Source organism: Arvicola amphibius, chromosome 4, assembly GCF_903992535.2.
Source record: "Arvicola amphibius chromosome 4, mArvAmp1.2, whole genome shotgun sequence".
In the NCBI taxonomy this organism is placed as follows: Eukaryota; Metazoa; Chordata; class Mammalia; order Rodentia; family Cricetidae; genus Arvicola; species Arvicola amphibius.
This window is the reverse complement of record NC_052050.1, coordinates 6,445,907-6,558,192: the sequence shown is the minus strand read 5'-3', so window position 1 is coordinate 6,558,192 and position 112,286 is coordinate 6,445,907. Positions and strand designations below refer to the sequence as shown.

Genomic DNA, 112,286 nt, shown 5'->3' with positions numbered 1-112,286 from the left:
GGAGGACAGAGCCTTAAGTGACCTCAAGGGACAGCACGGCAGCTATTGGGTGGCCCAAGGTTGGGCCCTGGCAAGTGGTGACAGTGGGTGGCCTGAGAGAAAAACTTCAGATGAGCAAGGAAATAAGCAAGAGACATTCAGGGGGAAGAGAAGGGTTCAGGCAGTACCCTCTTGCTATGCAACACATTCACAGACAGCCAAGAGGAGACTGGGAACAGACAGAGTTTGGGGCAGTTAAAGTCAAGGGCATGGCATGCATGTTGATCCTTACCCCATCCTGTACACATGGCAGCTTGGCGAATCACAGAGTTTTGCCTCCAAACCTTCATTGAGTCTAAAGATACATTTTAGTTATAGTGATAACTTTTTGTTTTGTATTTTAAGACAGGATTTCACTGTGTATCCCTGGCTATCCTGGGGCTCTGTAGGCCCATGCTGGTCCTCAGACTCACAGAGATCAACCTGCCTTTGCCGTCCCGAGTGCTGGGATTAAAGGCGTGCGCCACCACTGCCTGGCCACTTTTTTTTCTTATTTATTATGAACACTGGGGTTCTTAGGAGCTAGAGGGGACTCTCTCTCTCCAGCTCCTTCATCCTTCCTGCAGAAGAAACTCTGTTTAAACCCACTGGGTGTATCTAGACCTTGCCTGCATCTCCAGATACTACACTGTACCCCTAATAGAGTATTATTCCAGACCACTGCGTTCCTTCCCACCAAGCTAAAACTCAACCTCAGGACCCTTCTCAACACAACCCTGTAGGCACTCACACCCCTACCATCAGGGGAGCCAGCCCCTGCCCTCCTGATTTCATGAGTGGAATTTCTCTGTAAACAAGCAAGCTCACACTAACTTTTGCTGATGAAAAATTCCAGCTCCAAAAAAATACCCAATGAAAGGACAGCACTCAAGGAACCCTTGGGTGAACTAGACGAAGCTATTATCACACTCTAAGACAAAGCATTGAGTTAAGAAGTGAGGTGGCCCAGTCATGGGTGGGGAGGGAAAGGTAGCTCTCAATCTTTTATGCCTCATGTGCAGCATGAAGGACTTCTGTATACATACCTCGGTCTGTCTCAGTCTTGAGTCCTATATGGGATATGGGGCAGCTCCAGTGTCCCAGCTAGAAAGGCTTCATAGTATGCTCTTACCACACAGACATTAGTAGCTGGGGTGGGCTCCAATGCAGATCTTCTTATGAGCTGATCTTCTCTCTCTCTCTCTCTCTCTCTCTCTCTCTCTCTCTCTCTCTCTCTCTCTCTCTCTCTCTCTCTCTCTCTCTCTCTCTCTCTCTCTCTCTCTCTCTCTCTCTCTCTCTCTCAGCCCCTGCCCAGGTAACACCCGTGTCATCTTCAGAAGCAGAGACCACCGAAGCAGCATCTCACCTATGACCAAGCAGACATGCCAACCAATCACCCAGGGCTCCCATGCCCTCCAAAGCAGAAGTCCTGGCTAGCACGTCATTTCTCCCTGCTGTTGAGGAGAGACCGACAGGCCCAGAAGGCCGGGCAGCTCTTCTCGGGGCTCCTGGCCCTCAATGTGGTATTTCTGGGTGGGGCATTCATCTGTAGCATGATCTTCAACAACGTGGCTGTCACTCTGGGTGATGTGTGGATCCTGCTGGCTGCGCTGAAGGTCCTCTCCCTGTCGTGGCTCCTCTACTATATAGTGGGCACCACACGGAAGCCGCATGCAGTGCTGTACCGTGACCCATCATGCAGGACCCATTTGGGTGAGGGGTAAGCGCTTGGTGCTAGGAGGGTGGAGAGGGCTGGGGAAGGAGAACCTGCTCGGGAGCAGGTGCCTGTGCCCACCCGCCCATCCTCTCCTGCCAGGCTCCCTGGTGCTCTTTGGCAGCTGCACTATTTGCCTGAATGCATTCCGCATGGGCTACGATGTGAGCCACAGTTCACTGCAAGTCAGAAGTGGAGCTCATCTTTCCGGTCATTGAGATTCATCTTCATGAGTGTCCAGGTGACGGGTTTCCCACACCCCCATACCTCCAGGGACACAGACCACTCAACCTACCCTAAAACCAGCCACAGAGGCAACGTCTCCATGCTCCAGGGTGTAGACATACACCAGGCATAGCCCGCCTCTGTGCACCTGCACCCACACAGCACTCCTCTGCACGTGTGCATCTCCACACACACCTGTCGACACCTACAAACACCTTCATCTAGATGCGCCTGCATGTTCTTATACCCAGCTCCCCAGACACCCCGGCTTCTCCATCTGTTGAGTCCTCTACTATGCTGGCACTTACATCACCCTTATTTTCTCACGAGGTAGGTGTCTCCCCTTCGCCAAGTGGTGGAGACTGAGGCCCTTTGCACAGCTGAGCGAGCCACAGTCCTGGGATGCTTACCACTGGCCCAGTACTGCACAGAAAAAGGAAATGGCAGAGCCAGGATTCCAACCTAGGCTTCCTTATGGAAGCCTGCCTTCCCTCCATTGCATACACACACACGCACACACACACACACCACACACACACACATACACACACACACCCAACTGAGATGCTCACCCTATGTACCACACAACACACACACCACACATACACATATAACTGAGGTGCTCATACTATGTACCATCACACACCACACACATACACACACAACTGAGGTGCTCACCCTATGTACCACCACACCACGCACACACACACACACACACACACACCACACTACACAAACATACATACATACACACCTGAGGTACTCACCCTATGTACCGCCACACCACACACACACACACACACACACACACCCAACTGAGATGCTCACCCTATGTACCACCACACCACACACACACACACACACACACATATATAACTGACGTGCTCACCCTATGTACCACCACACTACACACACAACGGAGGTTCTCACCCTATGTACCACCACACATGCAACACAACTGAGGTGCTCACACTATGTACCACCACACCACACAGCACACACACACACACACACACACACCTGAGGTGTTTGCCCTATGTACCACACACACACACACACATATACACAGACCACACACACACACAACTGAGGTCACTATCACCTGGGCTCAAGACCCCTGTCTCTTCCAGACGTGGGTGCTGTGGAGACACTGCAAAGACTGTGTTCAGGTGCAGACCAAACCTCACCAGGTGAGACATCCCCCTGCTGGAGGTCCTTCTGGGGCTCTCTGTTTCCACCACCCTCAGCTTCCCAGACAGGAAGGACCTGAAGCTGCGGGTTAGCATAGGCTACATTCCAAGTGACCCCTAATAAAATCCTACCACCTCTGTGATCTGTTTCTGAGACTGAGCAGTCACCCCAACAGCAGAGAGCGGTGAGGATGTGGCTCTGGGAACTATCCAGACTGTGTAAGCCACGTGTGTAAGCCACGTGTGTGAGCAGAATGTGGCCCTTCCTCCAGGTTGTGGCCTCATGCTGACCTTGGCCACGAATCTGCTGCTGTGGGTTCTGGCTGTGACCAATGACTCCATGCACCGTGAGATCGAGGCCGAGCTCGACGCCCTCATGGAAAAGTTCTCAGGTACCATGGGGACCAGAACTTCCACCCATCACATTATGTGTGTGCACGCACACACACACACACACACACACACACACCAACACACACCAACGTCAACTAGGTAGGCAACACAGTTATGGAGTTGGGGGCACACTCAAGGTCAGGTCGTTGTTAAACAGAAAAGTGTGGGCTGTAGAGATGGCTCAGTCCTATAAAGTGTTTCTCACACAAGTAGAGGGGCCTATGTTTGGTTCCCTGGGGGCTCACGTGTAAAATTCTAGGCATAGCCAGGCACTGTGGCATAGTCCATTAGTCCCCATAGTATTTGGGAGGTAGAGGCAAGACAGATCTCTGTGAGTTCAAGGTCTACGTAGTGAGTTCCAAACCAGCTAGGGCTACACAGTGAGAACCTATCTTAAAAAAAAAAAAAAAAAAAAAAAAAAAAAGAAAGAAAGAAAAAAAAGAAAAAAAAAAAAAAGACCATGCAAACAGATCAGATCAGTCCCAAGGGCTCACTGGCCAGCCATTCTAGAACTGTCAGCTAATGAGATACTGCCAAAAAAAAAAAAAAAAAAAAAAAAGCAAAGCAGATACTTCCTAAGGGACTACATCCTCATGAGTGTCTTCTGGTTTGTATGTGCATGTGCACACATTTACATGCATGCACACATGCAACACACAGAGATCATTGTGTCAATGCACCACACCACACACACAACACTCTTCATTGTGTCCATGGTCCCCTTCATGCCCATCAGGGTCTGGCACTTGATGTCCTAATCGCTGCAGTCACTTGCCGTCAGCAAACCAGCCACTGATCCTGGCTGAGTGGAATCACTGAGAAGCCTTTCAGGCATGAACCCGCCCATGCCATTTGCATTTTCCTTGTAAGAGACTAAAAAAGCCTCTTTGGGGCTGAAAGGAATGCTGTCCCTAACGCAATCTTAATATCTAAACATACCAGGAGGGAAAGGAGACTTGTGGATAGACAGCTCTCTCCAAATCATCCTGCCTGGCTAATCCTGAGTGTGTATAGTCCGCCCTTTAAAGCAACATCCCATAAATCCACATGGGGAGCATGTAATCTGTGGGATTCAGCACACCTATGTGTCTGCCCACCCACAGGTGGCAATCGTGACCGGTGTGCACCAGCTCTCATGCATTCACACACCCAGCGCATGAATCATGGCATGTCTGTATGTTTGTGGCCTTCCCTTACGTTCTGTTTGCACTTTGCACAAAAAGTGCAAAGAGGAAGCTTGGGCCCCAGTGATGTCATGGATGTGTGTTTGTATGTCTGCGGCTATGGGTTGGAACAGAGCTTCCATTCAGGCAGGGATAGCGCTCTACCCACTGAGCCACACCCAGAGTTTTAATTTATTATTATTGGGCAATTTCTGGAGCTCAGTGGCCTGTCAGTTTAGCCAAAACAACCAGGTTCAGTGAGAGACCCTGTCTCATAAACATTAGGTGGAGAAGCAACTAAGGAAGACAAATAAACATCAAGCCTACCACACACACCCACACACAACCACACACACACACCCCAAATATACAACATAGTGATTACGTTTTTCCTGAGGCAGGTTTAGCCAAGGCTAACCCAAATTCCTGATCCTTCTGCCTCAGTTTCCCAAGTGCTGGGATTATAGGTGTGAGCTACTATTCCAATTTAAGTCTTGTTTGTTAGTTTGTTGTTTTGCAGGATAGGGGTTCAAACTCAGGGCCTTATGTTAGGTAAGAGCTCTACTACAAAGCCACATTCCTTATCCTTGACTTTCTGAAACAGAGTTTAACTGTGTAGCCCAGGCCTGGCCTCAAACTTGAGATCCTTTGGCCTTGGTCTCCTAAGCTCTGGAATTTCAGGTGTGTGTCACCACACCTGGCACTTCGGTTAACACTCTATTTTTTTTAATAATTTATGTTGTTTGGCGTGTGGCTATTGGTGTGTGAGAGTCTGTGGCACAAGAATGTGGCTGTCCGCAGAGGCAGCAGGGCAGCAGATCCCAAGGAACCTGAGTTATGGTGGTTGTGAGCCCCTGATGTGGGGTGCTGAGAACTGAAACCTGGATCCTGCGGGGACAGCCCACTGAGTGATCTCTGACGCCTCTGGTAAGGGTTTTCCAGTTGCTTCCCAGTGGTGGCATTCGGCTCCTTCCCTCTCCTCTGCTTTTCCTAGATGTACAGCCCAAAGTCTGACTTGGTTTCAGCTCCAGCATTTTGGCACCCGTGAGCCCAGTGACACTGTGCATTCATCCAGAGTCATTGACTTCTAGTTACCCCAGTGTGTCACGCTGAGGGCCGGTCACCGCATTCAGGTGTGGCAGCCCAGTTTCTTGTTGCAAATGACGGGTTTTGCTCTGCCAACCGAGCAAAATGTGGGGAGGTGATGCTTGGAATCAGGGAGAGCATGCCTGAAATGTTTTCTGAAAGTTTGGCACCTGGAGTCTCGAATCCCTTTGTCAAAGAGTGGTCATTTTGTGATTTCCAGTCTCCTATTGCTCCAGCCTCAGATGTTTCCACATCTGTAAGACAAACATCTGGCTGGGTCCCGTCCGAATCCAGTGTGCTCCAGGAGGTGGGTGAGAGTGATCAATGGCACCAGGGTTTCCAGTTGCAGGGGCCTGCCTGAGATGCTGTCTCCTCCTGCCCTAACCCCCCTCAGGTAACGGACGAACACTTGCATGTGTCTCAATGCCACAGTGTGCGAGGTCTTCCGGAAGGGCTACCTGATGCTCTAACCCATTCAGCACCGAGTACTGCCTCATCTGCTGTGCGGTACTCTTCGTCATGTGGAAGAACGTGGGCCGCCGCCTGGCAGCCCACTCAAGTGCCCATCCCAACAGACCACCTTCCGCCTGCACGGGGTCATCTTTGGGCCCCTGCTGGGCCTTTTGGCGCTGGTGGCTGGTGTGTGCGTCTTTGTGCTCTTCCAGATCGAGGCAAAAGCGGCCCCGAATAGGCCGCCAGTACTTCACCCTCTACTATGCATACTATGTGGTCGTGCTGCCCACCATGAGCCTGGCGTGCCTGGCAGGCACAGCCATTCATGGGCTGGAGGAGCGAGAACTGGACACACTCAAGAACCCCACCGCAGCCTGGGATGTGGTTGCTGCTGATGGGCGCTGCCCTGGGCCAGATGGGCATTGCCTACTTCTCCATCGTGGCTATCGTGGCCACCCGGCCACATGAGCTGCTCAACCAGCTCATCCTGGCCTACTCCCTGCTGCTTATCCTACAACACATCACCCAGAACCTCTTCATCATCGAGGGCCTGCACCGCCGCCCGCTCTGGGAGCCTGTGCTCTCGGATACGGATGAGATAGGAAAGCAGGATGCTGAGCTGCCCCGCAGAGGCTCCCTGAGGGAGCTGGGCCAGGATCTACGGAGAGCCTCAAGGGCCTACATTCACTCCTACAGCCACCTCAATTGGAAACGAAGGGGTGCTCAAGGAAATCTCGCTCTTCCTCATCCTCTGCAACATTACGGTGAGTATCTAGGCAGAAACTCCTGGGGCGTGGGAGTGGTCCCGTGGACCTTACTTAGGAAGTCTCTCATCTCTAAGCGCGCTTGATGCTGCTTGAGAGCCAGGAATATCTCCAGCAGCTCCCTGCAAGCTGCCTGTCATGAATTCGTGTGCTCAGCACACAGCAAAGCCCTCTTTACAAATGTGTGCGACTCTGACCCCCAGAAGCTTTTGGTCTTGATGGGGAAGGTGCCAGGGGGCCTGTTAGAAAATGACCACTGAACTTGTCATATGTTGAATTCAGCTAGAAGAAAAGACCAGAACTATTTATTTTCTATTAATCCCTAGTGGAATCAGAGGTCGGCACTGGTCTCTTAGCATCTGTTGGCTGCTAAGTAGCTGGCCCAAAGGTCCATGCGCTCTCTCCACACCTCCTCTAATCATCACAACACACCTCCAAATGACAGGCAGTGTTGCTGTCCGTCCCCCTCCCCTTTGGACAAACTGGAGCGTATGTTGTCTGTTCGGGTCCCGGCTCTCACCGCCTGTAACTGGCAGATATGGGACAGCTCAGGGTTGTTTAAGCCTGAAACACACCCCAGATGTGAAGCAGCTGGGCTAGGCCTAGAAGAAGTGATAAATTGGCTTTAAACTGTGTCAGGAGTTCAGTGACAGAAGCCTGTGTCCCAAGAGTCAACGTGTGTTTTCCTGGAAGGTGGACAAGGTTGATCTTGGCTTTGGCAAACGGGTAAAATTCTCACAGGAGAGCAGGAGGGGGGATGCAGGTGGCTGTAATTAGCAGAAGTAGTAAAACCTGTGCTCGGGGCTTAGGGCACAAACAGTCCAACTTGGCAGTATAGATTGCTGGCTGAGAGGTCCTGCCAAATGCTATGTATAAGGCAACCCTCTGGGGCTCAACCAGGCCTCAAGCAAGCCAACCAACATGGCCATGACTTTCCGTGTCGGGGGTAAGAAAGACATCAGGGCTGGGGACCTTGCTCTGAAAAGTCCAGGATGAATGCTAGACCAACTGTAGGGTTCCCGGTCAGCCTCACAGGAGCTGAGCATCTTGGGAGAGCCCCTCCCTCACACAGCAGCCTCCTCTCTCTCCCCAGCTGTGGATGATGCCTGCATTTGGCATACACCCCGAGTTTGAGAACGGGCTGGAAAAGGATTTTTACGGCTACAGGACCTGGTTCACCATTGTCAAACTTCGGCCTGCCTCTGGGGGTCTTCTAATCGCATGCATTCTGTTGGGGGACTGGTGGAAGTCTATCTGGGGGCCTGAGTGCCCAGCCAAATCAGCCACAGCAGAAGCCCCGAAGTACCAAGGCAGAAGAGGAAGCGTGGCCTCTCTGGGGCAGATACATCACGTGAAGGGGTGCGGACACCTGCCCGGAGTTCCCAAAGTGATCTTTCCTCAGCCTGACTGAGAGGGGAGGTTACCACCTGGAGCTCAAACCAAGGGCAGGGCGTGGAAGTGGAGCCTGACCACAGCCTCTTCGCATCAGCCCATATGGTTACGCATGTACACAGGTGACAGGAAAAGGCTGCTAATCCGTGAGGGTCAGTGTGAAATCATGGCATCTCATGGCTGGAAAGGGGCTGATTGGTCCTGTGGAAGATACTCCTGGATATCCTGGAAGCTCAGAACTCCTGCTGGGAGCTGAGAATGCAGCACTCCAAGCTTGGCAGGCAGCCCCGCCCCTCTCCCCCATACACCCCATCTTCTAATGAAGCTCATTAATTAGCTGCCAGGCAGGGCTCAACAGCTCTTTCCTGCTTCCATAAACCCTGTTTGTTTGATCGATTCCATTCAGCCTCTGTGGCATTTGTTCCTGGAGACAGACCTGCCACTCCAGTGTGGCCACAGAATGGTCCTCTCAAGCAAGACAGTCCCGTTCCTCAGCCAGGAGCGGTCGACACCAGGTACTCTCTGTCTGATCCACGGACAGAGGCAGGTAGAGATGAGTCTAGGCTTGCAGAGCCCCGACCTCCACCCTTGGCCTGCACTGTTTTGGAACAGTCTCCAGGACATTTCTGCAACTTGCTCACTATGGATGGTCACGGTGGTCCTGCTTGCCCAGTGCCTAGGCCCCGGTCCCCTGAGCCACTGGGTGGGCCAGGAAGAAGGTGAGCAAGCAGGTAACACCAGCACTCCATCCATTTCTCTGAGCCCAGAACAAATTGTCCAGGGCCCAAAGAGTGTGGCCCTGGCCCTGCAGCCAAAGTTCTGCCCTTTCTGAAATGCCTCTGCTCCCAAGAAGCCACACACTGTTAAAGTCACACACTGTCAACCAGGCCCCAGGCCCTTCAACACTTGTTCTGACTACCTGTGGTCATGCAAAGAACTTAGCCAGGCCTTTGGTCTCTCCTGTGTGAGTTTTACTCTGCGTTGCCATAGCCAAACACTGGGTGACAGAGCCCGATCCTGCAGCCCCATACCCCCCTCCCCGCAATGACAGATGATGGCTCAGTCAGAGAGCAAGAGACCTCAGGGGATGGGCTCTGGGTTGCAGAGTCCCCAACTGTCCTGAAATAAGAGGCCCCCAGTCATGCACTTCCCCCAACCCCAGGCACACAGAGAGGCACAGCACACAGAGGGACATGTTTATTGTGTAAAGTGGCCGATTGTGCAGAGCAAAGATTGCATGACACAGGGGAGGCAAGGAGATCCAGAGGCCAGAGCTGGGACTGGCGGAGTCCCACCTCCCGCACACCCAGGCAGTGGGTAGGGCAGGGACACTGACATTCTTCAGGTCCCACCAGTCAGGCAACATCCACCGACCCAAAGACAGGAACAGGGGACCCTCGACACCCCACTCCTAAAACACACTCACCAGGCTTGTTTTCTAGACTGCCAGCCCAGCCTCCATGGCCAGCCACCCTTTCCCCCAGGGGCCCTGGCAGGGAGCGGGCCTGGACCAGTAGTCTCCAGCTAGGTAGCCAGGACTTCCTTCACCATGACAGGTGCCCCAAGGGACAGCACATGGCTCCTTTTTTGGGAAAACCTATTAGGGCACAGTAAGCCGGCAACTTCCAGGAGCAGACAGCACAAGGGCAGGTCTTGGAGGAGGAGCCAAGGTGGGCAAGGGCTCTGGTGGGGCTTGTATCTCCGGAGACAAAAGGCTCCTAGGAAAACAGCCTAGAGGACAGGCTTTCTTCATCCATTGTCTCCAGCCACATGGGCACCTGGGACCTGCCAGCCAGGACCGACCAACCGACTTGTCCCTCGCCCTGATCACGGTCCTTTAGGTTGGGGGAGCACTGGGGCCTAAGACCAGCCCTCCTGGCCCTGTTCCCTCAGGTCCCCATCCTCACACCCGCTGGATCTCAAACAGCTTCACGTCCGTATCGTACCAGATGGGCGGGTTCCACGTTCCTATAGAGGGAGTGAGCCGTCATCTTCTAGAAGGGGGTACCTTGGAGCAAAAGAGCTAGCTAGCTACAAGGCCCCCACCCATCCTGATGCCCCCAATCTGGATGAAGAGTGCCCACCCTCAACCAGGTTGGCTGGACATTAGCCCCACTATGGATGAGAGGAACCCATAGCTAAATCCCCCGGTGGGTAGTCCTCAGGTAGACATTCATCTCCACCCCAGGGTGTAACTTCCCTACCCCTCGCAGGGCCCACCTCAAATAGATGACACCCCACATGTAGGTGCGGAACCACATGGCAGTGCCCGAGTTTGCCTGGTACTTTCGGATGAGGATGGGGTGGGGTACAGGCAGAAGCCCCACTAGGGTGCCATGTTGCAGGAACCTCAGGATCTCTGATTCATCTGTCAGGCCCCTAGAGAAAAAGGTGGGGCCTCTAGAATGTTCCTGGGGACCGAACCCAGAACCCTGGGGCGTGTGCTCCCGTCACCTCCACCCCAAGCCTGGGCTGGGCCCCTCTCCAGGGCCACCTAGGTTGGTACTCAGTTTCCAGACTCACTTGTCAATGCAAATCTTCTCTACCTGGGGCACCAGCACCTGCAGCAGGCGCATGATGGTCTGGAGCGGCAGCTTCGACTTCCAGGACAGGATCTATGAGAGCGACGCCCAGAGCTAAGGGACAGGCTTGACCCTGACCCAGAGCCACGGGCTCCCCAGGACAGGGTGTGTGACAGCCACGGCCTGTCTCAAGCAGGGGCCTGTGAAGGGGAACTGTTGCTAACGGGAGAGCCCAGGCCGTGCTGAGCAGTGCCCACGGGCCAGCTGCTGAGCCTCCTGCCTTCCGGAAGACCTCTTTAATCTTCACAGTGGCTGGATGGCGCGATCATAGGGATGGTTATTATCCCTGTCCACAGCAATCAGTGGGGCTCACAGGAAACACACAGGGAGCGGAAGCAATTTGGGGAGGAATAAGCAAGGGTGACTGATGAAAGAATCAGTCCTCTGGGAAACTGCTAAAAGGCCAGACAGAGGCAAGAGGACAGCTGGAAGGAATGTCCCTCACCCAATCTGATGTCGGGTTCCACTGGCCACCGGTCGATGTGTTGGACAGTCGCCGCTGCTCTCTACATGTTTGGCTAGGCTCCTGGTTCCCAGGAAGGAATGGGTACAGGGTGTAGTCATAGAGCAACAGTGTGTCCCCTCTGACCCCACTACAGGGCTACAGGGAGGTTGACTGCACCCGAGAGGTGGGTCTAATCCTGTACCCTTTGCCCTGAGCCCAAGGCCTGGCCCGGCCCAGCCCAGCCGAGTGACAGGTTTAGGGCCAGGGGCTGACAGAGAGGGCAGGGTAAAGGCCAGACTCAGATAAGGCCTTGATGGATGAGGGAACCCGAAGGTCACAGGACTTTGCTGTGACCAGTAAACAGGGAAAGGCCTGTAAAGGGTTCCCTCTCCCTGGTTCAGCAATGGCAGCCCTGATTCCCTTGTTCTAATACAGCAACTCCAGAATGTCCTGGCCTTGCCCATTCTATACTTCAGAGTTCAGAGAAAAAGGCAACTGTTCCCCAGGCATCCCCAATACCTACCTACCCCTCAGACAGGCTGCCTTCCACCGAGCTTGGCTTGGATTCGGGCTCTAGGGACCTCAAGGTACCATCCTCTGAGACCTGGGATTTCTCTGTCAGCTTGTCAATGCCTGGGTGGGACACGGGAGGGAGAGAGGAACACGCTACAGTGCTCATTCTGGCCCCAGAGGTTGTATGTGCCCTTCCTTCCCACAGCCGCCTTCAGCTCTGAGCCTGTCCCTTCCCTAAGCCCTGTCAAGCTACCTTTCCAGGCCCACCCAATACTGCCACCCCCACAGGCTGTTGAGTTCCTTTTCTTCAGCTTCCTAGACAGGAATGACACCCCAGAGATCACACCCACTTCCTAACAATGCCATCTCCAGTCAAGTCCCACACTAAAAGCATCCAGACCTGGAGTAGCCACCAGGCTGGTCTTAAGGGTCCCCGGTTCTGCAGGGGCGGCAGGGCGGGAACCCTCCATGGAAGCGCCCTCCTGGGAACCAGCACGGGACAGGGGCTCCGGCGTCTTCTTCCGCCGCTGAAGTGCCTTGTGGATGGAGGGTGGGTCCGTGGGCAGGTTGGCCAGCTGGTGGAAGACGCCACGCTTACGAATGATGGCATAGACCAGGTTGGAATTGCCTGCGGGAGGAACACGTCCGGCCTCACTTTGCCTCCCACTCTGCCTCTGGGATGGCTTCCAGGCCCAGAGGGCACTCTGGGGGACAGCAGCGTCTCTTCCCCAGGGATAAGAACTGGTACAGGGTGCCCAGAGCAGGGCAGGCCTGGCTGTATGGGTGTCAGTGGCCGCCGTAGATATGGAAGATCCCCAAAAGTTAGGTTGTGGGGTACCTGGTGTTAGGCTGTGGGATGTCAAGAAATTAGGCTGTAGGGCATACCAAGAAGTTAGGTTTTAGAGAGTCAAAACGGGAAGAAGAAGGAGAAGGAAGGAGGAGGAGAAGAAGGAGGAGGAGAAGAGGCGAAGAGGAGGTGCTTTGCTTGCTTCTCTTTCTTCTCTCCTCCTCTTCTCTTCTTCCCCTTCTTGTTTCTTCTTCCTCCCTTCTTCTTCTTCCCTCTTCCTTCTTCTTCTGCCTCTGCCTCTGCTTCCTCTCCTTCCTCCTCCGCCTCCTCCGCCTCCTCCTCTCCTCCTCCTCCGCCGCCCTCCTCTCCTCCTCCTCGAAGAAGGAAGGAAGGTTGTTGTTTTTTTGTTTTTTTTTTTTTTTGAGGGAATAAATTAGGTTGTTGGGATGCCCCGACGTTAGGCTGTGGGAAACAGCCGAGCCCCGAGTTCCCTCAGTACCCTGGTATCTTGAAATCCCCTTGCAGCCCAGCACTAAGGGGGTGGCTTCTGGCATGGGGGGACAACCTGAGCCCTACCATCTCTACAACCAATCCAACGTTAAATCTCAGCACCACAGAGAAGTCCAGGAGGACGCTGCTGCATGTGCCTGTCCTCTGTCATCTACCTATGTTCCCACAGCTATGGGGGAGGTGTGAGGGCTTCCCAGAACCCTCGGCAACCCGTCTACCTCTCCAGTCCTGTGTCATACCATGCTGCTTTCTGTTTAGCACCCATCCCAGGGCCTTTGGACATTCCCTTGCCATGCAATGCTTTTCTGCCCACCTCACATTCATTCATCATTCATACATAGATATAAATTTTGGAAATAGTAACAATAATTGCAAATATTTGAGTTGCTAGATGCTGTGCCATTAGTTACTAATCCCCCCAATAATCTCTAAGAAGGAGACTTTTTAGTTGTTTGGTTTTGCTTGGTTTTGTTTTTTAAGACAGGGTTTCTCTTTGTAGCCCTGGCTGTCCTGGAACTTACTCTGTAAGCCCAGGCTGGCCTCGAACTCAGAGATCCCGCCTGCCTCTGCCTCCCGAGTGCTGGGACTAAGGCGTGCACCCTGTGAGAGGGACCTCACAGCGGTATCAATATGAGCATCTTACAAATGGGGACCAAGGCTCAGAGACTGGCAATGCTCACGGCCACAGAGCACATTGGGTGGCAAGGTCTGGCTTGCACATGTGACCCCGGTAAGACACCTGTTGTGACAGCCGGCAGGTTCTTGATGCTCTGAGTTTTCCAGGCACCCAAAGCTAAATGAACCCTTTGGGGTTGGGTTTGTCAGCCTAAGGCCTCCCTCTGTGACTCCATGCCCCATCTCTGAGCTCTAGGAGGGATGAGGAGCACCTGCTTTGATTCCCTGCTGTGCTCCATATGCCCGGGTGCACTGCAGGCACTCAGTAAGCTCGCACGAATGGATCCCTGGGACGGATGTTTAAGCTAACAGGCAAGATACCTGGACCAGGACTTTCCCTTAAGCCAAGCCAGGGGCTCAGGTCAGGCCTCACCATCAAACTGGTACTGGATAATGTTGTTGAAGACCTCCAGGAGAAAGAAGACCAAGTGGTGGTTCTGGGATGCCGAGAAGAGGAACCAGGTGGTAGAGAAGGCCTCCAGCAGGTGTAGCAACTTATTGGCAGTCACCATGGACAAGCTCTTGAGGTAGGGTGATACTGTAAGGGAGGGCCAGCCCTGAAAATCCCAGGCCAGGGCAGAGCAGCTCACCTCAACTGATCCCCGCTGTCCCCAGCTATCTGCAGAGCCCCCCCCCCCCACAAAGACTGGCCTCCACCACCCACAACCTCAAAGGCATACCCGGCTCATTTTTCCCAGGCGTCTCCCCGATACAGAGGGAGGAAGGACAGGGACAAGGATGTAGATAAAGAACCTGGGGTTTAGAGAGGGCTATAAACCGAGCCCAAGTTCCCCAGCAATAAAATGACAGGGCAGGGGCGCTCACATGGGATGTGACACCTTTCAAGAGGAACGGTCGTTGTCATGAGATATGTATTCCTTGGGACAGCTTTGTGACTGGGAATCAGAAAGGAGACTGCAGTTTGACCTGTGTGTGCCCTTGTCCCCTGCCTTTTCCCTGGCTCTGCTGAAGGCCCCAGAGGGTGGGAAACAGGGACTCAGAGGTTGGTCACAAAGGCATTCTCAGAGCTGCTCTTGCTTGTTAGGCACTCGGTTAGGACTTGTGAAAATAGAAATCAGTGGATCAACTAAGGGAAGGTACAGAGCTCATAACCCAGCTAGCGACCTCAGGACCCACAGTGCCACCCCAGACACTTGGGAGTTCAAACGGCAGTCGGTCAGCGTGCTAGTCTTCACTATCACCTGGGAAGAAAGCACGACGAGGGATTATCTAGATCACATTCATGTGTGGGCATGTCTGGAGGGGGGCAGTGTCTTGACTGTTAATTAAGGTGGGAAGGCCCCCTAACGAATGTGGGTGGCAACCATTCCCTAAGCTGGGCCCTGAACAGTTAAGAATAAGGAGGCTAGCTGAGCCTATGCCGCCAGGGCAGCAAGCAAGGATCTGTTTCTCGGTTCCTGGCTGTGGATGTCATGTGACTAGCTGCTTCAGTGCCTGCCTTGATTTCCCCACAATAATGGGCTGTGACCTGGAATTATAAAGCCAAATAAATATAAGGGTCTTTGCTACAGCAACAGGAATGTAAACTGGATCTATCAATGAACAACAGTGGCCAAGAGATATTCACAAAAAGTCATTCTGCTCTAGCTACCACCATGTAGGACCCCCAGCTCGCCTGAGCCCTCCTGCCTCCATTCCCAGAGAGCAGCCTGCAGCCCTTGAAGACGCTGTGGACAGCCCCACACTGTAAAACTCCAACAGCTCAAACTTCTGCTACCCAATAGCTAGCCAGCAGCCATATGTGGCCATCAAATGTCTGCCACACAGGCCAGTGTCCACTGAGAGGTCCTGCGTGAACAGAGCACACACAAGACTTGAAGACTGGATATGAAGAAACATAAACTATCTCAATGGTTTTTATAGTTCTTCATATATAAGAGGGCAGTGTTTTGAATTTAGAAGATTAGATAAGTGTATTCTAAAGCTTTTTAGAAATTTTATCTATTATTGTGTGCACGAGTGTGTGTGTGGTGTGTGTGTGTGTGTGTATGTGAGAGAGAGAGAGAGAGAGAGAGAGAGAGAGAGAAGAGAGGAGAGGAGAAGAGAGAGAGAGAGAGAGGAGAGTCACGGACAACTTGGTGGTGTCAATTCTCTCCTTTCCGCTTTTACACCCCAACTTCTTGCATGGCAAGAGCTTTTATCCGCTTGGGACATTTCCTAGACTCTGAAGCGTTTATCACCTGTCCCTGTTGTCTCTTATACTGGTACGAAAAAAAAAAAATCAGCAATAACATGTTGGCTGTCTATTCCAGGCGATAAAGCCAGGCAGGGGCCTGATGACTGGTTGGCCTGTGGCCTGGCGCCACCTGCTGGTGAGTATGGGGAACTTAGGCTCTGGGCTCTTACCGTTGACCACAATGGTGAGCAGACAGTCAAAGAGGGGTTGTAGCCGCTGGTGACCACTGGTGATGATCTTGTGGAATACCTACGCAGGGAGGGAGGGGGATGGCGTGAATGACCCACCATCTCCAGACTCGGGCAAGAAGAGAATGTCACCCCCAAGCCCCCAAGTCAGACCATGCACACACACACACACACACACACACACACACACACACACACCACACACACACACCCTTACCACGATGAGCAAATCTGCATGTGTGCCTGTGAAGGCGGGGATGTCCATGGGCACGCGCACCGAGTAGGGCTTGTTCAGTCGGACCCCAAAGTTCCTCTCCCCACTCAGAAGCAGCAGGATGAAGACCCCGATGTGCATCAGGCCCACCCGAGCTGAGGCACACAACACAGGAGGTGTCACACAAGCAGGGAGGGGAGGGGAGAACGCAGCAAAGACCCGTCTCCAGGGGCCCAAGGGGGCCCCTGATGGAAGGTTGAGACAATAGGCTTGAGTTTCTGGGAGGCAGGACAGACTGGCTGGACCCCACCCGAAACAAGACCCCCGTATCTACCCCAGGATCACAGGGCTGTCATACATTGATCTGCCCGGGCGTCATTGAGAAAGTAGAGGATGGGGACCAGGATATCCAGCACGTCGCTGCTCTTCAGGACAAAGAAGAGGAATTTCTGGGAATGAGAGAGGGGACAGGTGGGCTGGGTCAGTGCCAGGACTGGCTCTGCCCCGCCCTGTCCCACCTAGGCTGGAGAGACCCCCAAGCTATGCCAGTCCTTGGACCCTGTGGACCCCGCTAAGTCTCAGCTCCATCCCTCCATGTCTGTCGCCCCCGGGCCGGCCAGAGCCCACTCACCTTGTTGAAATCGCAGAGTTTCCAGAAGAGAACCAGCAGTTCCTGATGGAACTGGATTTTCTTGGTGGAGTTGGGAAGGTAGGTCTGGAGCAGGGGGTTGGACAGCAGCCGAGCTATGCCCTTGAGGATGAACTGGAAGTCCTGCGGAACAGAACAGGACTCCTTCCAGCCCGGCTCCCTCCAGCTCAGGACACCCCTACAAGTGCCTCCTCACCCTCCCTTATCACCTTAAAATCTCCAATCGAGGGGCCCAGTTTGGACATTACTGCTAGCACCCCAGAAAGCTGAGCCTCTGCCTTCCCTCCAGCAAGTCAGAGGACCCCCTACACAAGGTTGAAGCTCCCGGTAACCCCCAGATGGACCTCTGAACCAGGCTCCCTGACCACCTGGATTCCTTGTTGACAAGGACTATCCTTTGCCCCTCCCTCCAGCAGTTCCAGCCCCTCCCCATCACACACAAGAAGTGCTCCCCGGTTCTCATAGAGCTCTCATTTACTGGGCACACCCCACAAGCTGGGCTATGGTCAACTTTGATCTTGGGGAGTGCAGAGGGGGCTGGCTCAGCTATTGTCCCTCACTGTGCATCTGTAGAAGTTAGAGTCCCAGGAACTGCAGTACCTCCCCTCTCCTTGAGTCTGCCTGGACGTTAAAGCCACCTCTGAACCCCAACATCACAGCAACCCCCCTTTGGGAAGCCGTCTTGGTTACTCTGGCACATTTGGGGCCTTGAGCCCTTTATTTTCTTCTTTCCTTCTTTCATTTATTTACTTGGTTTTGTTTTGTTTTTGGCTGTTCTAGGACTTGCTTTGTAGACCAGGCTGGCCTTGAACACAGAGATCCGCCTGCCTCTGATACACCTGCTTATTTATTTACTTCTAAAGACAGGGTGTCCTGTAGTCCAGGCTGGCCAAGAATGACTCTAAACTTTAAGCCTCCTGCCTCCACTTCCCAGATGCTGGCATTGCAGTCACGCACCACTGCTTCCTGGTTGTGTGGTGCTGGGGATTGAGGGAGGGTTTTGTGCATGCGAGGAAGCCAGGCAAGTTCTCTACCAACTGAGCCACACAGCCCCAACTCCCACCAGCCCTTTCTGCGCCTCAAGATCTCCCAAACATAGCCATCACTATTTAACTTAGGGTGAGAATGTTCTTTCATGTAAAGGGACAGGACTCCTCTATCCCCACAGCCGCTGCAGAAGGTGGGGGGCAGTTCGAGTCCTCCAGCTATGCCTGACTCACCTCCTCACGATGAATCCGGGACAGGTAGTTCACAAACAGGTTCTCAGGCCCCGGAGGCTGCCAAGGAGAGGAGCTATGGTGAGCAGATGCTCCACTCTGGTGAGCCTGGGTTGAACACCCCCAGGGCCCTGCCCATGGTGTGCCCAGGATCTCTGCTAAAAGAGATACCATCTGCCCACAGCCACCTCTCCACCCAGTCCTTACGTCGGCATCGTCCATGGCAGTGCCCGTGGTGGTGCCATCCACAGTGGGCGTGGTGCTGGTGGCACTGTCATGGTCCAAGGTGACAATAAGCACCTGAGCGGCCTCCTCCACCAAGGGCTCCCGGTAGTCCGAGAAGAGCAGGTGGTTGTAGGGGATGCCGTAGCCCACAGGGTCGTAGGCACACACGGTGTTGAGGAGCGAGGTGAAGAGAGGCAGTGCGTGTCTGCAGGGGAGAGCGGAGCAGAGCTGCAGGGATGCTCTCCTGGGCCTGCCTCTCCAGCCACAGAAGGAGCTGCTGAGCTACTGGGCTGCAGGCTGGGACCAGGGAAGCAGCAGTGTCCCTTAGTCCCTTCCTGAGTAGAAAAGACCCTCCCTATCCATGCATGGAGCTGACCCCGACCAGGTCCAGGCTGGGCCAAGAGCAGAGAAATCTACCAGGGTGAGGGACTCTTGTGGAGAACATGCTCATACCCTTCTCAGTGCTCAGGGGCTTTAGACAAGCAGTTAGAAGAGCAGGGGAACACAGCTTCCCCTTGGGGAGCAGGACCTAGTTCCATCCCCCCCCAGGCTCCCAGGCCACAGAATGACATGAACCGGGTCCAGAAGATGCCAGCATTCAGGCTCCTCGTCTTACAGGTGAGGAGACTGAGATCCAGCAGTTAAACGAGCAACAAAGAGTGGCCGTTTGTCTGATACAGCCATGAGAAGAAACTCTGGCCAGCCTCTGACTGTGACTGAGTAGGAGCCCTTCTCTTTTGGGGATAAAAAGAAGTCCAGCAGGAAGCCCTCAAAACACAGAGAAGGTGAGTCATGCTATGCAGGCAGGAATCAGAGTCCAGAAGCAGGAAGGTTAAAAGTTTCAGGATGCCAACACCTGAGCCAGCATCACAGCCACCTTAGAGCTGGGCATGCCCAGCTGGAGTGCGTGTTTCAAATACCGTGTCCCACGGATGACTGTGTGACACCCACTTGTACTGGTAAAGTGTCCCCATACTCCTTGAGTGCCCCGTCCTGGTCCCGACCTCTCCATTAATCAGGACGGTCCTCAGACCCTCTTCTCCACCCCCTGACCCAAAGGATAGCCACAGGCCCCATGTGGCTGGCTACTGAGTACTATTGAGTGGTTGGTCCTGAGGAAGCACGCGGGAGGTACAAACCTCACATCGGAAGTGGGGAAAGAAGCGTGAGCAAAGGAAATGCGGGTGATCTTCATAGTTCTATAAACTCATTACAAACATAGAGCTCACTTTTTAAAAAACACACTTGAGTTCAATAAAATATACAAATTAATTTCCTTTCTTTTTGCTTTTGGGACAGAATCTTATGTACCCCGGACTAGCCTAAAACTCACTAGTAGCCAGTGATGACCCTAAACTTATTACTTCTTCTGCCTCCACCTCTGGAGTGCTGGGACTAGAGTTGTGCACCACCACACCCAGTTCACGTGGTGCTGGTGGTCAAACCCAGGGCTCCGTGCACACTAGGCAACTACTCTACACACAGAGACACTTATCAAACTACTCACTTTCTATTTGTAATGAACAATGTGATTACAGATGAAAGACCTGGAGCCGGGCAGTGGTGGCGCACGCCTTTAATCCTAGCACTCAGGAGGCAGAGGCAGGTGGATCTCTGTGAGTTCGAGGCCAGCTTGGTCTACAAAGCAAGTTCCAGGCCAACCTGATACACAGAGAAACTCTGTCTCAAAAAAGAAAAAGAAAAGAAAAGAGGGGGAAAAAAACCAGCTAGGAGACCTGGGCCTGGGCCACCCAAGGGCCCCCAAGAGGTTTGGGGCCTTGATGGTTCAAGGGTGTAGCTAAATTATGATTTCATGCCACCAGGGGCAGCACCTCTCCTCAAATAAAGCCAAAAGGGCTTAACCCGTGAGTGCCTAGGCAAGATTTTAAAGGCTTGCAGTCTCTGACCTGTTTTCTGTGGAACAGAAGAACTGAACCCAGGGGTTGGGGCTGCCGCTTTCTGGAGATGGCGGCAGGTACATGGCCTCTGAGAAGCATGTCAGCAGCAGCTTCAGCAGCTCCATCCTGCAGGAAGGACCAGAAAGGGTGCGTTAGGACCCATCTCCCTCTAGGAGGGAGCTGCCAACCCTACCCACCACCCTGGCCAAGGACCATGGAAGAAATGACCCCTGTTTCCGAGATTGGATGGTAAGTTGGCGGTCTTCTTGGAAGACCTGTGGGTCTCAGAGTTATGCAAAGGCCCAGCCCGGGTCTGGCTCACCGGTTCATGTCGTGGATGTAGTTGGGCTGTGGGGAATGAGCAAAGCCCACACCAGCCTCCCAGATGTATTCACAGCTGTCCAGGGAATGAACATCTTCTGCTGAGTCCTGGGAAGAGGGAGGAATTGTAGGATTTTTTTGGTGGGGGCACAAAACAACAGCCACATGACGCAAGCCCGGAGGACCCAAGCTTCCCACTGTCCCTAGTTGCACAACATACCCCAGTAGTCTCCTAAAGACAGCCCCCCACTAGGCCCCAGGTACTAATGTACAAGGAGAGAAACAAATGTGGTTGGATTTCTTAAAATGCTCAGTTCTCTTCAGTCTTATATTAGTAATTTTACTTGCAGAGTCCAGTATGAGGCAGGAAAGAGGGAGGGGAAGGTTGGGGGAATGGGGTGTGGCAGGCTGCGGGGAGGGGCTTTCCTGGTTCTAGCCCTGCACCCCTCCAACCTCAGATAGGGAGGACAACAGGTGCCTGTGCACAGCTGGACACCAGCTGGCTCCTCTCCAGCTGTGCCACCCCCTACCCCACCCAGGAGATATAGACCTAACAGCCTTGTTCCTGAGCCACCCCTGCTCCTCCTGAGCCACCCTGCTCATCTCCTGGCCTAGGGGGTGATGTCATGGTATCTCACCACATTGTTCCTCCGGTGGCTCTGCACAGTGAAGTCTGGGCAGAACAGCAAGTCGGCGATGGCCAGGAGCAAGGACTCGGCCAAGGGGCGAGCGTTCTCATCCTCTTCCTCCCCCTGCAAGAGATGCAGGCTGCTCAGTGGAGGCCAGTCAAGAAAAGGTGGTCCCAGGGCTCGAGGGTGTAGAGGACAGGGACCGGGTCTCCGCAGGCATACGTAGATGGACGAGGGAGGAAAAGAAATGAATTCCTGCTTATCCCAAACTTCCCTTAGCCAGAAGAGAGCAAAGCAAAGACAGGAATTGGGGAACAGTGAGGAAATCTCCCCCCACCAGGGGTGCCAGGCACCAAGCTCAAGTGTTGCAGCCCTTTTAGAAATCATGAGGGGCCGGGCGGCGGTGGCGCACGCCTTTAATCCCAGCACTCGGGAGGCAGAGGGAGGCGGATCTCTGTGAGTTCGAGACCAGCCTGGTCTACAAGGGCTAGTTCCAGGACAGGCTCCAAAGCTACAGAGAAACCCTGTCTCGAAAAACCAAAAAAAAAAAAAAAAGAAAGAAATCATGAGGGCTCAACCCTTGGCACTTGCCTGGAGATAAGGGCAGAGCAGTTGGGGTCTGGAGAAGACAAGAAATATAGTCCCTCTGGACCTTCTAACGACAGGCACTGGGTCCTATCCCTGCACCCTGGCTCCAGGATATAGGGAGCAAAGGCCTCTTGGGAGGGAAACTGAGGGCATGAAAAGTTAATCCTGGCCCCTTCCTCTTCAGTGGACCCTACCCCTAGTCCCCATCCCTACACTTCCTCAATAGCAAGTGGCCCTGCCTGGGTCCTCCCCTCCTCCCTGGCCAGGCCCACAGACCCCTCCACGCCCTGCCCCGGGCACTGTGGACCAGAAGAAGCCCCTCCAGTCGGGGTCCTCGAAGATGTACGGCAGCACTCGGGTGAGCAGCCGGCTGCAGTTCAGGACGACCTGCCTCTCCTTCTCCGAGTGGCAGCCACTCTCTGCTCCTTGTACCAGCTTTTCCACAGCCTGCGGGCACAGAGCAAGGGAAGGACATGTGAAGTGACCCTTTGGGTGCAGGCCACCCAGGCTGCAGAGGCCAGCGAGGTCATGGGGATTGAGATGTGGTTAGAACACAAGCCTTGAATCTCAGCGCTCGGGAGGCAGAGGCAGGTGAATCTCTGTGAGTTCGAGGCCAACCTGGTCTACATAGCGAGTTCCAGGACAGCCAGGGCTACACAGAGAAACCCTGTCTCAAAAAATAAACAAACAAACAAATGAAAAAAAACAGCCCAGAGCATCAGGATAGCAGAGTTCAGTCCCCTGGATGAGCAAGATGTCATCTGTGGCACCCCTCTCTTGAAGAGTATGTACCCATACTTGGGTACACCTTATTTTCTTCTGAGAGGCTCTTTTGCTCCTAATCCTTTTGTTTAACCCTATATAGAAGTGCCTTTTTTAAAAATTAAAAAAAAAGGGCTGGGGCCGAAGAGGTGACTCTGAGATTAAGAATATGTGTTGTTTAACCAGACATGGTGGTGCACACCTTTAAGCCCAGCACTCAGGAGGCAGAGGCAGGTGGCTCTTTATGAGTTCAAGGCCACACAGTGAGTTCTAGGACAGCTAGAGCTATGTAGAGAGACGATGTCTCAACAAAACAAACCTCACCTGTCCTCATAGAGGACCCAGGTTCAGTTCCCAGAACCTATAATGGTGGCACACAATCATCCATGATTCCAGTTCCAGGGGATCCAGTTCCTTCTTCTGATCGCCACGGGCATCACACATGCATACGAAACACATACATACATCAGGCAAAAACACTCAAACACATAAAGTAAAATGAATAAATCTAAAATGTTTTAAATTTGTAATAGAGGAAAATAACAACAGCATCTTATGGGAAAGCAAAATGAGCTAGTGAGTGAAAGTACCAGCCAAGGCGGGATAAAGCGCTCCTCAACGGTGGCCATGATTGCTTTCCCCTCGACCCTACTCAAGGAGAACTTGAGGCAAAGAGACTAGACCTCTAGGGATGGAGTATTCCGAATGTGTGCCCTGTCTTTCTGCAGACTGGGTCACTCATCCACCCTGGGGAAGAGAGAAGCAGCAGTAAGGAGCCAGACAGCCCTTACCTTGTAGCACAAGGTAGCCAGGTTAGAGGGTGACTCCTCTCGCACAGCCCGGATCTCTGCCGCTGGCACCAATGCAAAGACGTCCTGCACCGAGGTGGCTGTGTCTGCCCAGAACTGGTCCCAAAACGCATCGTCGGTGGCTTCCACAGGCTACAGGGGAATACAGTGTCCACACTTACACAGCTCCTTCCCCACAGACAAACCCCTGGCAGGAGACCACAACCTCTAACCTCTGTCCCAGTCAGCACCCAGGAACCTCCCAATCTGGAGGAAGAGCTTAATCAGCTGCCACAAGACAGGGGTCAGCGGTGAGATAGGTACGCACCGTCAATGGTCAGCTGGTAATAAAACCACCCGAGTCCCCAAGGGTTTGTGTATCCCTGGCTAAGTTCTCATCCTCCCATGAAAGAGAATCTGACATCCTCGCAGGGCCATATCCAAGGCCACACCAGGAGGTCAAGTGCCTAGAAGCCAGACCAGGGCTGCCCCCAAAGGAAGATAACAAAGGACACGAGCACTCCATTTAGTCACCAAAACTGTCCTCGTACTCTCGGCCATTTCTCAGCACGTCTACCAAACGCCAAGCTCACTGACCCCTCCCCACATGCTCCTCTCAGCACCCACTGCAGGTCCAGTCACTTTCTGGGAGCTCTAGCCTCCAAAGCTACCCCTCTTGGTGCTATTTGTACAATGGCCCCCAACCCCAGACACCAAAGCAAATGGCCAAAGTCACATAAAGGCCTTTGGGGTTCCCACCACCTGCTGGATGGAGTCTAAACATCAGCTCAACTCTGTTGATAAGAGGGCTCATGCAGCGTGTACACAGTTCCGGAGTGGATCTGTGCACACATCACAGCACTGCATGCGTCAGCATTGGGGGTGAGAGCCTGTACTCCCAGAATTTAAGATTAGAAGTTCAAGGCCATCCTCAATTACGTAGTGAGTTCAAGGACAGCTTGAGATTCAACAGACCACATCTCAAAACAGCACACATGGAACTGGAGAGATGGTTCAGAAGTTAAGAAAACTGGCTGCTCTTCCAGAGGTCTTGAGTTCAAGTCCTTAGCAACCACATGAAACCACTTATAATGGGATCTGGTGCCCTCTTCTGGTGTAAGGGTGTACATGCAGACGGAGCACTCAAACATAAACTGAATAATTTTTTTTTTTAAAAAAAAGCACACACAAGTCAGGCAGTGGTGGTGCATACCTTTAATCTCAACACTCAGGAGGCAGAGATGGGCAGAGCTCTGTGAGTTCAAGGCCAGCCTCATCTACAGAGAGATTTCCAGGACAGCCAGCTCTATGCAGGGAAAACCAAACCAGGGCTTTTGCTCAGGCTGTCCCCATTTCCCATTATAATCTTCTCATTTCAACAATAATTACAAAGTCTGACAGGCTTGGGGCTTGACAGATGGCTCATTTGGTAAAGGGACTTGCCACCAAGCTTGATGACCTGAATATTGAACTCAGGATCTACCTTATCCAAAGGAGTACACCAGCTCCCACAGGTTGTCCCCTGACCTCCACACACACATGTGACTTTGCACAAATGTAAACATGCCACACACACACACACACGAGAGAAGTGTTTTATTGTTGTTTATTTTGACATATCAGGTGTAGTGGTGCACACCTTTAATTCCAGCACAAGGGAGACATAGGAAGGTGGATCTCTATGAGTTTGAGGGCAGCCTGGTCTACATAGTGAGTTCCAGGACAGCCAGAGCTACATAGTCAGACCCTATCTGAAGAACAAACAAATAAACAAAAGATAATAAACAAAGTCCTAAAGGTCCTATTGAGACAAATACACATATGGCCATGGGGGCTAGAGATGGCTCAGAGGTTGAGAGTGCCTGCTGCTCTTCCTTCAGATTCAGGTACAGGGAACTTCAGCTCTGGGAGAGCAAGAGCTGACACCCTCTTCTGGCCTCTATAGGCAAATGCACATTTGTGGCATACACACAAAGAAATACACATAAATAAAAACAAAAATTTTAAACATAAAACTTGTGGTCTTTGAATCATATAGACAGTCCTATAAGTAAAGGACAAAGGCAACCAATTTAGATGATAAATTTCATCTCTAGAACCTCCACCCCGTGCTGGGTAGTTTTACGTCAGATTGATGCAGACTGGTATCATCTGACAGGCAGGAACCTTCCAGTTGGGCATAGTGATGCATCCTCTTAAAACCAGCACTCGGGAGGCAGAGGCAGGCGGATCTCTGAGTTTGAGGCCAGCCTGGTCTACATAGTAACTTCCAGGACAACTACACAGAGAAGTCCTGTCTCAGAAAAACCAAAAGAATAAAAAGAAAAGGAAAATTCCTCCATAAGACTGGGTTATAGGCAGGCCTATAGGACATTTTCTTATGTAGTGACTGATGAGGGAGGGTCTATCCCAGCCATCCCTGGCTTGGTGGTCCTGGGTTCTATAAGAAAACAAGCCGAGCAAGTCATTGGGAGTAAGTCAGTAAGCAGCACCCATCCATGGCTTCCACATCAGCTCCTGCCTCCAGGTTCCTGCCCTGCCTGAGTTCCTGCCTGATTTTCTTTGATGGTTAACTGGTATGTGGAAGTGTTAAACCACATAAACCCTTTCCTCCCCAAGCTGCTTTGGTCATGGTGTTTCATCTCTGTATACATGCATGCTCCTGAACCTAGGAACCTCCAGTTCCAATCTCTATTCATCATGTTCTTTTTGTCTGTTTGTGTTTCCAGACAGGGTTTCTTTGTGTAGCCCTGGTTGTCCTTGAACTCATTCTGTAGACCAGGTTGCCCTCCTACAGAGAACCTCTTACAGAGATCCACCTGCCTCAGCCTCCCGAGTGCTGGGACTCAAGGTCTGTGCCATCACCACCTGGCTACGTCATCACATTCTTGACTCAGGTCTAGATGTGCCTGCCTGGAAGCCCTTTGTCACTGTCCTTGCTGCTGAGGCGGGTGCTGACAAGGCTGAGTGCCAGGGGGCTGCCAAAACCTGAGGCTGGGGAATGCACACTTCACCAAAGTGTCCACTCCCCGAACAAAAGTCCCCCCACTCCACTCGGGAGCCCTAGGGAGCTGCAGCCTGTCTCAGAACTGGTAGAGCAAGTTAGCTGAAGGTAAACAAAGGCCTAGGGAGAGGCCCTGGAGGTGGGGTTTGCCGGACCTCAGCTCTACAGCCATCTGATACCCATGGGGGGTGGGCAGGAGCTGGGGACCCCAGTCCTAGTGGCCTGGAGCCGGTGGAATGAGAAGTTGCCCTCAGAAGGCCTGTGGAGCTTCACCCCCATTGAAAGCACTTCTGGAAATCTGCCAACTCTGATACCCAGCCCACCTCCCAGGTAGTTACCACCCTTAAAGGGGCAGAAGCCCAGCTGAGCACAGCTAGGCATCACCTCTGACCTTGTTCATTAGGTAAGCATCACCTAGGGACTGAAATCCAAATGAGACTTAAGAGGGAACTTAGGGGTTGGACCTAGAAGAAGAGGGGAAACCCTTCAGAAACGAGCTAGTACCTTCCTGCCCACTCCAACCTTCTTCATGTAGCCAGGGCTAGCCTGGAATTCTCTGTGTAGACCAGGCTGGCCTTAGCCTCAACCCCCAAGTGCTGGGATTACACCACACCTGGCTGTGGAAGTCAAATGCCACCCCTTCACAACCTCTCATTACAGAGACTGAACATAGAACCTCAAGATCGCTAACCTCAGTTTGCACCTCCTCCCCGGATCCCACTATGCCTTAGGCATTTGCATTGGTTGAGGGAACCAGATATACCTTTAAAAAATATTTTATTTTTATTTATGAGTATGTGTGTTTCTGTGTGTCTCTGTGTGTGCATGCACACGTGTGGGGGCACCAACAGAGGCCAGAAAGTGTTGGGTCTCCCAAAGCTGGAGCCATAGGGAGTTGTGAGCCACCCATATGGGTGCTGTGAACTGCTCTTCGTCTTAAAGAGTAGTGAGCCCTCTTAATCATTGAGCCATCTCCCCAGTCCCCAGCTGGGGCTTCAATAATCTCCTTCTGGGGAGGGGGTGGCAAGCAGCAAAACCAGCTGTGATCTACCTGGATGAGGATGATCTGTCCTGACAGGTGATCAAAGCAATCTAGGCACACATGTGCGTGCATGTGAACAAGTGCCTATCAGCTCTGACCCTGGCCTGCAGCATTCTCAAATAGGCAGGATATTGGGGTGGGGGGAAATCTATGATTTTGTAATGCCCCACTCTGCAGTCTCAGCCAAGAAAGGAGACAGGAAACGCAGCCAATGTGGCTGGCCTCAGAGTTAGAGCTAAGCCTGGCGGCCCAGGGCTGGCCAACAGGGCAGGAAGAAAACAGGATGCGGGGCAGGAAGGCAGGGAAGGCTGACCGGCAAGCACTCACACCCGAGCGCTCAGGCCTGGGCTACAGGAAAGAGTCCACTGTCCACTACCCAAAGCACAGCCTCTGAGGGCCTGGAAGTGAGGTCGTTCTGAGGACAACACACCTGAAGCACCTCGTGGATACTGAGTGCAGGTCCAGGAAGACCATCACGGATTCTTGAATCCCAGCTGCCCAAAGCTGACCACCGCAAAGAGTCCAAAGTTTTGGCCCCCTCCCACCTGTGAGAGTTCCACATTTACATGAAAGCCATGGACTGGTGAGATGGCTCAGCAGTAAGGGTTATTGGTAAAAACACTTAGTAAAGGCACTTTATGCTTGCTGATAGGCAAGTCTAATAGCCTAAATCCAACCCTTAGCGTCTGCATGGTGAGAGAAGAGAGCTGACTCCCACAGGTTGTCCTCTGACCTCCACATATATACCACAGTGTACATATATACACACCTACACACACACACATACACCCCAAAATAAATAAAAATAAATAATATAAATTGAAAAGAAGGAGGGAGAAGGGGTGGGAGAGGAGGAAGAAAAAGAGGAGGAGGAGGAGGAAGAAGGGGAAAAGGAAAAGGGGAAGAGGGAGAGGGAGGGGGAAGAAGAAGTGAGAGAAAGCCAGACTAGGTCCCCAGCCTACTCTAGGCTCTGGTCCAAGCAACTGGCTGCTTTCTGCTAAGAACAGACCATCTAATCCAGGAAGAGACGCAATATTCAGGGGAGGGACCCAAAGCAGGTCACTGCCCACCTTCCTAGATCTGAGTTCATCTTGCCCCCAAGGGACCTGCTGAGCCCACCACACCTTCCAGCGAGGCAGTAAACATGGGAGATACCCTCCTCCCTCCCTGTCACCCTCCAATGTGCGAGGTGCCCCACACCGCCCTCCTCCGCTGCCCACAGACCTAGAGTCTCCTCTCTGAGGTTCTGGAACAAGTCACGGGGAGCAAAAAGAAGTTCTGGTCTGCATCAGGGGCCTCTCGGCTGGAAAAGGGTTCTCTGGACAGAAGCCCTGGCATTTCGTTTTTCAGCCCCTGACCTTTCCAAGGTGGGCAGCAGAGTGTGGGGGCGGAGGTCGGTCCTCTGAGGCTGTGACTGGTTGGCCGTGGGAAGATGGTTTCCCTGATCTCACTCAAACTGGCCAAGAACAATATAGAGCTCAGAGAACAGCAGGGTGGGGGTGGGGTTCCAGATGGCAGGAGGTCCAGAGCCCTTTGACAGCCAGTCCCCTGTCCCCCAGGGGCATGGCTGGCTCTCTCCATGATCATAGCATCCTGGTTCTGGCAATAAGGAGTAAGGCGAGGACAAGGAAGGAGCCTGCTTGTTCGTTCCCAGCTGCCCAGACTCGAAATAACCACAGAAGGACTTCCCACACCATTGCTGGGTCAAGAGGTGTGTGCTGGAGATAGGAGGAGGAGGCTTCTGTGACACTTGTGGACTCAGGGGGAAATGAGAGAGCATGGATTGAACTGGAGGTACCTACGGCTCCCTCTCCAACAGACTAAAGGCAATCTGGGAGTCCCTCCTCATGCGCGAACCCGGAATCTCCATTTCGGGTACCAATCAGCACCACCGGGCCTGGAGAAGCCCCTGGAGCATCCCTAGCTGGAAAGAGGGTTTCCCTAGGCCTGAGGACAGCTCCTCTTACCCCGCTGCCGCCGCCTGCCACTCTGTGAGCTCCCAGGAAGACCTGGGCCTTCCCTGCCCGCAGGCATCAACCAGGGCCCAGAGAGGCCGCCGCTGCCACCGCACACCAGCTGTTTTCCCCGACCCCGGCAGGCGCCGGCCCGGCTTTGTTTGCATTGAGTCAGCCCGGGCCCGTGCGTCCGGGACCGTGGGCACTGAGGGCAGGGAGGAGAGCAGGGCGATGGATGGGTAGGTGGGAGCGGGAAGCTGGCTGGTAATGCGAGGCTGCCGGCACTGGGGGGCGGGACAGGGGGCGGATAACGTTGTCGCCGCCGGCTTTAAGAGTAGGCACACGTCAGCCTAAGCAGCAATGCCCGGGAGAGTGTTCCCAGGAGAGAGGAGGCTTAGGGTGGGCTCCTAGAGGTAGAGATGGAGCCCTGAGGTACAGAGGGAAGATCTCGTTCCGGCGCTAGTCTCAGCATCCCCCTCTGGACTAGCTGGTCACCCTACGCTCGAGTGAGCCAAGTTCACCCAGCCCCCGTCACTGCCCTGCCCCCAAGCCGGGCAGGTGGATGAAGAGGCTGGGCCCCCGGGCGCACCTGCGTCTTCGTGGTCAGCTGGATCACCGCCTTCCGGAAGTTCAGCTTGGAGTCTGCGGACCCCATGTCGATGGAGCCCGCTCCGGCCCAGCCCCGGGTTCCGACTCTGTCGCGGACTCGGGCTCTGGCTCCAGCTCCAGCTCCGCGGCCCCAGCTGCTCTCGGAGGATCGGAGCTGCGAACCCCGCCCGCCGCCGGCGTCGGCCCCGCCCCTTGTAGCCCCGCCCTTAGATCCGCCCCCACGAGGCCCCGCCACCGCACCTGCCGTTTATCCCTCCAGAGAAGTCTAGAGTTCTCTGTGGAACCCAAATCTGTGGTCCTTCGGTCCTTCGTTCTACAACCGAGTGTTATTCCCCATTCCATCTCTTCCTTCTGTCACTCAGTCCCGAAGACCGAAATCTTCCTGGCATCTCATCCCCTGCCTCCCACTTTGACTTTTCATTCCCTTTCTGTCCTGGGGCCTTCAGTCTCTCCTCCAGCCATCTCTACCTGACTTTCCCGCTTCCCTACTGTTGTTATTATCGGAACATTTGTTTTTTTTGTTTGGAGGGGTGTTGTTTGTTTCTCTTTCTGATCTGTCCAACCCATGGGTCCAGCCCTGCAGTTACTCTAACCACAGCTGCGGGCTTAGCCCTTGCTTGTGTGGAAGGAGGGGCTGACGCAGTGCCTGTTTCGGGAAGGCAGTTCCGCACCTCGCTGGCAGCGTTCCATCCCTCGGGTCTTGACCCCCTCTGTTCCCCTGACCTCTCTGGGAACTCCTTGAAGTGCAGAGGAGCTGGCTGGCATACGATGCTGTGTCCCAGGAGGACCACATCACAGAACCTGCTCTTAGGAAAAGAAAGGAGTTAGCCATGGGATAGCCCAGTTGGCTTTGTTTTGAGAGTTTATCTTAGGCTGGCCTCAAACTCACTGTTTATGAACTTTTAATCCGTTTCCCGAGTGCCAGGATCACAGGTGTGAACAACCATCCTTGGTCTTCTGAGATGCTAGAGAACGAACCCAGGATTTTGTGCATGCTAGGGAAGCACTCTAATTATTAAATTAAGAATAACAGCTGGATACATAATAATAATAGCTGGCATACACCTGAAATCTCAGAACTCGGAAGTGAAGGTAGAAGGAGCAGAAGTCCCTTTCATCCTTGGTACATAGTGAGTTTGAGGCCAGCCTTGGGGGAAAAAAATCAAGTCCAGATCCCCCCCCCCCAAAAAAAGTGGTGCTTAGTCTATATAACAAGCCAGGACAGCCAGGGCTATGTAGGAAAAAAAAGGCCACAGTTCCTCACACCATCTTCTTACTATGTCTGGAAGCTTCGGGGAATCCTGGATACTTCAAAACAAGAAATCCTGAAGTTGGAGCAGGTGCAGAGGCAGGGAGAGGGGGCACAGTATCACCCCTTCACAGAGCAAGCCACAGCACTGGGTAGCTCTAAATTTTCTTCAAAGGTGTGTTTATCCCTGCCCTGCACAAAATCCTGGTCATGCCCCAAGGCTTTTTTTCATCACTTCAAAATAATAAATGATTTCTTTCTTTATTTTTTTTTTAATTTTTGCCTGTGTTGGTGTTTTTTGCCTGTCTGTATGTATGTGTGAGGGTTTTGGATCCTGGAGTTATAGACAGTTGTGAGCTGCCATGTGGATACTGGGAATTGAACCCCGGATCCTCTGGAAGAGTAGTCAATGTTCTCAACCACTGAGCCATCTCTCCAGCCCATGATTTCTTTATTAGGAAAAAAAAATGCCGCCTAGCCAGGTATGGTAGCACAGGCCATTATTCTCAGTACACAAAATGCAGAGGCAGGTGGATCTCCCTGAGTTCAAAGTCATCCTGTTCTACATAGTTGGCTCCAGGCCAGTTGGAGCTACATAACGAGACCCTGGCTCAAAGAAACAAACCAAAAGTACCTGGGACCATTCCACAGCATTCACCACCAATGCCGCTGGCCTGTGGGCTTCTCGGGGACTCCTAAGCAGGCCATCAAATTTTTATTATCTCGCTTGTCCTAAGATAGTAGGAAATTAGCCAGGCAGTGGTGGCGCATGTTTTTAATCCCAGCACTCGGGGCGCAGAGTTCGAGGCCAGCCTGGTCTACAGAGCAAGTTCCAGGACTGGCTCCATAGCTACGGAGAAACTCTATCTTGAAAGAAAGAAAAAAGAAAAAAGATAGTAGGAAATTAATCTGCCTCTATGGCTTAATTGGTTAGTGGGATCAGCTATTAACCGATTAACTAAGTTTTTGCTTTTATTTCTTTGTTTGTGTTTATTTGGAGACAGGGCCTCCTGTAGCTCAGGCTGGCCTGGAACTCCTTATGTACCTGAGACTGGCCTTGAATTTCTGATCTCCCTGCTTCCACCCCCTACATGTTGGAATTACAATGTGTGCTGCCCTTCCTGGCTACAATATACGCCTTTACCATTTATAGACATGCTGGAAACAGTGGGGCCGTGGGAGCAGAAAACAAACCAGTCGTTGCCGTGAGCTGGAAGTGGGATGAGAGGGCTCAGAAAGTTAACGAGGGAACTTTGTGGGGCAATGAAAACCTTCGGTTTGATTGTTCTCATAGCGATATGCCTCAAGAGAGTGAGCTTTACTGTATGTAAATGGTACCTCAATAAACTTGACTTTAAAAGCGGACAGTGAATACGGGATATAGCTAAGTTGGTAGACTGCTTGCTTAGCATGCAGGAGATCCTGTTCCATCCCCAGCTCTACAAAAACTAAAGAGAAATAAAAGCTGGTGCAGCCAAGAAATAAACCCAATGCACTAGCCTCTCTACTGTTGTCTGCATGTAAAATTTTTACAGTAAACATTTTAAGATAATAATCTGTGCGCATATATATATATATATATATATATATATATATACCATCAGTAAGTAAAATAGCACTTTTGAACACTTACAGAAATTACTCTTTCCTTATCAATGTGACAATTTTCCAGAAGGCTCTTGCCTATGAGGAAATCTGTTACATACTTGTTTTGTGCCCAGGATAAAAGACTCATTGGTCAATGGCTCATGTGGCCCTCTCTGGAGTCCTTTCTCTAAGTTCAACCATCATTCATCCAACAAACATTGACTTAGAATCCACTAGTGCCAGGTGCCATTAAAGGGGCTAGGACCCAAGCCATGCATGTTTTGCTAAGAGAACAAGACACCGAGGGCAATGACACAGGCCGGAGAACTATGACATTGAAATGTCTCCCCAGGGGCCCTGGTAGAAACGGGTAAGGAAAAATTGGACAGAGGAAGGAATGACTTGAGTGTGTTAGTAAGGGCTCCAGCAGGACACAGCTGGAAGACAGGGTGCTCAAAGAGTGCTCAGGGGGGCTCTTCACAGGGACACTTTATGGGGGCAGAATGGATCACTGAAACCCCTAAGGGGCAGGGAAAGGAATAGTGGCCGGCACCCAGGAAAAGGGAGCCCACCACAGGAAAATCCCACCAACGCTATAGTCTTCCAGAAGAGAATGATACTGAATGAGCACCCCACTTCACTCTTCTTTTGTCTCCAACTTCTTGCCAATCAGGTGAACCCCCAGAAAGCAGAAAATTAAGAGAACCTCTTGACAGAGCCCAGGAAAGCTCAGCCATCCAGATGTGGAACAGAGTGGAGAAGGCAGATGGAAATCCTACACAGGCAATTATAGAAAATTTTCAGCATCCAGTTCTTGGGGAGAGCAAGCCGAAGGAAGGCTTGGAGCATAGAGAGCCTGGTACACACACCCAGAGACCTGGTTTTATGTGTGGGAAGGAGCGATAAGAGATAGCGTTTGAGGTATCCCAGGAGCAGACCATAGAGAGCTACATACAACCTGATAAGCTTTAATTTTATTACCTGACCAGGAAAAAGCCTCTGAAGTAGAGAAATGATGTCACCAGACGGCATTAGGTCCTAGCTGAAGCAGGGGGAACAAAATGGCCTGAATGCTGGGAGGAAGTAAGGAGAGGAGTTGATAGGGCTGACCCAAAGCAGTGGCAGGGAGGATGGGGGTGAAGAACGCATTTAGAATCCCTGAATTTGGTTGTCAATCTGATGGGCATTCTAAAGAGGCATTTCCACAAAACGACTTCCCCACCAAATGTCAGAAAACAATACCCATTTTGCTGTCTCTTAAATCCTCCAGGTTAAAGTTTCAATTGGGATGCGGCTGGTCTCCACTCCACTGCCTGGGTCTCAGCTGGGAAGACGGGACTGGTTAGAGCAGGTTTATTTCAGAGCAGCTGGGGAATGGAACCAGCTGAGAACTACATTCCTGCATCCAGGCTGGGGCTGGGGAAATCCTGAAGGCTGGATCTGGAGATAAAATATGGCCATGTGGGGCTGAAGAGATGGCTCAGAGGCTATGAGTGCACCCATGTCCATCAGCAAACAGAACAGTCCATAGCTCTGGGTCCAGGAGATCCAACACCCTCCTCCAGCCTACCTACACTCACACACAGACAAACATCAATAAAATAATTTTTAAAAATATGCTGCCATGTGACCTTGCCTTGTGACATGGGACCCTGCAGCAAGGACTTTGAGCTGAAAAGTGATATCCCAAAGGTGTATATAACAAGAGGGTGCTCCCAAAGACCAGGGAAGCTACAAGGCCCATTAGTACCAAGCCTGAGAAATAACATACTGTACCATACCATACTACATAGGCCAATAGTCACAGCCCACTGGATTCAAGGGAAGGGAATCCAGAGCCCACCTCTCTATGAAGAGACGACAAATTTAGCACCATACAAATGAATTATAGAATTACTCCAGTCTGGTCATCTTTTTTAATATTTATTTATTATGTATACAATATTCTGTCTGTATGCCTGCAGGCCAGAAGAGGGCACCAGACCTCATTACAGATGGTTATGAGCCACCATGTGGTTGCTGGGAATTGAACTCAGGACCTTTGGAAGAGCAGGCAATGCTCTTAACCTCTGAGCCATCTCTCCAGCCCCCAGTCTGGTCATCTTGTCCAAGTAAATAGGTCAAAGATCCACAAAGTTCCCCAGAGTTGAGAAGGGGACCCACCAGGGCAAGCCTTTTTCATGCCACAAGAGCTGAAGGAGCTGGTGGGGTGGGCAGGACACCACACACTCAGAATCCAGGCCAGTCATCTGTCCTCCAACAGAAAAAAAAAAGCCAAGCTGGGGATGACCTTGGACCTAATCCTGCCTCCATCTCCCAAATGCTAAGATTACAGGCATATGCCACATGCACCAACTCTTGGCACCACATTTAAAGCTACCTCATTGTTGCCTGTTTGGTAGTTGTGCACACCTTTAATCCAAGCACTCAGGAGGCAGGGGTCGGTGTACCTCCGTGAATTCAGGGCAGGGCCTGTCTACATAGCAACTGCAGGCTAACCGGGGCTACATAGTGAGACCCTGTCTTCAAATACACAGACACACACACACATACACACACACACACAGAGAGAGAGAGACACACACACACGCACAGACATACAGACACACACAGACACACACAGACACACATACACACACTGCTCTTTCTTTGGAGCAGCCTTGCCAAGGCCCCACAGCAGTCTCTCCAGCCTGAGCAAACAATCTGAGCCCTTCTCCTTCCCTCCAGGCTACTGGTTCCGCAAGCCCACACCCTCTTATGGCACAGGCCCCTGTGCAGGTTACTCCTAATGCCTCTTAGATTCCTCTTTCCTCTGTTCTGTGGCTGCCCTTTCCTCTCCTTCAGCATCTCATCCCAAAAGTCGTTTTTCCTAAGAGATAGCGCACCCACAAATGTTATTTTCCCTAGTACTGTCCCTAAAACTTTAGCAAATTTTTATTTTGTTTTGCTTTTTAAAAAAATATCTGTATGAGTGTTTTGCCTATGAGTGTGTCTGCACACCAGAGCCTGTAGGAGCTAGAACAGGGCATCAGATACTGGGGCCATGTGATTGCTGAGACTCGAACCTAGTCCTCCGGAAGAGTAACCAGCACTCTTAACCACTGAGCCAGCTCCCAGCCCTTGTTTCTTATATTTATTTGCTTATTGTTTTTGAAACAGGGTTTCCTGTAGCCCAGACTGGCCTCAAACTCACTGTATAACCAAGGCTGGACTTGAACTCTTGGTTCTCTCGCTTCAGCTTCCCAATTAGTTGGCGGTGTGCATGAGGACACCTGGATATAAATTAGAAACATGTTTGGGGTGCTGTTTTGTTTTGTCTAAGATTTGTTTCCTTTTTAGTCTGTATATATGTGTGTGCCTGCGTGGTGGTCTATGCATATGTGAATACCGTACCTACAGAGTACAGAAGAGGATGTGAACTGACCAACAAGAAACTGAATTCAGGTCCTCTGCAAGAATAATATGCATTCTTAACTCAGGGGTTAGGAGCACTGGCTGCTCTTCCAGAGGACCTGGTTCCAATTCCCAGCACCCACATGGCGGCTCTCAACTGTCTGTAACTCCAGTTCCAGGAGATCTGACACCTTCACACCAATGCACATAAAATAAAAAATAAATTATTAAAAGAAAAAAAAAAAGAAGTCCAGAGCCACCTTTGGCTAGAGTTTGAGGCTAGCCTGGGATACACGAGAACTTGTCTCCAAAAAAATAAATAGAGTCAGGTAAGGTGGCCCACACCTTTACTCCCAGCACTCAGGAAGCAGAAGCAAATATATCTCTGTGAGTTTGATGCCAAGCTGGTCTACATATAGAGTGTCAGGCTAGCCATGGACCAGCCACAGATACACATGAGACTCTGACTCAAAACAAAATATAGATGCAGATATATATATATATATATATATATATATATATATATATATATATATTTGTGAGATGCTAATACATGTTGTCCTATGGTCCCCCGACCTGCCTGGTCCTAAGCACTTGGCTCCATACTAACTCTTTGAATTCTTTCATTAGCCTCTGGCTAAGGATGGATGTTGCCTGCATTAGCACTCTGCTCATGAGAAAGTCTGAAGGGTTTGCGCTGTAGGAAACTGAGGCACACATGGAAGCACTTCCTTCCAGAAGGATTGTGAGAATCTAAAATTCCTCTTTCTGAGCAGTCAAGCAGTCGTCTGGGACAAACTCAGATGGTGTGTGGGGGAGGGGGGAGGCGGGGAGAGACACCAGATGACCTTACCCATTCAGATGTATTGAGTGCTTTACTCTGCCAGGCGCTGACCTCATACTGGTAGAAAGGACAAACAGAGATCACTGGATGGCATTCGTCCCTTATTATGATCAGGAACAGGGGCAGGGAGGGAGCACCGACTGCAGAAGAGGTGAAAACCCCCAAGAAAGATCCCTAGTGTCGCCTCTTTCACTTTAATGCAAGATACATCGCGTCTGCTGGCACACGAGGGCACAGAGAAGCGAGTAAGGCACTTTCATCCTCTTCCAAAGAGACTGGTGTGACTACTAGCACCGGACCTCCAACGTCAGCACAGCCAGCGTGCGCGCCGTCATTTCCGGCCAGCTGTTTTGGGCTGGATGCGGAGGTGGCGGACAGCGCCTAAGGGCTGAGTGACTGTGCGACTCCAAGCTGTCAGATTGGCTCCCAGAGCCTCACCCCAGTCGGAGTTCAGCTGGCGGCCAGGGAGTTCCATTCCAGCGGGCTCCGAGGTCAGTCGCGGATTGGTGTTAGTAGCCCATTCCGCAGAGTCTGGGCTCGCGTCCCCAGGACCTGGGCTTGCATTTTCAGGATCAGAACTCGCATCACAGATTCCCAGAGAAGTACATCTTGCTATTAGGAGTCAACGCAGATCTCTAAGAAATTTTATTGCTCAAGATCTGGGAAGGCATCATGTCTACTAAAGGCTCCAGTCGTCGGTGCTGCACTTTGATGCCCCAGGCATGGGGTTTCTGACCTAAATGTGAGACACTCTGTTCAAAGGGTTATCTGGCTCAGGAGAGTTATTTGTCTCACCCTGGGTACTGGTGTCCACCTGGTTTTGACTACATGACAGGAGCTTATCTAAAGTTGATCTCTGAGCCTAATGGCTGGTACTTAAAGGAGGTAGAGGAACTTTCTTCCTGGGAGGCAGATCTGTCCTCCTCTTGGACTAACAGAGTAGGAAGTGGCACCACCCTACACTGCCAGGAGCCTTAGGCCTCTGAGTCAGAGCAGGGAATGGACATAGGACAGGCTTGGCACACATTCTATGTTCATTCCCATTCCCCCAGCCACCTCACATCTCCGAGTTTCCTACGCCAGTATCCTCTGTGTTCTGCAGAAGGGCCCAAGAGGCTCCATTACTCTGGCCAGGTCAGTGGCCCAGTTTCAGCCTTACACATATGCCAGCCACCTGGGATGTACACTGAGATTCTAGCTTTCTTCTACAAGCATATTTGATAAAACAAAACATATGCCAGCATGATTGCCCCTCTCCCCTCGTCTCCATGGCTGACACATGACAACATAACTGTCCCTGCCTCTAGGAAGCAAAGCATCTGGGTGAGCCATGCTGAGGGCTGTTGCGGGAGCTCCTTCCGCTTCCTTCTACAGAGGGCTTGGTCGATGTGAGAAAGGCTAAAGACTAGGAAGTGAATAGGGGCTGGATGATTCTCAAGCACAGAGGGATTTAAGTCACCACTGGAAGCAATTTTAGAGCCAAGGGATGGAATGAGTCTTCATGACTGGAGTCTGTCTTTGATTGCCCAAGCAAGGGGCTGGAGAAATGGCTCAATAGTTAAGAAGTGCCTGCTACTCTCTCGGAGGACTGAAATTGGTTCCCAGCACCAATGTCAGGCAGCTCATAATTGCCTGTAACTCCAGCTCTAGAGGATCTGACACCCACTTTGGGTCTCTGTGGATAAACCCCCACTAATAAACACAAATAAAATAAATCTGACGGCAGGGGAAAATAAATAAAATCTTCTTTAAAACTTTCTTTTCTCTAGCAAGGAGGATACCCTATAGCATCCTTACTGTCCAGACTGGAGAAACTGAGGCAGCAATCCTCAAACCTGGCCCTCAGCCTTACTTGCCTCTGGGACTTCTGGAGCTCCCTGGGGCAGCTCTGGCTCATGGGTACCTTCCCACAGAGCTGCAGGGTACAGACATGATGGACAGGAGCTGAGTGAATTACAAACACTCAGTGACACTCACCTGAGCTGACCCTTGAGAACTCAACCTCTCAATCTGGGTGTCCCCAGCTCTAGATGACATCACCACTGCCCAGTTACTAGAGCCAAGGCTGTGTGAGCATCCCTCTGAGGTACCAGCTGATTCCTATGCCTGTCTCTCAGTTAAGCACCAGCTCCAGCAGCAGCATCTCCTTCCACCCCCCTCCCTACAGCCTTGCCCATCCCATAGTTACCACCGTCCTAGACTATTACAAAAGTCCCTATGCCCGTCTTGCTTCTCTGCAATCCCATGCTTCCAAATTATCAGGCTGATATTTCACAAATGAAAATGAAAGACCAGCTATTGGTTTGTTTCAGGATCAGATTCTGACTGGTTTCTACAATTCTGGCTCTCTAACCTCATTCCCTACTCACTCCACCCCAGCCCTGCTGCATTTCCCACAGATCTACTATAGGTCAAGCTCTTTTGTGCCTAAAAGCTTTCCATCTTGCTGTCTCCTGGACCATTCTTCTGAAGAGCATAGCATGTCTGTCACTTTATCCTTAGGGTGGCAACTCTGCGGGCTCGATCTAAGTAACCCCCAGACTCTCAACACCCCACCAACTCCTCCCTAACACACACTGTAGTTTGGAACTACACAAGAGCAGAAATCTTTCAGACCCAAGGTATTTTTCTTCTTCTCCTCTTCTTCTTTGCCCTCTGTTGCTTGGAATGACCTCAGAGTTTGCTCTCAGGGTCTTACCATGTTGCCCTGGCTGGCCTTGAACTCACTATGTAGACCATGCTGGCCTCAGACTTCCAGCAATCCACCTACCTGGCTTTGTGAGTATGGAGATTTCAGATATGGATCACCATACCCTTATTCTTTTTTTCCTTTACTTTTATTTTATGAGTGTGGTGTTACGTCTGCATGAATATCTGTGCCTGCAGAGGCCAGAAGAATGTGTTAGATTCCCTAAAACTGCAGATGTAGAAAATTGTGAGCCATTGTATGGGTGCTGGGGATCAAACCTGGGTCCTCTGGAAGAGTAGCCAGTGCTCTTAACTACTGAGCCATCACTCCAGCCCCTGTTTTGTTTCTTAAGTAAGCTATTTTGTGCACATAAGAAGTCTTCAGAAAAATGCGTACATCCCAGGTGCTCAAGTAGACCTCATTTTCCCAAAATGATCCATGCAACCAGCACACAGAATGGAAAACAAAGCATCCCCAATGCACAGTGAGCAAGGAACACAGAGCTTTGGTTTGACAGTAAGCAAAGCGTCTGTCCAGGAGACAGATGGTGCTGATGCTGCACAGCATCATGGATGTGTTTGACACTGCAGAGCTCTATGCTTAGAACACTTAAGCTCACACCAGCCAGATGGCTCAGCAGGTAACAGCATTTGCTGCACAGGCCTGACAGCCTGCGATTGATTCCAGGAAACCACAGTTGAAGGAGAGCGCAGACTTCTGTAAGTTGTCCTCTGATCTCCAGAGCCATGCATGCACTGCGTACATGCACACACACACACACACACACACACACACTAAAAAAATTAAATTAAAAATAAAACTTAATTGGTTAAGTTTGCCAGGCATGGTGGTGCATGCACTTAATGCTAGCAACCAGGAGGTAAAAGCAGGCAGATCTCTCCAAGTTTGAGGCCAATTTAATCCAAGCACTTGGGAAGCAGAGGCAGGAGGATCTCTGAGTTCGAGGCCAGCTTGGTCTACATAACAAGTTCCAGAACATCCAGGGCTACACAGAGAAACTTTGTCTTAAAAAATAATACTGGTCTGGTTGATTTTCCTAGGTGTGAACATCAATTTTTTTTCATTTTAATTTTATATGTATAGGTGTATACCTACACACCATATGTGTGCTTGATATCTGTGAAGGCTAGGATTGGAATTACAGTTGTGATCTGCCCTGTAGGTGCTGGAAGACACACACACAGGCACACACACACAGAGATACACATACACACACACACACACATATTCACAGTAGGTTCCATCTCTCAAATATGTTTTTACCTTCTACCACCACCATTCTGGGACTCAAACCTTTAACACACGGGCCTTGGAGGACAGCTAAGGTCCCAAGAATATGGTAATGGTGGCATCTCATTTTGGATTTAATTTGCATTTCCTGGTGACTAAAGAAACTGAGTACCAAGCTAGGCAGTGGTGCTGCACACCTTTAATTCCAGCACTTGGAAGGCAGAGGCAGGCGGAGTTCGAGGCCAGCCTGGTGTACAGAGTGAGTTCCAGGACAACTGAGAATGAGAAAGAGAGAGGGGGGGAGGGAGGGAGGGAGGGAGAGAGGGAGAGAGGGAGAGAGGGAGAGAGGGAGAGGGAGAGAGAGAAGAGGAGGGGAGGGGAGGGGAGGGGAAGGAAGGGGAAGGGAGGGAAGAGGAGAGAAGAGGAGAGGAGAAGAGAGGGGAAGGGAGGGGAAAGGAGGGAAGAGGAGAGAAGAGGAGAGGAGAGGAAAGGAGGGGAGGGGAGGGGAGAGGAGAGGAGAGGAGAGGAGGGGAGGGGAGGGAAGAGGAGAGGAGAGGAGAGGAGGGGAGGGAAGAGGAGGGGAGAGGAGAGGAAAGAAACTGAATACCTTATTCACATGTTGGCTGGGCCATTTGGATATTTCTTCCTGAGAATTGTCTAGTCTCGTCTTTCATGCACTTTTCTCCTGGCCATATGCCTTTTTCCTTGGATTTTCAGGTCTTGCTGTATTCTGGATATAGTTGTTTCCTGGGTATATCATAACATCTATTTAGAGTGCTTCAACAATGCCCACACATGATGGGTCTCAACAAAAACAAGTTGTAAGAATGTTTGAATAGGAAAGCCCTTTAAAGGAAAGATGCTTGAATGAATTAAATCATCGCTTTTAAAGGTGTAACTGGATATAAGGTTTGTGTTTCAAACAATAAGAAACAGAACCTTAAAGAGAAAGCCCAGAATACAGAAAATATCCTCAAATATCATTCCTTTCAGCTTGTTTCTAGAAACACAGGTTTTTAAACATTCCGGTTCTTCTTTTTTAAAGGAGTTATATTTCTACCAGGCGGCAGTGGCGTATGCCTTTGATCCCAGCACTTAGGAATCAGAGGAAGGCAGATCTCTGTGAGTTCAAAGCCAGCCTCATCTACACAGCAAGTTCCAGGACAGCCAAGAACAAGTACAGGGCTACACAGAGAAGCCCTTTCTCGAACCTCCCATCAAAAAAGATGTTATATATTTGTATTTGTTTATTCTATATTTATGTGTGTGAGTGTCTGCCTGCATGTATGTGTCTACATCACGCATGTGTCTACATCACACACATGTCTGGTACCCAAGGAGGTCAGAAGAGGAAAATGGATCCCCTGGAACCAGAGTTACCGAGGTTTCTGGAGCATCATACGGGTCCTGGGAATGGATTCCCAGGTCCTCTATAAGAGCAACAAGTTGAGCCATCTCCAACTCAAAAATAAGGTCTTAAAGGTTGTGTGTATGAGGGGGATGTATGTGTGTGTATTCATGTGTATTCATGTGTGTGCCGAGGGCATAGGACAACCCCCAAGTGTTCCTCAGGAGATGTCCACCTTGTCTTTTGAACCAGGGCCTTTCACTGGCTTGAAGCGCATCAGGTAGGCTAGGTTGAGTGTCCAGTGAGCCACCATGGATCCATCCATCTTGGCTCCCCATCCCCAGAGCTGGGAATACAAAAAACGAGACAAACACTCTGCTTTTTTTTTTTTTAAAAGCTGATAAGCACTTTTAGTGTACCGAGCCACCTCCTCAGTCCCCCTAAGATAATGTTTACCTTTGCTTAGTTTATAGAAAGACTCTATAAACTTAGAACTCCTACACTTAGAACTGCAGCCTGGAACAGGCTGTATAAAGCAGCCTGGTCTGGAACCCAAGACAACCCGCCCCCCTTCAGCCTCCCAAGTACTGTTATCAGAGGCGCCTCTTTCTAACCTTGGACATGTGTGTTGTGTACGTGTGAAGGTTCGAGTGAATTTCAGGTACCCAGAGAACAGAGGGATCAGTCAGATTGCCCGGGCAGCTGGGGTTACAGGCTCTTGTGAGCTGCTTGACTCAGATGCTCAGCAAGAGTTCTTAAGCCCCATTCTTCTCTCCAGCAGCCAAATCCCTATTTCTGGCACTTAAGGGTGTTTGTAAATTAATACCATTTTTTTTTTTTTGGTTTTTCGAGACAGGGTTTCTCTGCAGCTTTTTTAGAGCCTGTCCTGGAAAAAGAAATATTTTAAAGAACGTTCATGGAATGTATCTGTAGGTCAGCCCGTTCCCCGCGGTGAGGACCGCTGTGGACAGCCGGCAGACCCTTGCTCTCAGGATGAGCCAGGACAAACAATAAGTAAACAAAATAATTTCAGACGGACGTAAAAAAAAAAAAAAAAAAAGTCGGACGTGGAGAAAAAAGGAGGACGGAGGGTTGATCCAACAATTCCCAGACCAGGACACCAGGAAGGGCCTCACCCGAGGCCCCGCCCCCTATTTGCATACGCCTTATGATTGGCCTCCGGCGGCAGATCCCGCCCCGTAGAGCTGGCGGCCTGGGAAGCAGCAAGCGGGGCCGGGCGGAGATGCAGCGGCGGCTCCGGGTGTCGCGGCGCGGGCCGGGTGGTGTGCGGGCCCGAGGCGGGCGGAGGGTATCCGCCGTGGCACCCACACTCTTCTGACGCCGCAGCCCTGCAGGCAGTCCCGGGTCGTCCCTGCCGTCGTCCCGCTTTGCAGTCCCCACCCCTCCGCCCTTTGTGCCGCCGCCACCCGGCGTCTCCAGCTCGACGGGACCCAGGGCGCGCGGGAGCGAGAGGCCCCGCTGTGCGCACGGCCGGTAGCGGATGGCGGCCGCGCGAGGTGGGCGAAGGGGCGCTGCAGCCCAAGCCCGCGACGTGGGAAGCCCGGACCTCCTCCGCCGCATTGTCCCGGGCTGCGAGCCCAGGCCCTGAGCTGCCGCAGCGCCCGCCCACCGCCACCCGCGGGGCCATGCGGAGAGCGGCGGGGATGGAGGACTACTCCGCAGAGGAGGAGGAGGCCTGGTACGATCATCAGGACCTGGAGCAGGGTGAGCACTGTGGGAAGGGAAGTGGCGTGTGCCCCGAGACCCCTGACCGTTATTCCATTGTTGGGCGGTATCACCTAGAAAAGGGCTGGGCTGGACCTGGTGCGCTAGAGCATGAGTCTTGAGAATGGGGACGTGGACCGAGAGGGGCGCTGCCCTGGAAGATTCGGACGCGATAGACCCGAGACCTGCAAAAGTGTGTAGTTGACGGGGCATCCATCACCCTTCTCATCTTAGTAGCAGCGACTACTCGGTGTCCCTGGTAGGGTTTTGTTAGGGGACCCAGAAACTAGGTGGCCGCAGGGGACCACCTAGTACTTTGGCTGGGAGTAGTCTGTGTTGAGATGTCATCTCCCCAGATCAGCAGCACTTGTCCCGGCCAGAATTGCTGAGCTCTAAGACCTAGAGAAAGTTTCCCCACTTGGCTTTCCTCTGCCCAGCTATAGAGTGGCGCGGGCAGCCTGACTGTGAAGAAGCCTTACGTGGAGTCTCCAACCAGCCTTCCCGAGAAAAGTATCCCCTTGTCCTTCGCGGCAGTAGGCTTCCTCACATGTTCTGCCGAATGACAGCCCCAGGAAAGAGGGAGGATGGCTGAAAGGGGTTTAGAAGCTGGCGATGAAGTGGCTAAAGTGACATCACTGAGAAGAGAGGTGGCCTGAGAGGGTCAGGGTCAAGGCCAAAGCCTGCTGGAGTGGAGTCTGCTCCACCCTCTTTGCCAAGGTGCCTGTTCTTGCGGATACCTTGAGGGAGTGAGGAACCACATCAAGGGAAAAGTGACCTCCCCACAGTCACCTGCAAGCCCTGAGTTATTCAAACCCAAGGCTGGCAGACAGTGTGCCCTGGAGGCCTGGTCTCCATCCTCAGGGTCCCTGAGCTCTGGTTTTGCCAGGATGGGAAGCATGCACTCGCATCCTGGAGCCTTTGTTTCCTGACCCACTTCCCCATGCTGCCAGGCTTCACCTGCAGACCAGGAGCTGTCTCTGTTCTTGCCAGTGAATCAGACTCTTGGGAGACCTGTGTAGGATGGAGGGCAATGGGTTAGACATCCCTGTGCTATGAACTGCCCCATGCTTATGTGGCACCTTCTCTGTCCTGGCCACTACTCCTAAAACTTTTCCTCTCTGGAAACATCTGTTGGCCTCATTTGAGTTTCAGACATCATCCTAGGACCTTGGAAGGGTCATAGCCCCGGACCTCCGGGTATACGAGGGCTGGTGGGGGAGGCCCACTTGTATGTTCTGAGTGTCAGTGATTATGGGATGACTTCCTGGGAGAGGCTAGCTCAGAAGGAAAGATGGAAAGCGGAGTTCTGTGGAAGATAGCCTCTAGGGGAGGCAGATGCTAATACTGTGGCAATCTCATTTAGTTCCCGCACCCCTAATGAAGGCTTGGCACCATGCCCAGCCCAGATGTGGGAGGAAGGAGCCAGAGAGTAGGGGCGGGAGATGGTGTGGCTTCTGGTGAGGGACAGGAATCGCCATTCCAGCAGGGCTGAAGAGCTCTGTATCGCTCTCTTCTTGGGTCCTGCTGGTCTGGCCTGTAGCTCCAGTCATAGGCAGAGCCCAGGAACCAGGGAGACACCCAGGAATGAAGCACTCTATGGGGAAAGTGGCCCTTCCTGCCGGGGGTTGGGGAGGGCTGTGCTGGGTCTAGGGAATCTCTGTCCTGATCCTGCATTCCAGTGAGGAGACAAGAAGACCAGGGATCAAAGTGACAATTGTGTGCCAGCTTGGCCCCCTCAGCAAGGAGAGATGTGAGCCAGAGGGTGGAGAAAGGAAGGGGAGGGCAAGTAGGGGACAAAGGAAGTGCTGGCCACTCAGATCTGCGTGCCAGTCCAGGAGAGCTGAGTGATGGGGAGGAGTGTCTGCCAAAAGACAGTCACATCAGAGGTCCCGTGTCTGTGTCCCCTCCTCTGTGCTTGATCCCCAAAGTCTTTCCTTCCCATCTGCTGGGTGGCCCATGGAGTGATTTTCCCACCCACCCATGAGGAAGCCTTCCTGTCTGTTTTTCCCCCTACCCTGGACCAAGTCCCAACTTCCCTTCCCAAAGAGATTGTCCCTAGAGATGGTGTTTGACTTTGGTGTGCCTCTGCCCCAGAGGCAGGAGGCGGTCAGGACAGGTGAGGTCTTAGATTTGCTCCGTTCCCTCTACCGGTTGCCATGAGTACCTGTAAAAATAGAAAAAAAGTCATGAATTAATTATTAAGCAAGCCCTGGCTCTTCCGTTGCCCACCCCTCCTCCACCTGTGACCACCTCTGTCCAGGCTGATGGATGGCTGCTGAGTCACAGATTTTCTGACCTGACCTCCCCTTCCTGCCTAGCCTTGAATTCTCCACCCCAGGGGATGCTCTGACGTGGCAAGGAAAATGACAGCTTTTCTCCACCCTGTTTCCCCCCTAAGGTCTTCCGGAGTTCCTGACTCTCGTGCCTGTGGGGCAGGACCCCCAGCTCCACCATCTAGTGTCCTCCACCTCAGTCACCTTTACCTTTGCCCACCTTGGCCTGTTTCCTGCCTCTCTGTGAAGAGTCTGCCATGCTCCGTCCTGATGCCTAGCCAGAGGGGTGGTGGGATTTCTGGGTCTCTTGTTTTCTCTGGGGCATTGCCTTACATATAACCACTAAGGTCCCCTGAAGGAAGCCCCAGAAAGCCCCTAGGGCCAGGCAGGGAAGGTGGCATCCCAGACTCAGTACCTTCCTGGTTTGGTTCAGAGTTTCCTATTAATCCAGCCATAGCAAGCTCTTTCTTGTCTTGTGTCTGCATACTGCTTAGCTGGCTTCCAAGTTCCCAGGCCACCCTCCCCTGAGTCCAGAACTGCAACTGTCCTTCAGCAAGCTGCCTCCTCCAGGCCCCTGGCTCTGCAGCTTCTAGACTCCTTCCGTCATCCCTTCAGGCAGCTCTGACCAACTTAGCTTGCAATGTGATACAGTTTCCCTGAGTTGGTCTGAGATTCTCCCTCTTCCCCCACCAGGCAGCCTCCTTTCTGTCTTCCTTCATCATCCCTGGACCACTAGGGCGACCAAGTCACCTTCGCTGTCTTTGCGGGCAGTCTTCAGCGTCTCTCCATTCATGTGCGGTATAGCCCCCATCCCTATCCCAGCCTACAAACAGCAAGGAGTTGCACACACAGCCCAGCTCGCCTGGAAGGAGGAGCATGGTATTGAAATTGCCCTTGGCCTTTCCTCATTTCTCTGGCCTTGAATTCTGGTTAAGCTAATCGGTCTGCTCACAGGCCACCCATGTATATGGTATAGCAATGGTCACTTCCTAGACCACCTAACAGTTCCAAGGCCTGAAACATTTGGGAAGGGGATGAACTGAACATTGCCATCCTGTTACAACCTAAGAAGATGGTGAGGTTCTCCCGTAACCAATCATACACACCACACACACACACACACACACACACACACACACACACACCGTTATCCCCAGGCACATGATATATCACAAGATTGTCATCCAACAATGGAAACTCAGGCTTCAGATTTTGCAGACAACTCCAGATTCTGGCCCAAGTGTCCTCAAATACCTTATTAGGTTTATATTAGGTGACTGGACATTTTGGCATCTTCATTAGGCAAGTTACTTGCCCCAGGCTATGGGGTTTGTATCTGATTTACCCCATTCAATTTTCCCATCAGGAAAACCGCGTTTGTTCCAGACAGTGTCATTACAGCCTAGCTAGAAGGGAGCTGCTGTGGTCTGCTTCTCCAGTGACATCAGGACACAAAGCACTCTCCAATTAATGTAGCTCTAGAGGCCCCATTCTGGCTATTTCAAAACCAGACCCCTGATCTGAGCTTGTCTATATCCTACCACTTGGGAGACAGAGGCAATGGGATCGGGAGTTCAAAGTCGTCCTTGGCTACATACCAAGGAAAACATGAGACTCCACCTCAAAACAACAAAAGTTGCTGGGGATGCAGCTCCGTTGGTAGAATACTTGCCTAGCCTAGCATGCAGGAACATTGTGGCACATCCCAACAATCCCAGCACTTAGGAGGTCGAGGCAGAAGGATGGGAGGTCAAGGCCAACTATGTTACAAGTTTGAACTACAAGATAGAAAGAAAGAAAGAAAGAAAGAAAGAAAGAAAGAAAGAAAGAAAGAAAGAAAGAAAGAAAGAAAGAAAGAGGGAGGGAGAGAGGGAAGGAGGGAGGGAGGGAGGATGAGCCAGACAGTGGTGGTGCGCATCTTTAATCCCAGCACTCAGGAGGCAGAAACAGGTGAATCTCCATGAGTTCGAGGCCATTCTGGTCTACCAAGTGAGTTCGAGGACAAGCTCCAAAGCAACAGAGAAACCCTGTCTCGAAAAAAAACAAAGCAAAAAGAAAGAAGTAAACTTTACCCTCATTGTGGGAGCAATATTGTTCCTCAGACTTGGCCTTTCGTTTAGGTCCAGTGGCTGATCGGGTCACTCTGGCTTTCACAAGGAAACACCAGTTCTGTCCTAAGCTGAAAGTCCAGGACGCTCTGCTCTCTACCCATCCAAATCCCTGTTCCGTATGGGTCCAAGAGGAACACTCCACCTGGGCCTGTCTGCCGCACTGCAAAGGGTGTAGCCAAAACAACCATCTATCTAAAACTCGCCAGGAGAACCAGAGGGGAAGGCAGAACTATCATTATGTATAAAAATAGCACTGGGTCTTATTGGCCCTGGAAGAGCTGCTTCTACAAATCTTGGTCCAGATTTACACCCTCAGCCTATAATGAAGGTTGGTCTAACAAACGGCCTCATAATGTTAAATAATAATCATAGAATAATCAGTGCTTTCCTGCTTCAGGCCAAATGGGTTACACAGGCCTACTGTTCACCCCACTAATTCTGTTTCTAGGAATGTGTTCTCACAAGAGGTAGTGATTTGCACTAAGGTTTTAATGCGGTAGAGTTAATCCTAGTTTGACTCTTACTTTGCAGTACTGGACACTGGACCCAGATCCTCACACGGGCAGCTCCTCTACTGCTTCTAGCAGTGAACTCCATTCCCAGCCTCCTTTTACTGTTTGTTAGTGATTGTTAACAAAGATTACAAACTTTCCTGTATGATTGTTTTGCTCACGTGTGTGTATGTGTGCTATGTGAGTGCCTAGTGCCCAAAGAAGCAAGAAGAGGACATTGGATCCCTTGGGACTAGTGTTGCCAGCAGTTGAGAGCTGCCATGTGGGTGCTGGGACCTGAACTCAGGTCCAGTGCTCTTAACCACTAAGCTATCTCTCCAACACTGAGTGTTGGGAGCAGTGAGACCCCAGATACTGAATTTCTTGTAATCCCCTGATCTGAGTGCCTACAGCTGTTCTGGGCACGAGACCTTCAGGAGTTCCTGATGGCAGAGTGGTTTCTGGTGGGTTTGGCTGGGGCGTGGCTATCTCTATAATCTGCCCCTGAACACAATAAAGGGGGCATTCTTGGGGAATTCAAGGATGACCCGTGTCGCTGTCTCTCTGTCTGTGTGTGTGTGTTTTTTAACCTCCTGCCCCTTGCCCGAAGCTCGGTAACTGGGTGCCAGCACACTGAACGCAGACACGGGGGTGCGGTGCACGGCAACTGAGGTTAAGTTTTGGGGTTTTTTGTTTGTTTGTTTGTTTGTTTGGTTGGTTGGTTGGTTGGTTTTGGTTTTTCGAGACGGGGTTTCTCTGTGTAGCTTTGGAGCCTGTCCTGGAACTCACTCACAGAGATCTGCCTTCCTCTGCCTCCCAAGTGCTGGGATTAAAGGTGTGTGTCACCACCACCCGACAAGGGTGTTAAATTTTTAAGACAAGATTTCACCCTTTAGTCCTGACTGCCATGGAACTTGATGCAATCCTCCTGCCTTAACCTCCCAAGTGCTAGGATTGCAGATATGAGCTACCAAGCCCAAATGCTTACCCTCCTCTTACATTTTTTTATTCATTTATTTATTTTTTTTTTTTTTTTGGTTTTTCGAGACAGGGTTTTCTCTGTGTAACTACCCTGATTGTCCTGAAACTAGCTCTGTAAACCAGGCTAACCTTGAACTCACAGAGATCCACCTGCCTCTACCTCCTGAGTGCTGGGATCAAAGGCGTGCACCACCATGGAGACAGTGTCTTGAGTTTCCCAAACTGGCCTTAAACTTGTGGTCCTCTTGCCTCAGTCTCCTGAGAGTTTGGGCCTTGGGCCTATGGCATAGCTTCAAGCTTTTGTTGTTTTTTTTGTTTTGGGTTTGTTTGTTTGTTTGTTTTGAGACAGAATCTCATGTAACTTAGACTGGCCTCAAACTCCTGATCCTCCTGCCTCAGTTTTCTGAGTCCTGGGGTTAGGCATGCACACCACACCTGTGTAGTAGTAATAATGGCACGGAGACTTATTATTAATTATAAAAGCTCAGCCTTATTCCTAACTAGTTCTTATAACTTAAATTAACCCATATTTTTTGGTGTACACTCTTCCATGAGGCCTGTCACCTCATCACCATACTGCCCATCCTGCTTCCTCCTTCCCCCCACCCCCCATCTTCCGGTGTCTCCTGTGCACCTAGATTATCTCCTCCTACTTCCTCTCTCTGCCTGGAAGTCCCACCCATACCTCCTGCCTAGCTATTGGCTATTCAGCTCTTTATTAAACCAATCACAGCAATGTATCTTTACACAGTGTACAAATATACCACAACACACTAGGCTCATAGTTTCCCTTTTAATAGAGAAAATACTCAAAAATGCTCTAAACACGCCACAGTAAGGACCATCTAGACGAAGGTGTTTAGAACTTTATATATACCGTAGCGTTTTCTGCATCCACTAATAGTGTGCATACATGTAATAATATGTCCATTACCCACAGAAACATACCATGATATGTTGTTATAGGAGAAAGGCAGATGCAGACAAAAGACAGTGTGCTTTGCATTTGTGTTTCATTTTGTGTGTGTTGCATACATATGTGTGTGTATGGGCATGCATGTGGAGATCAGAAGGCAACTTGTAGGTGTTGGTTCTGTTCTTCCACCATGAAGGTGTAGGGGAATGTGGTACAGTAGTGGTATTGGGATATCCTGACTTATCCAGAAGTGAGGATATACTTAGAGCCGAAATAGGACAGCTCAGCCCTGGATGAAAGGTGTCCTAACTATTGGGAAGCCAAGATACCTGAAGCTGGGGTGCGGTGGGGGATGGTCTCCCCGTAGGATGTAGGGATCCTGCTCCTTTCCTGGGGAGCTGCTACAGCTGAGTTCTGCTCTATTCCCTTAGGGGAGCGTCTAGCAGAGCGATCTGCTTCTTCTCCTGACCAAGATGTTTCTTCCTCTGACACTCTGCTAGGAGAAGTCCCCCGCAGAAATGTAGCAATCTCCTCCAGCTCTGGCCTTCGCTGGCCTTGCTCAGCCCCCTTAAGGAGCTCCTAGCAAGGTTCTTCTGTTCTGCTCCACCGCCTTGCTGAGGCCCCATAGGGAGCATCTCAGCAAAGTTTTTCAGCTTAGTCCCCTAAGGGACATCCCAGCCAGGTCCTCCTCCTCTGCACTGGCAAATGAAGGTCTTCACCCAAGACTCTTTTGAGAAAGAGATTTATTTGGGAAGGAGGAGTCCAGGAGAGTTGCTGTTTCTGACACTGAACTTCAGCTCTTTATATAGGGCTTCTTAGGGGCGGAGTTTTCCCAGGGAGAACAGGGATTGGTTAACTTTTCCCTGTTCAGGGATTGGTCAGTTTAGCTGGTGGGGCAGAGATGGCTCTGACTTAATGGCCAAACTGTGTTTCTTTCACTGGTCCTTTTTAGCTTTTTGACTCTAATCTTAGGACCAGGGCATATTTCTTTCACTGGCTCTGATTCTAGAGATAAAGTGTGTTTCTTTGACTCTAGTTTCAGAGCCAGGGCACCTGCCTTTAGTCCTGGGTTCAGGGATAAAGATGTTTCTCTCCCTGGCCCAGGTCTTAAATCCAGGGTGTGTTTCTTTCTCTGACTCTGGGTTCAGAGTCAGGGTGCTTAGTGATTGGTTGGTTTCCTGCCCCAGTCTTCCCTTTTACCCTACAGAAGGTCCTGGGGATTGAATTCGGGTTCAGCAGCAATTGCCTTTACCCATTGAGCTAGCTCACTGGTCCAGTATTTTTTTAGGCGTGTGTGTGTGTGTGTGTGTGTGTGTGTGTGTGTGCGCGCGCGCGGAGGTGCCCCCATGAAAGCTAGAAGAGGATTGTTCCATCCCCTGAGGCTAGAGTTACAGACAATCGTGATTGCTTGCTAGGGACCAAACTCTGGTTCTCTGCAAAAAATAGCCGAGAGCTCTTGAGTACAGAGCGGCCTTTCCAGACCCTCGCTGATTTTTGTTTTGTTTTGTTTTTGTTTTTGCTTTTGCTTTTGAGACAGGGTCTCAGCGTGTAGCCATGGTTGTCCTCAGACTCACAGAGGCCTACCTGCTTCTGTCTCCTGAGTGCTAGAATTAAAAGTGTGCCCCACCACACCCAGCTCAACTAATTTTTTTTTTATTGTTGGCTTTTCACCTTTCTGTACTCATTTATTTTTTTACATCAAGCAGAAGGAAATACCAAGCTAGTTGGTAGCACATATCATCAATCCCAGCATTCAGGAAGCTGAGGCAGAAGGATCATGTGCCCCAGGCTGGCCTGGTCTTCACAGATCCTGTACAAACAAAACCAAACCAGATACGCGAAGGACAAGAAGAGATAGAAGTGACAACAGCCCAGACACTCAGCCCCTGGTTTCCATCTCTAGCCACACTAGGGCTTCTGAGAATAGCCTGTGTGCTGGTGACACCGAGTCACCAAGAGCCCAGCCTCAGATCAATGCTAGGGCATTAATGAGGGCTGTCTGCTGTTGGTCCTCACTCTGTGTTCTGTTTGCCCCCACCTCCCTTCCCCCAGACTTGCACTTGGCGGCGGAGCTGGGGAAGACTCTGCTGGAGAGGAACAAGGAGCTGGAGGAGTCCCTGCAACAAATGTACTCCACCAACGAGGAGCAAGTGCAGGAGATTGAGGTGAGGAACCCCAGGCTCCGCACTGCTCCTCCCGTCTCTCAAGAGCCTTTGGCCGGGGCCTGTGTGTGCCTTTGTGCATCTCCCCAAAGGCCTCCCGGCTTTCCTTTCATAATCCACCACCTGCCCACCCATCCCAGGCAGCCTCTGCACTGTCGAGCACGAGTCTCAAAGTCGATCGGTCTAGCGGTGGTAGGGGAGCAGGCAGAGATCTTTGTCCCTACCTCATTGTAAAGGTTTGTTCCACCCTTACCCCCTCCCCTAGTACTTGACCAAGCAGCTGGACACGCTGCGGCTCGTGAATGAGCAGCATGCCAAAGTGTACGAGCAGCTGGACCTGACAGCCCGAGACCTGGAGCTGACCAACCAGAGGCTGGTGCTGGAGAGTAAGGCTGCCCAGCAGAAGATCCACGGGTGAGGGCTGGGTTGGTGAGGGACAGGCCCAGGACTGCACACATGGGTACATGGGCTGGCAGGGAGACTCATACATTCCTAGAAGACGATGCTGAAGAGCCTGGGCTGGTAGCAAGGCCATCCCTGTCAGCTGTGTGTGCTCTGTGTGCAGTGTGTGCTTAGACATTCATCCTGCAAAAACTATAGTTCCCTTCCCTCCTCCTCCTCCTCCTCCTCCTCCTCCTCCTCCTCCTTCTTCTGTGTGGGTGGGTGTTTTACCTGCATGTATGTCTGTGCACCATGTGTGGGCCATGCTCTCTGAGGCCAGGAGAGGGTACAGGATCCTCTGGAGCTGGAGTTACAGATGGTCATGAGCCACAATGTGTGTGGGTGGCGGGAACAAAACCCGGGTCCTCGGCAAGAGCAGCAAGTGCTTTTAACCTCTGAGCCATCTCTCCAGCCCCTCACAACCGATGGATGAAAAGTCACTCGTATTCCAGAGGATAACCTCCCACCTGTGGTTACTTGCCAGTTATACACCAGGTTCAGTTTGAGGCACTAAAGATTCAGTGACTCTGACCTGCCCTCTGGGACCTCGCACATGGGAAGAAAGGCAGAGATGTAAATGTCACTGCTGTGCATGGTGGTAGTAACAGAGGGGGTGGGATGCAGGAACAGGAAGCTGGGTAGGAGAAATGTCCTGGTTGCTGAGGTGCTTGTTCCACAGGCATGAGCACCTGAGTTCAAGTCCTGGCACCCGTGTAAAATGTAAGACACAATAGCGTGCATCCATAATCTCAAACTGGGGAGCTGGCGATGGCTGGGTCCCACCCTAGCTGAATCAACAATCCCTGGGTTCTAGTGGGACCCTGTCTCAAAAACAAAGTGGCTAGCTTGTTGAGGCATGATACCCAAGGTCATCCTCTGGCCTCCACGTATACCTACACACATATGAACATGCACACATGTGTACAGATACAGAAGGACTAAAGGTGGCTGAGGAGCAGTGATTGGCTCTCCCTGCGATGTACAGAAGGGCAGGTCCTTGGATATGGCAGAGAGTTCTCAGATTCTAACCCAGACAGCGTGCTCAAGATTGTCTGTCTGTCCTTAACTCCATCTCTTCCATCTACACGGATCCCAAACGGTAGTGAAGAGGCTGTTCCTGTCTCCTTAAGACTTCCCCCAGGTGGGGCTCGAGAAATGGCCAAGAGGTTGAGAGTGTTTGCTACTCTAGAACCAGGGTTTGGTTCCCAGCACTCACAGTGAGTGGCTCACTGGAGTGATGAGCTGCGGGCGGCTTCCTGCCGCCCTGCTCTCGGCCACCGGCTAGCTTAAAACCCGAAATAACAACACACAAACTGTATTCTTTTAAACACTGCCTGGCCCATTATTTTCAGCCTCTTACTCACATCTTGACTAACCCATATCGAATAATCTGTGTAACACCACAAAGTGTTGTCTTACCAAGAAAGATTCAGCATATCTGACCTGGCGGCTGGCTTCATCGCATCTGGTTGTAGAGGCAGGGCAATTGTCTGAGCCATCTACCTCACTTCCTTCTTCCTGTTCTGTCTACTCCACCCACCTATGTTCTAACCTATTAGGCCAAGCAGTTTTCTTTATTAATTAACCAATGAAATCAACAGATTGATAGAAGATCCACCTACATCAGCTCACAGCCACCCTGTCCCAGTTCCAGGGGATCCAGCACCCTCTTTTGGCCTCCTCAGTCACCTGCACACATCGACGCGTGCACACACACACCCTTCAAAATCAATCTTCACCTTTTGGTTGTGAGCCAGCTTTTGATGACTGAGCCCTCTCTCCAGCCCTAACAATCTTTGAAACGAACAACAAAAATATGTCTCTCCTGATTGCCTTCATCCTATCTACCCCAGGTTGACAGAGACCATTGAGCGCCTGCAGTCCCAGGTCGAGGAACTGCAAGCCCAGGTGGAGCAGCTGCGAGGCCTGGAGCAACTTCGGGTTCGCCGGGAAAAGAGGGAGCGCAGGAGAACCATCCATACCTTCCCCTGCCTGAAGGAGCTGTGCACAAGCCCCCGGTAGGCAAGGGCCCTGTTGTGTCTTAGCCTTCCGAGAGTTCCGGCTGAGGAATGAAGAAGGTGCACAGTGGACAGTAGCTGGGGAGGAGGACTGGGTCCAGTCCAAGCCATCAGGATGCTTGCTTGCTAAGGACAGCCATGGGTGTTATACTATGCTAACCTAACAATCCTCACATCCATTTTGTCTACAAGTTAGATGAGAAAAATCTAAGCTTGGCGGTTGCCTGGCTCATCCAAGGTCATGTGTTTAGTACTTGGCACAGCCAGGCTTCTAACCTAGGAGGAGTTAAGCATTGTACCTTTTGGTTCCCATTAAATCTTAATTCAACAACTACTTATATAAGAATACAGGATTGGGGATGTCACCAGGCACTTGCCTAGAATGTGTGTTACCCTGGGTTCGATCCCTAGCCTAGGAGAAAAGTTAATGAAGATCAAGGTAAGGCTGGAGATGGGGCTCATTTAAAAGACTGTGTAGCTAACATTCACAAGCCCCTGAGTTTGACCCCCACACCTCCTAATGGAGTGGTGGAGCACACTTGTAATCCCAACATTCACAAGGTGGAGACAGGAGCTTCAAGAGGTCCCGAGCATCCTCAGGTCAAACTGAGCTGTATAAGATCCATTTGAAAAAAAAAAAAACTAGGGCGTTGGTGGCGCACACCTTTAATCCCAGCATTTGGGAGGCAGAGGCAGGCAGATCTTTGTGAGTTCTAGGCCAGCCTGGTCTACAGAGTGTGTTCCAGGACAGCCAGGGCTACACAGAGAAACCCTGCCTTGAAAAAAAAAAAAGTTAAAACGTAAGAAGTGTGTGTTGAAACTAGGCCCAGAGTTGCAACAGAACAGGGCCACTACCATCCCTAGGTATCAGGGTCTAGAGAAGAGAGAGTACAGGATCTAGAAGGTATGGAGAGGTCTGGTTGGCCAGCACCAACCCGCAACTTGGAGATCTTCTTTGTTCCCACCTTTAACCTTCCCTTGTGCCTTCCTTTGCTGAAGAATTCTGGAGGAATCCATACAGGTCAGTTTTCCCAGACACAGCGAGGAGAAAGTTAGAGGGATGGATGGTGACTCAGGGGGGCAGAAGGAAGAGTTAGGCAGGTGGACAAGAGAACCCAGTGCCTGACACTTTGGTCCGTAGTTTGGCCATGACTAACTCCTCTGCCTGTCCCCCAGCAGGTGTGAGGATGCCTTCCGCCTGCACAGTTCCTCTCTGGAGCTGGGCCCTCGGCCCCTGGAGCAGGAGAACGAACGGCTGCAGACCTTGGTGGGGGTGCTGCGTTCCCAGGTGAGCCAGGAGCGACAGCGCAAGGAGCGGGCAGAGCGCGAGTATACGGTGGTGCTCCAGGAGTACACGGAGCTGGAGCGACAGCTGTGTGAGATGGAGGGCTGCCGCCTGCGCGTGCAGGAGCTGGAGGCCGAGCTGCTGGAGCTGCAGCAGATGAAGCAGGCCAAGACCTACCTGCTGGCCCGGGATGAGCACCTGGCTGAGGCTTTGCTGGCGCCCCTCACTCAGGCCCCTGAAGCTGATGACCCCCAGCCAGGCATCGGGGATGATTCCAACACCCAGGATGGTGTCGCCTCGCCTGCAGCCTCCCCCAGCCACGCAGTACGCAAAAGCTGCAGTGACACAGCACTCAATGCCATCGTGGCCAAAGACCCAGCCAGCCGCCATGCTGGCAACCTCACGCTGCATGCCAATAGTGTGCGCAGGCGCGGTATGTCTATCCTGAGGGAGGTAGATGAGCAGTACCACGCGCTGTTGGAGAAATACGAGGAGCTGCTGAGCAAATGCCGGCAGCATGGTGCCGGGGTGAGGCACGCGGGGGTGCAGACCTCGCGGCCCATCTCCCGGGACAGCTCATGGAGGGACCTACTGGGGAGCGAGGAGGGCTTGGGAGAGGGCAAGGTGGGTGAGAAAAGCCTAAGCCAGCACGTGGAGGCCGTGGATAAGCGACTGGAGCAGAGTCAGCCCGAGTACAAGGCGCTCTTCAAAGAGATCTTTGCCAGGATTCAGAAGACCAAGGCAGACATCAATGCCACCAAAGTAAAGACGCCCAGCAGCAAGTGACCCCTCTCTAGGCCTGCAGCCTCCCCCTGCCTCCCTGCCAAGGGGGTCCCTCGGACCTGGGTGGCAGCCTCTTGACGAGTAAGAGAGCCTTTTTCGCAGTAATTTATCCTGACAAGTGGCTGGCGAATGAGCAGGGAGGCCTCTCTGATCTGGGGACACAGCATATTTCCTGTTGGTGGCTTGGTTCACCTGTCCTGCCTCCCTTGACCACTTTGCTTCAGCTTGAAGGCACAGCTCAGTTTAAAAGCCAAACACCCTCCCCCACTGACGCTGGGGGCTTCTCAGCCCTCGGCTTTGGACCCCAGGCTTCACCCTCTGATTGCAGCCAGTCTTCTGCAGGCCTTTCTTGCTAAACTGACTCCCCTCCCCCCCCTCCAAAGTTGTTTTCCTGAGAGATTTGCAATGCAAGGTCTCCTTGATCCTTGCCACAACTGGAAACACTTGAAAGGGGATCTCAGAGCCAGCCATGGCTGGTGTCTGGGGTCTCCTCGACCAGTCACTGCTTTTTGCCAGCCATGACTGTCATCCCCATAGCTATACCACTCCCGGAGTTCTGAGCAGGGCCGAAATCGCTAGCTCCCACACTGCAGAGCAGGAAGCGTTAGCCAGGCCTGAGTGTACCCCTCCAGCCCTGGCAAAGACCTTCAGCTTGCCACAGTTCTGTAGCCAATCTGATTTACAGGAAGAGGGAGCCTCTCAGCAGCCATACCTGGGTAGTGTCCGTTTCCTCTCAGAGTTCCATCCCTGGAAATACCTTCTGGGCCTAAAGCCCTCCGGGGGCAGGGATGGTGGGAGTTCTGCCACTTCTGCTTCCCTTCCCTTCTCTGCACCTGCCCCCATCTCAGGGACCATGATGTCTCATTCACTCCTCCCCTCCTCAGGCCAGCCCTGGGACAGTTCACATCTGCAGCCTCCAGAATGTCCTGTGCGAGTGTCACCAGTTCGGGTCCCGGCGTCCGCCCCATCCTTCACCAGGGACTGTAAGATCTTTACTCCGTGTTAAGTATTCTCAAGTTGAGAAAGAAATTCCTCCTTTGCCACGTTCCTACAGAATGTCTGCTCTCTACCTTATGGGGAGGAGGGGGGCTTTTGAGGTCCAACCTGGGTCAAGGGTTCAATATTTTAATCTAAAATTTCAGGAAGTCTAGCTTCATCTAAGAGATGCCCAGGTCTCCAGCTTGCCCTTAGCAGCCCTTCAGGGCTTCTGGTTCCTTCTGCCACCCTTCTCAAAATCAAAGGAGCCATACAATCCAGTGGGAGGCTGTGACTCTGGCCTCTGTGCTGGGGACCCAGTGGGAACCGCCATGCCTTACCTCTTTCTTACCAAGCATGCCCGACATTCCTGGAGACTCTACCTTGCTCCAGGTGGCACTGTGATGCCAGCTGTCATCTGGATCCTTCTGTTCATGCAACTCGGAACCGTTCGTCCCTTGGGGCTGGGCACCTCCAGGCCCTCTGTGTGTCTCTGTCATCTAGGGTAGAGGAGGAGTTAGGGCCTGTTCACTTCTCCCGTTCTGTAGCAGCCGACCAGCGTCACCTTTGAAGTATACGTGAGAGAAATATATTTGCAAATGCTTTATTCTCTTCTTTAATAAAAAAATGCACCAGTATTCTAAAAGCAGCAATGGCCTTGGAGCCACAGTTTCGTCTCTGTGTCTCACGTGCTTGGCTCCTCCCGTGCACCACTACAAATGAGGGGCGGATCTGAGCTCCACCCACCCCCCAAGTTCTGCATTTCTTTGAAGTCACTCTGCTCCCCAAACTCTTGACAAAGTCTGTGTCAGCAGAGCCAGCTATGCCAAGCATGCTCATGAACAAAACAGAGGGTCTATACCACCTTAGAGTTTATTTTCTGGCTTGGGGAGCTCCCCCCAGAGCAAGGTAAGGTGATCTGCCCATGGGGTCAGGGAGCTGGAGCTCTGCCAGGCAGGGCATTCACGATAAGCAGGAGGGGGAATATTTTCTATCTTTTTGAGACAGGATCTCATAGACATTAGGTTATACTCAAACTTGCTGTGTAGCTGAAGACAGCCTTGAACTTCTTGTCCTTCTACCTTGTGATGCCACCTAAAGGGTCCTTCTGATCCTCCCCAAATGTTGGGATTACAGGCATTTGCCATCACATCCTGTTTCTTTGGTGCTGGGAATTGAACCCAGGGTTTCCTGCATGCTAGGCAACACTGCCACATCCCCACCCTCTCCCTTATAGACCATTTAGACATGGTCTCAGAAAGGCTGAAGAGATGGTTCAGCAGTTTAGAGCACCTTTTGTTCTTGCAGAATACCTGAGTTCTGTTCCCAGCACCCACATAAAAGATCGAAATTATCTGTATGTAACTCCAGTTTCAGGGGATCCAGTGATATCTTCTGGATTCTGCAGGCTCCAGACATGAATGTGGTACACACATATGCATGAAGACAAAACATTCATACACATTAAAAAATGAAAGATGGTATTACTATGTAGACCAGGCTGGCCTGGAATTTATAAAGATCCACCTACCTTTGCCTCCTCCCTTTGCTGGGATTAAAGAAGTGTATCACTACTTCCTGACTGTCAGCATAATCTTTTTTATTGATATTTATTGAGCTCTACATTTTTCTCTGCTCCCCTCCCTGCCTCTCCCCTTCAACCCTCCCCCAAGATCCCCATGCTCCCAATTTACTCAGGAGATCTTGTCTTTTTCTACTTTCTACTTCTTATGTAGATTAGATCTATGTAAGTCTCTCTTAGTGTCCACATTGTTGTCTAAGTTCTCTGGGATTGTGGTTTGTAGGCTGGCTTTCATTGCTTTATGTTTAAAAACCACGTATGAGAGAGTACATATGATAATTGTCTTTCTGGGTCTGGGTTACCTCACTCAAAATGATGTTTTCTAGCTCCATCCATTTTCCTGCAAAATTCAAGCTGTTGTTTTTTTTCTGCTGTGTAGTACTCCATTGTGTAAGTGCACCACATTTTCCCTATCCATTCTACAGTCGAGGGGCATTTAGGTTGTTTCCAGGTTCTGGCTATGACAAACAAAGCTGCTATGAACATAGTTGAGCACATGTTCTTGTGGCACAATTGAGCATCCTTTGGATATATACCCAAAAGTGGTATTACTGGATCTTGAGGTTGTTTCCTAATTTTCTGAGAAATTGCCACATTGACATCCAAAGGGGTTGTACCAGCTTGCATTCCCACCAGCAATGCAGAAGTGTTCCTTTTTCCCTACAACCTTTCCAACATAAGTTGTAATCAGTGTTTTTAATCTTGACCATTCTTATAGGTGAAAGATGGAATCTCAGAGTTGTTTTGTTTTGCATTTTTCTGATGACTAAGGATGTTGAACATTTCCTTAAGTGTTTTTTAGCCATTTTAGATTCCTCTGTTGAGAGTTCTCTGTTTAGGTCTGTACTCCATTTTTTTATTGGATTATGTGATCTTTTGGTGTCCAATTTCTTGAGTTATTGTATGTTTTGGAGATCAGACCTCTGCTGATGTGGGGTTACTGAAGATCTTTTCCCATTCTGTAGGCTGTCGTTTTGTCTTGTTGACCGTGTCCTTTGCTTTACAAAGCTTTCAGTTTCAGGAAGTCCCATTTATTAATTGTTTCTCTCAGTGTCTGTGCTGCTGATGTTATATTTAGGAAGTGGTTCCCTGTGCCAATGTGTTCAAGTGTACTTCCCACCTTCTCTTCTGTAAGGTTCAGTGTGGCTTGCTTTATGTTTAGGTATTTGATTTGGACTTGAGTTTTATGCATGGTGATAGATATGGGTCTATTTTCATTCTTCTATATGTTGATATCCAGTTATGCCAACACCACTTGTTAAATATGCTTTCTTTTTTCCATTTGATTTTTTTGTTTTGCTTCTTTATCAAAGATCAGGTGTTCGAAGATGTGTGAATTGATATCCAGGTCTTCTATTCGGTTCCATTGGTCCTCCTGTCTGTTCCTATGCCACAGCATAATCTTCTTGTACACTGTGTAAAGATGTGTCTCTGTTTTACTTCTACCTAAGGCACCTTCTGATTGGCTTTATAAAGAGCTAAAGCTGGGAGGTGGTGGCACACACCTTTAATCCCAGCACTCGGGAGGCAGAGGTAGACAGATCTCTGTGAATTCAAGGCCAGCTTGGTCTACAGAGCAAGTTCTAGGACAGGCTCCAAAGAGAACCCTGTCTCGAAAAAAACAAGAAGAAAAGAAAAAGAGAGCTGAACAGCCAATAGCTAGGCAGGAAAGGATAGGCTGAACTTCCAGGGAGAGATAGGAATTCTGGGAAAGAATCTTGAGTTAAGAGATTTGCCAGACAGTCATGGAGGAAGTACTGAGGAGAGGTAATGAGTCACTTGGCAAAATGTAGATTAATGTAAATGGGTTAATTTAAAATTTAAGAGCTAGTTGGGAACAAGCCTAAGGTAAGGCCAAGCTTTCATAATTAATAAAAAGTCTCTGTGTCATTATTTAGGAGTTGGCGATCCAAAGAAAAACCCGTTACACTTGGCTCCTTTTTTACCTTAATATGTGTAATCATAGATATGATATATGAGAAGATAAGTTTTAAAAAGTCATGGAGGGGGCTGGAGAGGTGGCTCAGTGGTTAAGAGCATTGCCTGTTCTTCCAAAGGTCCTGAGTTCAATTCCCGGCAACCACATGGTGGCTCACAACCATCTGTAATGAGGTCTGGTGCCCTCTTCTGGCCTGCAGGCATACAGACAGAATATTGTATACATAATAAATAAATTTAAAAAAATAAAATAAAAAGTCATGGAGGGGCCCATGAAATGGCTCAGCATGTAACAATGACTCACTCGGATTGTCCTCTGAGTTCCACACTCTCATCATGGCATGCAAAATAAATGTAAAAAAATGTAACAGGAGCCGCTCCAAGATGGTGCAGCAGGTAGGGGCACTTGCTACAGTCCTGAAGACGTGAGTTTGAGCCCTGGAATCCATGTAAAGTTGGAAAGAGAGAATCCACTCCATGAAGTTGTCCTCTGACCTCGACGTGAGTATGGATTACAGGCATGAGCCCCCATATCAGGCCTTCACTTCTTACTGCATTTTAGGGTAGCCAAGTTCAAGGACCTACGAGTTATGGTCTCCACCCTCATCCCTGATCCAGACACTGTGGCCAGCGTTGGGTCTCAGCATCATCAAACCAACAGCAAGCACCCATGACCGCTCTCGTTCAGTGTTTCTCAGACCTTTGCTGTTACTTTCATTACATAACTAAGTCTACACTGAAATTTGATATTTAGTCCAGGCTGGCCTTGAAGCTGGGGCTCCTGGGCCTGCAGAGTGCTGAGATTATAGGTGTGCGGTACCACACTTAGCTCAGCCTTCCTTTCTCATTATCATTTTTACAACCTCAAATAAGCCAATATAGATATTTTTTACTTACAATTTTTTTACACTGAATATATATATATATATATATATATATATATATATATATATATATATATATATTTAGAACTATCCAGGAGTGCTCAGTTTGGATCATCCCAGTTTTGCTGGCAACATCCAAAGCACCATGATCAGGAGTCAGCTGAACACATTCCCTCTCTCCTTCCAGCCTGAAGGTCACAACCACACAGAGCTTCTCCTGAGTCTGTTCAATCTGGACTTAACCCTGACTTCCATAATGACCACTAACATGCCGTTTCTTCTGTCTTCTCCATGGCTGACTCCAAGGCCAGGGAAGCTGATGGTGGTCTATCGTTGGTTTTTTACTCTTTGGGGACCCACCACCCAGTTCCCAAATAAATATCCAGGGATTTATTCTTTCTTCTGGATGCCTGGCCTCAGCTTGGTTTGTTTCTAGCCTCTTTTCTTTTCTAACTTAAATCATCCCATTTCTCTTTAACTACATTTTTATCTTTTTTATTCTATATATTTTTCTTCATGGCTGGGTGGCCGGGTGGCCCCTGGCGTCCTCCTCTCCTTCTCCCTTTCTTGCTCCTCACTTGCTCTTTTTTAGAGTCTAGATTTCTCCTTTTTTTTTTTTTTTTTTTTTTTTTTGGTTTTTCGAGACAGGGTTTCACTGCAGCTTTAGAGCCTGTCCTGGAACTAGCTCTTGTAGACCAGGCTGGCCTCGAACTCACAGAGATCCGCCTGCCTCTGCCTCCCGAGTGCTGGGATTAAAGGCGTGTGCCACCACCGCCCGGCTAGATTTCTCCTTCTATTCATTCTCTCTGTCTGGCAGCCCAGCCTGTCTCCTGCCTAGCTATTGGCCATTCAGCTTTTTATTAGACCAATCAGGTGTTTTAGGCAGCCAAAGTAGCACAGCTTTATAGAGCTAAACAAATGCAGCATAAAAGAATGCAGCACATCTTTGCATCATTAAACAAATGTTCCACAGCATAAACAAATGTAACACATCTTAAACTAATATCCCACAACAGTGGTGGTCAGTGATGGAGCTGGTCTCACCAGAGGACACTCTTCCCAGGACAGCTACTGGGAGATGGGAGATGGGAGGGATTGCATGTGGCCGTGGCAGCCATTCAGCATGAACTTCTTAAGTTCAAAGCCTTCACCCTGGCTTTATAGCTCAGGAGGCTGAAGCAGACAATAAGGGAGATTTCTTCTTTGCTTTGGTGCTATTGTGGAGAAGAGACCCCAATGTCTTTTTTTTTTTTAACATGTAGGGCACCTTTTGCATGTGTCTGTGCCCCATGTGGATGCTGGGTGACTGAGAAGGCCAGAAGAAGGCATCAAGATCCACGGGGACTGGAGTTATAGACAGTTTCAATCCCTCAGGTGGATGCTGGGAATTGGATCCAGATCTTTTAAAAGAGCAGTCAGTGCTCTTAACGGCTAAACCATCTCCACCCACCATCTTTTATGGTTATTTATTATTAGTGTGGGGGTTGGTTCCCCATACCATGGCTTGAAGGTGGAAGCATAGGATAACCTTAAGGAGTTGATTCAATCTTTTCACCACATGGGTTCCAAGGACCAAACTCAGGTCGTCAGACTTGGCACAAAGCGTCTTTTCTTGCTTAGCCATCTTTCTGACTTTTACAAAGTTTTCCTGGGTTGCTGTGTGAAGATTGAGTGAGTGACAGGCAGAGAGAGCACAAAGGAAGAGGAATCAGACCAGTCCCTGCCCATTGAGACCATAAGACCATTATAGGAAAAACAAGAGGGCCATTTATCTCCTGGTGTTTTCAGCTGACATTCCATGCACATAATGCTCACAGCTCCATCCATTCATTTGCAGGGACCCGTCTCCTCCCAACAGTGTGGAGAGGACAGCACACACCACTGTGAACTTGTTATCTGGGAGGCATGCCATCAGCCTCCTTGGAACTCTGGATGGGAAGAAGGTGCAGTGTGGAGAGCACAGAGCTGGACCCCAAATTAGTGATTACATCTAACAGCCTGGGTGGCTTCACGTAAAGCCTGCACAAGGAGGCTGGAGGCAGCTTGCATTGCTGGTAGGGGGGCTTCTACTGCATGAGGAGGTTAGAGGCAGCTTGCATTGCTAGTGGGGTGCTCCTACTGCAGCCACCCAAAGGCTGGGCTTATAGACGTACATCACCACACCACAGCCATTTCTCTGATTCTCTTTCCTTGAGCCAACTCCTTCCTTCCTTCCTTTCTTTCTTCCTTCCTCCTCCTCCTCCTCCTCCTCCTCCTTCTCCTTCTTTTTTGGGGGGTGGTGGTTTCAAGACAGGGGTTCTCTGTAGTTTTGGAGCCTGTTCTGGAACTAGCTCTTGTAGACCAGGCAAGCCTTGAACTCACAGAGATCTGCCTGTCTCTGCCTCCCAAGTGCTGGGATTAAAAGTATGTGCCACCACTGCCCAGCTTGAACCGACACCTTTCTAAATCCAAGGCTGAACCTTGGTAAGGTTTAATCACTAAATCAAGGCTGATTCACTATGGTAAGGAAATCGGCTGACAGCCATACACCTGTCTCAGCCTTCGTGCAAATCCTAAGCACATGTACGCACGCGCACGCACAAACACACACATGCAGGCACACACACACACACACACACACACACACATGCAGGCACACACACATGCAGGCACACACACACACACACACAAACACACACACGAGGGATGCTGTTTCCAGGGGACCAAGCAGGAAACTGGAGGTAGAAAACGATGCGGTTTCCAGGGAAGGGACAGCTTTGCCCTTTTACTCAAGCCACGGAGCACGTGCTGCGCTGCTCATCCCTCCGGGAAGGAAGAGGTCTAGAGAGCTTGTCAGAATGGATCTCCTACCCCATGGCTGCAGAGAACAAAAGCTATCAGACCTTCAAGGGGCCTGTGCACACAGCATCTCTGCATAATGGCTGTTGTTGCGTGTTGATTTGTGCTGGCTATGTGGCAAGTGGTTTAGTCTATTTCATACCTGCAGGAACTTCGTAAGACAACTATAAATGCTCTCATTTGCTGAAGTTCAGAGGTTAAATGAGTCATTCAAGGTCACCTAGAAATATTTCAATTCAGGCCGAGGGGTGTAGCTGATGGCAAAGTGTTCCTCTGGCCATGCACGAGCTCCCAGGGTCCATCCTGGCACCTCTCTCTCTCTCTCTCTCTCTCTCTCTCTCTCTCTCTCACACACACACACACACACACACACACACATATTCACACACACTCTCACACAGACTCTCTCTCTCTCTCTCTCTCTCTCTCTCTCTCTCACACACACACACACACACACACAGAGTGTATTAACAGTATTTCAACTGAGTCCTGATGCTGCCATTCCTCACTACACGTTCCCTATGCCTGCAACATAGAGAAGTTTTGGGGTTTTTGAGATGGGGTTTCTCTGTGTAACCCTGGCTGTCCTGGAACTCACTTTGTAGAGCAGGTTGGCCTCGAACTCAGCGATCTGTCTGTCTCTGCACCACCTGCCTTTAAGCAATTGCTTGACTTAGGGCACTCAGGAGAAGGGAAATCTTGTGGATTCTCCATATGATGGTCCCATGCCAACTCACGAGCTGTAGAGCTGGGCTGTGGCTACAAACTCCTCAGCTTCCAGGACTGGCTTGTTGGTTCCTCATTCCTTTTTCCCCCCTTATTTGTGGTGGATAGGCCCTTCCTGAAGCACCACCTCAGTCCATCCAGCCATGGAAAGTCCACTGAGGGGAAGGGGAACGCTAGCTTCAACCTCCAGTGCCAGCCTTTTTATTGTTATCATTGAATAGGAGGTCTTGTTATGCAACCAGGCTGGCATGAAACTCACTATGTAACACAGACTGGCCTTGAACTCACAGCAATCCTCCTGCCTCGGCCTCCCAGGTACTGAAATTATAGGCACGCTCCACCACATCCCACTCAGTGCTCACCTATCTCGGGGACAGGGGTCACCTCATAAGCCCGCTTCTCCTCCCAGGGGCCCTTGGACTGAATGGCTCCTGGCAACAGACAGTGAGAAGAGCCTGCCAGATGCTCTCCTCCCTTCTCCAGGACAACCTGTCTCAGTCTCTGCTCCACTCCCATCTCTCCCAGAATCCAGGCCACCAGATGGCCTGAACAGGCTGTGTTTATTTGGAGTCATGGAAATGTGAAGCTTCCTTTCCTACAACCCGTGGGTCAGGCGCTGGTTGGAGCCCCACCGCGGAACAAGATACCATGAAACTGCTCTGATTTCCTTATTCATAATCCATAACCTGAATGTCTGGGTTTGCTCCCCTGAGCATCTTATTCTGGTCACTATGGAAACGTCTCTGCTCCCACTGAGGTTCTGGGACTAAGTCAGACAGGGAGGCACCCAGGAGACTCCTTCCAACCCAGAGCCCCAAAGGGCTGTGTCAGTTGCCAGAGCTTCCTAGTTCAAGTTTACAGAGTGCCTAGGGGCTGGTTTATTTCCCCAGTAATGCTGAGACCAGAAAAGCGGCTTGCTTCAATGACAATCTCCTATTTCAATCAGTCAGTGTCCCTAGGGAATATTTAAATTACCCCAGGGGCATATTTTTCTAGGTAATGACACTTTCTTCTAAAGATCAAACTCTTCATTACAAGCTAACCGCAAGCATTACTAACAATCACTAACATTTATTGACCTCTATTTTCATTCACACACAACCCCAACTACGTAACTTAGCCAGGGATTAGTCACCTTCAAACATCACTCGTTTTACCTGGAACGTCACCAATTCTGGGTTTCCTGTCTTAACACCAACATGAAATGGCTCTGCCTAACCTGAAGTTTTGTGAATTCTGTACCCACTTCTTCAGCTTGTCTAGTGGCTAGAAGAACCCACTGTGCACTTGAATTTTCAAAAACTAATTGCCAGCCGGGCGGTGGTGGCGCACGCCTTTAATCCCAGCACTTGGGAGGCAGAGGCAGGCGGATCTCTGCGAGTTCGAGGCCAGCCTGGTCTACAAGAGCTAGTTCCAGGACAGGCTCTAAAACTACAGTAAAACCCTGTCTCGAAAAACCAAAAAAAAAAAAAAAAAAAAAAAACTAATTGCCATGGAATTCACTGGATCCACATTTGTGGTGTGTCCAAGATGTGCCACGCTCTGCCTGCTTGGGATATAGCAGAGAGTCTACATTCTAGCTAGAAAACAGGTAATTATGTTAGAAAATAAGACTGGACCTTGCATGGCGGTGACCACCTGTAATCTGAGCATCTGGGATGCGGAGGCAGGAGGACCAGGAATTCAAGGCCAGCCTGAGCCATATAGAAAAACCTGTCTTGAGCCTGGCAGTGGTGGTGCATGCCTTTCATCCCAGCACTCAGGAGGCAGAGGCAGGTGGATCTCTGTAAGTTCAAGGCCAGCCTGGTCTACAAGAGCTAGTTCCAGAGAAACCCTGTTTAAAAACAAAACAAAACAACATCAAAAAGAAAAGAAAAACCTGTCTCAAAACACAAACAAAAGTCAGACCTGGTTGGTTAAACCCTTAATCCCAATGCTCTGGAGAGGCAGACAGCCTGATCTACATAGCAAGCCTAGGCCAGCTAGGGTTACATAACTGAGGCCCTGTTTTAGTACATACATGCATACATACATACATACATACACACACACACACATACATACCACAAAATCAACCAGCCATTAGACTAAAAACCACACACAGAGAGATTGGTTGATTATCTTTCTATATATCTGTCTGTCTATCCCTCTATCTATCTGAAGCAGGATAGGAATGTGGGGCACACACTGAGAAAGGGGGGAAAATCCAATGAGCAGGTAAGATCATTCATTCATTCATTCATTCATTTGGTTGAGACAGGGTTTCTCTGAGTAGCCCTGGCTGTCCTGGAATTTGCTCTGTAGACCAGGCTGGCCTCAAACTCTCCTGCGTGCTGGGATTAAAGGCATGTGCCAACACTGCCTGGCAGTAGGTAAGATCTTACTGATGTGTTTGATTGAGTTGTTGGTACAGGTGAAAAGAACAGATTCAAAAAGAGAAAGGGGTGTTTCTGGAGGCGTGGGATTTGCTCATTTATTTATAATTTACTTATTAATATTATCTATTATTAGTAGCGGTATCATTGTTATTGTTATTTTTGTTTTTTTCTGGGTATCGTCGGCTGTCCTGGAATTCGCTCCGTGGACCAGGCTGGTCTCAAATTCATAGAGATTCGCCTGCCTCTGCCTCCCGAGGTCTGGAATTAAAGGCGTGTGCCACCACCGTCCAGCTACTTTGTTATTTTCATGACACGGGCTCACTATGTAACTAGATTAGGCTAGAATCTGCCTTAGCCTTGAGTGCAGTGATGGGACTGCAAGCGAGCACCACCACGCCAGACAGATACAGGAGTCTTTTAAAGAAGAGTCTCCCGTAGGTGGTCGCAGTCTGCCGGTCAACCTCCACCAGATGCCAGCTAGGTCCCCTCCACCAAACCTAAGCGGCCAGCCCGGAGCGCGAAAAACCAGGCGGAACTTAAGACGCTAGGGCAGCGCCAGCTCGCGGACCACGGGGAGGGCGCGCACCGGAAGCGGTCCTGAGAGATGAACATGGCGGCCGCCTGGGGCCTGCGCTGTGGCCTGAGCCGAGCTGGAACCTTGTTGCTCCCGCCGCCTGCGCGCTGTGTTCGCCGGGCTCTGCACAGACAGGTATTCGGCACCGAATTCCAGAGCATCTACAGCCTGGACAAGCTCTACCCCGAGTCCAAGGGCGTGGATACGGCCTGGAAGGTCCCGGTGAGCCGTGAAAGGCGGGACGGAAAGGGCGGGTCCTCTCGTTGCTAGGTGACGCCAGGAAGCCGGGCGGCGTGACGGTTTTGGTTGCAGCTGGAGGAACTGGTCGTCCTAGCAACCGGGGGGGGGTGGGAGGAGCTAGGGACGGGGGAGGGGCGGCTAGGACTTGAGGGTGTGGTTGCCGCCCTCGTGCTTCGGTAGTGCAGGCCCGGGAGAGAGCCTGCCACCAACACCTCTTCAAGATCACCACCTTTCCCACGTTTGTTTCCCGGTCCTCAGGCCCACATTCTATGGGAAAGGTGAATTATGGCCCTTCAAAGTGGGCAATAAAAGCTGAGGTCCGCAAGCTGTATCGTTACTCGGTCTTTTGCCCCTAAGTAAGGTCAGGAAGCCAGAGACAAGGTTTGTTTGTTCCTTCAGGATGCATATTTAGCCTGCTGTGTGTAGATACACTTCCCTGGGCTAGAGCAGAGAACCTATTGAGCTGCACCTATAGGCTTGAGAGAGCATCCAGTATTTTCATTCATTCATTCACTCACACTTCGTTCGGCAGTCTCTCTCTCTCTCTCTCTCTCTCTCTCTCTCTCTCTCTCTCCCTCTCTCCCTCCCTCTCTCTCCCTCTCCCCCCCCCTCCCTCCCTCTCCCTCTCTCCCTCCCTCCCTCCCTCCCCCCTCCCCTCCCTCCTTCCCCCCTCTCTCGTTTTTCAATACAGGGTTTCTCTGTAGCTTTGGACCCCTGTTCTGGAACTAGCTCTTATAGACCAGGCTGGCTTTGAACTCACAGAAATCCACCTGCCTCGGCCTCCCAAGTGCTGGGGTTAGAGGCATGCGCCACCACTGCCCGACAGGCAGACTTCTCTTGAGAGCATGCTGCCAGCACAGTGATACCTTGGGGCAGAGAGTAGTAAACCAGACATCCCACGGCAGTGAAGCGTACAGTATACTGGAGGGAGACAGACAGAAATAAAAGAATAAACCCAAGTGACACCAACTATGATTCTTTAGAGAAAGTAAGACCCAGAAGGAAGAAGTAGAGCTAGAGATGCGGTTGCAGGTTTATTGTGAGTTTGCTTTGACAAAGGATCTCATGTAACTAGGCTGGCCTCAAACTCGCTACCTAGTTAAGGGTAGCCTTGAACTCCTGATCTCTCCACCTTCATCTTCCAGATGAAAAGATTACTGGCTTGTGTCACTATACTGGGCCTGTTTGTTTTGAGAAAGGCTCTTTAAAAGCCCTAGCTGGGCTCTTAATTTGCAGTGGTCCCCCTGCCTCTGCTTCTCAAGATGATGAGGTGATAGGCTTGCAGCACCCAACCCAGCTGAGAGTTGCAGTTTTAGGTAGAGTGGTCTGGGAAAACCAGGCCTGGAAGAAGTGGAGTGGAGTGGCCTACATCTGTAATCCCAGCACTTAGGAGGCAGGAAAATCACAAGTTCAGGGCCAGCCTGGACCACGTGAGACCCTGTCACACGCAGAGAACACTGTGGTGATGAGAAAGAATCTCAGGCAGAGTGGTCAGCAAGGTTAGCCAGCCACTTCAGGGCAGTGGTATGCTGGACAAGTGTGGCTAAGCAGGGCAAGCCGATGACGGGAAGTCAAAGAGGAGAGAGGTAGGTGGAGGCCAGGAAGGGAGTGATACGCATTTTACAAGATTGACTGTTACAGAGTGTTCCATGCAATAGCCTGGAGAATGGCAAGAGCTGGGAGGTGAGTTCGAAGATTGCAGTAATATAGGCAAGAAAGGATATGCGTGGTGGAAGGAATAGGAATCCTGCGGATGGTCATATCCTAGGCATACAGGGAAGGGATTCACTACTGGATTGGCTAAGAAGTGAGAGCATGCTGGGTATGTGGAACTGTAGCTGAGCAAAGAGGTTTTCTTGAACCCAAAAGTTTGGAGTCACCAACATAGGTGACATTTTCTTTTCTTTTTTTTTTTTTTTTTTTTTTGGTTTTTTGAGACAGGGTTTCTCTGCAGCTTTTATTAGAGCCTGTCCTGGAACTAGCTCTTGTAGACCAGGCTGGCCTCGAACTCACAGAGATCCGCCTGCCTCTGCCTCCCGAGTGCTGGGATTAAAGGCGTGCGCCACCACCGCCCGGCAATAGGTGACATTTTCATCTGCTTAGAAGGATGCAGTGTTTCAGGGAGGGAGAAAAAAAGGTCTCGATGGCGCATCAGAGTTTCGGCCACCGCAGAGAGCTGGTAAAGGAAGGTGAGGAAGAGACACAAAGAGTCAAGAAGAAAACCTGGGGCACAGGGTGACTTACCAGAATGGAAAAGTAAGCAGACATGAGGATTCCACCCTGCCCCCATTCTGAAGCTCAAATAAATGAAGGCATTGAAGTGGGTGCGGATAAGGATGTTCTGGGTTTGGAGGCCAAAACAGCCTCTGGGGGTGGCCCTTGTGGTCCAGAGGATTTCAGGTTGGAGGGCATTGCTGCTGGATGAAGAGGGGTGGGGGGGAGGAGAAAGCCTGACAGGAATAACTCAGTTTGACTTGAGCCCTCAGGCATATGAACTGGATCTGCTCAAGACACAGTGCCTCTGGTGCCCGCTTCCTGTGGCACCGGAAGGAGCAGGGTGGCGCACTAGGATTGTTGCTCCAGGTTGGCCGAGGGTTGTTTAGTGTCCCTCGGGTATGTGTTCTTAGTCTTGTCTCAGCCACTCCATTCCTTTCCCCATGAGCCAGGCCACTGGTAGTGCCCAGCGATAGCTTAAGCTGCGGCAGAGGCAGCTGGAGGCATGCGCCCCTCTTCCAGGAGGAGCGCTGCAGAGGTAGTGCCAGAGTTGGGGATGGCTTGATAGCATGATTTTGCTGGAGGCCCCAAATCAATAATGCATAACTTCTTCGGAGTGTTTATTGCATTGATTTATTGTTTGTGTGGATGTACACACACATTTGTATGCCACAGAGTATGTGTGGAAGTCAGGACAGATCCTCACAGGAGTTGCTTCTCTCTTTCTACTATGCAAGTCCCCAGGAGTGAACTCAGGTTGTCAGGATTGACATTTAGGAAGTGCTTTTACCCACTGAGCATTTCTTCAGTCTCAAATATATAATATTTGGCTTGTAGCTTTACACTATTTTTTTTCCTGTCTTAGACCAGTTAGGAGTAGGCTGGCAGGTGACTCCTTTCTTTGACACTGTGTGTATTATATTACAGGAGCGTGCGAAACAAGCCAGCAGTGACATCCCTCTAGGTGAGTAATGTTTTTGAAAATGAGTCCTTTCAGGCGAGGGGCTACCTCATGGTCGAGAGAGCACTTGCCTAGCGTGAGATAGGCCTGGGTCAGTCCCATGCACCACACGCACAAAGCTGTTTACCACGTTTCTCACGTTCCTTGTAGATCTCACCAGACGCGTGGAAGACAGTAGAGAGACTAGCGAGCGAATGATGCCTCAGCCATGCATGTAGACTGTGTGGTCTGCCCACATATGAAGAGCTCTGGATGTGCTTGTGATTTGGAGCTGTCTTTGTGGGATAGGAGTTGAGTGCTGTGGGAAGAAGGAAAGTAGAGAATGGGAGCCAGGGAAGTGCCTCGTCACAGTCCCTGGGAAGACAGGTGTTCTGCTCAGTGGACAGTTGTTATGTCTCCTGGAGGTTCGCACGGCATTGTTTAAATAGGCTTAGCTGCAGCCAGCATGACCCACCTGTCTTATATGCGGGGTTTCTGGGCTCCACAGTGCAGCCATTCCCCTGCAGTCCCAGGCGCCTTTGTTACTGAGTCAAAACAAGATTTAACTGACTTTTCCAACCGAGGGAGACCTGGGAGGTGGTCTCAAGATGAGACTCTGTTCCCTGCCACTATGTGTCACTACCTCAACGCCCACACTGCTGGGGTTTACCAGCTGGTCTTCTCGCAGTGGCTCCTTCTCCATCTCACTTACCCAGACACTATGAAAGCCTTTGCACAAGTTATAGAAATGGAAGGAAGGAACTTCACCTTCCGGTTTAAAAATAAAGATGGGCGGTGATGGACACACTTTTAGTCCCAGCACTTGGTGGGCAAAGGCAGGCAAATCCTGTGAATTTGGGGCCAGCCTGGTCTACAGAGTGAGTTCAGGATATCCAGGGCTACACAGAGAAACCCTGTCTCAAAAAACGAAAATAAACAAGACAGACAGAGAAGCTGTAGGACTTCACCAAGACCGTATGTAGTCAGTGGGCACACTGCCTTTTGGGGTGGAAGCTCCTGAGCTGAAGGTCAAGTTCTCATTCATCCGGCACACAGTTTTTACCCAGCCCATAAGCTGGGCTCTGAGAACACAGTCAGAAACAGTACTCTCGTGTCCCTGTCTGGTTGTGTAGTCTCAACTGTAGGCCTCAAATTTCACATTCTCTTCCCTCAGCCTCCCAAGCGGGCATTACAGGGAATGCACCATCCTGCCCACCCCGTTGTGTCCTTTGAGCTTCTAGCCCGTCATGATTTCATATCTACCACTCCTCGAACTGTGTGAAGCTAAGTCTGTCCTTAGCTTGAGCCACTGAAAGAGTAGTCTCTAAAACGAACAAGCAAACAAAACAAAGATTTGGTAGAATGTGCTAGACTTGGGTCATAATTTACTTCCTCCACTATCTGGGAGCCTCGGGAAAGTCAGTTGTCTTGCCTTTAGTTTTGACATCTTTGGATGCTGTCCAGCTTTACTGGTGTGTGTGGGGGGGTGTGAGAGTCACATTGACTAAATTAGCACTCTACATGTCCCGCCATGGGGGAACCCTCATGTATGTGTTTTTCTGTTTTGCAGATCGATTGAGCATATCGTACTGTCGGAGTAGCGGTCCTGGGGGGCAGAATGTTAACAAAGGTACAGGCCCGGCAGTGTTCTGGGAGCGCAGTGAGAGGGAACTCTGCATTCACATTCCTCTGGAATAAAGGGTTTTCTGCAGCAGCACACACACACACACACACACCTCCCGCTTATAATAATCCTTTTGAGCCTTCTGAATGTGGCCGATTGTCTGGCGCTCACTGTAGGTTGCTAAGGCTAGGATTGGCTTTTGAGGGTAAACAAAGAGAACTCCAGCATGAGCTGGCAGCCTGCTTGAATCCACAAAGAACACGTTTCCTTCGTTCTGTGAAACCCATCCCCCCTCCCCCGCTCTTTCAGAGTCCTGTAAAATTTGTGAGAAACCCTGGACATTTGGATACCATGAGTCTAGTTTTGTCCCAGAAAGATTAGCCTTGTAGGCTTGTTCCGTGGCTAGCTTTGACACAGGCTAGAGTGTCCTGGCTAGATAGTTGTCTGCCCTTGGCTTCAGGACTCTCCCTGAAGGCCTGGGCACTATGGCCTCTGAAGAGTCTCATGGTCCCTGCTCCTTCCTCCCCATCCACAGTGAATTCCAAGGCTGAAGTCAGGTTTCACTTGGCCAGTGCAGACTGGATCGCCGAGCCTGTGCGCCAGAAGATTGCTCTCAAGGTACCCACCCCTTTCTGCCCCTGCGGATCCCAGGGTGGGGACAGGCTTATGGGCCTTTGTGGTCATCCTCATTTTCCTCCTTGGCAGCATAAAAACAAGATCAACAAGGCAGGAGAGCTGGTACTTACCTCTGAGATCAGTCGCTACCAGTTCCGGAATCTGGCGGAGTGCCTACAGAAAATTCGAGACATGATTGCTGAGGCCAGCCAAATGCCCAAGGAGCCATCCAAAGAAGACGCTCAGCTCCAGAGACTCAGGTACAGATGGGCAGGTGAGAGGAGGCAGGGTGGATAGAGTCCAGGAGCTCCCAGCATGGCAGTGGGGAAGCTGCGGAGAGAGGAGCAAGGTGCCGACCCAGGCCCAGCTGCACATCTGGCTCCTGCTGCCTGGGCTGCTCTGTTCGCCCTCAGCTTCCAGCCTTGAAAAGCACTGATTGCACATCTGGGCCTCATTGCCGTCTTTTGTTTTCAGGATAGAAAAGATGAATCGGGAAAGACTGCGACAGAAAAGAATCAACTCTTCCATAAAGACAAGCAGGAGGGTGACTATGGACTGAAGTCACCCCACACTGCCAGCAGAGACGAGTGTCATGCCGCTCTGCAGGGCTGCCACACCAGGGGAGACTTCTCACTTAACTGGAACCTGGCCGGAGCGTTGCTTAGGAGGGACGCTACAGGGCATCCATGCAGCTCACCTGGTTGCCCTCCTCGTGTGTTTCTGGCTGCAATAAACTTCTAAGCACAGGAGCGTCGCCTCTCAGAGCTTTGCAGCAGGGCTCCAGCCCCTCAGCCTGGACCCTCACAGTTGCTGCCTAGTGCTGGGCCAGCACCTGGGGCAGCAGAGGAGTGTGGGCTGGCCCTCGAGCAAACAGCCGGAAGGGCCAGGATACCTGAGCCGGCATTTGAGCTGGACCCTCAAAACCACAAACTGAACACAGTGGGCAGCAAGGAAGCTGGTGGCGGGAGGTGACAAGAAAGCCAGGGATGCCAAATGACAGGTTGTGCAGGAGACTTGGGAGGTGCGCCTGGCAGGAAGGCATGTAAGAGCCTCAGAATCCATTGCGCTACACCCCCAGGCCAGAAGTTTGGGTTTACTGTTTACTTCCTGAGTGGGCGGGCGTTTGTGTGTCACATGTACGTGAGGGGTTAGAGAGCAGCTTGCAGTCACCTCTCTCCCGCCATGGGGCTGGAACCTCACCTGCCAAGCCATCTGGCTGGCCCTGACTTTAGTTATTATTATGAGAGAGGCATGTCTGGTGATCAGAGGACAGCTTGTGGAAGTCAGTTCTCTTCCTCCACCATGTGGGTCCCAGGGGCCAGTCGGGCTTGGCCACAGCGCCTTTTCTTGCTGAACCATCTCAGCAGCCCCTGCTGGTGTTTTTTATACCTCCCTCCTACCAATGTATTTATTTTTTAAAAGCAAGAACAAAGGCCAGAGTGGCTCAGCAAACGAAGACACTTGCTTCCAGGACTGCCATGAGTTTGATCCCTGGTGCCCACATGGTGGAGAACTGACTCATGAGAGTTGGCTTCTGGCCTCCACAAACTCAGTGAAGCAGCCATGCACAGACACAACTATAACTTAATTATTTAAAATCAGATAAGTGCTGCCCTGGTCAAATTTTCCAGAGACAAACCAGAATTTAGATTCTATATTAGCTTGAAAATTGAGCATGGTTAGTGTCAGGCAGACATCACTCATCTACAGGAGGTAAACATCATGCTGGGCTGCAAGGAAATTCTCTACATTTGGTTTATGCCATCATTTTATTCTCCAGGGCTCTGGCATGTAAGAGAATCCATGCCTAAAATTTACTTTGTTTGTTTGTTTGTTTCGAGACAGGGTTTCCCTGTAGTTTCTAGAGCCTGTCCTGGAACTAGTTCTGTAGACCAGGCTGGCCTCGAACTCAGAGATCCGCCTGCCTCTGCCTCCCGAGTGCCCATGCCTAAAATTGAATATCCCCAAGTGGATATGAACTGTCACTGGGCTTGGGTGAGGTTTTAACAATTCTGTTACTAATCTTGTTGCTAGCTCCCTGGGTCATGGCTGACCAGTGTCTCCATCATCGCTGCTTCCTTCAGTAGCCATGATTTCTTTTTCTTCCCATCTCCACATCACTCCAAATGCTTTCAAACTTCAGTGTCTTCAAGCTTTAGCTCTAAGGATGTTGGGGTCGTTCGCCCCACTCCCCCAACCCCAATCCCCAGTTGCAGCCTTTAGTAAAGTCAGCGTTAAGAAACAGACCAGAGAATTGTTAAGATTAACTACGCGGAGCAATTGTTCCACATGGATAAGTCATTAAACAAATGCTTCCTGTGCTCGGTTACACAGTTAAACAAAATACATATCTCTTTTCAAGTTTCAGCCCTTTCCCAGAACCTCGACACCCACTATGAAGCCATTGCTATGCAGCTCCTGAATTAAACTATACTTCCCAGACTTCTCTGCGCCTCCTTTCCCTCGAGGCTTTTTGGTTTTTAAAGTGTATTTTAATATTACAATACTAAGATCTCCATCTCTTCCTCCCGCCCCTCCTTTGACTAATGCCCGCCCTCTCCTGCATCATATATTCGCAAAGAACATGCGTTGTGTATAAATGTTTCCATCGTTATGAAAGGATCAGGAAGTTTTTCAGTGCTTAAGTTTCGATATTGTCAATATTGTGACTGATACTTATTTCTCCTCCTTTCTGAACTCACTGTCAGTTATTTAGAGGTGTAAGTTATTTAGAGGACAAAATAGTCGGGGTGGTGGTGAGGTGGGTGGAATTAGCGCCCTGGAAACTCCCACTCCTTCCCGGTCCGAGTGTGCGGGCGACATCGAGGCGCCCCCTAGGCCTTTCCCTGCGCGCTCGGCGCTGGCCCAGCTCGGGCGTTGGGTTCCGGTCCCAGCCACTCCCAAGGGAAACAGCCAAGGAACTCGTTTAAAGAAGAGCACGGACCCGGGCCTGTGCCCGCCCATTAGTACGGCAAAAGCAACAGCCACGTGCCGTGGGCCCCAGTGGCCTAATGGATAAGGCACTGGCCTCCTAAGCCAGGGATTGTGGGTTCGAGTCCCACCTGGGGTAAAAGGTCGTACGTTTCGTTTTTTTTTTTTAAATCCTCAATTCAGAGAAATGGAAAACATTCAAAACTAACCTTACAGAGACCAGCTTGCACATAGATCTGCAGAGAGATCTCAGACCCGTGGCTTCTCACGCGGAATCGAGCAAATAAATGACAGCAGGCCGCGCGAAAGACCCGATATAGCAAGTCGCGCAGGTGCAAGCACGACATTCTCCAAAACTAGCGAGGCACCACCCCAGGTGGGACTCGAACCCACAATCCCTGGCTTAGGAGGCCAGTGCCTTATCCATTAGGCCACTGGGGCGCGATAAAAAGCTGTGTTCACGTGGTCCGTGATAGCGCTGCGCGCTGACGTGGCCGCCCTTACCCCGGAACAGTGACTGAACGCCTTGGCTCGGAGATCTCACCAGGCTAGGAGAAAAACCGGACTACGACGCCTTGCGTCGCTAAGCGCTGCGAGACGGGAGAGCGGCAGCTCAGCCCGTACCGGAAAGGATTCGAATGGCCCGAAGTGAGATGAGCTATCCGCCAGGTCATACATCCGCGCTGCCCAGAGGCCCACATGATGCCCCACAGAAGAGACAGATGCCAGAGCCATCCGCTGTCGGACTGACGCAGCGGACCTTCGTCTTCATCAAATAATACGTTCTAGTGAAGGGGCCAGTGTGGTGAGACCGCGTGGCCTAATGGATAAGGCGTCTGACTTCGGATCAGAAGATTGAGGGTTCGAGTCCCTTCGTGGTCGAGCTGTTTTCATTCCTTCATTGGACCTTTAATCTCAAATGAGGCTTAGGTCGTTCCTTGTTTTAAACCGAGAAAGGTTTCTAGACAGTTCCTGCGTCCTAATGTGTAACTCCTTGTAGATAAGGGATTTTGGGTTCAGAGCCTCAGCTGATGTGATTTGTTTCCTGTTGTTTCTTTTAAATTTAATTTTGTGATCGGGCAGTGGTGGGGCATTTCCAGCACTTGGGAGCCAGAGGCAGACAGATCTCTGAGTTCGAGGCCAACCTGGTCTACAGCGTGAGTTCCAGGACAACCAGGACTACAGAGAAACCCTGTCACAAAAAACAAAACTTTGTGTTCTGTCATTTGCTAGATTCAAACTTGCAGTCCACCCACCTTAGCCTCCTAAGGGCTGGAAGTGTGGGCATGCGCATGTCCTGTGTGAAGGTTTAAATTACTCATGTGTGTTAGTATGTTTGCATATATGTAACTATTTAATGTCCACCGTGGGAAATGTCCTCCTGCTGCAGAGTTGCTCCAGCAAGAGAATACAGCCTTTGATGCCTTCCAGACAGGTCGGGGACCCAGAGCAGAGCAGAGTAGCTCTCACACCTGGCACGCCCCGTCCTTCCACACAGCCCTCCCAACCCTTACCGTCAGGGAGGGGTGGGGTGGGGAGAGTTGAAGTAGACCACAGTAAGCTTGCTTCTACAAGGAGGAGGAAAGGTGTCACCAGTGGCCGGGCAAAAGCAAGGCTAGCAAAGGTCTGTTTTGTAACTGAAGAGTTGTTTCCTTCACAGATACATCAATGCAGTGGCCTCGCTTTCCTGCTTGCATTCCCTTGGCAAAACCGGCATCTAACTCACAGAAATCAACCTGTCTCTGCCTCCCTCGTCTAGGATTAGCGTGCACCCTCCTCACACAAGGCTGTTACCTTGTTCCCTTTTGGTTTTCTCTGTATAGCCCTGGTTGTCCTGGGACTCGCTCCACAGACCAGGGTGGCCTCAAACTCAAATGGCCCTGCCTCTTCCTCTCGAGTGCTGGCATTAAAGGCGCGCGCCGCTACGGCCCAGATGTTTTGTTGTTTCTTTTACAGTAATTTCTAGACTTCTGAGGCAAGGCCATTTAAGAATCTGAAGAAACAATACAAAGTCTCCTAAGGTGGATTATCCTCAAATGTCGACAGAAGGTAGTAAGAGGTCTGTTGACCACACCTGTGAGTGCCTTTAATGTCCAGAACAGAATACCACATCAAATCACCCCTACATTATGGGATTGGCAGCCCACTTGATCCTCAGCCAGTCACTGCTGCCCCACTGAAGCATCTCTATCCTGCCCTGCGCATTTGAACCCTCTGTGGCCATGCTGTCCCTACAGGAGTTAAGGTATAGCAGGAGAAATGTGGTGCTTGGGTATCTAGAAACTTCCCAGGTTCCTCATTAATTCTCATTACAGCCCTGATGCCTGTGATTACAGCAGAACTCCCAAGGCAGCTCAGCAACTGGGCACTGGGCACAGGCCCTACTTCAGGGCTGTCTCCTCCAACCACCTTAACTTTTTTTTTCCATTTTGTGTGTGTACGATTTAGGGGCCAGGACGCACATGCAGAGGTCAGAGGCTGTCCTCAGCATAGTGTGGTCACGGGCTCTGCTGCTCAATTGCAGCAGCCCCAAGGCCACAGTAACTGGTTCCCCAGGCTGCCCCCTGGATGACTAGTTCAGAGAACAAAATGCTTCCGGTGGGGCCACCTCAGAAGAGTTCAACTACTGAAAGATGACACCCCGCGCTATGTAAATGCTTTATTTTAAAGTCCAGAGTCTGGAATGAAGGGCTGGCTCCCTCCTGGGCTGTTTCACAGGTTCTCGATGGGCTGATGAGGCCAGTAGGGGTACTTCTTCTTGTCCAGCTTGGTCTCCGGGAAGACCTCGTTCAGGTCATCGATGGTCATCTGGTCAAAGGGGATGATGTTCTTCATCTTCTCCAGCTACAAAGAGCAGAAGCCAGTCAGCAGAGCAAACAGGCAAGGCCACCAGGAGCAAAACAAGAATCCAAGGAAGGGCACTGCCACAGGGTGACACAGGGTGCCAGAGACGACCTGCGACAGAGGCCGCGGCTCATCCTCACCTGTTTCTCATACTCCTGGATCCTGACCTGGGACTCAGACACGAACGCAGCACAGTTCTTCACCTGTAAGAGAAAGGAGCAACTGTCCTGAAACCAAACTATATCCTGACCTGAGCGCAAGCAGCTCCGGCCTGCTCCTTTCCCACTGCCGTCTAAGGAAGAGCGCACTGACCTAGACTGCTTCTGAGGGGGGCGAACCACAGCTCCCAACACCCACAAAGCAGCCAAGGCAGGAAAGCAGCTTACGACTGGTCGCCAGATAGTCGGGACAAGTCACATGACCCTAGGGCCAGGCTAAGGTATTTTCAGGCACACAGGTATTGGAATGCTAAATGGATTGTTTGTAAAACTGACATCCTGTTTGTGACAGATGTGTTGGCCGTAAACCGGGGCCAAGACGCAAGTATTTACAGTTCTTCCAGCAGGCTGTGTATTCACCAACTCAAAACCAGTGACAGGCCTATTAGCTCATCCCATCTCTCCCCGAGCACCTCTCCCTCTCAGGCCTTCTGTCACTAAAGATTAATTGCATTTTAAGGCAGGGCTTCATGGTGTGGCTCTGGCTGGCCTCCAACTCTGAGATCTACCTGCGTCTGCCCTCCGGGGGCTGGGTATGAAGGTGTGCACCTCCAGGCCCAGCCTCATTGTCTTAGATTCATTCATGTTGCTGGGATTTTTTTGTTTTGTTTTTCTGTTTTCTTTGAGACAGGGTTTCTCTGTGTAGCTTTGGAGCCTGTCCTGGAACTCCGCTGTAGACCAGGCTGGCCTCAAACTCACAGAGATTTGCATGGCTCTGCCTCCCGAGTGCTGGGATTAAAAGATAAAACCATTCCTCTTGATTCCTACAACACTTTAACTGTCAACTTAATTCACCATCTACCCTTCCTACTAATCAAAGTGGTCATTAAGAAGCTTCAGGATCTGATCATAGCTGTGCACATCTATAAGCCCCGCACTTGGGAGGATGAGGCAGGAGGATCACCAAGACTTTGAGGCCAACCAAGGCCACCCAGTGAAACCTTACAAAAAACAAGAAAATTTTGGAGGGAAAAAAAGAAACAAACAGACAGAAAAAGGAAAACAACGTGCCCGCTACTCACATCCTCCTTCTCCTCGCTGTCCACCAGTGCTGTGTACTTATCCTCGGGCACCGGGATCTTCAAGGCATTATACTAGAAACAAGAACAAAGCAGTTACCCTCGCACCAAGAGCCTCTCCTCCTTATAGACCGTATGAAAACACCCGTCCCTTCCAAGCTCTGGCATTGTGGTGGGGAGGGGGTCGGACGGTCTCCCCAGCACTGTCGCTGGTCACCCAAAAACCTTCCATGTTTCCTATCACAAGTGCTGGTTCCTCCTCTGAAAACATCACTGGACTGATAACAGCCACTTAGCACCTTGCGGCCTAAGAAATTTTTTCACACAGAACCCAAGGGCTGGCTGGCAGGAATGTTTGCATTATGAAAGGAGACACGGTCGTTAGCAGACTGTCTAGTGTTACAGCCCTGGCACTGTATGCTACACTACATAGAGCAGGCCTTCTAGAAGCATCTTCAAATGAATAAGCAAATGGACTTCAGATTTTGACATTTAATGTGTAAGCATCAAAAGAAGACAGATCACTGATGAGGGCTGAGGAGATCCGGAGGTTAAGTGCACTGGCTGCTCTTCCAGGGGACCCAGGTTCAATTCCCAGCACCCATACAGGAACTCACGACAGTCTGTGATTCCAGCTCCAGAGGGCCTGATGTCCTCACCAAGCTTCTGGCATCAGGCATGCGCCCAGAAATATTTATGGGCAAAACCCCCATACACACCAAACCAACTCTTTTAGAAGAGGGGAGAGCGACAGAAGGGCGGGCCAGGAAGTGAAAGAAGCTATGGAAAGGAGCAGGTGAGAGGCTAACGGGAACCGGGAGCAGGGCTGCCCTACTGCTGAGTGACCGGACCCTTCAGGAAACCCACTGCTGCGGGGCCGTTGGCCACACCCACTTTTGCTCACCCACAGGCCTCTGATCCCATCAGAGCTTTCGTTATCTGAAGGCTCACCTTCTTTTCAAAATCATCCACCAAGCCAGCCTTGGCCACATTGGCCTTGTAATAAGCCCAGTCAATCGCTGGTGGTTTCTCAGACAGATTCGCCAACCTGCTCATACAGAAAAGTCAAAGTCAGGACACATCCACGAGCAACAGACACTACTCATGCAACAATCTCCCTTGTCCTTATCTGGAGTTTCAGCACACTTTTCTCTGAAGGGCCACCCCAAAAATGCAAACACAGATCATGTCAATTTCTTTATTTGGTAAGACGATTAGAGATGCCTAGGTTGTGCTGGCAAGACGGCTGGGTGGGTTTTGGCACTCAGTTGCTAAAACTGAGGACGTGTGAGGACTCACATGGTGGAGAAGGCAGAGGGCCAGCATCCACAAGTTTTCCAGCATCCACAAGTTTTCCTGTCATCCACAGGTGCCCCATGGCACACCAAGAGGCAGATGGGCACTCACATACATGACAAATGCAACAAATGTCAGAACACTGCTTCTCGGTGCACTGACAGTATGGGGAGGCGTTTCTCACAACACACTGACCTGGTGTGGAGGGTCTCATTCCAGGACTTCAGGGAGTTTGCAATTGCCTTTTGGTTTCGGGGTATGATCTCCACAAAAGACACCCAGTCAATGGTTTTTAGAGCAAGTTTACGCCCGGCCATCTTGGGATCCTAGAGAACAAAACAGGTTCAATTGAACGGTGCCTTTGGAGAACACGGAGCAGAGCATTTCAGGGAAACACACGCCTCTAAGAAACAGATCAGCATCATTTAAGCATTTGGTGGCCTACACAAGAGCTAAAGAAATTAGAACTTGTGGATCAGTTGTCAGAATGCTCGCTGAGCACGGACAGAGCCCTGGGTTCCATCTCCAGCATCACGTAGGCTAAGGTAGAGGCAGGAGCATCAAAAGTTCAGGGTTATCCTTGATTACACAGTGAGCTCAAGGCCACCCTGGGATACATGATAGCCTGCCTAATAAATCATAAATGGGCAGCTGAGTTTCTCAGTTCAGGCTGTAAACACAATATACATGTTTCCTCCTAGTAGGCGACCACTCCTCTATCCCAACCCTTTGCCTTTAGAAACCCGTTTCTACTTTTTGTTCTCCATGTGTCTTTGCAAACATTGCTGAAGGACATCCACACACAAAAGTTAACACAATTGTGATTTAGCCACTGATTCTACACTATACAAACATTTGACAGAGAAAATCGGACAAAGCTTCAAAAAGAGCAGACAAAAACTGGGGGGGAAGAGCTGTTAAAATATAATGTGAAATTGTGGGCATCAGTGTGCCCGAGTTTTACACAGACGTCAAGGGCTCGCAACCCTGCCATACACCCAAGCCCTTCCTGTTCGTGTCATACCGCCCACAGCACACATGCCCTGCATTTTTACACAAGTGATAGTGAGAGAAGTGACTGCAGCTGTCTTTAAACTAAAACAAGACAAAATACAGGAAATCACTACAATCAGAGGGCTGCGAAGTGGAGACCGTTTGTGCAAGCTGAGTGTGTGCAAGCTGAGTGGATTCCAGGCGACGTGGGGGATACCTTAACGATCAAAGTTGTCAAATGCCAGTACCCTCCCTCCCTCCTATAACATCTTCCGTCTCTAGGAGGAGGCAGAACTGAAGAAGGCAGAGAACGCGTGTATTTTCCTAGGCACGAGGGGACCGCAAGAGCAGACTTTATTGTCCGGTTAATCTCTTGCGCCTAGAACAGGTCATGAGAATAGGGAATGACCAGTGGCTATTCGACAAGCCGGCAAACGAACTTGAGAAACCTCAATATTACCCACACTGGCATCGTAGAACACGCCACAGGGAGGGGAGGGCGTAGCTGAAGCCTACCAGGTGTCCTGTCCCTTCAGAAAGCATTCGTTATGGCTATGGGATGGTTCCCCAAAACATAAACTGCCCTCCTGAGTTCGCCACAGCGTGAGACACGGTTTGAGGCAACATCTAAATCAATGGTGATTGGCCAAGTCATAGCCAGGCCCCTGCCTCGCCCGGCAGCGAAGGTGAGCGGGGCAAAGCAGTGACCTCGGGCGCTCGGCCCACGGGAGGGGCAGCTCGAAGGCCCGACGTCCTCCGCGGAGGTAGAACGAGCGTCAGAGCGAGGTCTGGGAGCAGCTAAGGCAGGAGAGCCCGTGGAGATCGGACCCGACACCGCGAACCCCACTCACCTTCACCGACCCCGGCGGAGCGCCGTCTCCAGCAGCAAGGGACGGAAGTGGGTCGCCGGAAGTTCTCCCTTCGGCGAATCCGAAAGAGCCATGGACGGGCCTTGTCTTACACGTCAGCCAATAAGCACGCGGACATCTTGAGGAAGTCCCGCCCTCAAAGGCGGGCGCAGCGCCTGCGTATCGGGGTCCCTGCTGGTTGGGGGCGCTCCCGTCCCTCTCCCCCTGCCCCACCCCCGCCGATGGGCCGGCCCGGCTCTCCCTGCCGAGGAATGGGCCGGCCCGGTGGCGGGCGGGCAGCGGCGGCCCAAGATGGCGGAGCTGCAGCTGGACCCGGCGATGGCGGGGCTGGGAGGGGGTGGCGGGAGTGCGGTGGGCGACGGGGGCAGCTCGGGCCGCGGACCCCCCAGCCCTCGCCCGGCCGGCCCCACGCCCCGCGGACACGGCCGCCAGAGTGCCGCCGTCGCGCAGACGTTGGAGCCGGGGCCCGGACCTCCGGAACGGGCAGGGGGCGGCGGGGCGGCCCGCTGGGTTCGGCTCAACGTGGGCGGCACCTACTTCGTGACCACCAGGCAGACCCTAGGCCGGGAGCCCAAGTCCTTCCTCTGCCGCCTGTGCTGCCAGGAGGACCCGGAGCTGGACTCGGACAAGGTGCGCCCCGCCCTCGGGCGCGCCCCCGGGCTGTGGGACCCCCCTCCAGGCTGGTGTTCGGGTCTCTGGGACGCGCTTCCCTCCAGCAGGCATTGCAAACCCGCGCTCGAGTCCACTTGTGCCCCCCGGGTTGGCACCTGCGGCCTCAGGAGGAGCTCCCCTGCCCCGGCATCCCTCTGCACCCCGCCCTTTGCTCCGCAGCTCCTTCCAGGCGCCGTCCACCTGCACCCACGGGAGCCCCCTGAGTACTCCTCTCACATTCGCTGCCCCTCCCGAGGACCCCACCTTCTCATATCTGCACGAGTTTTTCCCCTGGCTCCCGTGCAGCCCCCGCTGCTGGTGCCAGATGCCTTCAGAACTGGGTCAGGGTGAATGACCACAGCTTTGTCACTTTCCCAGGACAAAGTGATAGTAAACTTGGGGCTTAACGACAGATAGCGTCCACCGCCGTCCACTGCTGAAGGCTGCAGGAGGTGTTCTTGACGGTGTTACACGGCTTTCCTAAAATCCTGGTCCCAGAACTTGTATGCGGTAACAGTCGCTGTTTCGGTACATTTTTAGAAGTAAATGAATTCCTTGGAAAGATGGTTGCTTTTGCCATGCAAATCTAGGCCGACCAGTTAGGACTCAGCAAATGAGTAGAATGAGGAATTCTGTTTGACAGGGTGGAAGGTTTGAGGGGTGGCAAGACATGTCATTCATTTCCAGTTTGAACTGTAACTTTTGCAGGTTCTTCTTTGAGTCTCAGATGCATTGGCTGTAGCTTACATTGCCTTCCATGCCATAGAGCCACTTCCGTGGTTAACAGAGTTAGACTTGGCATAAACATGGAACAGTTTCATCTGTTCTCCGATACCGAATTGATGGGAACCTAAGCCATCCTGACTAAAAGCTCCTGTTTATAGGGAGTTATTTTTATATACCTTAAATCTTCCTTATGGCCACACAAGCCAGTTTCTTGTTTCTTTTACTGTAAAGATGAGTAGGATTAAAGCTGCCCAGAGCCAAGTCCTGGCAGTACCACGCTTCCTCTGGGCACAGAATAGGGTGTGTGAGATTACAGCTGGCAGTGCGGACTCCCACTGGTGTTGGCCTTGGGCTCAGGAGAGTTGCCAACAGAACGGAGGTTTTCTTAGAGTTAGGAATGTAGTCCAAGGGCATTGTAGAAGCAAAATACTCAGCTCACTCAGCTGTGGCCTTCCCTTTGGTCCTTTGTTAACTGGTATCCTGCAGGAGATGAAACGCTGTTATGTCTGCCCAGCAGATACAGGCCTAGCAACGGGGGTGACTGCGCCTGTGACAGCTGACCTGAAACTCTCTAAAGCCAGCCTTCTGGCCAGCAGCCTAACATAAGCAAACACTGGAGCAAAACAGCCTCACTTTAGGAAAACAAAACAAAGCTGGGGTTAAAGGATGGACCACCATGCCTGACGCCACTTCCTACCTCACAGAATGAATGTTGCCTGAGTGCGCTGACAGAGTGGGAGGAAATGCGGTTTAGGAAGTATTCCTGACAGGTTCACAGTGCCTGATTGTGCTTGGTTGACAGGACGAGACTGGAGCGTATCTGATTGACAGAGACCCCACCTACTTTGGTCCTATCCTAAACTACCTCCGACATGGAAAGCTCATCATTACCAAGGAGTTGGCGGAAGAAGGTAAGGAGACCTCACTGGGTGGCTCCAGACTTCCAGCCCCTTCGAGCTGCTTCGCAGACTTGAGTTTGTCTGGGGTCCTCACTGGACTGTGCAGGTGTAACACCGAAGGGGTAAGCAGGACGCCTCCAGCTCCTGGGGCTTGTCCTCCCGAGGCTTTTTCTCCGAACGTGGAGACCGCGCTGGGCTCTGTTCAGCTGCCGTAGTGGGAACCTGGGTTTCTCTGGTTTGCGGGTTGCTTTAGGCTTTTGAACCTGCAGAACTGATTTTATTCGCTGGCAGTGACGCCCAAAGCACCACATCGCTGGCAGTTATTTTTATTTTCTCATTTTCCTTTGGATTTGCAAAAATAATATTAATAAAGGTCTGACCTCATTTCTTTAAGGCTCTGGTCTCATGCTTCCCTGTGAAGCTGTGCAGCTGACCTAATTCATTGTCAGCTGGGTCTCCAGCTGCCTTGTCTGCTTTGTAGGGCATTCGGATTGTAAGTGGGTCTAGTCCTCCATGTAGAGGCTATCTGTTCTCTCTGGAGGCATCCAGGGGAAATTCGGGGTCCTTTCCTAAATCCAAGACCCCGGATCTAAACCCTCTGGATAGGAAAGCTTGTGATGGCAAACTGCTTCATTAACGAGGATGGTGGTCAGTAACGAGAGGATTTGTGAGTTCTTGCTCATTCTTTCTTTCTCCCTGAAGGGAGTCTATAAATGAAAAAAAAAAAACCTTTTAAGCCAGGCAGTAGTGTCATACAACTTTAATCCTAGTACTAAGGAGGTAGAGGCAGGTGGATCTCTGTGAGTTCGAGGCCAACCTGGTAAACAGAGCGAGTTCCAGGACAGCCACAGCTACACACAGAAAACCTGTCTCTAAATAAACCAAAAAAAAAGAAGAAAAAAGTTATTTCAGATCCATACTTAAGTAATAGGAAATGTGTAATGACTCCATGTGCTGGTTATCCTATAAACTACTGCCTCACAGTTTGTTTGGTTGGTTGGTTTTTGCTTTGTTTTGTTTTTCAAGACAGAGTTTCTCTGTAGCTTTGGTGCACCACTACCGCCTGGCTTATGTCTTTAATAAAAACTACTTTATGTTGAGCAAGCAAAGGTGGCTCAGCAGCTGACAGCTCTTGTTGCCAAACCTGATAACCTAAGTTCAATCCCTGGTACCCACATGGTGGAAGGAGAGAATCGGTTTACAGCAGATGATCCTCTGACCTCCGTATTCATGCCCCTCCCACCCATACTTACAAATAGGTTTTGTTTGCTTTTTGAGATAGTTTTAGTATGTAGTCCTAGCTGACCTGAAACTCATTCATCTGCCTCCCTTGGGACTAAAGGATGCCCACCACACTTGACAAAAGTAAATAACAGTTAAAAAGTAATTTTAAAAACAATTATAGGCAGGCAGTGGTGGTGCATCCCTTTAATCCCAGCACTTGGGAAGCAGAAACAGGTGGATCTCTGTGAGTACAAAGCTAGCCTGGTCTACAAAGTGAGTTCCAGGATAACCAGGGCTACACAGAGAAAGCTTGTTTTGGGGGGGGGGAGACAAACAACAACAACAAAACACTATATTTTAAAATAGTTTTGGACTTAAGGAAAAAGGCATGAATAATAGGAAGTTCGCTTTACCAAGATTCGCCAGTTTGGGACTTTTTTTATTATGTCTTTTTATCACTGAATTTTGTTTCCTCCTTTCAGTCATCCCTTCTTCTCCTGAGAGTTCTCTAAAATGTTTGGGAATAGATTGCAGATTTCATCCCATAATAATCCCTGTATTACTCTGAAAACAGGAACCTGGTGTAACCCTGCTTAACATCTCAGGAAATTTAATATTGATCTGCATCTTCTTTCCGGTTTATCAGTTGTTGTGATAATGGTCATTAGAATATTTTTTCCTAGTGCAGGATTATACATCCCATAATTGTTCTGAGATTATTGACTTTGATTACCATGAGAGGAGACATTGATTGCTTACACACACACACACACACACACACACACACACACACACACACACACACACGCGCGCGCGCACGGGATCAAATCTTGCTGAGCAAGCATTCTGCCACTGCCTAGCCCTGATGTCCTTTTAATTTTGCTCAGATAATAATAATTATCCTGTTAAACCAGGTGTGGTGGCTCACGCCTTTAATCCCAGCACTCGGGAGACAGAGGCCAATCTCTGAGTTCAAGGCCAGCCTGGTCCACAGAGTGAGTTCCAGGACAGCCAAAGCTACACAGAGAAACCCTGTCTCGGGAAAAAAAATGAAAAAAGAAAGAAAGAAAAAAAAGCCTCTTAGGTTCTTTTTTTTTAATATTTATTTATTAAGTATACAGTATTCTATCTTTGTGTATGCCTGCAGGCCAAAAAGGGGCACCAGACCTCATTACAGATGGTTGTGAGCCACCATGTGGTTGCTGGGAATTGAACTCAGGATCTTTGGAAGATGCTCTTAACTGCTGAGCCATCTCTCCAGCCCCGCCTCTTAAATTCTTAAGTTTCTATGAATGCACCTATCCACTATCCCTTTCTAGGGAAAACAGATAAACACTGCAAGGTCAGGTGTTACCCAGTGTGATGGGCTACAGGAACTGGGTGGCATGTCGGTAGTAATGAGCAGGTGCCAGGAGGAAGCAGGAGGGATAAGACAGGAGGCAAAGAAAATTCCTGTGTTTTGTTTAGTTTATGGTCATGCTCTATATGGCAGAGCCAAATACCTTAAATTTCTTAGAATAAAAGGGAGATGAGATTTGTGTTTGAAAAATGCAATTCTTTTTTTGTTGGTCAGGGAAAGTGTGTCTCAAGACAGGGTTTCTCTGTGTGGCCCTGGCTGTCCTGGAACTCCCTTTGTAGACCAGGCAGGCCTTGAACTCAACAGAGATCTGCCTGTCTCTACCTCCTGAGTGGTGCACCACCAGCAGCAGCAAAATGCAGTTCTCTGCAAGTCTTTTCTTGCTGTTTTCCCAGTGAGCTCACACATCTCTAACTGGTCTGGTCCTTGTTCCAGGTGTGCTGGAAGAAGCAGAGTTTTACAATATCGCATCTCTCGTGCGGCTGGTTAAGGAAAGGATACGAGACAATGAGAACAGAACTTCACAAGTAAGGTGTCTGGTTTCTCTCTCTCTCCCCCCCCCCCTGTGTGTGTGTGTGTGTGTGTGTGTGTGTGTGTGTGTGTGTGTGTGTGTGATATGAAAACAGTGCCCTTTTCCTCAGCTAGAGGGCCAGAATGGCTCAAAGTGAGGAAGTTGAGGAGAGATAGCAGAGACAACAGAACAGCCCTACACCTTAGGATAGAGAGTTACTGTTCACTAGGTGGTAGTGAGATGGCCTCAGGCCAGTCTAGACCCACTGCTTGTTCTCAGGTTGTAGCCCAGCCTGGTCTCCTTCCCTAGTGCTGGGATTCCCAGGTCCAGCAGAGCCTGTTTGCTGATGGAGCATCTGCTTCCCTCAGTATGAAAGCCCAGTCTCTCTTGCTCCTCTTCTGTCCTGGGACCATCTTTAAGCTGTGATCACCTCACATCAGGTCTTGCAGGCTGCTTGCAAAAAATGTGTGAATTGTGCAGTTGAGAAGATGTCCAGCCTCTTTTTTAAATCACACTATCTGGATTTTTATATTACCTCAGTAGATGTGATAACAGAAATGCCTCCTGTTGAGGCGGGCAGGTGATAGAGCAGACTTAGCCTGCTTCCTGTGTCATTTATCACATGAGTGGGCAGTGACCGTCGTGTATGAAGCCCTTGCGATTCTGTAACAGAAGGTCCTTGTGGAGCCCAGCAGAAGAGAATAGATTCTGCCTTTCCTGTGTGTAAGAAATGGAAACTCCAGATTTGAGCACCAAGCCGGTTGTGATCCCCCGTGGCCACCTGTCTGAACGGCACAGTTGCTTCTTACCCCACCTGATCCCAGTGGTGGCTCTTTTTTCCTTCATCTGTCATAGCCTTGGCTGTTAACACTAAAGGAAAGGCAGTCAGAACTGCTGAGCCACTTTTCCTCCGGGTGTCTGTAGAGCTAGACTTATTCTGGCCCATGCTTAGAAGGCTTCTTATTGATGTTCACATGTAGATTTATACTTGAAACAGGAGCCCATGTTCTCTAATCTCTGCTGTCTTACATTTCCAGGCATATTTTGCTTTGTAGATATTTAATAAATGGCTTAGATGTTTCTGAAGTCTAGCTTTATCCCTTTTCCCACATTCTAAAATAAAGTTGATTGCTTAGTAGAAATGTTGATGGTACTCTGAATTACATAACCTGAAACCATCCAGATCACAGAACCTGAATGTTCTGCACTCGTTGCCATTAGTCGATTCCTTGAGAACATCCGAAGATTTCCATTTGATGGCAGCAATTAACTTAATTAGTCCTCTAGATTCTGAAGGCTTAGGACTCATACCCAGTTGGAAGCTTTTTTGTTCCAGGAATGTCAAGACCTTTTGATGTTTATTGATCTTTCGTCTGTCCTTTTTATGGAGTGAACTCTGAGAGAGGAGTTGGTATTCAGAGGCTCCATCTCCCTGTGTCCTTATGCTTCTAAGGTGCTCTTGGCTGTGTAGAAGTCCAGATACACCTTCTTTATTGTGCATACTGTCAGTTGTACATGGCCGGCATTCAGGCAGAGCCTAAGATGTGGGGGCCCTAAGCTGACACCTTCCGCGGTACTCTTCTGTCCCGTGTGTAGATGGTAATCAGTCGTTCTTTCTGAAGCCCTGGAAAGCTGACTCTGAAAGAGAAAAAGAGATTAATGGCAACTTAGATACTAGGGACTTTGGCCAATATCACAGATCTTTTGGGATGCTCTGAATTTTGTAATATAAACCTGATCGTTTCTAAAATGTGTGGGTAGATTTATGGAGAGAACCAAAGGGAATTGTCAGGGGACTGTGTCTGTGTCTTCAGAGAAGGGCATGCTCCCTCTTAGGACTGTGCAGGGGTTGTTCTTGTGTCAATCATTTGTCTTTGTTTGTTTGTTATTTGTTGTTTTGAGACAGGGTTTCTCTTTTTAGCTCTGGCTGTCCTAGAACTCGCTCTATAGACCAGACTGGCCTCAAAATCAGAGGTCCCTGCCTCTGCTTCCTGAGTGCTGGGATTAAAGGCGTGCGCCAGCATCACCAGGCCTACCGTTTTGTCTTTTAAGGGGCCTGACCTGGAGCCCAGGACCTCACAAATACTAGACAGTGACTCTGCTGAGCCGCACTCTCAGTCCCAAAAGACACTTTTTGTTTCTCAGAGTTTTAACATGCAGCCTCTTTGTGCAGTCCCAGCTGGCCTGGACTCTCAGTCCTCCAGCTTTAGCCTTCTGAGTGCTCAGATTACAGATGTGCTCCAGGCCTACCACAGCTACTCAGGAAATCCTAAGGGGTCGGGAAGCTCTGCCAGGAATGCAGACAAATAAGTAAATGTTTCTTTTCTGTTATCCCACACCTCTGTAACCGGAGTGCACTGCTAAACATTGCCAGCTTCCTGGCAGCGTCAGCAAAGGGGAACCTAATGAGTGTTTTACAGAATGTGTTTTCTCCTGGGTATGGTAATACATTAATATGCAGTTGCCAGTGTCAGGTAGCATGCCATAATCCAGCACATGGGAAACTGAGGCAGGGGCAAAATCAGGAGCCTGAGACCAGGTTGGGATAAATAGTGTGTTCCAGGACATCTTGAACAAATTTGTGAGGCATGGTGGTGTGTGCCATTATCACAGCACCTGGGAGGCAGAGGAAGATGGGTCTGAGTTCAAGGCCAGTCTGCTATACATGATGCACAGGACAGCACACCTAGGACTACATAGTAAGAGCCTTTCTTGAGAAGAAAGGACGAGGCTAAGCAGATGGCTCAGTGGTTAGAGTGCTGCTGGCAAAGGGCTGAAATCGGTCCCAGCACCTGTGTGGGTGGCTCACAGCCTCCTGTATCTTCAGCTCCCAGGGAGCCCACATCTTCCTTTGGCTTCCATGGGCACCCAGAAACACATGGTATACACATACATACACATAAATAAATTTTATGTTTTAATTTCAAAAAGGTCATTCCCATAATCATTTATATCCAGTACGAAGCACCAAAATAGGGTGTGCATTTTAGCATCCAAACCACATAGAAAACACTTAGAGGGGCTGGAGAGATGGCTCAGCAGTTAAGAGCACTGGCTGCTCTTCCAAAGGACCCGGGTTCAGTTCCCAGCACCCACATGACAGCTCACAACTGTCTGTGGTTCCCGTTCCAGGGGATCTGACATCCTCATACAGAATATATAGGCAAAGCACAAGTGCACATTAAATAAATAAATCTTTAAAAAAAAAAAAAGAAAACACTTAGAAACAACGTGACTTTCCCACTCAGAGTAACTGGGGAGAGCTTGCTCTTAAGTGTGTCAACACAGCTGCACACACAAACTGTCCCTCCAGAGTTCAGGGTTATTGGACACATCGATTCATGTCCTTGGGGCTTGCTTTCTGTTCCTATAGCTGATGAGTTCTCATTGAACCCACAGTTGTTTGGAGACAGAGGTAGTGGGTGGTCCGACGCAGCTGCGGGTGGTGGGGTCCTGGTGGGGTTCCTGTGTTGCTGTCCTAGCCTGCCTGTTGTTGCAGGGCCCCGTGAAGCATGTGTACAGGGTCCTGCAGTGTCAAGAGGAAGAGCTCACCCAGATGGTCTCCACCATGTCTGATGGCTGGAAATTCGAACAGGTATATTTCTCAAAGAGCAGCGGCCCCAGCCCTCCTCCCAGGGAGCCATAACCAGCCAGTCAGTAGCCCTGGGAGTGGGAGTGGGTGAGGTGGGCAACCCCATTTCAGGACTAGGAAAGAGCTCCTTGGTGTATGTCAGCAGCATGTGGTGGTTTTGGGGGGCTGGGAGGAGGGTCACGTTTCTGGTTTCACATCCAGAATCTGAACTCACAGTGCCCAGGGTCATGGAGTACAGACCCCAAGCACCTCTGTTTGCCTTCTTTTCCTCGGGCGTTCCCTTCCACAGTGCTCTGCTGACTTCATTCCGTGAGCCTTAAAGAGGGCTGACTTCAACAGGAGCTTACAGTTCTGGGTGCGTGGCCCTCAGGTGTGCTAGGAGGGGACCAGACACGGGCATGCGCCAGGGTCATTTCCCAGCGTATCTTTGGCTTTGTGCTTAGAATAGAGGTTATGAAAACAAAGTCCCTGGGACCTGAATTTTACCATTTTCTTCCATTAGATGGCAGCCTAGCTCATTTTCTGAGCTCGTCCTCAGGGAATGAGATTTTGTGTGGAGTGACTGTTTCTGTGGAGTTGAGAGGCCACTGAACTGTTCCAGAAGCTCCCATACATAGCACAGGCTGAAGCTTGTCTAAGCACTGTGGGCTCATAGCTAGAGGCAGAACTAGCCCTGTCACATGGTCCCAGGGCCTATTGTCACAGAGCTTTCTCTGACACATAATCTATTCTCTGCGAAGGTAGTGGATGATCTTTAAATGTTACCTGTTAGTGCTATCATAGTCCTGCACCGTGGCCTCGCACGGTCTAGGCAGGTACCCTCTAGTCCTCATATGGACTCTTGCTAGTATCCTGGAGGAGGTGGAGGTCTGTTCTTACTGCCTCCAAGGTGTGGATGAGGAAGAGGACGTCGGCCCCAGTCTGGCCCCAGCTTCAGGCCTTGCACTTATGAGGCCGCATTTGTTCTCTGCCAAGTTTCTCCGTGTGCAGATTTCCAATTTAGAGTTAAATGCTGAATTTGTTTCCCCAAAAGGATTAATGTACCATGGCATGTAGCCATTGGTGGCTATAGAGTCTGGTCTGGAGAAAGAGCCAGTGGGAGCAGGCAGGGCTGATGGGAATGCTGGCAGAAATACTCCTTGTGCTGACACGCAGTGACCGTGTTGATGCTCCTGATGCCTCTGGGCTGCTGAGGACGGGATGGAACTCAGACTCTTCTTCTCCATTGGGACACCTGGATTAGGAGCCACTTATTGCCCTGGACCATGGTTGCCCCCTTTGAAGCACAAAACTACACAGTCCAGTTGAGGAGGGTGGGACTCGTGTGGCACTGGGGTGCATTTTTCCTTGGTTTGATTGTGGTTTTTGTTTTGTTTTGTTTTGTTTTGTTTTTGAGATAAGGTCTTACTAAATAACCCTGGCTTCCCTGAAACTATGTAGACTAGGCTAGCCTCGAACTCAAAAGAAATCTGCTTAACTCTGCATCCCAAGTACTGGGATTAAAGATGTCTGCTACCACACCTACCCCAGAATTTGAGTGTTTTAAAGAAGCCCCTGCTTCTGTGGGTGTACAGTCACCACCCTCCTGTTTTGCTAGCTGATCAGCATTGGCTCCTCCTATAACTATGGAAATGAAGATCAGGCGGAATTCCTCTGTGTTGTCTCCAGAGAACTAAATAATTCGACCAACGGCATCGTCATAGAGCCAAGCGAAAAGGCCAAGGTAAGACATGGCTTCCCCAGGCTGCCCAGTGCCTCCTTTGTGCCCAGCCTCTCTCCAGCTTTACCTAAGCTGCCATTGGGTCATTCCACTCCTCCAACTACGAGTTTTCTCCTATGCTCTCTTGGATCCTGGATTTAAATCAGGATTTGTAGGGCCTTGGGAGGTAGTGAGCATAGCCAAATCGGTGATCTCCGGCGTCAGTGAGAGACCTTGTCTCCAAACAGAAAACCAGACTGCCTGAAGAGTGATAGAGAAAGATGCCCAGATGGGCCTCTGGCTGCCACACCAACACGCGCGCGCACGCACATACACACACACACTTGTGCCACACCAATATGCACACCCACAGACACACATTTGTGCCACACCAACATGCACGCCCACAGACACATGTTTATGCCAGTGCACATGCAATTAATCAGGACTCATGATCAGTGATGGGAACTGTGCTGGACAAGGGCAGTTCTTGCATCCTGTCAATATGATAAAGAAGCTGGGGTTTGCACTAATTGTACTTCTCAGTGTTAATCAGGTAGCGTCTGCCTTGCTCCTTTGTGCCCCACAAGCACACATTACACACTGTGGAGAACTTGAGTATGTGACCATGAACTGCTTTCTTTAACTTAGAAGACTTTGTTCCCACAGCACAGCACCTCTGTCCACGACAGCCTTGCCGTATTTGGCAGGACAGCCCTTTGTGATCAGGCACGCAGTGAGGTTGAGGCCCCAAGCCTGCCTTGGCCACATGGGCTGACAGCAGATTGTGAGCTGCCCATGGGGCCAGAGGAAGCAGCTGCAGGATTTTGAAGTTTTAAAATCGTTTTTATGATGTCTAGCTTACTTCACTGACATCAGCTGTATCCTGTTTCAGTCCTCACACTCCATGCTGGTGCTGGAGAACCAGCCTGGCCCTGGGGTTTCCTCCCTCAGCAGTTGCTCAGCCGTCTTCTGCCATCTTCCACTTTTAGATTCTTCAGGAGAGAGGCTCTCGGATGTAAACGGAGAATCTGAAGTTCCAGAACCTTGAAGGCAAGAGAGCAATCGGCCGAGCAGCTCTGGAGGGAAATCTTGCACCTGTACAGTAACTGAGCTACTGCAAAGTGAAGCTGCGCCTGCTCCCCGAGAAGAGGTGTCTGCCCAAACCAGAGGAGCCCCGCCCGCCTCGGACGAAGACAGTGCGCCTCTGGCCACACGGCCCCTTTTCAGAAACCTGCTTTTGTTTCCTAGCCAGTGTTTTGACAGACCTCCACAGTAGCATCTGGGATGGGGAGCTGGGGGAAAGGAGGAGGGTCTAGTTCCTGTAAACCATCTAGATGCCAAGGAAGCTAGAGCAGAGGAAGGAGGCTGGTCCTGACCTGTGCCCTGGTCTCAGCCTGCCTGTGCCGTGATGGACACTGGCAGCTGCCGTGACCATTCTTTCTTGACCTAGGCATTCTTTGAGGTTGGCAGAGGTGCAGAAGATTCCAGCCTTAGTGCATTGAATCGAGGTTTTGGGTACAGAATAGAGTTGCCGGAGGACCCACAATCCTATGAAGAGAGCCTCAGGGCAGGAGGATGAGGTGTCCTGTACTGAGCTTGGAGGGTGGTGGTAGCTGTTCTGGTTCTGAGCACTGCCCTGTCCCCATGAGTGGCCTCACCTGGTGTCTGTCCCTCCGTGGGGCCCCATGTGGCCCAGCCTCAGGCAGGAGGTTAAAGGCTGCGGCACCCTAAGCAGCACTGGACAGATGACGGTACTAAGCAGTTGCTGCAGTTGCCTCTGCAGCCTTTTCTTACGTGGTTGGCCCCGTCTTCCTCCCCCAGCTTCTTGAACTGAACCAAAGAGAAAGGACTTTGTGGACCCTCTGTATGGCTTGGGGTGAGGAAGGCTGTTTCTGTGGAAGCTGCCAAATGAGTCATATTGTCATAGTAAAAGTGGTGGTGTTTTTGTGATCATCTCTTGAACATGCACTGACTGATAAAGGTGATACTGTGTCTCCTTGATTTCTAACCATGGCAAAGCAGCCTTGTGGCTTCACCCCCAGCTGTGTGTGTTTACATGCAAGGTGGCAATCCGTGTACTCCTTACATCTCCGACCCCCCCCCCCCACACACACACACACACTCCTGGGCATGCAGTGTTGTCAAGCAAGGACGTGGTTCTCCTTGTCTGAGCCTTGGAATCTCTAAGCATTCATGGAAGACCAGGGTCTCCTTGGTCTGTCCTAGACAACTCTGAACTGTGGCTTGTACAGAACAGGATTTACCCAGGTCCAGCAGTCATGGGAGCTTTCAGCACCAAGACACTCTGCATTCACCATGTGCAGTGGCCCATGCCTTTCATCCAAGCATCTAGGAGGCAGAGGCAGGTGGATCTGTCAGTTCCTAGCTGTGAGAGTTTCTCAAAGATCTCCACATCCTATAGCACAGCTATTTACTAGGGGTATGAGGATAGTGACTTCTAGGAGGGTGACGTTCTGTGTCTGTGTCACTAGATAAATAAAGTCCTACTTGGATTATTTAAAAAATTCCTAACATCGGGGACTACCAGATTGCACATAGTAAGGCTGAGTAGGGCTTGCTACTTGTCTTTTTTTTTTTTTTTTTTTTTTTTTTTTTGGGGGGAATCACTCATGCCATGGAACCCATGTGAGGTCATAGGACCCTGCAGGAATCAGCTCTCTGCTTCCACCAATAAGGTTCTGAGAATTAAACCCAGGTCCTCAGGCTTGACTGCAAGGCCTTTATACACTGAGCCGCCTCAGCAGCCTACAAGTAGAGCAAGCTTGCTTGCTTGCTTTGTTTTTTAAACAATTCTTTAGTTTACTTTTCTCCTTTTTTTGTTTGTTTTGTTTCTCTGTGCAACAGCCCATCTGTGTCAGGTGCTCTGGATCCAGCTGCTGTCTCAGTATCTCAGGAAGGGTTTGCGATCCTCAGCCCTGCGCCAGGCTGATCACACAGACTAGTGCCATCAGGGGAGACGCCTTGGCAGTGTGGGCGGACTTCCCCGAGACAGAACTCTGAGGGGACAGGTTTAGAAGGCTCTCCTCTCGTGGCAACAGGAGTCTGAGAAGTGGTGAGGAACGGAAAACAAACAGGAAACTAAGTAGTGGCAGGCAGATCCAGAGAGATGTGACATTTTGCTGGGACATGGCCGGCTCCCAGCAGGAGAGACAAACCATCTTGCATCTCAGCAGAGCCTTACTTCTGTGAGGCATGCAGCGTGGGCATTTAAACAGGCAATGGTGGAATAGAGGAAACCCCAGTGGGGAGACAGCAGATACCGAGGTACTGATAATCAAAGCCCAGACTGATTGGTCAGCTGCAGCCACAGGAAGGTCGCTATATCTGGAGGCCGTGTGGGTGGGGGTGGGGGGGTGGGGAGGTGGGAGTGCTATACCTGGAGGCCATGGGGGGGTCATTACTGCATTCCTCCATTATTAGTAAAGCCTGTCCAGCGTCCGCCAAAGCCTGATTGGCTCCTTACCACAGGGCAGATACCTGGCAGTTTCTTCTCAGTAATTAGGGCAAGGTTGGGCAACGTCAGGGGCTCAGCACATCCTATGGAGTCAGAGGCCTACTTCTTGCTGGGTCTTTTCTGCAGTCTTGTCATGACTGCCAAAGCAGCAGTGGGGAGGTGGGAGTTGGGAAGGGGGGGTGGGGCCAGGGTCTGGGCCCTTCAAAACCTAGTTCCTCACACACACTGGCTAAGTCCTTGTGCATACACTCCCATCCCCTTGAATCTTTTTAATTATTTTGAGACAGAGTTTCACCGTGTAGCCTAAGCTGTCCTGGAACTGCTAGACCATGCTGGCCTTGAACTCGGGAGATCTGCCTGCAACTGCCTCCCAAGTGCTGGGATTAAAGGTTCCACGCTCTCCTGAATGTGTGTGTGTACTTGTGCATGTCTGTGTATGAGGGGCGTTGGATCCCTGCAGTTGGAGTGACAGGCAGCTGCCTGATGTGGGGTCTGGGAACAAACCCAGGTCCTCTGGAGAGCAGTATGCACTCTGAACCACAGGGCCATCTCTCTAGCCCCAGAATTTTTCTTAGCAACTGATAATATACTTAATTTTATGTGCATGGGAGTTTTGCCTGCCTGTATGTCTGTGCACCCTGTGTATGCCTGGTGCCCAAGGAAGACAGAAGGGGGAATCAGATCCACTGAAACTGGCTGGAGTTACATCCAGTTGTAAGGGTGCAGAGAGCCCAACCAGGTCCTGTGAAAAAGTAACTGATGCTCTTAAGTGCAAAGCCATCTCTCCGGCCCCTGGTTTTGGTTTTCTTGTTTGTTTCTTTCACTTTAAAAAAAAAATCTATAATGGAGGCAGGAGAGATGACTCAGGAGTTAAGAGCATTGGTTGCTCTTCCATTGGACCTGTGTTTGATTCCCAGCACCCACACGGTGCCTCACAGCCATCTGTAATCCCAGCTCCAGGGAATCTCATGTCCTCTTCTGGCCTCTCCAGGCATGTGGTACACAAACATTCATGCAGGCAACACTCCCAAACACATTTTTAAAAGCATTAAAGAAATCTATAGTTGTTGTTGACTTCTTTCCTTCCCTTTGGCAGGATTTCCCTTATGGCTGAGGCTGGCTTGGAACCTGCAATCCTATTTCTTGCCCCTATTAGGGAGTTTTGTTTATTTTAAAATTTATATATATGAGTGTTTTGCCGCATGTATGTGGCATTCCTAGTACCCTAAGAAGTCAGAAGAGGGAGTTGGATTCCCTGGAACTGGAATTATGGATGGTTGTGAGCCATGTGGGTGCTGGGAATCGACCCCAGGACCTCTACGAGAACAAATGCTCCCAACTACAAAGTCACCTCTCCAGCCCCCTACAGAGATTGAAAAAGTATAAGTAACAAACAAAAAGCTAAAGCTGGGACCAGACAGATGGCTCAGGAGTTAAGAGCACTGGCTGCTCTTCTGAAGGACCCAAGTTCAGTTCCCAGCACTCACATGGCAGCTCAGACTCGCCTGTAACTCCAGTTCCAGGGGATCTGATGCCTTCTGCCTTCTCTAGGCACCAAGCACACACACACACACACACACACACACACGGCACACAGACATACGTGCAAACAAAATGTTTCAACACATAAAAATAAATGAAATTTTTTTGTTTTTAATGCCCTTGGAAAACAAAACAAAACCCCTAAGGCAGCCATGTCTGTCCACGCCTAGAGTGCCAGACACTAGAAACCGAGGCAGGATGACTCTGCCAGGTAACAAGGTGAAACATACTCTGGGGTGGGGGGTTAGGCGCTGGGCCCAGACTGGCTTACCCCTACCGCCATCTACTTAGGAGGCTAAAGCAGAAGGATGGGGAATTGAGGCTATCATCAGATTTGCCATGAGTTCAAGGCCAAACTGGGCAACTTCACCCTTTCACAAAATAGAAACTAAAGAGAGTTCTGAGGAGATACCTCAGCTGATCAGGGCTTACCCAGCATGCACAAGGTCCCCGTTTCAAACCTCAACACCATGCTCTAATGGAACCTGGATTGATGCCTGCTGAGGAATGCAGCAGTAAAATGTTGTATTTTTGTAATTAAAGCATTGTGTTTCCATAAGAGCAGAACAACGTCATATGTACAGTCAAAACACTGCAGTTCGCAACATGCAACAGCATCTAATCTGCGCAGAGGGGTGTGAGGCAGTGTTTGTGGTTCTGTGGTGTGACGACAGGCCTTGAGCAGATGCGTGTGTGTGCACGCGCGTACAGACCTCAGACTGCACATGGTGTGTGCGTGCAGCCCTCAGTGACGTTGAGGAAGGCAAGGCAGCTGCACGCTGCCGTGAGGTCCTGAGAGCAGTCTGCATCTTTGGTCAGTGGGAGTCCAGAAACTTATCAAGGCCCAGCATGCAAGAAGCTGGGCTCCAATATACACCAGGCCCTGGCTTTGACACCCCAAAGAAAAGAAACCCATTTGTCTCACAAAAGATTTCTGCAAAGAATTTGCAGCAGACACTGTAATTAGGAGGAGATGCTGATGCTCCCCCTGAACCCCCACGATGAGAAAAGGCTGCCTTCTGTTCCCCGCTTCTGTGCAACAAGAGGAGTCAGGCTAGTGTTTGGAGGCAGAATAACAGACCAAACTTCTTAGAGGCTTTTTTCCCAGAGGGTCCAGGAAGACAGGAAATAAGACTCAAGAAAAACCACTAACCAGGGTGATGGCAGCTCTCTTCAGCTTCCGAATCCTCGATTTCTCGATCTTGATTTGTTTCAGGTTGGAAACAAAGTAAAAGCAGACAGAATCTCCCATCGAGATAATGCTTGGGGCTAGCCTGGGGATGTAACTCCATGGTACAGCATTTGCCTAGCATGTGGAAGGCCCAGGTTTGATTACCAGCATGGAGAAGAGGGAGAGGAGGAAAGGGGGATGCTGGAGAGATGGCTCAGTGATTAAGAGCTTTTGCTGCTCTTGCAGAGGACCTGCATTTAGTTTCCAACACACATACAGTGACAATCATCTGTAACTTCAATTCCAGGGCCTCTGACGCCCTCTCCTGAGCTCAGGAACTACATGCAAACGGTGCACATGCACACATGCAGACAAAACATTCCTAAAATCAAAACAAGTCTTTGAAGAAGAGGAGAGGAGGAATACCTGAATGATGCTTGGATCTCATGTTAGGCCAAGAAGAAGCCTTGTCCTGTCACCTCATGAGAATCCCACTCCAGAGAGGAGGAACAAGCTCCCAAGATGCTGCTGAGGCTCACTGACCGTTTCCCTCTTTGGTCAGAAATATGAACAGACATTACATCAGCGGCAAGTGGTTCTAGCTGCCAGTAGCTCTTCTGCCCCAAGCTTCTCTGACTCCGGAGATGAGGATCCATCCGCGGAGAAGCCGAGATGCATCGGCCCTGCACAGCACTGCAGCCTGCCCCCTGGCACGCCTGTGCCCTGATGACATCACAGGCAGGATGCAGGGGCTGGCTGCACCCGAATTATGACATCAGCAATACTTGGGGGTATCCTCAGAGAAAGGGCATCTGGGTAGGAAAGCCATGAAACAACAAGAACAGGGGAGGGAGAGAAGACGGCACGTCGTCAGCCCCCAGGTAGGACACGAGGGGACGTTAGCAGCTGCGGAGTGAGGCTCAGGCCAGGTCCTGGTCACTGACTCTATGGGTCCTTTTCTTTCTTGCCACAGGATAGCAAACTCTCTGACTCTCGCTGCCATGCAGAAAGTCTCACGTAAGTTCAAATTTCTGACCTCCTCTCCCAAGGGCCAAGGAAGTGGCCTCTTCCCCACGCCATCCTGTCCTTCCTTCTGCTCTTTCACCATCTTACCCATCAGGGGGGCTGAGACCAGGCAAGATGATTCTCATGTCCACCCACGTGCAGGCTGGCTAACGACACAGCTCTGGCACCCCATGGTCAGACAGCCGCTTCTGAGAGACAAGGGATGTAAAAAGAGCACGCCCATGGTGTAAAGAACATGTCCCTGCTTTGCAAGACCATGTCACTGGTGTAAAGGCCACTGTCCCCACCCCCGCTATGCCTGGATTTTCTCTGTCTTCTCAGGGCCAGTCCAGGACCAAGCTCCCCCACAGCTCTCTTCCCAGCCCTCCAAAGTGTCTCAAATCCAGCTCCTGACGAGCAGCAACAGCAGCCAACACATGCTGGAGGACCAAGTCCTCTGTCCCATTTGCCTGGAGGTTTTCCGAAATCCCGTCACCACCGCCTGTGGCCATAACTTCTGCATGATTTGCCTCCAGAGTTTCTGGGACCACCTGGCTGCCGCTGGGGAGACGTACTATTGCCCCCAGTGCAGAGAGACCTTTCCCACCAGGCCCCACCTCTGCAAGAATGTCATCCTTGGGGAGATGGTGGCTTGCTTCACACAGGCCAAGAGCCAAACCTCAGGGCCCCTGTGGAACCTGGCTGGCCCCACAGACGTGCCCTGTGACTTCTGCTCCTCGCAGAAGCTGAGGTCAGTCAAGTCATGCCTGCAATGCATGGCTTCCTTGTGCGAGAAGCACCTGCGCAGCCACTTTGAGGACCAGCTGTTCCAGGACCACCAGCTGCTGGAGCCTGTGTGGGACCTCAAGAACCGCTTGTGCCGCAAACACCGCAAGCTCCGGCAGTTATACTGCCGCACCGAGGGCAGCTGCGTGTGCGGAACCTGCCTGCTGGAGGAGCACAAGAACCATGACACCACCCCGCTGGAGGATGAACGGGCCCACAAGAAGGTGAGGATGGGTCTGTCACATTCCCCTGGAGGAAAGTAACACAGCTCGGGCCAGGCTTTATGGCACCAGACACTTGAGATTCGAAGGCAGGAGTTTGAGAGCCCAGGAAACGTAAGGGACATGAGAACCCAAAGACAATTAGGCAGGGCCTGTGAGGTGGCTCAGCGGGTAAAGATGCTTTCTACCCTGGTGATCTAAGTTCCGTCCTCAGGACCTACATTTAAGTGGAAGGAGAACTGGTCGTGACTATGCAAGCCTTTAATCCCACCATTTGGGAAATAGAGGCAGGTGGTTCTCTGTAAGTTCAAGACCAGCCTGTTCTATATAGTTTCAGGACAGCCAGAGCTAAATAGTGAGACTCTGTTAAAAAAAAAAAAAAAAAAAACAGGTAATCTGTTGGCCGTGGTGCACACCTTTAATCCCAGCACTTAGGAGGCAAAGGCAGGCGGATCTCAGAGTCTGAAGCCAGCATGGTCTACAGAGCAAGTTCCAGGATAGCCAGGGATACACAGAGAAACCCTGTCTTGAAAAAAAAAGTAAAAGACGAGAGATGAGGGCCAGCATCCATACGAGAGCCTTGGCGTGCACAAAGACTCCCGCAATAATAACCATTTTTCTCAGGCAGTTGCTAACATGATGGGTCACGTTACAGAATAGGAAGGCATTAAGTTAGATTTCTCAGGAAGGACAGAACTGCATGTCAGAAGTCTGCATCTGCAGAGAACAACGCGTGGTGACGGGGTGGGTAGGAAAGATTGCTTAGAGTGTCTGCCTCAGAGATGTAGCCAGGAAACGCCTGTGACTTACTGCTCTCAAGAAGCCGTAGAAAAGCCGGGCGGTGGTGGCGCACGCCTTTAATCCCAGCACTCGGGAGGCAGAGTCAGGCGGATCTCTGTGAGTTCGAGACCAGCCTGGTCTACAAGAACTAGTTCCAGGACAGGCTCTAAAAAAGCTGCAGAGAAACCCTGTCTCGAAAAACCAAAAAAAGAAAAAAGAAAAAAAAAAAGAAGAAGCTGTAGAAAGAGTAGATGGAGAGATGGCTCAGAAGCTAAAGAGCACTGGTTGCTCTTCTAGAGGACCTGGGTTTGGCTTCCAGTATCCACATGGCGGCTCCCAACCAGTGTTTGTAACTCCAGATCCAGGGACCAGAGACCTCTTAGAAATGCACACAGGAAAAACATCCATACACATAAAGTCATAGATAAAATGTTTTAAAAGGGAAGAACTAGAAAGAAACATCAGTTTCTAACTCTACATTTTCTTTCTTTGGTTTCGTTTAAAGTTATCTTTCCTAGCCCTTCCCCGTGTATAGTTCAGCAGAGGAAAACCCTGTGACCACTTCATTAAGCAACACTTCTAGGACCCTGTGAGCTGCTGGTGTTCAGTGCAGCCCCCAAGAGAAGGTAGTGGATGCTCTAACAATTAGCACCGCTTCTGAGAAATTAGCCTTCTTAGCAGGTGCTGTGGGAACGGGTTCTTGTGGCTAGCCTGATCTACATAGGTAGTTTCAAGCCATCTAGGGCTACATAGTGGGATCCCCATTTCAGGGGTCTAGAGAATGGCTCAGCGGCTAAGAGACCTGAGTTCTGTTCCCAATACCCTCATGGTTTACAGCTTTAGTTCCGGGAGAACCAGTACCATCCTCTGCAGTCACAGCCACCAGGCACAACAAGGTACACAGATGTCACATCTGGGCAAAAACACCCATACACATAAAAAGTAATGATAATAAAACAAAAACAAAAGCTGGGCATACCTGAAGTGCTACCTAACACTTAAGTGGCTTAGGCCAGAGGACTCCAAGTTCAAGGTCAGCCTGGGCTACATAAAATCAACTCTGCTCCCCCAAAAGAAATCAGAATGGGGAGACTGCTCAGTAAATAAGGTGCTTGTTTTTATAGGCATGAGAACCTGAGTTCATGGTGGTGCACGCTTATAATCCCGGCTGAGGCAGGGGCATCGCTGGGGCTTGCTGGCTGGCTAGTCTAGCTGCATCGATGAGCTCTAGGCTTGGTGAGAGACCTTGCTACAGAAACAGAGGGAGAAGGAGCTGAAGAGGCGGTGCAGTGGTTGAGAACGCTGCTCTTGCAGAGGACCTGGGTTCAGTTCCTAGCACCAAACCTCTGTAACTCCGGTTCCAGGAGATCTGATACTAGGCACGGTGTAGTGTATCTTCATGCATGCAGGCAAAACACCCATACACATGCAATACATATATTGGTAGATATATATTGGTATTTTGAGACAGGGTTTCTCTCTATAACAGCTCTGTCTGTCCTGGAACTCACTATGTAGCCGAGGCTGGCCTGAAAATTACAGAGATCCCCCTACCTCTGCCTCCCAGTTATTTTTTTTAAGAAATATATTTTAAGTTATATATTTTAAGAAAGAAATTACAGCAGCAAGTGATTGAGGGAAAGACCTAATGTTAATCTCTGGCTTCCACATATACATGCACTAACATACATATGCACCTATGCACATGTCTACACAGGTAGACTCACATAAAAACACATGTATGCGCACACACACGCATAAACTGCAGCTGAAATTAACTTCCTTTCCCCTTTCTTCTGCCAGCCCCTTCCCCTCGCAGGGTCTCCCGTACCCCAGTCTGGTCTGGAACTCCCTGAGACTGAGGTTACCCCTGCCTGTACTTCCTCAGTACCTAGTTTCTTGTTCTTGCATTGTTTTTAGAAGACAGTTCCCAAGCCGGGCGGCGGTGGCGCACGCCTTTAATCCCAGCACTCGGGAGGCAGAGGCAGGCGGATCTCTGTGAGTTCGAGACCAGCCTGGTCTACAAGAGTTAGTTCCAGGACAGGCTCTAAAGCTACAGAGAAACCCTGTCTCGAAAAACCAAAAAAAAAAAAAAAAAAAAAAAGAAAGAAAGAAAAAAAGAAGACAGTTCCCAGGATTTTAGCTAGCCATCAGGTACATTTGATAGCCCCAAATATCTGACATAACCTAACCAACCATCATCAGTCTGGTAAGAAAAGGAACCAATGACAACTAAGTGCATCATTTAGTTCAGCTGACCTGTTTCACTGTGAACCATCTCAAAAGATGGAAGCCCTGTCTGGCACGCAGGCTGGCCAGCACCGTTTCCCACATAGGAACTTGCCAAAGGACTAATCTCCCTGTACCAGTGGTGCTTATGGGTTTATGTAGGACTGGAGCTGGGCAGCATTGCCCTGGGGTACCCAGGTGTCTACATATAAGCTCTGCCCTGTGTGGTTCTCACCACATCCTACCTAGCTGAAGCTGCTGGACCCTTCCCAGCACCTTCCTGTGTCCTGAAGCCTGTATTCATCACTATTAGGAGCAAAGAAACGGATTCCTATGAATGAAGAACCAGACTCTAGGGCAGTGGAAGAACAAAAACTAGACGCATAAATGATATCTGCCCTTCAGCCCTGGTCTTAGGCTCACTGAAGCCTTTGAATAAAAGGGGTCCATCTTGTCCAGGGTTGGCAGTTGAGTTTCTCCATGGCCCACTCTCAAGCCGGGGGTGGGGCAATGGGGGAACCTTCCTCCACCCCTCCCTCTCTTCTGCCCCCCCACCACATGTTCCAGGTGGAAGTTCGGAAGATTCAGGCCAATGTGGAGAACCAGATGCCAATCGTCACCTCTGACAGCCAGAAGCACCACGGACGAGTAAGCTTTCTCTCGGTAAGGTAGGCTACCACCACGCCAGGCCCAGGCTGTCCCAGTATCTTCCGTCGGGCTCTAGGACCTCCCAGAAACTACAGGGGAATGTGATGAGGGGAAACAGTGAACAAAGACGGGACATTTGGCGTGGCTTTGTACCGGGAGAGTTGGGTGTAGGAGTGGGGTTCACTCCTCCCTATACACCCACTCCAGAAACTGATCCAGACAATGCGAGATGAGGTGAACAACTGCTTCTCAGAGATCCTTCATGAGATTAAACAGCTGCAGATAAAGGTCTTGGAGTTTGTGGAGAAAGAGGAGGCGGCTGCCTTGGGAAAGCTGGGCAGCTCTATCCAGCAAAGCCACAACCGGCTCCTGACGTTGGAGGGGGACAGCGTCTGGCTCCAGAGCCTGCTCACCAACAGGAGCGACGAGCAGTTCCTGCAGGCAAGACCCCTTCTAGACCAAGCCTGGTCTTATGTATTGAAATCCATTTTCCTCCCTAGCTATGGTCTGGCGGTAATGCAAGGTGGGGGTGGGAGGAGAAGGAAGAGATGGGAAAGCGGAAGGCAGGGTGGCTGACCAGAAAGTTGGCAGTGACTTTCTCTATGCACTGGGACCAGCCCCTGTGTCTGGGACCTCCTAGCAGGGATCTCCTTCCTCAAATGGCCCTCATACCCTGGACAGATTTCAAAGACCACTCCTTCCTTGTCCCCCTCTGGAAAGCAGGGTGGACTTAACAATGATCTTGATGAGCAATTAAAGGCTCAACTCCAACCCCCCAGCCGTTTTCTCCAGCAGCCAGACCGCCACAGACGCTCTGCCAACTAACCAGGAGGAGGCAGATGCTCGCAGTCGAATGAAGATGGGCGCCATTTCCTCCACTTACCCGTGGAGGCGCCCCTGGCAGGTGCCTGAGCCCTAGCTAGTGGGGTACTAGCTGTCCCTCTCTGCATAGCAGGAGTTCCCCAGACTGAAGCACTACCCTGCCTGCATGGAACCCTTGATGGGCACCAGCTGTGAGGAGATGCATTGCTTCCTTCAGCTGCCAGAGACTCTGGCCCAGCTCCGCACCCGGCTGTTGGACATAGGCCTCAGCTTCGTCAACCAGCTGCTCTTGAAGGGTCAGTCTCTGCGAAGTCTGGAGTCCTGTGGTTTGGGAGTGGCACCTTCCCACGGGGTAGTGTCTGTGGAGCCCTGTCTGCTTGTGTTCACCCTTCCCAGGTCACCGGCTCCAGAACTGGTCAAGCCTCCCTCTGGAAGGATGTTGGGCTGTAGGAGGGTCCTCAGCAAAGCCTCTCCATCCCCCCTCCCCAGGCATCAAGATGAACGCCTATGAGGTGCTACCCTCAGCTGTGGACAGGAAAACACTACTCCAGAGTGAGTTCTCAAGCCAGAGGCCAACCCGAGGGAGGGGAAAGGAGAAGGATCCCTGGGGGCTGTAACTTCCCTGCCTTACCTGCCTCCAGGGCACTCTCTTTTCTCTTTCCTGACCTATCCCTGAATATTGGGGAATCTCAGAGAGGCTTAATAGGAAGAAAGGGAGACCCTGTCCGTTTCTACCTCAAAGGCAGCCCTTCTGAGACTCTCTGGGTCATATGTATCAGTGACTCCTGCCCTCATCTGGGAGGCTCCCAGCTTCCCTGGGGGGTTAGCCAAGTCAACTGGAGTAGGCATTATGCTTTCCTCTGACTCCAGATGTCCATTTATTTGATGGGCTTTGATGTCCCTACAAGCCCTCTCCCTAGTCTTGGCCCCAGAACAAAATTCCCAAGGCTTCTGAGAAATTGGGGATCAGATATGGAACATCTTTGACCCGTGGGTCACCCCAGCCAGGAACCCTTCACCCTCCCCCAGTCTCATTCCTGAGCAAATAAGAAAGGTGATTATTATATTAGGATCTGGTGTTGGGGGAACCCTGTTCCCAGTCCCTCCAGAAAAGTCCAGCATAGCAGAGGGTCTTCCAATCTTAGTCCTCCAGGCTGTCTGGTGCAGCCCCTAGAGTGTCCCAGCAAAGCTGAGGGGGCAGTTTCAAGACAGGGTTTCTCTGCGTAGCCCTGACTGACCTGGAACTCACTATGTAAACCAGGCTGACCTCGAACTCAGAGATTCGATTGCCTCTGCCTCTCGAGAGCTGGTATTAAAGGCCTGTGCCAACACTGCCCTACTAAATTGGGCTATTTTAAGGAGCATGCTTATAATCTAACATTTGGGAGGCTGAGGCAGGATGGCTACCTTAAGTTCAAGGTCAGCCTGGACTAAGCTGGGCTCAAAAGCACAAGAACAAAATAGATGAGAAATAAGCCAGCAGGGAGAGAGGGTGCCCCTTCTAGGACCCTGGGGTGCAGTTTGAGTTCTTTCCAAACACCTGCTCCTTGCTTGCACCCTGCCCTGGGAACAGTGACCCTCGTTCCCTGTGCTTTCATCCGGTTGCCAGGTTACTGCAACCTGAACTTCGACCCTGCCACAGCCAGCGAGGAGCTCTTCTTGTTCAAGGAAACGAACTCGGTGTTGAACTTGGGCATCCTTCTGGAACCCTCGACCACCAACAGCCCTTTACCAGGCTTCAAGCAGTGGCCCCAGGTGCTGTGCTGCCCCGGCCTGTCGGAGGGTTGTCACTACTGGGAGGCCGAGGTGTCCAACTCGTGGATGTGCCTGGGTGTCACGTACCGCCACTGCCCTCCGCTGGGCAGCCGTCCCCGTCGCAACATCGTCTACCTGCTGGGCCGCAACCCCTACTCGTGGTGTCTAGAGTGGGACTCGCTCAAGTTCTCGGTGTGGCACAACAACACGCAGACGGTGCTGCACGGCTCCTACCACCACACGCTCGGCGTGGCGCTGGACTTCGGCGCCGGCTGCCTGTCCTTCTATGGGGTGACGGGTGGCATGAGCCTCCTTTATCGCTTCCTCACCTCCTTCCTCGAGCCTCTGTACCCCGCGGTCATGGTCAGCAGCGGAGCCTCGCTCACACTCAAGCAGTACCCCGAGGCATAGGCAGCGCCCGCCGGCACAGGCTGGCTGCCAATAAAGTTAGACTCTACGTAGTGGCTGGGCAGGAGTGCTGAGAGGGTGGCAGGGGCCTGCGCCCAGGATAAAAGTGGGGGGCACACCTGCTTCCCAGCCCTATGTCTGAATGCCATCTGCCGTGCCTCCGTTAGCACGGAGAGAACCAAACTGGAGGTTTGGGATATCCTGGGGCTGGGATAGCCTGTGTCCTTCAGAAGCCAAAATCCTGCACCATCCCTACCCTACTCCCTCAGCAACCCTTGGCCTTGCTTCTCAGGCCCATCCATGTCGCTCCCAGCTATCTTCAAAGGCGGCAAAGCCTCAGGCGGGGCAAGGCTTGAGCCAAGCAAGTCTCCAGCTGGCCCTGGAGGGTTGCCCAGAGTCCTAGTTTATCTGGATGGGGACAGGAAAGTCAGGGCTGAGGAGCAGAACCCTATCTTAGATTCAAGACGTGGGGCTGAGGACCGAGGTCCAGGTGAGAGGTGGTGAGCAGTGAGCTGACCTCCTTAAAGCAAAACGGCTCCAGTCAGTGCGTTCTGCAGCATGGAAGGCTCTGGATACCGGGTGGGTAACCAGTACCTCCCCCCTCATCTTTATGATGCGTGAGAGCCAGTCCTTGCCCCTCCCCCAAGTACCCACTCCACTCATGGGGGCTGTGGACACTCAGGCTTTTGTAATCTAACTTGCCCAGTGAGAAGCCTGAAAGTCTGTGCAGGTTCCATTCTGGGCCAGTCCAGGTCCCTGACGGTAGGAGTGAAGCCTACCCACCCTTTACCCCCAAGCCAAGGGTTTCTGTCCACCGGGAAAACACTCTGGATTTCCAGACTCAGCCAGTCAGCCATGGTTCCTGTGGGTCTAATGCAAGGCTTGGCTAAGTTAATGATCCACAAAATGATAAAGTTCACAAGAGAGAAAGCCCCCAGGGCAAGGCAGGTGGCAGCCAGACCAGGCAGCACCCCACCACGAGGACACTTGGGAATGCAGTCCCTGCCCTGCCTGTTCCTGCAGGAATTAGTAACCCTGTTTTCTCCTTGAGGCACTCCTTTTGGGGTGAGGAGGGCAATGCTGAGCACTCCTGAGGTGCCGTCCTGTGGCTGGCTGGGACTGAGAGGTGGTCACTTCTCCCTGGAGTCTTCTCTCGGCTTCTGAGTTATTTCCCACGGCTATGAAATCTTCCTGTATTGAGGAGAGAGGCTTTCCTTGTTCCTGAGACCTAGATCACGCCTCTGCTCCTGACTCTCACTCTTCCGGGATCAGGAAAGAAGTCAGCAGGGCATGTGGTGGGCCATACATGTAATTCTAGCATTCAGGAGACTAAGGTAGGAG

At 50.8% G+C, this 112,286-nt stretch overlaps 7 protein-coding genes and 3 non-coding genes across 13 annotated transcripts in view; 7 read left to right on the top strand and 3 right to left on the bottom strand.

Moving 5' to 3' along the window:
* Otop3 (otopetrin 3) overlaps window positions 1-8,272 on the top strand; it is an 8,687-nt gene extending 415 nt beyond the window's left edge. The window contains 18 exon segments of the mRNA XM_038328888.2: window positions 1,309-1,383; window positions 1,385-1,712; window positions 1,714-1,738; window positions 1,835-1,905; window positions 1,907-1,954; window positions 1,956-1,973; window positions 3,088-3,137; window positions 3,412-3,531; window positions 3,883-3,891; window positions 6,184-6,256; window positions 6,258-6,357; window positions 6,360-6,469; window positions 6,471-6,629; window positions 6,631-6,960; window positions 6,962-7,006; window positions 8,100-8,192; window positions 8,194-8,220; window positions 8,222-8,272. Of these exon segments, the coding sequence (XP_038184816.2) occupies window positions 1,309-1,383; window positions 1,385-1,712; window positions 1,714-1,738; window positions 1,835-1,905; window positions 1,907-1,954; window positions 1,956-1,973; window positions 3,088-3,137; window positions 3,412-3,531; window positions 3,883-3,891; window positions 6,184-6,256; window positions 6,258-6,357; window positions 6,360-6,469; window positions 6,471-6,629; window positions 6,631-6,960; window positions 6,962-7,006; window positions 8,100-8,192; window positions 8,194-8,220; window positions 8,222-8,272 (1,732 nt within the window).
* Window positions 8,273-10,954: 2,682 nt separating this feature from the next.
* Hid1 (HID1 domain containing) lies at window positions 10,955-30,334 on the bottom strand. The gene is made up of 17 exons (XM_038326977.1): window positions 30,177-30,334; window positions 23,590-23,739; window positions 22,313-22,483; window positions 21,458-21,571; window positions 20,821-20,927; window positions 20,508-20,624; window positions 18,583-18,805; window positions 18,379-18,435; window positions 17,141-17,281; window positions 16,868-16,958; window positions 16,513-16,664; window positions 16,278-16,356; window positions 14,284-14,448; window positions 12,339-12,566; window positions 11,949-12,058; window positions 11,426-11,503; window positions 10,955-11,013 (listed from the first exon to the last, which is right to left on the bottom strand). Exons 1-15 carry the CDS (start codon window positions 30,240-30,242, stop codon window positions 11,949-11,951), a joined length of 1,971 nt encoding a protein of 656 aa, XP_038182905.1. The 5' UTR covers window positions 30,243-30,334; the 3' UTR covers window positions 10,955-11,013; window positions 11,426-11,503.
* Window positions 30,335-43,929: 13,595 nt separating this feature from the next.
* Window positions 43,930-58,740, top strand: Cdr2l (cerebellar degeneration related protein 2 like). 2 transcript variants are annotated; one of them, XR_005285120.2, is made up of 6 exons: window positions 43,930-44,282; window positions 53,107-53,219; window positions 53,482-53,630; window positions 55,511-55,675; window positions 56,852-57,824; window positions 58,628-58,740. XR_005285120.2 is itself a non-coding variant. In XM_038327761.2 (5 exons), the coding sequence occupies exons 1-5, from the start codon at window positions 44,204-44,206 to the stop codon at window positions 57,744-57,746; spliced, it is 1,398 nt and encodes a 465-aa protein (XP_038183689.1). In that variant the 5' UTR covers window positions 43,930-44,203; the 3' UTR covers window positions 57,747-57,755. The 2 variants fall into 2 exon arrangements, 1 of the variants encoding a protein (XP_038183689.1); XM_038327761.2 differs by lacking the exon at window positions 58,628-58,740 and having other exon boundaries at window positions 56,855-57,755.
* A 10,911-nt stretch (window positions 58,741-69,651) lies between these two features.
* On the top strand, window positions 69,652-76,020 carry Mrpl58 (mitochondrial ribosomal protein L58). 2 transcript variants are annotated; one of them, XM_038327118.2, is made up of 6 exons: window positions 69,652-69,860; window positions 73,020-73,056; window positions 74,603-74,662; window positions 75,192-75,274; window positions 75,362-75,531; window positions 75,746-76,020. In XM_038327118.2, exons 1-6 carry the CDS (start codon window positions 69,669-69,671, stop codon window positions 75,828-75,830), a joined length of 627 nt encoding a protein of 208 aa, XP_038183046.1. In that variant the 5' UTR covers window positions 69,652-69,668; the 3' UTR covers window positions 75,831-76,020. The 2 variants fall into 2 exon arrangements, with proteins under 2 accessions (XP_038183046.1, XP_038183047.1); XM_038327119.2 differs by having other exon boundaries at window positions 69,653-69,773.
* A 2,248-nt stretch (window positions 76,021-78,268) lies between these two features.
* Trnar-ccu lies at window positions 78,269-78,341 on the top strand. Its single transcript has one exon. It is a non-coding gene; the product is annotated as a tRNA-Arg (tRNA).
* Window positions 78,342-78,570: 229 nt separating this feature from the next.
* Window positions 78,571-78,643, bottom strand: Trnar-ccu. Its single transcript has one exon. It is a non-coding gene; the product is annotated as a tRNA-Arg (tRNA).
* A 368-nt stretch (window positions 78,644-79,011) lies between these two features.
* Trnar-ucg lies at window positions 79,012-79,084 on the top strand. Its single transcript has one exon. It is a non-coding gene; the product is annotated as a tRNA-Arg (tRNA).
* A 1,764-nt stretch (window positions 79,085-80,848) lies between these two features.
* Window positions 80,849-85,574, bottom strand: Atp5pd (ATP synthase peripheral stalk subunit d). Of its 2 annotated transcripts, none has more exons than XM_038327065.2 (6): window positions 85,424-85,574; window positions 83,775-83,905; window positions 83,235-83,331; window positions 82,287-82,358; window positions 81,187-81,249; window positions 80,849-81,046 (listed from the first exon to the last, which is right to left on the bottom strand). In XM_038327065.2, exons 2-6 carry the CDS (start codon window positions 83,894-83,896, stop codon window positions 80,915-80,917), a joined length of 486 nt encoding a protein of 161 aa, XP_038182993.1. In that variant the 5' UTR covers window positions 83,897-83,905; window positions 85,424-85,574; the 3' UTR covers window positions 80,849-80,914. The 2 variants fall into 2 exon arrangements, with proteins under 2 accessions (XP_038182993.1, XP_038182992.1); XM_038327064.2 differs by lacking the exon at window positions 85,424-85,574 and adding an exon at window positions 85,089-85,392.
* A 47-nt stretch (window positions 85,575-85,621) lies between these two features.
* On the top strand, window positions 85,622-98,088 carry Kctd2 (potassium channel tetramerization domain containing 2). The gene is made up of 6 exons (XM_038327063.2): window positions 85,622-86,071; window positions 87,621-87,729; window positions 90,734-90,825; window positions 94,309-94,404; window positions 95,999-96,124; window positions 97,093-98,088. Exons 1-6 carry the CDS (start codon window positions 85,733-85,735, stop codon window positions 97,120-97,122), a joined length of 792 nt encoding a protein of 263 aa, XP_038182991.1. The 5' UTR covers window positions 85,622-85,732; the 3' UTR covers window positions 97,123-98,088.
* Window positions 98,089-103,292: 5,204 nt separating this feature from the next.
* Window positions 103,293-110,948, top strand: LOC119811084 (E3 ubiquitin/ISG15 ligase TRIM25-like). The gene is made up of 7 exons (XM_038324653.1): window positions 103,293-103,308; window positions 103,639-104,306; window positions 107,880-107,975; window positions 108,168-108,401; window positions 108,916-109,078; window positions 109,272-109,334; window positions 110,392-110,948. The coding sequence occupies exons 1-7, from the start codon at window positions 103,293-103,295 to the stop codon at window positions 110,946-110,948; spliced, it is 1,797 nt and encodes a 598-aa protein (XP_038180581.1).
* Window positions 110,949-112,286: the final 1,338 nt, after the last annotated feature.

Excerpts from the sequence above, each read along its gene's own strand:
- Hid1 (XM_038326977.1), bottom strand. The coding sequence starts at position 30,242 with ATGGGGTCCGCAGACTCCAAGCTGAACTTCCGGAAGGCGGTGATCCAG. Across the intron at positions 23,740-30,176 it reads AGCTGACCACGAAGACGCAG|CCTGTGGAAGCCACCGACGA; the intron begins GTGCGCCCGGGG and ends ATTCCCCTGTAG. Across the intron at positions 17,282-18,378 it reads CCCGGATTCATCGTGAGGAG|GACTTCCAGTTCATCCTCAA; the intron begins GTGAGTCAGGCA and ends TCTGTTCCGCAG.
- Cdr2l (XM_038327761.2), top strand. The coding sequence starts at position 44,204 with ATGCGGAGAGCGGCGGGGATGGAGGACTACTCCGCAGAGGAGGAGGAG. Across the intron at positions 53,220-53,481 it reads AGCAAGTGCAGGAGATTGAG|TACTTGACCAAGCAGCTGGA; the intron begins GTGAGGAACCCC and ends CCCCTCCCCTAG. Across the intron at positions 55,676-56,854 it reads GAGCTGTGCACAAGCCCCCG|GTGTGAGGATGCCTTCCGCC; the intron begins GTAGGCAAGGGC and ends GTCCCCCAGCAG.
- Mrpl58 (XM_038327118.2), top strand. The coding sequence starts at position 69,669 with ATGAACATGGCGGCCGCCTGGGGCCTGCGCTGTGGCCTGAGCCGAGCT. Across the intron at positions 74,663-75,191 it reads GGGGCAGAATGTTAACAAAG|TGAATTCCAAGGCTGAAGTC; the intron begins GTACAGGCCCGG and ends CCCCATCCACAG. Across the intron at positions 75,275-75,361 it reads GCCAGAAGATTGCTCTCAAG|CATAAAAACAAGATCAACAA; the intron begins GTACCCACCCCT and ends CCTCCTTGGCAG.
- Atp5pd (XM_038327064.2), bottom strand. The coding sequence starts at position 85,115 with ATGCTTTCTGAAGGGACAGGACACCTG. Across the intron at positions 83,332-83,774 it reads AATGAGACCCTCCACACCAG|GTTGGCGAATCTGTCTGAGA; the intron begins GTCAGTGTGTTG and ends CTGTATGAGCAG. Across the intron at positions 81,047-81,186 it reads TCCAGGAGTATGAGAAACAG|CTGGAGAAGATGAAGAACAT; the intron begins GTGAGGATGAGC and ends TGCTCTTTGTAG.
- Kctd2 (XM_038327063.2), top strand. The coding sequence starts at position 85,733 with ATGGCGGAGCTGCAGCTGGACCCGGCGATGGCGGGGCTGGGAGGGGGT. Across the intron at positions 94,405-95,998 it reads ATGGCTGGAAATTCGAACAG|CTGATCAGCATTGGCTCCTC; the intron begins GTATATTTCTCA and ends CTGTTTTGCTAG. Across the intron at positions 96,125-97,092 it reads AGCCAAGCGAAAAGGCCAAG|ATTCTTCAGGAGAGAGGCTC; the intron begins GTAAGACATGGC and ends TTCCACTTTTAG.
- LOC119811084 (XM_038324653.1), top strand. Across the intron at positions 107,976-108,167 it reads GACGAGTAAGCTTTCTCTCG|AAACTGATCCAGACAATGCG; the intron begins GTAAGGTAGGCT and ends CACCCACTCCAG. Across the intron at positions 108,402-108,915 it reads GCGACGAGCAGTTCCTGCAG|GAGTTCCCCAGACTGAAGCA; the intron begins GCAAGACCCCTT and ends TCTGCATAGCAG.